At 40.0% G+C, this 144,179-nt stretch overlaps 5 protein-coding genes across 9 annotated transcripts; 2 read left to right on the top strand and 3 right to left on the bottom strand.

Moving 5' to 3' along the window:
* The first annotated feature begins 19,406 nt into the window (after positions 1 to 19,406).
* On the top strand, positions 19,407 to 29,522 carry LOC114458944 (thioredoxin reductase-like selenoprotein T1a). Its single transcript, XM_028441332.1, has 6 exons — positions 19,407 to 19,586; positions 22,339 to 22,449; positions 24,388 to 24,514; positions 28,108 to 28,195; positions 28,296 to 28,462; positions 29,045 to 29,522. The coding sequence occupies exons 1-5, from the start codon at positions 19,453 to 19,455 to the stop codon at positions 28,418 to 28,420; spliced, it is 585 nt and encodes a 194-aa protein (XP_028297133.1). The 5' UTR covers positions 19,407 to 19,452; the 3' UTR covers positions 28,421 to 28,462; positions 29,045 to 29,522.
* A 34,395-nt stretch (positions 29,523 to 63,917) lies between these two features.
* ripk1l (receptor (TNFRSF)-interacting serine-threonine kinase 1, like) lies at positions 63,918 to 83,268 on the bottom strand. Of its 3 annotated transcripts, none has more exons than XM_028441329.1 (11): positions 83,131 to 83,268; positions 82,731 to 82,899; positions 80,285 to 80,441; positions 78,468 to 78,605; positions 78,159 to 78,387; positions 77,914 to 78,063; positions 74,965 to 75,041; positions 66,293 to 66,377; positions 65,577 to 66,158; positions 65,373 to 65,498; positions 63,918 to 65,211 (listed from the first exon to the last, which is right to left on the bottom strand). In XM_028441329.1, the coding sequence occupies exons 2-11, from the start codon at positions 82,892 to 82,894 to the stop codon at positions 64,925 to 64,927; spliced, it is 1,995 nt and encodes a 664-aa protein (XP_028297130.1). In that variant the 5' UTR covers positions 82,895 to 82,899; positions 83,131 to 83,268; the 3' UTR covers positions 63,918 to 64,924. The 3 variants fall into 3 exon arrangements, with proteins under 3 accessions (XP_028297130.1, XP_028297129.1, XP_028297131.1); XM_028441328.1 differs by having other exon boundaries at positions 65,577 to 66,179; positions 66,302 to 66,377; XM_028441330.1 differs by having other exon boundaries at positions 66,302 to 66,377.
* An 8,116-nt stretch (positions 83,269 to 91,384) lies between these two features.
* LOC114458928 (interleukin-12 subunit alpha-like) lies at positions 91,385 to 93,728 on the bottom strand. The gene is made up of 7 exons (XM_028441308.1): positions 93,710 to 93,728; positions 93,437 to 93,606; positions 93,262 to 93,348; positions 93,119 to 93,160; positions 92,880 to 92,999; positions 91,712 to 91,765; positions 91,385 to 91,546 (listed from the first exon to the last, which is right to left on the bottom strand). Exons 1-7 carry the CDS (start codon positions 93,726 to 93,728, stop codon positions 91,385 to 91,387), a joined length of 654 nt encoding a protein of 217 aa, XP_028297109.1.
* Positions 93,729 to 95,172: 1,444 nt separating this feature from the next.
* Positions 95,173 to 111,595, bottom strand: LOC114458940 (schwannomin-interacting protein 1-like). Of its 3 annotated transcripts, none has more exons than XM_028441323.1 (7): positions 111,438 to 111,595; positions 105,861 to 105,970; positions 102,438 to 102,510; positions 102,128 to 102,334; positions 100,965 to 101,088; positions 96,747 to 96,840; positions 95,173 to 96,624 (listed from the first exon to the last, which is right to left on the bottom strand). In XM_028441323.1, the coding sequence occupies exons 1-7, from the start codon at positions 111,465 to 111,467 to the stop codon at positions 96,573 to 96,575; spliced, it is 690 nt and encodes a 229-aa protein (XP_028297124.1). In that variant the 5' UTR covers positions 111,468 to 111,595; the 3' UTR covers positions 95,173 to 96,572. The 3 variants fall into 3 exon arrangements, with proteins under 3 accessions (XP_028297124.1, XP_028297125.1, XP_028297126.1); XM_028441324.1 differs by lacking the exon at positions 111,438 to 111,595 and adding an exon at positions 104,207 to 104,295 and having other exon boundaries at positions 102,438 to 102,555; XM_028441325.1 differs by lacking the exon at positions 111,438 to 111,595 and adding an exon at positions 104,207 to 104,295.
* A 21,094-nt stretch (positions 111,596 to 132,689) lies between these two features.
* On the top strand, positions 132,690 to 137,139 carry LOC114458926 (uncharacterized). Its single transcript, XM_028441307.1, has 8 exons — positions 132,690 to 132,961; positions 133,558 to 133,672; positions 133,852 to 134,154; positions 135,023 to 135,186; positions 135,367 to 135,510; positions 135,606 to 135,840; positions 135,959 to 136,257; positions 136,383 to 137,139. The coding sequence occupies exons 1-8, from the start codon at positions 132,812 to 132,814 to the stop codon at positions 136,737 to 136,739; spliced, it is 1,767 nt and encodes a 588-aa protein (XP_028297108.1). The 5' UTR covers positions 132,690 to 132,811; the 3' UTR covers positions 136,740 to 137,139.
* Positions 137,140 to 144,179: the final 7,040 nt, after the last annotated feature.

Below are 144,179 nucleotides of genomic sequence, written 5' to 3'. Positions count from 1 at the left end.
GATGTGAACCTTGATACCTATGAATCGATTTTTAACTGCCTTACGATTAATCGTTACATCCCTAGTTATACTGATTTTAAAAAAACACTGTACATACATTCATAATTCATAATTTAAGCTGTATTCATACTTGCATGTTTGGTGGAAGTGTCTCTGTGCATGCGCTTATTTTATCTATTGTCCTGGCATGTATACTTTTTTATATTTCCTGCAGTCTCATGTAATCAGAGATCATTATGAAAATGTTGCTGTGTGAATGCAGAGTTTTTTGGAAACAGAAGCAAAACGCTGTTATGTAAACAGGGCCTAAATATGAGGAAGACAGTAATAAATTTCGAAGATTTCCACTCTCATTTTGGTATCCATCACGTTTCCAATCTGGTTACAGCAAATATATGAATATAACTGCAGCATTATAATACACTGAGCACCAAAAATGTTTTTCTTGTTTAAGCGCAACATACTACATTTAGAAATTGTGCAATGTAATTTGAGTGCAATTTGAACAACTTCTTCATGATAAAAGGCTTACATTTTTTTCCAGAGAATTTGAGGGACTTTGGATTTTTGATTTAGGTAAAATAACATTAACCTTGTTACTTTTGCAAAATATGACCTAACATTTTGACAAATACAACCGTATTCAGAATAAATATTTGCGTGTTTTTTTTTTAATTTCACACAAACACGCACTTACACACAGGAATATATTGGGAAATATAATGACAGATCTACTGGTAGTTGTGGGAACGTCTGGAAACATTCATAAATATATTAAGTCCTTTTATGAATAAGGAACACATTAACAATCATAGATTTTCAAACTTTCCACAATTCTGTTTGCGTCTCATTTCCGTTTTGTTTTTCCGTCTTATCGACTTTCCCTGTCTACATTTTTTTACTGGCTCATAAACATCCAAACATGCTTAGTCGGGTTAATAGAATCAATGTAATGTGTTGACTTGTATATGAACTGTAAGTATATTGAACAAACAAACATGCTTCATATACACATTTATGTTTTAATTTAGGCTGCATTATAATGTAGGAATTAGGGCTGGGCGATATATCACGATTTAAGATATATCTAGTTTTCTATTTTGGTGATATAGAAAACCACAATATTGCATATATCGATATACAGTATATATATTTTATAGCTTATTTTGTATCAAAATAATCATTTTAGGAGTCGCTGATTTTACTTGTCAGAACAGCATGTAAAGCTCAGTTAAATAGATTAATGAGTGCGTCCTAACCCAGACCTTCCCCTAAATCAGCCACACTACAGAACTCACTCACACATAGGGTTGCCACCCGTCCCTTAAAATACGGAATCGTTCCTTATTTGGCCCTTAAATGGTGCGTCCCGTACTGAGCCAAAACGGAACACTGTTTGTTCTGTATTTGCATAAATGACCAGAACACTAGACATGTCCGTCAGATCATCATACACGAAGTAAAACTTAGGAAATGCCAAGGCCAGCAACATTGTCGTGGTGGGATCTAGATAGGACCCCCGCTCTCTGTGATGGGTCAGTAAGACACATCATGGTTGGACTGATTTAATAGAATACTGGAATTTGATTTCATGTTTAGGATGTGGAGGTTTTAAAGTTATATGAAAGATAATTTATCTATTATTACAGTCGCATTAGGGAATATAAATAGGCATATTATGTATGGCCTTTTAACAAAAATCATAATGATTAACAATAAATAAATAAATACATGTATATTTTATATTATATGTATTCCCCAGGTTAAAAATGTTTGTAGAGATTTCTGTATATTCTAGTGGTTGAGACCAAATACAATGATGATATAATAATATGTCAACCTAATAAATGACATTGTGCAATAACTCTCATCAACCATAAACGTTCCTTGCACCTGTGGTTCGCCTTACGTTTTAAATCTCTGGTAAGATAACGAAACCCAAAAAAAAAGACTATTCTGGAAAAAAAATAGAGATTTTATTTGTGTGGGGAAATATTTAATTAACTGCCAACGTGCCTGATTAATATGCACGCCTGATATGTTGCAAGAAATTAGCAATTAGTACGTGTTGACCAACATAATCATGTGATATTAAATCAAAGTTATTTTTGTAGTACTACAAATATATAAAAAAAAAATATATTATTGTTAATAATATTATTTGATATATTTGTATATGTAATTTCCGACACTATATTGTCTTCACTGAGAAGGTATTTTTTTCAGCTCCGGAAGGATTTTAATCCAGGTGAGAGGATGAAAAATGGCTCATTTGAGAATAATGTTTGCAGACCGCTGCCCTAGGTATACATGTACACCTTTCAGGAGATACACACAAACATTTCAGTTTTTTTTCCAACATTATAGATGTTGGACAAACTTTTTTTTTTTTCATCCATCAATCATAATTTGTGGCACAACTCTTTAAAATGCACCAAAAGGTGAATGAGCAAAACATCAGAAATATAGAAACAAAAAGGCTTAAATTTAAGGCTATTGTTGGACGAGACACAGAAAGAGTTTATACAAGAATCCAGACACTAATAAATAATGTAGAACATGAGCTAAGGGGTACATGGGGCAATAACATTTGGGAAACACTGTTCTATGTCCAAATGTTTCTAATTTTGAGGATTTTGTTCACGATCCCGTGAGTGTCCCTTATTTTCTTTTATGAAAGGTGGTAATCTTACTCACACATGCTGTCTCTTACAGATGAAAAAGCCAAAAGTGGCACATATTGTGCAGCTGTTTGTTATTAAATGAGCCTGTGTGGCATTTTGCATCAGTAAATTTAACTAAGTACTGTCTTTCTGGCCAGACTTCATTTGAAATAATATTATCAAGATTCATCACATGTATCGCCATTTTGAATAAAAAAAATATTGAGAGATGAGTTTTGGTCCATATCACCCAGCCCTAATAAGAACGTTCACACATTTTAATGTCAACAAAGGTTGGCCTACCATATTGTAATCGCCTAATTGTATTTATAAAGTGGTTGACAAGTGGCTATTTTAGATTTTTTTTTTTGTACACCTGTATAAATATAAGGGATATTGGAGCTTTGGGTGGTGGGACGGCGCGTAGCAGGCGCCACAAAATTTCATATATTTTCAAATCCAAAAGTTGACAGGTGTGACACAGGGTAATCTCCTTACCTTTATGTTCTGAATGGAAAGTCCAGCAGTGGGTCCTCCGACCAGTTTACAGTATAAATCCGATCTGGATGACCCGTATTGGTCCTCTCCACAGGTCGCAGAGGCAGAGATCCGTGAGCCCGCAGCCAGGTTAAAGTACGGAGGGTTCAAACTCAAACCTGTCATCTCATTAAAACCTTGTTGTCCGGTTGCGTCCTGGAGAAACGTCAACAAAGTACAGCAAGCTGTAAGGAGCTGATCGACACTCATTCCCGCAGCCATCGTCCACCTGAGGAGCGTCAAGGTGCAGAGAGCTCATCTGAACCCAACTTCACTTCAGTAAAGTTAGAAAGAGATCCACAGATTCGGCTTTCCCTGACCAATAACTCATCAGCGGAACATTGCTTTTACAGAATCACAGCACGGTGGACTGCAAGCTACAACCAGATTTTCCTCAAAACGAGCCGTCCTCCGCGCTCGGGAACTGGTAGTGGCCTCTACACGGAGGCGACTGTGTCTGGAAGGCGCAGGGACCGTCTGCAAATTGAAACACCAGAAAAAGATACAAAAATAAAAAGGAAATAACTTCACACAGGATAGTGGTAGTCATCAAACTCACAGCACATATAGATGAACTCCTCTTAATTATACTACGACACTTAGTTTCAATAAATGTGTTTTCATGTAATTTTGGTGTTTTTTTATTTCTAAATTAAGTACTAAAATAAGCAATAACTGTACTAAAACATGTTGTAGTGTCATCAAACTCACAGCACAAATAGATGAACTCCAGCAAAGACATTCTGAAAAAAGCACTTTGGTGAATTTAAATTATATTTCATATATTTATTTTTCATCAATTTTGTAATATGTCTTTCAATAGCTCCAAACAACACAGGAGAAACCTGAAAACCACAGATAATCTTCATTGGGAGGTCTTGTATATACTACAGCAAAGACATTTTGAAAAAACCCTTTGGTGAATACAAATTATTTTTTATGAGTCGAGTTTCATCAATTTTGCTATATTTCTTTTAATAGCTTGTACAAAAAACTCAGGAGAAACCTGAAAACCACAGATAATCTTCATTGGGTGTACTACAGGAATTATGTGCTTACTGTGGTGTGTAATCCGTTCAGCCAGTCCAGTGGCAAGTGTGAAGAAATTGAAGCTAGTGATACAGCACCCAGTTTAATTTATAATGGTGGTTGTGAACAGAGGGAATTAGTCAGTGGTTATACCTAAAACTGGTACTAAACTAAGGTTAAGCCCAGTACAAGTTTATCCCACAGTCCAAGGCCAGTGCATCCATGACCAATGTTTGTGCAAGAACCAGTTCTGCGAACTCAAGCATTGCCCCGGGCCTGAAGATGCAGCCAGGCCAGCAGAAAGAGCGGGGGCCAAGGAGCCCCAGGCCACCCCTCCCACGACCGAGCAGATGCCCCAGAGATCCCATGCTGAGAGGCAGCCATCGTCCCCCACACACACACTCGAGAAAGCCCCGAGGAGCAGAGGACCCAGTGCACCCTCCCAATGATCCCAACCTCCAACCCCAAGGCCCCTCGCCAACGTCCACCACCCCACCCACATCCACACCCCAGCACCCAATTACCTGAAGGAAGGGCCCAGATAGCCCCCCGTTCGAGATCCCAGTGGAGGAGCAAAGGCCAACGCCCAGTTGACAGCCAGGACCGCCACAGACAGGCCGCCAGCGGGCCCAGAGTCAGCAGAGACCGGACCCCAGGCCAGTAGGAATCGGAACAGAGGTAGCACCAGCAGCAGCCCACCTTAGGATGACGGCCGCATTCTCGGCCACCTGGGGCACCAAGGGGACGCTGCAAGTTTGCCCACCGGCCCACCGGCGCATCAGCCGAGCCCCCCACAGCATCCCAGATCACCCCTCATTGATGTCGCCCGCACAATGAGCCTTAGTTATTGTCAAAGTCAGGGCCCCCCCAAGGGCTCCAGCCAGACCATCACACGGTATGAGGCGCACACAGCCCTGAGGTGGCAGAGCCGCAGACCCCGGCCCCGCAGGGCACCGCCCAAGCTGGTGATTTTAATTGAATTATAGATGCTTTTCTTGAATCCCCCTGAGCCACATCCCACCTCTGCACAATGCCTTAAGCATCTGATAGAATTGCATATTTTGTGTGATGTATGGATGATTTTTCACCATGATCAGAAACAGTATACATGGACCCATTGTAATAATAACATTCTTTCAATGGCAAGATTAGATTGTATCTATTGTTTTAAACATCAACTCGACATTTTTAATAATGCTGTTGTGAGTCCTGTAGGTTTTTGTGATCACTGTCTTGTGTTTTCCTCAGTTTTTTTAGAAACATACGTTTTGGGCAGTGCATTTTGGCATTTTAATGCCTCACTGTCCCATGATCCTGTTAGGAATGCTGTAGAAGCATGTTGGGCTGTTCATAGGAGCTGTAAACCTGATTTTAACTCACTCCAATAGTGGTGGGACATTGGAAAAGTTAAAATTAAACAGCTCTGCCAGCAGTACAATCGCAATGTCACAAGAGAGTTAAAAAGATCAATGGAGGATTTGGAGATTCAGGTGGAGGCTTTGCAGCTGTTAGCAGACTCCACAGGAAATCAAGGGCATTTTGACACCCTCAAATCCAAAAAGTCGGCTTTGGTCATCCTACTGGGCACAACAGCTCAAGGTGCACTGGTCCAGTCCAGGTTTATGAATGTTTCACAAATGGACGCTCCTTCAAAATTTGTTTTTGGTCTAGAAAAGAAAAATAGACAGAAATTTTTTTTTCACTCTCTAAGGAATGGCAATGGCTCTGTAGTGTCGGAATCCTCAGAGATGAGGAAGTTTGCGGCCAGTATTTATAGAGACCTGTTTAAGAGTGAATTTACAGAATAATTTCATCAGTGCAGTAGGTTTCTCTTCACCTTCCTCAGGTAAACGTGGAGGCCAACCACTTCCTCTGTCCATCTGTTCTATAGACCAGGAAAAGGCGTTTGATCGGGTTGAACACCACTATCTGTGGAAGACATTATCTGCTTTTGGGTTCAGCCCAGGTTTCACAGCCAAGATCAAGCTTCTTTATTGTGACAGTGGCCACAGTTACATGATGTTTTTTTTTAATTCGGAATTAAAGTGTTCTGCTTTGTGTTCACATGGAAATAGTAATACCCGAACTGAGGTTTACATGGAAAACCAGTTCGGGCTTAAAGTCGCTTCACTTAAAGCAGTTTTAACCAAGTTAAGTGTTTACAAGAAAGATTAATTATCTAATTCGGAATTAAAATCGGCCACTTAATTCAGATTTAAGTTTAATCCGGAATTAAATTAGCATTAGGAATTAACTGTTTACCAAGTCAGGTTAAAGAGGAATTAACTTTTATTCCGCTTTAAAGAGGAATTAAAAAGTGTAAAAGTGGCCACTGTTGGCTGTTACACAGAACACCACACATTTGAACTGTTCACCTTTATTTTGATTGTAGTTTTGAAGCAGCATCTCCCCAGTAACACACTTTGGTTCACAGAGCGGAAGAGATAGGAACTAATTACCAGTAAATAAAGATTCAAGATTGAAGTGTTTATTGTCATGTGCACAGTAAAGAAACATGTTTCCCTGTACAATGAAATTTCCATTTAAATTTCATATTTAAGTTTAATTTGGAATTAAATTTGCATATGGAATTAAGTGTTTACAAGGTCAGGTTAAAGAGGAATTAACTTTTATCCAGCTTTAAAGAGAAATTAAAGCTCCCATGTAAACGTGGCTGAGTGTGCTGAAAATCAATGGTGGTCTGAGTGCCCCTTTTAGTGTTGAAAGGGGAATTAGACAGGGATGTCCCCTCTCAGGGACGTTATATTTCCTGTCCATTGAGCCACTTCTTCGCCAACTGCTGAATGACATGACTGGTGTTAGTTTTCCTCTGTGTGAGGCCCCTCTTACGCTTTCAGCCTATGCTGATGATATAATTGTTCTTGTTCAAAAACAGAGAGACTTATATGTTCTTAATTATACCTTGTCATCTTTTTGTAATGTGTCATCTGCCAGAGTGTACTGGGATAAAAGTGGAGCTGTGATAATTGGGGACCTGGGTCATTTGGTGCTGCCTGCCTTACATGGACAAAGGAGGGTCTGAGGTATCTTGGGGTGTTTTTAGGGGGTGATGAGTTTTTAAAATGGAACTGGGAAGGTGTTTTAGACATGGTAAAAGGGCGCCTATCAAGGTGGAAATGGATCTTACTTAAAATGTCTTATAAAGGCCGTGTATTAGTAATTAATAATTTAGTGACCTCAATGATATGGCACAGGATTATGTGTATTCACCCTCCATCGTCTCTGCTCGCTGAAATCTAAAGAATACTGGTCGATTTTTTTCTGGGATCGCCTGCACTGGGTCCCACAAAGCGTCCTGTTCCTTCCTAAGAATGAGGGAGGACAGGGCCTAGTCCATCTGCCCAGCCATGGAGCTGCTTTTAGACTTGGTTTTATCCAGAGACTTTTTTTTGAGCCAGAGGACTTAGTTTGGCGACTGTTGGCTTTCTCCATCCTGAAGAGGATTAGTGCCATGGACATGGATTTATCCCTGTTTCCCCCCACCCTGCTGGTCTGGATCACTTCGTTCGGAGCGTCTCCGAAATACTAAGGTGTGCTGTCTTGGTCATGTGGTAGAGCTGACGGGGCCAGGTCGACAGGATGCTGCAGAGCTCTGCAAGATACTTGGGTTTAGATCTATCAGAGCTATTTTTTAGATATTACAGCACTGGAAGAAAAAACTGAATGTGAATGAGCTTGCTATGATCACAGACTTCTGTAGTGGAAAATTGGTTCTCAATGGCAGTGACTCCTTTATGGATTTTAGACTGCTTTCTCCATCTCAGAGCATGGAAGAAACCCATTGGTCTATCAGTTGTGCAAGCCCTGGCCGACGCAGGAGAAAGGGGTGAGTTAAGGGGGTGGCTCTGATTGGACAGTAACGCCCCGTAACGCCTGGTCTTGGAGAGAATCCTCTGTTCCACCACCTTGAATCCAGGCTGGTCCGACCACCACACCCGCCTTTTTAATGACCCGGTTCAGCCTCTAAGTGTCCCTTTGCTTTGTACTGCTCCCCCAACAAACAACATCAAAAAAGGACACTGGACACAATGAACTCATAAAGCATGTACAGTAACTTAGAACAGACCCTGAACAAGGCCAGCCATTTAAGAAAGTACATCCTAATCTGCCCCTGCCTGTAAACAGCGTCCATGTTAGCTGCCCAGCTCAGCTTGTTATCCAACTGCAGCCCCAGGTACTTATAGGTGGAAACCACTTCTACCTCCGATCCCTCGATGTTGATGGGCTGCAGGGAGGGTTGCACCCGGCAGAAATCCAGTACCACCTCCTTAGTTTTAGTGGAGTCAGCAAGAGATTGTTCTGCTGACTCTATTCCACAAAGTCCTCCACCAGGCCTCTGTATTCCCCCTCTTCACCCCCCGACACATGCCACAATTGCAGTGTCATCAGAGAACTTCTGCATGTGGCATGTATTGGAGTTGTAACAAAAGTCAGCAGTGTAGAGGGTGAAGAGGAGGGGCGAGAGTTCAGTGCCCTGGGGTGCTCCAGTGCTGCAGGTCAATATTGAGAACCTAGAGCCCCCCGTTTCAACAAACTGTGGCCTGTTGGTCAAATTATTCGATACCCAGGGCACGAGGTGAGGGTGCACAGCCATGATAGTGAGTTTCTCCTGGAGAAGGCTGGGATGGATTGTATTAAAAGCACTAGACAAGTTGAAAAATAGCATCCTCACAATGCACCCCCCAACATCCAGGTATGTGAGGGTGCGGTGAAGAAGATAGAGGACTGCATCCTCAACTCCCACCTTCTCCTGGTAGGCAAATTGGAGGGGGTCCCTCGCCACCTCCACCTGGGGTAGCATGATCTGGATGACCAGTCGCTCCATTGCAATGAGTGTAACTTGCCTGTAGTCATTCAGTTCCTGAGGGCGACCCTTCTTGGGGACTGGAACGATGCAGGACGTTTTCCACAATAAGCCACAGACTCAGATTGTAGACCTGCTGTAGGGGGTCTCCCAGCTCAGCAGCGGATGTCCTCAGGAGCCTTGGACAGACAGAAATATATTTCATGATACGGCAGCGCATCCGTTGTTTGTGTTGGAAAAACAGAAACATGGAGAAATTGACAACAACAGAACAGCTGGTTCAGTGAGGCGCATCCACACAGCCAATCCTTCTTTTTGTACCAGTTACTGTAGAAGGTAAGAACAATTTTCTGACCTTTTTATTGCTGAAGGTCTGGTAGCTCAGGTGTTGGTCTCCCATCTTTTAAAAGCTGTAAAAAGAAAGTTTCTTTATCGTCTCTAGTGCTGTCATCCTGCCTGTAGAGTTATAATGGCCGCGCACTAGCGCGAGAACGTAACAGCGGCCACGCTGTATCAATTCACTAATGCGCTCTGAGCGTACGTATAGCATTTAGCATAGCACGGTTACGTCCAAAGGCAGCGTAGAGATCTGCCTTTTTACGTAAATGGTTTTCATATTGGAGAACTGACAGTGCATGTGCAAACACATATAAACACAGAACATGAGGGCCAAAGGCAGAGCAGCAATGTGCCTGTGGGAAGGGGTGTGGCCTCCTCCTGCCTTACGGCGGAGTGAGAGATGTGCAGTGTCTCTGCCGTACCAAATAGCGATGTTTAGTCATTTGGGCTATGAAAAGCACAAAATGCTGACACTTTCAAATTTATAGGTACTGTAGGCTATCGGAAATTGAAAAATAAATCATTTATATTATAATTAAAACAAATTCACCCTTGGGTAGGCACTGCCAACCTTGACTACCCTGACTGCACGTCACTGAATATATTGGTATATAATTGTGTATATTATATATTATTATTACTGCCTCCCTTATGAACAGAGCTGTTGTTATCTCCCTGGATAACACAGCAAAAGTAAATTATGTTGTTGAAAAGGGTGTAGTCAAAAAATACACTTTTACCTATATTCTCCCTTTGATTAATCCTGCTAAAAGGATCACAATCTTACGGAAGCTTATTGCATTCACTTGAATAAAAAAAGTTTCGGTTTTTATGAGTAAAGTTTCTGTTTTTACAAGTAAAATAAATCCTGTATTTATGAGTAAAGTTTCTGTTTTTATGAGTAAAATAAATACTGTTTTTATGAGTAAAGTTTCTATTTTCATGTCAGCCTCCAGTATGATCACAGCTTGATGTTGAGCGCTGCGCCATGCCTCGATTATTCAATTTATTCCACTTTTATTTTACCTTAGGCTTACAGCATTGGGAAATCTTATTGTTGTTGAGTACTTTAGATGGTGTAATCATCAGTTTGTCAGCTTTAAGAAGACATATCAGGTCAATGCATTTGTTCAGGCGTAAATAAAAGTGTAACCTGCTGGACGTTGTTTTTTTTATTCAAGTGAATGCAATAAGCTTCCGTACAATCTTTAATGCTCCCTCGTTTATTAAAAATTATGTTTTGGTGTAGTGTCCCAAAATCAAAACATGACTTGAGACCACTTCTCTAGGACGCTGGTAAAACACCTCAAAAGCCTGGAACGCCCCCTAGTGTCCCAACATGGAAACACTGTAATGTAAGTGAGAGTAAACAAATCTGAATTTGTTCTTATCAAAACAGTCTTTCTTTTTTCTTTTCTTTTTTTTTTTTTTATTGAAAAAAGATGAACCGGACAAAATAATAATCCAAACCTTTTTGTGATTTACATTTTAATGTGTGTTCTCTGCGAACTTTCTGCTTGGTTTCTGTCATAAATATCTGATATTTCTGCGAGTGTGGCGTCGATCAGATGAGGCCTGTAGATATAACTGTAAAACTAAATAATGTATTAAATATTAGGCTTTATGGCTGTGAAATAATAATACATCAGGAAATGAGGCTCTTCATGGGCTGAAATAGCAGGCCATGCTAAGAGCAGGTGTAATTGTTCATTGACATATGCTATAGAAACGAGTCAAACAGTTGGTCCTAAATGTGTGAAAATGCTCCGAAGACAATGGGTCATTTTTGTCTTCATGTTGTATATGTTGGAACAAACACAACTGTTTAATGGAGCTCAGAAGAGCTTACTTAGCCCTTTGAGGCCTACCGGCATGCACATGAAGCCTTAACAGTAGAGGTGTGAAATCCTGAAAATTTTGCGTCATTCCACCACCAAGTAAATACTGGGCCTAAGGATAATGTATCATCAAACTGCTGACCTTTAGGTATTTTGGTGATTGTTATTGCTTTGGATTATTGTGTTAAAACTTAGGACGTAATGTGGGTAAACTTTATTGATCACTACAAAATAATGTAGCACTCCACTTGTAGATTTATTTAACCAAACAAAAAGTATCACTGTGGGCCATGACCATGCCAACAAAATAATAAAAACAACTGAGCCTCATACATTCACCCGTCGTCTCACCTCTGCACACTTTCACATCCTCTTCCAGCCTCCCACTCTCACATAACCCCTCCCCTCAAACCCGCTCCTATCCCGTTGCCATGACAATTATGGCAATAACATAAATGATAGGAACAATGATAAAATAACAGTTGAACAGGATGAACATTAAATACTCGAGTGCAGGATGTAGAGTCTTGAACTGCAGACCTGTAGGCCATTAAGACTAAGGGCAGGTGTAACAATAATAATAATGCATTGGATTTTATATAGCACTTTATCATAGACACTCAAAGTGCTTTACAGAATAAAGGCATTATTCTTTCACTCCACACTTAGTTGTGATAAGCTACAATTGAAGCTACAGCTGCCCTGGGGCAGACTGACAGGAGCAAGGCCATCGGCCCCTCCGACCACCACCAACACTCACACACTACATTCATATTAGGCAATGTGGGTGAAGTGTCTTGCCCAAGCAGTGGAGACAATGACAGATACCACTGTGGCACCTGGAATTCTCAGTGGTCTCCCATCCAACTACTAACCAGGCCCAGACCTGCTTAGCTACCAAGATCTAATGAGATTGCACAATGATAGTATGCACAAGATGGTATGGCCACATAAGTAAGTCCCAGTCTCTCTGTTGTTCTGCAGTAATAATGGCTAACTGTAGAGCGAGTGTCCTTTGGGGATGCAATGGTGTTGTCCATTTTTGTGCCTTCCTAACCGCTCACCAGTGTTGGGTGGTAACGACGTGGCTTTTGACACTAACTAGTACTCTAACACAATATTTTTTTAAAGAAATAACACAGTTATCTTTACAAGATGGTGCATTTCTTCATTACTTTGCTAGCTGCAGTATACTTCCTGTTCACAGTGGCGCTTTATATTTTTGTGGTATGCCGTGCCAACCTCCGTAAAACAGAAGAAGTGTCTCTGTTTACATCACGTGCGCCAATCATGGTGATTCAATGCGAGAAAAGGATGAGCTTTTCAGAGTGGAACTATGTGAATTATTTTACCAATCAGCCTCCAACAGATACATGCATCAGCCCAACACTGGTGAGCGTTGGTGGTTCTTCTGGCCTGGGGTCAGGGTGGATGTTGGTGGGGGGCCTTAGGGTTGGGGGTTGGGATTGGTGGCGGGGTGCGCTGGGTCCTCGGCTTCTTGGTGCTTTCTCGGTTGTGTGTGTGGGGGACAGTGGCTGCCTCTCAGCTTGCAGTCTTAGGAACGTCTGGAGGGCTGCTCGACCGTGGGGGGTTGCCTGGGCTCCCTGGCCCCCGCTCTTTCTGCTAACCTGGCTGCATCCTCGGGTCCGGGGTAGCGCTTGGGTTTGCAGTGGCAGTTCTTGCACATACATTGGTCTACGATGCACTGGCATACCTTGGACTGTGGGATAAAACTCGTAGTGGTCTTAAATTAAGACACGTTGATCCCAAGACCTGTTTTAGGTATTACCACTCACTCCTTCCCTCTGTCACTTTGTGTCTCCTGTAAAAACATGATATATGTTTCATTCAGTTTCATGCTCTCATACAACATGGCTCTCTTTTTAGCATCCCTTGCCTTGTTAAGATTTAAAGTGCCAATCTTAAATTGACTCATAAAGAGAGATATGAAGAGAAAAGAAATTCTTAGCACATTTGTCTTTATGGGAGACCTACAAAGCTCTCCCTTCATTATCATCATCATCATCATCATCTTCATCACCACCTGGTCAGCCTTTCCCTCGACTTCAAGAAATCCCCACGTCTTCAGTTTTTTCTGTTTCTTTGTCTTTGAGAAAACAGGCAGTCAGATGTCTTACTATCAGTTAACTGAGAAGAAACTTCATCAACACTGAACTCCCACCCTTCAGATTCCTTCTGTTCCCTTCCTGATTTTACTTTTGCTTTCTTTACTCGTTTCCTGCAAAACATAGTCATTATTTTTTTGTTTTTCTTTTGAAACGAGAGGAAAACCTTCTTCCTCCATCCCCTCCTCTGCAGCATCAGCGCTCCCCTCCAGGGACGCTGGTAAATGGTAAATGGACTAGATTTATATAGCGCCTTATAACCACACTGAAGCAGTCCCAAAGCGCTTTACATATCAGCTCATTCACCCAATCACTCTCACATTCACACACCAATGGGACAGGACTGCCATGCAAGGCGCTAGTCGACCATTGGGAGCAACTTAGGGTTCAGTGTCTTGCCCAAGGACACTTCGACACATAGTCAGGTACTGGGATCGAACCCCCAACCTCTTGATCAGAAGACGACCCTCTACCACCTGAACCACTGTCACGCTGTGAACTCTGTTTCTATCATTTCCTCAACCTGTTCTTCAGCTCCTCTACTCTGTGTCTGCTCACTCGTATATCCATTATCTGCACCATTCTGTACCTGTTTACCTGTTTGTATACCATCTACACCATTCTCTTGTCCACCTTGTGACTGTCAACACACTTCTGTGTTTCTTTAACTGTTTTTATTTCCTCTTCATCAACTTTTCTATGTTTGTTTGCTTGCCTGTTTTTTGCCTGTCCCATTGTTCTGCACTCGCCTACCTGCCCTCCTCTCCTCCTCCATACTTGCACTTTGTTCATACTTGTCTGCCCTGTCCCTGCATCTCCTCAGCAGTCAGCCCTTGGGTGATCTCCTCACCACTCCTTTCTTGCCCACCGGTCTGTTTGTCAGCTGACCTGCCGCCCTGACCAAAGTCTGGACATGCCCTAACCAGGTGCCCCTCTTTCTTACAGTGGAGACATTTAATGCTTTCGGACATAACATAAATAACATAATCAAAATCATCCACTCTCAAACTTAACACAAGATTAAGTTCCGGAAGTAAAAAACTTCCGGTGGGACCACCGCTGAAATGGCTGCATAACGAGAGAGCTCCTGGTTAAACCAGGTTACTGAGAGAAATTCTCCGAAACAACCCATGTAAATTAACTCACAAAAAGCAAAAAAAAAAGGGGAAAAAAGCCACACTGCCACTTGGAACAATAAACGTTGTCTGTGGGGAAGAGGGTCAAGAATACAGTGCGCAGCATCAACTAGCAGCTAACGGGTAAATCTAACACAAACCACGGTGTAAAATGGTCGACTTGGAACTGATTCTGAGTGAACTGAGAGGATTTCGCCAAGAGAACAAAGAGCAGCTTGAGAAAATAAAAGAAGAAATCGGAAAGGTGAATGTCCAACTGGACAAGGTGGAGGGACGAGTTGAGAAAACAGAGGAACGGATCCTAAACACGGAGGAGGTTATCACAACCATGATAAAGCTGCACACCCGCATGGAGGACAAGCTGCTGGACTTTAAGGGCCGCTCCCGGCGCGAGAATAGAAGAATATATGGGGTACCAGAGGGAGCCGAGAATGACAGTTGCCTCATTTGTGGTGAATTAACTCCACGAGGATCTTGGACTGACCGACGACATGCCTGACCTACAGACTAAACGTGCACATAGGTCGACTGGGCCGCAGCCGCCGGAGGACGCGCCGCCGCGCTCCATTATAGTGAATTTTCTGAGTTTCAGAACCAAATAAATGCTAATCCGCAAAGCATGGCAGAGGAAGGGGTTTACGTGGCAGGAAAAGCACAGTAATGTGGACAATGACTATCCACCTCTGATACTAAAAAAACAGAGAGCGTACACAGAGGTCCGCAAAGTGCTGAAGGACAATAAAGTTCAGTTCCAGACCCTCTTTCCTGTCACGTGAGACACAACGATGGAACCAAAACCTGAAAGAGTAGAGGAGGCATCAGAGGACCTGTTGAAAAGAGCCTACGCAGTGACAACCATTGGACCTCCAAGAACGCTCATGGAGCAGGTGCAGCAGATGTCATGGACGAGAGTGGAGTGACGAACAAAGAGGGGCACAACCGGGCAGGATTCAAACTACAGAGAGAAGCTACTGGCCTTCATAAGACCATCACCGGGCCCCTCCGGGACCTAAGGAATTTAACCCTCAGCTTCAGGATGGCAGAGATAAGTGTAATCTTTGGTACTGAACTATAAACACTGAAAGTGGAGGTGGAGATTTATTAAGCAATAATCTGGTTAATTTGGGACTATTTTATTTTATCTTTCTTTTTTCCATCATTCGGCTGTCACAGGTAAGGGCCTCTCCCACCACACTGAGGAGGGAGACTTTTCCCTTCGAGCCCCTTCGGGAGGCTCCAGAGGGTCAGGTTAACAGACCCCTACATAGAGAGTCACATGGACAATATGAGTTGTTGTGTTTGTTTGTTTGTTTGTTTATTCCCTGCTGGTTCTCGCAGGATGGGGGAAGCCACCAGGTTTTTGAATGGGATTGGAATCACTTAGATGCATAACAGGTCTTTGAAAATAACATAATTTATTGTGAATGGAGTACTCAACCCAATAAAGAGATGGAAAATATTGTCAAAATTAAGGAAAGATAAAATCCAAGTAGCTTTTTTACAGGAAACGCACCTCAGCGACCCAGAGCACCCAAAACTGAATAAATCAGGGTTTAAACATGTTTACTTTTCTTCACATGATTCAGGGAGGGGGGGAGGAGTTGTGACTCTAATATCCAGTGCTGTAAACTATGAACACATATCAGAACATAAAGACAAGGACGGTAGATATGTTATGGTTATAGGTAAAATAGAAGGCATGGTTGTAAGTCTTCTGAACTGGTCCTTCTACAAATACATCATTAATTTAATGACAACATAAAGTCGAGGGATTTTAATATGTGGTGGAGATTTTAATATTTGATTAAAATAACAACAATGAGGAAGTAACACCACCCATTGTCTGATATGCATTAAAAGCATATAAAAAGAAAACTGGAGAACAAAAACTTAAGAAATTGGAAGAAGATTTAAAGGGATTGCAGAAGAAGCACGCAAAATCTCCCAGAGAGGATGACAAAGGTGACATTAAAAGGTTAAAAAAAGAAATAGAGGAAATAAACACTCAGGAAATTCAAAATAAGCTCCTGTTGCAACAATACTATGAGACAGCTGGAAAGTCATTAAAACTTCTATCATATAGGTTAAGAAAACAACAAGCAGACAGAACTATACATAAAACAAAGAACCCAGCAACAAATGAAATAGAAACAAGTCCAGAAAAAATACAACAATGCTTCCAAAAATGTTATAAAATACTCTATTCCCAACCTCAGATGAGCAGTGACAAAGATCATGAATTAACAAAATGAAAGATTAATATCTAAAATAACTGAAGTAGAAATTCAATCAGCAACTAGAATTTTTGCATTTCCTGAAGAAAATGCAAGTGAGGATGCATGTGCTTGCCCCCGTCGCACCGCAACTTGAAAAAAAGTTGAATTGTTGAAAAATATGAAGAAAAGTTGAAATGGGTTGAAAAGGTTGAAAAAAGTTAAAATGGGTTGAAAAAGTTGAAATGGGTTGAAAAGGTTGAAAAAAGTTAAAATGGGTTGAAAAGGTTGAAATGGATTGAAAAAGTTGAAATGGGTTGAAAAGGTTGAAAAAAGCTAAAATGGGTTGAAAAAGTTAAAATGGGTTGAAAAGGTTGAAAAGGTTGAAAAAAGTTAAAATTGGTTGAAAAAGTTGAAATGGGTTGAAAAGGTTGAAAAGGTTGAAAAAAGTTAAAATAAGTTGAAAAGGTTGAAATGGGTTGAAAAATTTAAAATGGGTTGAAAAGGTTGAAAAGGTTGAAAAAAGTTAAAATGGGTTGAAAAAGTTAAACTGGGTTGAAAAGGTTGAAAAAAGTTAAAATGGGTTGAAAAGGTTGAAATTGGTTGAAAAGGTTGAAATAAGTCTAAATGGGTTGGAGGTAGTAGCTGAACATGTGAATGGTTGAATGGTTTGGATCAGTTAAAGAATGGCTGGTGAGGAAGGGTTTAAAAGTTTCCAAGGTTGACGTTTCCAATGTAAGTGGATGGGAGCAAAAAGTTGCCAAGGTAATAACTCAAAAAGTTGACAAGTTACAAATTATAAAAGCGATAGCATACATGTCGTGAATTTTCTGAACGGTTTGATATCTTGATTGTTAAAATCGGACAAACGGTGTAGGAGGAGTTAACGCAGGACGGAAGAAGAATAACATATAAGAATCATAAAGGACACGGAATACAATAGTGAGGATGCCATTGCATCCTCACTAATAAAGAGAATGAAAGTTGGGAAATCTCCGGGGACAGACGGTTTTTCCACAGATGGTACAGAACAATGAAAGAGCAACTCATTCCAACGTTATCAAAAGCATTCAACTGGGTTTTAGAAAAAAAGGACATCCCTCTTGGAGGGAGGCAATGATTTCCGTCATACCTAAAGAGGGAAAAGACAAATTGGAATGTGGAAATTATCATCCCCTAAATCTTTTAAATAAAGATTAGAAATTATTCACCTCCATATTATCAAAACGAATAGAACTGATACTTCCCATATTAATAAATAAGGACCAGACAGGCTTTGTCACACAAGTCGATGCATGCTAGGCTAATGCTATTGCTAGGTTAATGCCAATGCCAGGCTATTGCTAATGTTAGCAAAATGCTAATCCTAGGCTTATGTTAATGCTAGGTTCATGTTATTGCTAGGTTCAGGCTAATGCTAGGTTAATGCTAATCAGAATCAACTTTAGAATCAGAATCAACTTTATTGACCAAGTAATGTATTGAATACACACGAGGAATTTGTCTTGGTGAACTGTGCTCTCTCTGATAGTGTAAACATTAAATAATAACAATCAACTAGAATAAAGAAAAATAAATAAAAAAGAAGTATAACATAAATATAAAAAGTAGTTAGACTAATAATAACAATCAACTAGAAAAAAGAAAATAAATCAAAAAAGAAGTATAAACATAAATATAGAGTAGTTAGACTAATATTTGCAAACTAAATAAAATAACAAGATAATAATAATAATAATAATAATAATAATAATAATAATAATAATAATAATAATAATAGTGCAGTAGTACATTGATGAGTAGTGCAGGTGAACATTTAAATGAAAATAGTATGTCCATGAACATTCTCAGTTGAAATACAATATCTCAGCTGTTTTTCCACCAATTTGCACTGAATTTGCTCAGGCCAAACCAAATCCCCAACATTGGGTTACCAACCCCGGCCACTTCTTTGGACCCTACGAAGCCGCTTGCGGCTTTAAATATTATTATTAAATTTGGCCCTCATATTTCAAAATTTTCAGCACCAGCAGCGTCCCCCATGCTGTGAAAAATCCCTGGTGAGAAGCCTGGTGCTTATTCTTCAAAAGGGTTTTGTGTATTGTGTCAATAAAATGTCTATAGGCTATTTTGGTTACATGTTGGTGTCATAAGTGTCCATGCAGGGCCTTAATACTCTGTGTAACGGAGGAATAAAGGACTTGGAATTGAAAAAATATTCAGTTGTACATTTAATTTATGCCATAGTATGGATTGTGCCGATAGTGGCACATCTATAGTGCCACAACACATATGGATGTGTATATTCATAGGCTACATCACTAAAATAAATTAAAAAATGATCATTAAATGTATTTTAATAATATGTATGTGTGTGTGTGTGTGTGTTTGTGTGTGTATATATATATATATATATATATATATATATATATATATATATATAATAAATAATATTAAATAACATTTTCAGAAAAGCCTCTTTATATATATAATATATATATATATATATATATATATATATATATATATATATATATTATATATATATATATATATATATAATTAATAAATAATATTAAATAACATTTTCAGAAAAGCCTCTTTATTTAGGTGAACGCTGTTGCTAGCAAGTTTAGTACCCACACCAGCAGGTGGCGGTAAACCATTTATCTTGGGTTTTTAAGCACTTAAAAAAGTGATTCTCTTTCCGCCGTGACTGAGGAAACTCGCTCCGGATCTTACGGCTATGCTGCGGTTACGATCTTTTTTTCTCGTCTTCGGCGTTTTGTCGCTGTGCTGCACCGCAGCCGGTGACACCAGTGGCGTTAAGAAAATGAAGATGCAGTTCGCCACGGGACCTCTTCTCAAGTTTCAAATCTGGTGAGCAAACCGACCCAAAATCTGGCGAGTCATCGCATGCTGATTTGCTAAACTGAGCAGCTAAGAGCTACACAGGCCAGAGCAAAGTAAACGGAATGCTTATGTCCTCCTTACGTTACCGAAATTACAACGTTTTTCACAGTTGTGAGTATTATTTTTTTGTTATTACAAATTTGGATCATGTTTTTCCGGATAATGATGTTAATCCACTTGAGAGTTGCCAGATCGGATTAGTGTCTTCCTGTTGTACGGATCACCGGTGTACTGGTTAAAAGTGATACTTGGCTAAATGCTGCCATCCGTGCCTTCACTGCCTTGACATTTAACCCTCTGAGGACTGCAAATTTGTTGTTTTGCTCTTTCTGATCTCATTTGTTGGCCGTATCTTTAAATACTGTATATCTCTAGCATCTTTACAACCTAAAATGAAAGGATATACATGTAAATAAACCACAATCATCCTTTAAAGGTATTAAAGTTATTATAAATGGGAAAATACAAAAATCGGAAATGTTTTTTTTTTCTCCAAAAAAATATTTCTGAACACTCCAATAGTGATTTGAACTATTTACCTATTCTACTAATTGATATAATTTTATTGTGCAGAGGCGTTTTTTAGTTTGATCACTATGGCTAAACCAAAACAATACTGAATATAGAAACCTGAACAAAATATTTCTCAACATGGATATTGTTTCAACTATATCATTTATAATTACATTTTGTCATATAAGGCTTGAGGAATATATTGAGATTCAAAATATTTTGATTTGTTTATTTTGACAATATAGAAAAATATATTGTTTATATCAGTATACACCTTTTCGCATGACCTCAGTACTTGATTTAGCAACGAGGGCCACCATTTTAAGAGTGGTAATCATTTGCCTGACAACCGCTATTTACTTCTGAGTTTGCAGTCTGGATGATTTTTATCGTATAATGCCCAAATCCTGTGTAGTATTTGGCTGTCATAACCACGCCTGGCTGAAGGAAAATATAACCTTTTACAGAATACCGACAGAAAAAGGTCAGAAACGGAAATTATCTATCCAAGCACTGAGGCGAACAAACGTAGATGGAACCACATGGAGCCCAAAATCAAAGTGGTCGTTTGTTTGCAGTAGATATTTCGTTGATGGTAGGTGGTGTATTTTGGGGATCTAATTTCTTCCTGACTGATTTTATGACATTTATTAAGAATTAGCCTACATTTAAATTGTAATTTATTCAGTAATGACTGAAATGTTTATGGCTAATATGTCTAACTTGAAGACAAGCAACGTGAAATTAACTGTAAATATGCAATAAGTTGACTTGTAAGTATATTAGATGAACAAGTGTTTCATCTACCCATTTATGTTTTAATTTAGGTTGTATTATTAATATAATAGTGGCGCTAGCCTAGCATAGCCACGTCGCGTAACGAGCCAATTATCATGATGACACAGGCCTATATAGACACACAAACACATACCTAAGCCTACCTTAAAGAAAATATATGCATCCAAGCTTTTGTAAGTCCTCATCTTCTCCATTGTGTAGACGCCAGGGCTGTTAATGAGCTACTCGTAAATAGCAGGCCATCGGAGATCTGGCCATGTTGTCTGGTCGTTTGTCCATGAACCTTGAGGTGTTTCGTATGGACATGATTCCAAACAACCAGATGTAACTTCCCTTCATATCGGTGCTTGGCCTTCGGCTCTAATCTGCTGAAATATTCGTGTTGTGCGCGGTAAATAGTGTAAATAGCGGTTGTCAGGCAAATGTAATCCTTCTTAAAATGGCAAAGGGCGTTGCTAAGGCAAATGTCCCGGGTGATGATGTCACAGTGAAAAGGTGTAGCTTATTTTGTATTAAAATACTGGTTTTAGGAGTTGCAGCTTTTGCTACTTCTCTGGACAGCATGAAAAGTACGGTATGATGGATTTCTGATCGTGTCTAGACCAGGGGACGCCAACCTTTGTGACATGGAGTGCTCGTTTAATTTTTTAAATTATGACTCAAAATAAAAAAAAAACATTTCCAACATATCGTGGAAATTTCATTCCAGTTATATAAAGCACAGATATTCATATTTTAATGTTTTCCTCTTAACTCAAAACACTGCTTTCAGAAACACATTTTCAACATATTGCACTGGGAAGAGAGTCCAAAACTGAGACTAAGGTCCAACTTGATCTGTTAAATCATACTTGTGGTTTTATTTTTTCATTATATTTATTTTATTATTATTATTTTTGTTTCCTTACAGGGGTTAAACGAATCGTTTCTGAAAAAATGTCTAAATATTAAAAAAAATATGTAATGTAGAAAACACAGAATTTGAAAGAAATAAAATAAAATTTGAAAAAAAAAAGAATTGTATAGGCCGTTATTGTGCTTTTTCTGTATAGCTTCATTGCTGCTCTAGTGTTTAGTGTAACAGTATTGGTTAAAGCCAATAAAGGTAAACATCTGCTAGGAAAAGTGAGTATAATTAGGTGAAAAACAAGTTCTTGCAGTGCTTAAAATGTTATTTACTCTATGGTCATTCGTTAGAAAACATATATAATGTTTAATAACTTCACATTGATCACGTCCACCAAGACAGCTCAACAGGAACACACCCTTTTCTGGTAAATAATTGGATTTTTTTTTTTTTTTAAACCTGAGACCTGACTTGTGGGTGTAGCTGCAGTTTGAAGAATGCATCTCTCTTTTGTCATACTGTACATTCCTGATTTCTTAATTTGTGTTTGTCTCTATAAAGCATTTCCTGAGGGTACAAGCGGGTGTTTGAGGAGTACACGCAGGCGTTGTACCAGCGGTACCCAGACATCCGCATTGAGGGAGAGAACTATCTTCCTATTCCCCTTTATCGGTAAGAGAGAGATGTATAATATTATTTGATGTTACTATCACTTCATATTAGTATTTTCCTGAGTGTTTGGAAAAAATAATTTATGTGGTATCAATTTTTAGTGAACATTGCATTATGAAATCTAAAAAGTATGGATGCGCCGCTGATTTCCCTGATTTTGGGGGGTCGGTGATTGGCTGATCCTTGCATATGAAACCGATCTTTTCCGTTCATCTTATTCACCTCCACAACGGTCTTAAAGTCATCCCCTTCTGCTGTAAGATAACTGACTGGCCGGCCCACCAGGTCACGTGTGCATGCGTCTGCTAGACGGGTTAACGACAACAATCACTCGAAGCAAGGTCAACCTAGTATGTCGACAGTTACAAAGTATCACACAAAAAAGAGAGCAAAGGATCACAATTTGTAATTTGTATAACATGGAAAAAAGTCGTGGTGGAGCTGCAAACAGAACGCTACCTCATTCGTTATTTAAGGAACCACCACACTGCTGATACTGCATATGAATCTAGCAATCAAACTAATGCCAAAGCTAGCGGGAGCAAAAATCCAGTAGCCCGCTGCTCTCTTGCCCTGCCTTCAAACTTTCCTAAGTCCCTCCCTCAGAGGAGCTAACAAGCTAACGTTAGTCAGACAGCAACATCACAGTAATATAACAGGCTCTGTTAAAAGCATGTTACTGCAGCGCTTCTCTCTCTCAATATGCACATACCAGATTCTAGGAGTAGCAACAACAGTGTCACTTACAGCACCCAAATGGAGGCTGCTGCACACACACAAACATCACATGCACTACAGAGTGTAACAATTACAAATCAAACATAATATGAATAGTGACAGCTTTAGCAAATATGACAAAAAGTCACTTTTATAATAGTTGCAGACTGTATCTTTAATTCGGTGCTCCCATCCACAGTTGCTACATTTGGGCTGCACACCTCAAATGCATTCCTCCAACTTGTGTTCCTCACTGCAATTTGGACGTCTCTGGCTATGGTAACCCACAAGGACGGAACGCAAAAAATTCTGAAAAAATTGTGGTGGGAAAAAAGTTTTTTTAAAAACTCGAATTTGCAAATAAAAATCGTTTTTAGCTACAAATTTGATAAATCAATTAAATCAAAGTTTTGCCTAGCCCCTAATTTATTATATGAATGAGAATATTGATAATGTACAAGCATAATAATAAGAAAATTAAAACGATGACTAGCAAGCTTATTACTGGCCAACATTGTATAACACGTTATGAGTGAGGTTGCGCATTGTTTAAATTTGAACGGTTCCGATTCTTAACGATTCCCCATTCCAATTTTTTAAGAGGCATGATCCAAAAAGTTTTAAATGAGGTCTTTCTGGATTAAATAGGCTGAAACTCTCCATGAATTTTAATCCTAGGAACTTTCCTTTTTTTTCATTACTAGGAATTTTTCAAAGGGCTGTTTTCAAAAAGTATATAAATATCAAATCTATGAACTTAAATACAAATATTATAAATGTTGCTGTGCTCCCACTGAGGTGCTAAGTTGGTGCACAATATCAAACATACATTAAGGAATAACTTGTACAACACAGTCCAAAATTAGTAACAGGTACAGGAGAAAATCAGAAACAGCTCATGGTGTATGATAATGATGATTTTAATAATGCTAATAATTGGGGGCAGGTAGGATGTGAGTAAGGGGCCTCAAATGTTAAAGGTCTCTGGGAAAAGCAGCTTTGGGAGGAGGGAGGTGGTTTTTAATAACCCTGTTCAATGTTGAAATTGACATTTTTATGGCTTGTAAAAGAGTTTTTCATTAAATCCTGTTGTGGAATTCATGCTCACAATGCATTAGTTCTCCTACACAGATTTTATATTTAGAAGTGTTATGTTTAGGCTCTGGTATAACAATGCCTGGAAACGTGTTTAAAGTCTTTTTCTTGATTTTCGTCCTACAGACACGTTGCTTCCTTCCTGTCTGTGTTCAAACTGCTGGTGATTGGGCTGATTATTGTTGGCAGGGATCCTTTCGCCTTCTTTGGTATGCAAGCCCCAGGCATATGGGAGTGGGGCCAGGGGAATAAGGTAAAGTTCCCTCAATTCAAATAAAAGCTAGGCAACCATGAATTATGTTGTAAATCTGTCACCCCTTTGTTTAAATGTGTAGCTGGGTCAGAGGCAATGCTAATGGTTTAACTTAGTTTTTTTAGAATATATTAAACAATTACACTGTAAAGTAAAGCTATCCATCTCTGGGTTTCTTTAAGCCGCCCCCTATGCTGCAGGCTGACGCGCGCCTCCAACAAAACCCTAACTTCTCGTCAGAAGCATAAATTACAGTCTATCAGTACACATTTGATTGAGATCTATTCAGATCCATCATCAGAACTGTACTTGATCCACATTAAATATCATTACTTGGATGTGAGAATAAACCGATGCACAGAAAGACATCAGAGCGCTGACAGTGAGATTAAAAGGTGTTGCTGAAATATATATGTTTTGTTGATTTTTTTTTTTTGGCACTGAATGGCCTGCACCTTACCTTTTGTTGTACTTGTTGCTATGACAATAAAGTGAATCTGAATTTATTGTGCAGAGGAGTAAAGTCTGCCATGCCAGTGTAGTGCCATGCATAGAGAAAATATTCAGAAAAGCCGCACCGTGGGGCTTCGAGGCAGTTGCAATTTACGCCACATGTAAAAGAGAACTCCCATAAAGAATCGATTCAAACTACCACATTTATATTTTATGAACAATATTATAAACCTGACAAAACCGAATGCATTACATTTTATTATATAGCCTACATCCTAGGTTTTAAAGTGGTGTATGGGTACCCCAGGGGTACACAAATTGTCATAAGGGACATGTGAGTAAAAATGAAAAACAGTGTGACATTAGAAACTAGAATATAAATCGACCAGCAGTCAGGAGCCTCCAAGTATTACCACAAATTACACATTGGCCTTTGTGAGACTACTTATATCTAGTGGTGACACAAACAATCTGATTTTTAAAAAGTAAAAAAGCACAAATATGACTAATTACATTGCTTTGTGTTAGCCAAACATGCTGTAAAGACTTTGATGCCCTTTGCCACCATCTACTACTTTTACACAAGTGGATTTTCAGCTTAACGAACATGAAAACAAAATAGATAACAAGACTTTGCTAGGAGAAACATCACCACAACGCGATTCCCCTAAGATGTGAAAAATCCCTGGTGAGAACCCTACAGTGGGTTTGTTTCCTTCTCCTCAGTCATAAAGCAGGACGCAGACACTGTCAAAGTCTACCTCGCATCATTTAACTCAAACCTGAAGCGCATCACAATCCTGCAGGCTTTAGTGCTCACAGGGTATTGATGACAGTTGATTATGATGACTCATCATTTCTGGATGTCGGAAGTTCCCACAGTAGTTTAATAAAATTGGGCCTTCCACACCAACATACATAAATGTGTCCTTAGTATGAGGAAAACAGAGATTTTAGCTGTGGCTTGAACACTACAATAATCTTATCAAATAAACCTGTTACATTGTTCTTCAACGAATGACGCCCTTCAAATTAAAACTGTGCTTTTTCATTTCCACAGATTTTGAAGACATTTACAAATGTTAGGAAAGGTCTTGGATTGGAGAATGTGCACGAGTTACTAAGGGTGTGCCATCTAAGGAACCTCACAATTTGATTAAGATTCAGGGTGCTACGATTCGATTAATCAACGATTATCATATTTTTTATGCATCTTTGTTTTTTCCTCACTATTTCATACTTTTAAACAAGGTATGTGTGTTGATATCCATCCAATAAAGTAACCAAACAAATGTATCCTTATTATCTTTATTTATATCAAATCACCATATCCAATAGTAATCATATTAGAAAAGAAATAAATATATATAAAATAACTAAAGTATTAGCTTGTTCAGCTTATTCAATCTGATCTAACACAAAAGCATATTCAATAAAAAAGACTTCCAAACAAAACAAATGAGCTGTCAAAACCGACAGGAAACTATTTTGATTTTGCTGTGCACAACCAAAGCAGCTTTAAAAACATCAAACCAAAATATCAGCTCTCGTAACACTTTTTGGGTTTTTAAATTAAAGGTGGAGGGATAAAAGAACAGTGAATTATTAAATCATGCCAAGGACTGTAAGTGCTGAGACAAATGTGCAGCTACTCATCATCAATGCTGTTTTCACTTTCAAATTATTGTGTAAGAAAATGAGCGTCAACATGCTTCCAATTCAGCGCTGTGCAGTGACATTGTTTCAAGTTGGGATGGCTGGGTGGCCGACATCGCCGCCGACTCCTTGCGCCAACTGTCGTGGCCAGATCTCCACGTTGGGGCGCACTGAGGACAGTCCGTGCCAGGGCGAGGGGGCCGACCTCCTATAGAGTGGAGAGGGCACAGCGAAGGTGACCAAGTCGTCGCCGTCCCCTTCCAGGCCGTGGAGCCGGTAGCGGCGCACTGCTGCCTAAGAAATGCCAACGAGGACGCATCTCTCGCAATTCTCACGTTCAGTAGCTGTAGCCAAAGAGTTAGTTGCCGCCATCGCCATCTTCACCTGGTCCATTCCTTCAGGTGTTCGGGCGACATTCGCGACTTTCACTTTTTTTATGCAAGCAGCAGTTGTGTTCCTGTCATTTAGTTATAAAAACAATTTGTTTTGAACATTTGTTATCAAATTGTCACGTGTTGAATTGCGATTAATCTAGTAATCGATGTATTGGCACACTTCTACAAGATACGCGCGTAAAAAAACACTTGACCTCAAAACGGGCGAATAGGCCCCTAAATGAATTGAGTGTTTTATCATAAAAACAATGACACAAGTTTTTTTTTTTTTTAAATACTGTTTGGGGCAGTGGGGGCCTAGTGATTAAGGAAGCAAGCTTGTAATCGGAGGGTAACTTGTTCGAATCTCACCCGGGCTATCACTGTGGGATGTTGAGCAAGTCCCTTAACCCTAACTGCTCCCCAGGCGCGACACTGTGGCTGTCCACTGCTCCTCATGAATGAGTGATGGGTCAAATACAGAGAACAAATGTTGTGTATGTACCTGTACATATATGATGAAAATACTTAAATATTTTTATTATTTTCTAATCCGTGTGATGGTAGACCTCAGTGACCAGGCCATTAGTCGCCCCCTGCTTATTAGGCCTGTTCTGGTTACCGTTTCTATGATAACCCTTCAAATAAACAGCTAAAACAGCATTAATAACTTGCTTTGTTGTGTCATTGAGCCTGTCCTGGGGCTCAGTTACTTACCCTTTAGTACATCTTAGGTGATCATGTATCATAGCTTCCTATTATGATGTTGCACTTGTATTTTCACCACAGCTCTGTCAGCACTTTGTGATTTTATCTACAAAAAGCGCTTTATAAATAAATTACTTACTTCCTGTCATTGATGTACATGTGAGCTCAAAATATACTTACAGAAGCTTGTAAAATATAGGCAATTTAAGCATTTCGTCCTTAATTAACTTTGAATGATATTATTGAATGATGCTTTATCAAAATCGCATTACACTCTAGTGCTTTGCTTGTGTTATAATAAAACTTATTTTTATTAAAAGAAATAGTGGATCATAAACAGTATACTATGGCAACATTTTTGTGTGCAGAAGACTGAAATACAATGTGTTTCTCTTTTTCCAGATATATGCCTGCATGATGGTCTTCTTTTTCAGTAATATGATTGAAAACCAGTTAATGTCAACGGGAGCCTTTGAGATCACATTAAATGGTAAGTACGGTTAAATAATCATCCTGAAGAGATCTTTGTAAAACCTTTGGTGTTTGAGTTGGATAACTTTAAAATGAAATACATTTCTTATTATTTACAGATGTACCTGTTTGGTCAAAACTGGAGTCTGGTCACCTGCCCTCCATGCAACAGCTTGTGCAAATCCTGGACAACGAGATGAAGATGAACGTTCACATGGATACAAGAACACACCACCACTCTTAACCGCACAATTTGATTACCAACTGGAGCTGAAAGCCCCTCCATGTAAATGCATCCATGATCATTAGAATAGATCAGGGGGAATTAATGTAAAAAGTAAATACTGAAACAAAGGGTTTAAAGGTGCAGTCTGCCATTTGCAAAAGCTAGTAAGATATGAGCTACCATGACCTCTAAGCTCCTCCCCCTCCAGTATTCTTTTGTCAGGGCTCAGTCCAAAGGCTCGGCCTCATAAGCTTGAACATGCACATGACTGTCAGGGAAGACGAGAGCCAACTCAATTCACATTATGGAGTGTGCACGCGGAGAGAATGAAGGGACAGGATGACATAAAGGCATTTGATTGGTTCTTTCCATTGGGGCCAAATGGCAGGGATTGGTCAGTTTATACAGAATTGCAGCTGCTACAGAGGTCTGATTCAATTTTGCTCAAAGTGGAATTTTGTTTAAATTTTGGCACTTTTAATAAGCATTTAACAAGTTAGACAATAAACCAAAAAAACAATAGTTTGAATTATTCCAAAAAAATATTAACCTTGCAGATCAAATGTGCAGATTGACATGCCCCCAATTGAATTTATTGTTAACATTTGTTCTAGGATTCATTGACCTTTGTTTCCTTCCTAGGTTTGAGGTGGGTTTCTCACTGGACTGTGAGGTGATGTTAATGAAGGTCTGTGCTGAAAACAGGATAACTGTGTGTACAGACTGGATGTCCCCCATCACTTCTCACCACACCACTAAGAGAGACCCCGCCCCTTACGCCAGAGTGGGATCCATGGCAACAGTGCTGGTCATCAAGTTTTTTTTCCATTGATACTTGTGCAGATTTCATAATGTTGACATCGATCCCAGAAAAGAGATTTACAATTGATTCTTTTAGTCTAACAATCTGTGTGAAATAGTGTGTGATTTGTACAACTGAGCCATACATAGTTATGTTTATCTGTCAAAAGGTAGTTACCAATGAATGAGATTCTTTCAATCAGTCATAACTAGGTAAAGAACTAACAATGGGGGAAATGTCTGATTCTGAATGATTTTTATATTTACATACCTTGAAAGAGGTCAAATGGATTAAAAGACATTAACTATTTAACTGTGACGATGTGTTATTAATGACTGAAGGGTTGATGACGAGGGTGGGGTCAGAGGCTTAAACAAAAAGTTTCTGATATTCTAATATTGACATTTAGCCTCATATTTAGAAAAAATGACGCTGGTTGGACCATGTAAGGAGGAATTTCCCAGTCAGTGTACAATGTTATAATCTCAGAAACAAATCCAAAGTGCTTGCAGTGATAAAGACAATTGTTTTCTTGTACATGAGTGTATAGAGACCAAAAAGGAACAAAGAAACGCCCTCCTACAGCAGTTGTGCAGAAACTGAGCACATTTTTTATTTATTTTTTTCAAATTATTGGAGTTGAACTACATCTGTAGCCTCAGTAGTCGTAACCCTTACAAAACCAACACTGTCGAGGAGGAAGTATGATTTATTTATTTTTATTTTTTTACCAGCAACTTGATTGTATTTCATTTTGAACAAGAGCACCAACCTCCAAGTTAAGAGTTGCATAGCTATTTTTATTATCTAAATTTAAATATATTGAATAAACAATTTAAATGGTTTTGTTTTGTATGACGAGGAACAACTGCTCTTTACATCTCATTTAAGGTAGGAACACAAACAATATTGTATTTAAAATGTATGTTAATAGATTAAATATTTAATCTTGCTTTTCCAAAGACAAAATAAAGATAGCAAACATCTGGATAAGACCCTGATGGATTAGAAGGAAAAATTGTAATTTATGTACAGGTACAAACAAACCATCCCTGAGGAGATTAGTGTAGTCATAGTGTAGCGCCTAGGAAACAGGATGGTTAAGGAAGTTGCTCATGATCCCATAGAGATGGCCAACAGTGGATTCACCCTCCGGTTATAATTTAGGCAGTAGCTATCCGTACGGTTGCCGTATCAATAGACACGTTCTATCCGTACGCAGCGCTCCATTTGGCCATTTTAGGTCACGTGATAGGTCAGTCATTGGTGAGTTTAGGTCGCGTGACTAAAATAAACCTTACCTCAACTGTAACCCTAAAAACTGTTGCGGGCTAATATATAGGTATATAGCGTTAACCCTAATCCTAACACGCCACGTACGTATATTTCGTCAACCGTACCAATAGCGCCAAGGTTGTCCGTACGGCAACCGTACAAATAGACACTTTCTATAATGTATGTCCTCGCGCTCTTCTTCGGTGTTAAATGCAGTTGAAATCCGATTCGGTTGGCAGTGTTGCCAAGTTAAGCGGGTTTCCGTCTATACGGGTTTCTTTTGAACACATTGGCCTGGAAATAAAAAGCATTGGGGAGGTTGATAATATTGGGGTTGCTTTTTACTGCATTTTGATGGTTTTTAGAAAACTTAATGAAGATAGTATAAACATGACAGTTTCCACGGTATGGCAAAAAAGTTAAAACGTACACACATTTCAATTCATTGTGTGTTCTTGAACTCATTGTTTGATTTTGAAATGGCTGGACTCTGTCCAACTTTTCGTCTTCAATAAATGTGATATTGTGATCATTTTGATTACAGCAAATTATAAGCAGTAAACAGTGTTAAAATGTCAATCCAGCTGCACTAAAGTGAGCTGAAGGCCTTTGCTTTCAAGCTTTGACTTTGCATGTAGATACAGAATAATGCTAAAGTAGATAAAATATGGCAAGGCAATCTGTCATTTATTTGTCTGATTGTTATATATGTGGTTTTTTTCCTTCTCCTTTCCTATTATTCTAATTCAATGGAAACAATGCATACAGCCTCTTTTCCTGGTTTATTTGGTGTCTTTTCTTTTCTTTATTACTCATGAAACATATTTACAGGTTTTGCATATTTTTTTATTTTTTGACAGGTTTTGATTGTTTGTTTAAATATATATATATATATATATATATATATAGAGAGAGAGAGAGAGAGAGAGAGAGAGAGAGAGAGAGAGAGAGAGAGAGAGAGAGAGAGAGAGAGTAGAGAGAGAGAGAGAGAGGTGGGGGTGGTGGGTGGAGGTATTTTGCGTAGTCACGTGCTTGGGCTGGAAATGGACAGTTAGTTCTGGAAACCCTGTTTGTTGAATTAGCACCACCTAGTGGTTATAGTCTACCAGGGACCTGAGATTACGTTTATCTCTTTTTAGCACTTTAGCAGGTCCAGGCAGAGACTTTAAAAGGTTAAAAGGGGGCACATGGAGCATGAAGAAATGTTTTGGTTTAATCCTCCTGATGCATTGTTGCAAAATGAAATGTGACTGACAAACTAGTATCCGATGCACATAAAAACACACGCACACACACCTGTTGCACTGCATGCACTTTAGCACCATTCTCCACCAGGTGTTTCCAATATTGAATGATTGAAGGCCCCCATTGATTGGCTTGTGGTCTCTCCTAGTTCCTTCCAATACTCCTACAACACAAAAAGAAAGCAAAGAGCCAACTTTCCAAGCCCGTAACATTTCCAAGAGTTCTGCATATTGAAAGGATATGATGCATAAGGACAAGCAGAAAAGTGCTACTGTTTGCTTTGCTGCAGCTGTTCTTCTGGTGTGTTTCTTCACTCAAGCGATAGAAGGATTTCGACTAACTAAAAAAGAGAAATGGGATGAGCAGAAAAAGGTGGATGGTGGTGATATGGTACATGAGGGAGAAATAGTTTTTGGGAGGGCTCTGGAGACAAGTTCACAGCTGTGGGAAGGCTCTCCAAATGCATCTGTAGAGGATGAAGGCACATATCAGGCGGACTCTCCAGGTAGTACATGCACCTCTTCATAAAAAGGAAAACCTTTTCCAATATTTGTACACACTCAAATTTTGTTCAGGCTGGTTGAAAGGGTCATCGCAGGACCAAAGCTCTAAAGAAGCGAGGTGGCGACGCATGATGCCCTCCATGCAGTGCAGCTTGGATCATATGAGGTTCAAAGCAATCGGACCAGGAACTTCACAGCTCACACTAGCACAGGGTACAACACTTTGTGTGTGTTGGGTGTGGTGTGGTGGGTGTGTTGGGTGTGTGCGCGTGTGCATTACATACACAGCCTAAGAGTTTATCCCATAGGTAATGGCCCAGCATTACCACTGTCCCAGATCCCTCCCAGCTGTGGCTTCAACATGCAGAGGAACGCTTTGGCCCTGATTATGTCTGTGCCTTATGATGGCTGCAATGTGTTTCAAGAGGTAATTTTTCTGAAATTTGGAATAATTAAAGGGAAGAAGAGCATTAACTTTGTCACTATAAATTGATTGGTGGTGTCATTCTAGTTCAGGAGCTATTTACAGCCCGTTTATTCATAAGTCAGCCTTGACAAAATACATGCAATCTAGTTTCCAGTAATTGTATGCTCTATGCAATTATCAATTAAAATTGTAATTTTAAAAAGCTGATGTAAAATTGCAATTGTGTTTAGATAATTGACTTTGTAATTGCCATGAAAATTCTTTAAAAAAATGTCAATTATAATTTAATGCAAAACTGAGGAACCATGTTATTGTTCTACACATGTGTAGTTAAGAATTATTAAAATATTTTTGTACAAGTTTCCCATTTAAAATGGCGCTCTAGGGTTATACTGACACAAACTCTCTAACATACCAATATTTTCATTGATTAGGAAATGTAACGGGTATCCTAAATTTTATTTAGAACCTGTTATCATAAAATTATAACACAAGAGGAAGGTCAACTTGAGGTTGTTTATTTCAGGCTCAGTAATTGTGATTAATTTTACTTGAATTTTTGAGGATAAATAATTCCAATTTAATTGTAATAAATGCTGGTCACTGTAATTAAATTATAGTCAAACTATTGTAACTAAAAATGTAATTGACCCCAACCTTGATGTAGGCCAAGAGTTGTGTTGCCTTTAACCAGAGGCTTCAGATCAAATCTGTCTAAATTCCTCAGACCTTTACATGTAGCATTACAACAATAATAAAATTGTTGTAATGTTGCCAAGAAATAAAATGTGTCCACTGATGCATTCAGGATAGATTTGGTCTGTACAGTGTGCATTCTTAACTTTGATTCTGGAAACTGTTTTTAAGCCATTAAATTGATGAGCTGTGTTTGAAACACTCATGTAGAAATGTACTTTCATGACACTACTGCTGTTGGTTTTTCTCTTTCAGTACAGTGCTCATTGTGATTCAAGTAATTGTGTTGTAGGAGAGAACTGTGTAATCAACAAACATTAGTATTTAAATTTATTGTCATGTTCTAGAAACTGACAGTTCAGTTACAACATATTTCACAATTGGCCATTTACTGGCAAAATCCCAAGTATAGATGCACGTTACAAATGCAATAAGGTATTGGTTTAATAGACTCTGCCTGACTAGTCCTGTTGGTGAAGACCTGCCCTTAACCTTAGCCCCTCTGTTTTACGCTAGCAAAAATGTTTTGAAGAGTTTGGTGTTTCCATGTGCAAAACAATTAGATTCTGCAATAAATGACACAAGACAGGTTTACTTAGAGGCTGCAATTTTGAAGTTTGTTATTCATTTTTTTTTTTTTTTTTTTTTTTTTTTGTAGTGTAAAGTGCTAGTGTGTAACATCGCATGTTTAATCTGATTATCTTTTTTAGGGAGGAAATTATGTCCTTCCCCTGCGTTGGCAAGGAATTCCACTTTTGCTCTTGTGTACAAAACCTACAGGATCTCCACTGACAACTGCTACCTCATACTACCCGATTACTCAAGTGTCCAAGAATCAACCACCAAAAATCTACGTTCCCCAAACGCAGATTTATCAAGTTCCTGATACACCTCAGATTCTACCAAACAAGTACCCAGATGATTCTGAGCCCAAATTTCCCCACCCCATATTCTTTCCTCCCCGACCATATCCCGAGTACCCCCCACTGTCTGTGGGAGATTCTGCAATTACCATAAAAAAGCCAGACTTGTCCAAATTCCCACAATACCACCCTGTCCCTGCTTTGTATCCATACCTGCCTCCACCTTTTCCAGTTGCAACAGCAGGTGGTGCACCTGCCATAATTAATTCTGCTGGGCAAACTGTCCTTGATCCCTCTCAGATGTTTTATTTTCACATGTATCCTCCAATGTTTCCTCATCCTCACTTGCCTCCCCCTGGATCTATCATGACTGAACAGGCTGGAAAACCCCCAGTGCCACAGATTACACCCTACATGCCATTTTTGCCTCCTCCTGTATTCCCACACGCCCACCCTCACACTGATCTACATTATCCAACTGATCTCAAGCAAGACATAACAGTGCCACCAGCTACAACAGAGAAATCAGACACAATGCACCCATACCAACATCCACACCAACACTCTCACAGCTATGCACACAGACATTTGCACAACCCTCATACATATGCACATAGTCACGCTCACCATCCACAGAGTGTCCCATCCCCACACAGTCATCCACATCTTCTTCAACAATATCTTTTGCACTCTCATTCATTGGCCTCACAGTCAGATCAACCTCCTTCAGCCTGGACAATTGAAACTGAAAATAAAACTTGAATAACCAAATGACTTGAACTCTTTATTTTGTGTGTAAATAATCCAGTAATGGTTTACTATTGAGTATTATAATCCCTTATTCTGGTTAAGAATAGATTCAAATGCCTCCAAACAATTACTTGAAAAAATCTGTACTTTAACTTTAGTATTTTATTTTTTTTTATATGAACCTCCACATTGCTAAATCACTCACACCCACTAATACATTTTAATATTGCAATATACTGTCCAGGTGTTAAATTTTTGTATTTCCCTTTACAGATGTTAACAAAATTCAGTTATGATTCAAACTCTATTGGTTTAAAAATCTGTCAAACCCACTGCTTTCCTCATGAGTTAGAGAAAGGTGCGTAGATCTATCCGATGCCAAGTAAATACAAGGCCACTATTGCTATATCAAAAAGTATATATATTTTTCCTTAATATTTTGTCAAAATCTAAGACTGAATAAGCAACAACAAAACTGTCACCATCGTCCCTGCCAGGCTCTTTGTGATCTCATCTGTTCTTGGGAAATCTAAGTGGAATAATATAGTAACTTGCATGCACAAAGTTTTCTGTGTGCACATGTGTTTTGACCATGGAAAGATTTACACCACCAAGGAAAAGCTGAGACATTTGTCTTAATTGGGGCATTTTGGCAAAGCACCTCTGTCATTAACAGATCGGATACAGGTCGCATATGGGCAAAAATATCTGATTTGGGTTGCATTTTCCTACAGTGTGAACGCAGCCATCGGCTTCTTCTGCTAGCAACCTTTGTGTGTGTTTTACCTGTGACTGTAATGAGAATAAACCACATTGAAAATGATGCTACTCGACATCTGTCCTCTGAGCTATTCAATTAAAATATCTGGAAAGAAGGTAAAGAAAACCTTACAGGATGAACTAGTTTATTTATGCAGCCTACTTGGTGCAACGATGATTGGCGCCTTCTTAAACCAATCGATAGAGTTTTTATAATTCTGTAGCCCTCATAGAATAAAGGCTTATCAACAGTTCCTCTTAGTGCCTCAAGCATCATTAAACTTCAAGAAACCCATGCAGCACTCCATGCAACTGTTTTTTGACTGAAAGAATAGAGTGGCTCTGTTTTTGAGGGCACTCTATTGGCTGATGAGGGTGTCAATCAAAAGACTCAGCTAATCAGAGCATGCTTGATACACTCATTCAATTTTTAATGTTCCATTAACGGTGATGTCACCAGGGGTGAGGGAGGTACTGGAGTGTCTATTACCACTCCGCTGTGACAGCGGATGCCGGAAAGTGCATTCCTATACAATTGTAAAGTAGGTTAGTTACTAATGTTATAAGTGCAGTGTTACTTTACTTCATTACCCAAAAAAGTTATATAGTTACTGTAACATGTAAAGTAAAGCATTGCAGTAGCGTTATCAACATTACTTGATTATGGTTTATAATGTTAGAAATCATGCAAACTATTCGTGAGCAAAATAAAACAAAATCTAAAAAAATATTTTACAATTTGATATGAGTTCATTTTGCCCTGCGATGGACTGGGGCCCTGTCCAGGGTGTACCCCCGCCCAGCGCCCAATGAGAGCCGGAGATTGGCACCGGCAGACCCCTGCGACCCTGAACAGGAATAAGTGGGTCTGAAAATAAATGAATGAATGAGTTCATCTTAATGGTCCACCATATAGACCAGAGATTATTTATACCAGTCAGTGTGTGTTTTGTTTGGTCATTGAATTTTCCATTAAGAAAATGAAATCCAAAAACAAAAATGAATAGTTATTTGAATTTCATTTTTAAATTGAAAAACTAAAACTGAATTTTATCGCATATTTATTTATCAGGGTCAAGAAGGGATAAACAAACATATAAAAATTGGTTGATTTTAAATGTTTGTTTTTAAAACCAAAAAACAGAAATACCAGAGGACAAAAACAAACAAACAAAAAATGCTTGTTTTTCAATATAGTGAGACCAGAAGTTGTTCTTTTCAAAATAAGTATGAGGGCGCTGCTGTTTTTCTGACACCAAAATATATGAATTATCTCTATATTTTCTCTGCTATTTAAATACCAGTCTGTCTTAGGAACCATACAAATAATTTTTGAAATGGCAAAACAAGGCTTGTCATCTGCAGAAATCGCCAAATATATTGCACCGAAGTGGAAGTGGAAGGGGTTTGTTAGCAAGACAAGGTGAGGAGATTTTGAACAGAAAATGGTTTTGGAGTAAATTCCAAAGACAGCAGGAAAAATGATACAAAACATGCACTGACTGATATTTGGAAGTTACAACTCTATTTAAAATTAATTATGAGACTCAGAAAAACTCAGCAGTCAAAAATATAAAGCTCCACTTATTGTGACTAAAGGAATGACATATAAATAATGTTATGATAGTGGTGTTTTTTTTTCTTGAGGACAACGTAAGAGTCTTAAGGCTCTCAAGATTTCACCTGTTTTAAACTCACACAGGTGCAAGCAGTAGCTGACATGTGCTGTGATTGGTTCATTAGTTGGGTGGCTAATTACCTGGTGCAGTATTAAAGGCATTCAATGAGTTCCATTCATTCAGTCTGAAGTGCTGCTACAGGTGTGCATTGCAACTATGGCGGTTGCGGATGGTGGCAGAACTGGTTCACGGCAAACTGTAGCTGTTTTATTGGTCATGTGCTCTTTGGCCCAAAGTTTAACATGCTTTAGTTTGCTACAGCTAAGCAAAACAGTTGAACCAGGTGAGGATAGTGGGAATGTGAGGACTGGAATTATTCTATTTAATGGGGCACAGCTTAAATCCCAGCCAGGATCTTCTTCAGCCACTGGAAATGAGAAGATGCTACATATTGACTTACACCAAATGGATACAAAAGGTATGAGGATACTTTGGTATTTGATTACTTGGAATCTTACCTGTAACCGAGGTGGCAACAGCAGTAGAAACTGTCTCTATTCCAAAAGGCATGCCAGAGCAAAACATTGCTAATGAAGCAGCTTGGAAGCATTTGAACACCTCACTTCATTGTGGACAACACTGGATGAAGCTTAAAGCCATAGGGCCTGGGGCATTTGACCTACAGCTAGATACAGGTGAGATGAACTATAATTAAATAGGTTCTTAACTTAAACTGTTTCTTTTTTCAATCAGGCAGTACAACTCCCTTGCCTCTAATCCAGGTTCCTGCATCATGTGGCTACTCAATGCAGCAGAATGCACTGGGGCTTGTTTTGGTTGTTCCTTATGATGCCTGCAATGTCGTTCAAGAGGTACATTTCTAGGTCTGTCGGTGGTTTAAAAGGCAGTATAACTAATTTCCATTTTTTTTTTTTATGTCTTTTCCAGAATGGGCAATATGTTTTGCCAGTAGTTTGGCGCCAGACTCCAGTTAAATTTGCCTGCCCGATTGCTTCAACTGATGCAGAGTCTGCCTCTGCTACCTTGGAACAACAATCCCTAATTGCTCCTTTACCGCCAAAGCTATTGCGCTACAGCCGTCTTAAAAGACATGCTAAGTTTCCCCTTTCATATGATTCCACAAATCCTTATTTGTATTCTTACTACATGAATATGGCATTAAAAAAAGACCCCATTACCACACAATCAGCTGTACAAGACCCATATCAAATGATCAGCTATTATCCATACTTGAATTACTACAAAAGTTATCATTCTCATCCTTACTATCCCTTTCAAACCAGTGTTGCAGACTCTTCACAATACCCTTATCAAACCCAAGAAATGCATGTACCAGATGCTGTGGAGAACCCTGATGTTTACTACTACCCTATCATTCAATATTTCTATGGAAAAAATCCAAACCTCCACTGGTCAACTACTGAGGCTCCAACTACTACAGCTCCAACCACTACAACTAGGCCCTGTTATGCCAGCACAACTACTACAACGTCAAAGCCTTGCTACACTACAATTAAACCACCCAAGCGCTGCTACCCGGGCAAAAAATGTCCCTTTGTCCCATTCTCCAAAGAGCCTTTTCACCCAGTAGTTTCATACAGAGCTCAAGTCCCAGATGCTGATGAATACATGCCAAGATCGAGCTTCCCTGCCCAGAAGCAGACTTATCCAGATATCTCCTGGCAACCTCTGCCCTGGCTTCCTCACTCAATGGGTCAGGATCTATTTGATTGGGGACAGCAACAGGTTTAACACAAACTGGTAAGAATAACTCTAAAGTGACAGTGGTTTGTTTGGGTCTGTTATAACAACTTTTTTTTTTTTTTTTTTCTTGCAGCTGGCATAGTTTGACCTGGATGTTCAATAAACATATTTTAAATAAAATGCAGCTTCATCTATTGTGATTTGTCAAATATGTGTTGCTTCCTAATTAACACAGGTTGAAATAAATGCTATTTTCACAAATTCAAACAGGTCATGCTTTACCTAAATTTAATAATTAACGAAAGCATTCGAGTGCAATCATCTGCCAAGTTTAGATAAGTGCACCAAATTTTGTTAAAATTAGTTCTGAAGAGTGAGCAAGCATATTGTGAAAGTTATGAATACTAATCTACAGTACTTTCCAGCTCTCTGAAATCAAACCCTTTCTTCCTGACTATGTAGGAGTTTAATGTAATAAATAAATGTTGGATTAAAAACGAACACCTTGTTAGTGTAAAGCTGTTTAGCTCGAAGTACAAAAACTGCAAAACTTGCACTTGTGTATCAAATGTTTGCACAAGAAAATCTCATCTACCTATAAAAGCAAGGATGGTGTGGCGCAAATATCTCCCCGACGCGGTGCAAGTTTGACCTGAAATTTGCACAACGGGTACCAAATACTCAGTGTGTATCTGGAGTAATTTGGTAATTTCAAAATGTTTTAATTTTATTTCACTTTTGGACGGCCCCTAAATGAAACCTATTCATCTTTTGACCTCAGGGTGTGAGGGGACGCTAGTGCGCAATCTATATCTATTTCACTGCACAGCTCCTCACCCAAGCAAGAGTCACGTGTGCGGCCAGAGCCGACCGCTGCGGACCATAAACACACGAGCGATAGAGAAGATAGTTTAGCCCAGGGGTGTCAAACTCATCTTCACCGAGGGCCACATCAGCATAATGGCTGTCCTCAAAGGGCCAGATGTAACTTATAAATGTAACCGAATGTAAGGTAAAATAAATGTAACTACTCATGTTAAATAACTCTGAATTTATTACTTATTCAAGCATTACAGTTGCACAGAAAATGTTTGCTTGTTGCTCTGTTAAAACATAAATCCTTTTAATTTGTCAGGTAATGAAACCCAGATAACTATCAATCAAGGATCAAACTATCCAAGTGAATAAAAAAATAACATCAAACACAAGTTATGACATTAACTTTATTCAAAACGTTTTTGTCAAAGTTAAAATGGGCTTATTTACTGCAAAATCAAAAATTGTGAGCTGCTAAGAACATGTATGACAGATGTAGCATTTTACAAAAAAAAAGAGGCTCCACACAGCCTTGCATCCAACTGATGGTTTGATTACAATAATTTGTCTGCATACATACATAAAACCTGCAAACACCAAATAATTGCAACAGCTACACATATAAATAATATGGAATCAACTAAAAAATAAAACAAAGGTTGACTCAGTTCACAACTATATTGGTCAAGTTTTTGATGAGATGCTGCCTGTCCTTGAACACACCAGGTGGATCCCCTCTCTACCATCCATTGATCATGTTCTGAAAATAAACACAAAACAAAATGCAAGCACAATCATTAAATTGCACACAGAGTTGAACTATTCTTCTTCTTGGTTGAATTACATTTTATTATTATTCCAATTAAGTTTTTTTTTTTTTTTTAAATGCTTACCTGTGTGTTTTCTGACCAGATGTCTGGTAACGGGAAAACAACCGTTTTCCCGTTACCAGTGTTTCAATGTCTGGTTTTAGGTCCTGTGCTGAGGCAATCCGTAGAACAGCATGGAGGTTGTCATCAGTGAGGCGTGATCTGTGCTTGTTTTTGTTCAGATTCATTATTGAAAAGATCTGTTCGCACAGATAGGTGCTCCCAAACATGGACAGAACACGGGCAGCATGAAGTTGAAGCTGCGGCATCAGACCAGGGGGCAGCAGACGGTAAAAGTCTTGGATTGCAGCATCCTGGAACTTTTCTCTCAGGCCACTGTCACTTTGAAGCTCAATTAACTCCATCTGAAGGTGTTGGGGTGCAGTGCAGACGTTGGTGGTGAAAGGATTGGCAAAGATGGCAAAGCCAGGCTGCTGTGCTCTGAAGTCAGAGAAGCGCAGATCAAACTCAGTCTTTAACCGGCTCAGTTTGGTAGCCAACTGAGCACATGAAAATGTCCCGGGAAATGAGGCTGACATGCTCTGACAGACAGGAAAGTGGGCAAGATTGTCCTGTTTCACTTGGCACATCCATAGGTCCAGTTTACGCTGAAAAGCCGTGATCGTGTCGGACATCTGCGTGATGACTTGTTTGCGTCCCTGCAGCTTCTGATTCAGTTGGGCGAGATGCTCGGTTATGTCACACAACACTGCAAAGTCACACAGCCACTTTGGTTCTGACAGTTCAGACAAGGGTTTTCCTTTACTCTGCATAAAAACAGCAACGTCTTCCCTGAGCTCAAAAAATCTTTTGAGGACTTTGCTCCTACTCAGCCACCGCACTTCTGTATGGTACGGCACATCCCCGTGCTCAGCTCATCTCCTGTAAAAACAGCTGGAACTGACAGTGATTCAGGCCACGCGCCCGAATGAAGTTCACTGTTTTTATGTCCGTGGTCACTATGTCATTCATCCCCAGCACCTTCCCACACAAAGCTTCTTGATGGATAATGCAATGATATGTTATCAGAGGCGTTTTACAGTTAATTTTTTGCATTTTCCCCTTCATTAGTCCAACCAAGCCCACTTTTCCTTCACACATTGCCGGTGCACCGTCTGTAGTTAATCCCACCAAGTTTTCCCAGGGCAATGCATTTTTACTTATGGACTTCTCCACCACATCAAAAATGTCCTGTCCCGTCGTGGTCCCAGCAACAGCTACATCCAACAGCTCCTCAGTGACAGAGAGATCCAACTTCACGCCTCTAATAAAAATTGATAACTGCGCTGTATCCGTGTTATCTGTGCTTTCGTCAACAGCTAATGAAAAAGCTGTATTGCAAGGTTTTCTGCTAGTTCCGTAACTCGGTCCGCGATAGTGTTTCTTGATAAACTGACATTTTTAAAAGTCTGTATCTGGTCGGGACACACCTGCTCACAGACCTTCAGCATGCACTGCTTCAAAAACGCTCCCTCTGAAAAAGACTTGGAAGCTTGGGCGATTTCTTCAGCCACAATAAAGCTAGCTTTCACTGCCGCATTGTTTCTGGCTGTGGATTTTGTGAATACACTCTGCTGCGACCGCAGTTTGCCTTCTAATTCTTGGGCAAGTTGTTGCTTTTCTTGCAGGCTAGCTTTGGTGAACTTAGCTCCGTGTTTGGTGTCAAAATGCCAGCGTAGATTGTACTCTTTGACAACCGACACCGCCTCGTAACACAAAAGACATACTGGTCTTTCTCCTTGAAGCACAAACAAGTATTCGCCTTCCCATATTTCTTGAAACAGTCTTCTCTCTCCATCAACTTTTCTCTTCCTGGACATTTTGGATTCATTATTTAACTCTCAATTCCACTTGTTGGCATTGACGTGAAAACACTGCAGTGTAGTGACGGGGAGCCGTGACCGCGCGGGTATCACAGTCGACAGGCATTGTGGGAAATGTAGTTTTTGGTCAAAGCACGCTTTTGACCTATTTTTTTTAGACACAGACCTTTTATGCTCTCGCGGGCCACATACAATGACGTGGCAGGCCACAGTTGGCCCGCGGGCCTTGAGTTTGACACATATGGTTTAGACTGAGACACGGGAGCTCTCTGAATAGATCATTTGAAACCGTCAGCCACTGGTGAGTCTTTTGCAGACACGTTTCCCAACCTGTTCAATACTCCATCTGGAATACTGCGAATTCTCTGTGGTGCCGTGCATGGAAGCTAAGCTCTGACCACTCGGTTCAAAGGTAAAAAATTATTTTTGTTTTTAAAAAAAAAGACAGCCGAATTGTAGATAATACTTTAATTTACTTACTCATGTAGTTTGGAGCTTTACGTTTTGTTTTGCGCAGTTTTGTTACTTTTCTGATTGGTGCTACAATGTCTATGGAGTTTTGTTATCAGCGTCTCAAACATTTCATGAAAACACACACACAAGGTATTTATCTATTTATAATAAAAATATACTGAATGAGTAAAATAAAACAAAAACTAAATATTTATACAAAAAGTACACAAATTGATTCCAGAATCACTCTATAATGGCAACCAAAAACACTTACACAAAAAATGTACAAAAAGACAACTGAAAGAAAATAAATAAAAAATTAAATTTTTACTTTGCACCCACAAATATACACCTTTATAGTACAGAGTATGTACACCTCTTTGTACATCCAACCTTCAAACACATACTCATTTGGCCATAATTACCTCTACTAAGCTCCCACATGAATGCATACTTCCGACGGGCACTGTACTTGTTAAACTGATGATGGCAATGCAGTCTCACACTTGTGGGACCCAAAAGTTTAGGTTTTCTGGGTGAGAACTTATAGTTTAGAACCTTACCTCAGCTAGTTTACACTCATAACTTTTAATATACTAAGCAAAGTATGTTCCAGTATTGAACTGGATGCCTATAGCCTGAAGTTTAATGATGCCCACTACACTCACCAGTAGAGTAACTTTATTGAACCTGCAGTGGGGAAATTTACTGTCATGACAGCTCAGATAAAGAGCGAGGGAAAAAAAAATGGTCACACTTGAAATTTTATACTTAAGGCTGACTTTATGCTGGCATGATGCCTGTCATTGCTATGAATGATGTGTCATTATTGTGTGTTACCCTAACCCCACTAGATCCCTCCAACTCACCCAAAAAAATGCCAACTTAGCTCCAAAGGTGTCATACTTTAGTGAATGAATGACAGCCTTCATGACGCCTTATTCATGCTAATGACAGCATAATGTCAGCCTTGTGTGTAAAACTTCAAGTGTTACCAAAAACAAACAGAAGGCATACCCAAGACAACTAAAAAATAGTGCAATGAATAAAATATGACAATACAATAATAGAGGCTATATATAAATGGAAAAATAGTATAAAAATATTTTTTATTAGAGTATATATGTATATATATATACACAAGGACTGTTAGACTGTTTTGTCGTACAGTGGTGGGGATGAATGATCTGCGTTAGCGCTCAGTCCTACACTGTTGGGTGTTTCGATTTGACACTGAAGGAGCTGCTCAGACCCTCCACAGTCTGATGCAGTGGGTGAGAGGTGTCGTCCATGATGGATGTCAGCTTGGCTAACATCCTCCTCTCACCCACCACCCTCAGTGGATAGTACAGGTTACTACAGAGTCATAGAATGTTTGGAGGAGGGGTCTGTTGAACCCAGACGACCTCACTCTCCTCAGGAGGTGGAGGTGACTTCCTGTACACGGTGTCAGTGTGGTGAGACCAGTCCAGTTTATTGTTGAGGTGAACACCCAGGTACTTAAACCTGTCTACCTACTCAATGTCCGAGCCCTGGATGTTCATTAGTATGGTGTTTTAGCTCATTTATTTTAATTGTAAGCTTTTATCCAGTAATTGCGTTGTGACCCTTGACTTTGAATTGTTTTTAGTACAATGAAACAAACAAGGACACTAATGTACAAGATGAATGTGGTTATCCTGGTTTATTAAACCTTATCTCTCTGCACTTCGAAATCTTGGCCTGATCTCATTTTTAGCATACTACACCATTCCAATTGTCATCCTCATCACTAATAAAACACCTCAGCATCTTTATCCCTGCTAATTTTGATATGTGTCTCTGCAAGTACATTTAAACCTCATCAAATTCTCATCCTAAACTCTACTCTCCATATCATCATATAATTGTTTAAGCAGACTCTGACATGTGTCAACCTATTATCACTTTTGCAGTGAGGCCCTCGGAACACATCTGTCATGCCACTATCCTAATTCTATCAGTCCATCCCACCAGAATCATACATTACTAACCGTTCTACATATCCAGCACCATTCTCGTTTACCTTTAGCCACTCTATACTAGTTCATATATACAGTACCTTTTCCTTTATTGTCTCTGCAGCCTTATTAGTGCCTACTAGTGCAAACATCTTGTAAACTTGACAATATTGATTGAAGACATGCAGAATGCTAACGATAGAGAAATCATTTATGTAACATTTTATGAAATCATATCCATGCACTTGTTCTAGATTTGTGTGCACGCACCCCATTCTGTCTGTTCTTATACTTTGCCACACAGTGCTTTTGCTCTCTCTTTCCCCAGAGAAGCCATAGACATACGTTAACAGATATGGTACTATGTGATTAAAGTTTGCGGCTATATTTTAATATACCAAATAATTACAAATAAAATTGAGATTGACAGGTACAGTGACTAACTCCAGAACTTGTCTAAAAAAATGCAGGTATGTTGTTTCTTTCGTATAATGAAATGTATACATCCATACTAGTGTATAGAGTGAATCTGGAGAAGAAGAAAGCAAAGCTCTTAAATGAGTTTACAAGTAGAAAACCCATTGCTTGGTGGTGGGGGATGGATTTTTCTTGAACTTTTAAGAGACTACAACCAACTTAGTAGTCATGTTTTTGGATTGTGGGAGGATTCCTGAGTACCTGGGAGGATTCCTGAGTACCTGGAAGAAACCCACAAAGCACTGGGAGAACATGCAAACTCCACACAGAAAATACCCGAATGTCCATAGACATTTAGGGCTCTATTCTCCCATGTGCGTAAATCCAAAAAGCCGCGCACAGTGCTGTTTTTGGCTGTGCGCTATTCTCCCCCCGTACTTAAGTCAGTCGCTGCGAGGTCTTCATCCCAGTTACGCACTGTGGGCATAGTGTCCCTGAAATGTGGGTGTTCCTATTCAAATCTGCCCTAGCGTGCATTCTCCGGTGTACTTGAGTCCTTTTCGTCTTAAGCGCTTCTAACCCTGGAATAAGTGCAGCTCCCCGATAAGATGAAACATTATATTGCACTAGAAATATGGACTTAGTTACATTTGAAGCCACACGGACTCGTGCGTCGGCAGCCTGCTGCGCGATTAATTAAAACTCTGACAGACGCAGATTTCTGTCCACGTTGGTCACAGTGATTCAACTATTTTCATACTATGTCCAACGTAAAGTCACAGTTTGATCCACTACAGAGTGAAACAAGCTGTCATATGCAGATGAGGATGGACCACAAACTGTTCCCACACATACAGTATATTAATGAGGCTCAGCTCAGGTCGCGTCGCTTTAAACAATTTATATTTAAAACTGTGTATTATGGAAGCCAATAGTTCTGTTTCCTCATACCTCCAGCATCTAACTCGGTCACATTTTACAATGATGATAATGATGATCAAGGAGAGAGATTTTAACTGTGACTCGGATAGAATGCGGCCAATCCTCAGTCCAACTGCAATAATCTGATCAAATCAACCTGTTACATTGTTTATCAATGAAGGTGTTCATTCGCACATACGCGCTTTTTGGCTCCTTACGCGCAGTGGGTGTGTCGCAGCCTGGACAGGAAAATACGCGTCCAGATGGGAGATTAGACCCCTATATATAGTACATAAACGCCTCATGACATGCTGGAAGGCATTACACGTCGGCGTCATATTGGACAGGTCTCCTCACTCTATGCTAGCACTAGAGAACAACTATGCCGGTGTTTTGTACAGCTTGTACTTGCAATAAACGACGCAGTATTCAAACCAGATCCTGTGGGATTACCTTTCACAAGTAAGATTGAACAATTCTTTTGGTTTAATTAATATTTATAATATTATGTCTTTGTAACTAATGTTACTTACGTGTATAAGAGCAGGAACTGGTACGTTTTCGTACATTTTTGGTACCTGTTTTATCATTGAACCTTTATACACGGCACAGAATAGACCCTTTGATTGTTTGTAAACATTGTAATGTATTTTGTTGGGCGGGGCTTAGCCTGCAGGCAAACCCTGGTAGATGACTTACCTGCGCTGTTAGACAATTGAGAGCGGCGTAGCAACGTGGCGGCCATCTTACCTCAGACAGCTGGCCCCGCTTATACACCTTTTCGCGGTGACATCATCATCCGGGACATTTGCCTTCGCAAATTGGTAAACAATACATATATGTTTATTTTTATATATGTATAAACATAATAAATATGTTTTCAATGTGTCCTGTCTGGATGTGCTTTGTTTTTTAATGACTCCTTTTTCCAGATTTCTGCACATGCAATATATATATGAAAGTCAAAGATTATAGGCCCTTACTCACCATGAAATTACTGAAATGGAAGAAAATAAACTAGTATGAGCAAATATGTTTATTTTTATATATGTATAAACATAATAAATATGTTTTCAATGTGTCCTGTAAATAAACTAGTATGAATTTGTAAACACCCTCCTTCTAAATAGAAGTTGGTTGTATGCATAAAAGTTGTATGGCTATTAGTATGTCAATAAGCATTGGGATGTGACTGTTCTTAATACCATACTTAAGAACAGTAAAGAAAATTGAAAGCAAACATCCTGTATACAATACATATCAACACGGTTTTTAACCAAATTATAGTTGGCCTTAACTGTCAAAAAAGCAGGTAAAGTAGCTGTTTAAGCTAATCTTTAAAACAAATTTACATTAGGAAAAATTTTATGGAACTACATAAACATATATTGCATATACACATACATATGATGGTGTAGTGTATAAATATTGTAAATCAATGCAGTAATTGTTTTACAAACTACCAAAAATCCCAGTTATGTTACTTGGATTCAATGGATTCGAATGGCCCGCCAATAACTTCCGGGGAACTAATGCGTCTACATGAATCACGTGACGGTCAAGCATTTTGGACATTTTGTCGCAACTCTCTCTCTAAACAGCTCTGGTGTTAGCAACACACCTATACATGAACTGAAGGGATATTATGAAAGTTAAATGTACATTTCTCACCAGAAATGTTGTCAAAACAAGCTCTCTTAGGGGCGGATTCACTAAGATCTGAAATTAAGGGTAGTAAACGAGGTGCGTCCCTAAACCCTTTGGCACAAATAAGTGCGCGTGTAGATGTGGTTGAGACCGCCCTATTTAAAGGAACATTTTACTCGTTCAACGTGGATCACACTGACAAGGGCAACTTGTGGCTCAGGGGCCACATGTGGCCTTCAGTATAATTTTGTGCGGACCCAAAGTAACTCTACAAAATAACATAAACCACAGCAACACAAAATTACACAAAATGACAACAAAAATTCACAAAATGATGATTAAAATCAGCCAATACAACCCACTCCAAAGACATACGAAATCACAAAAAAAACAAAACAGAAATACACAAAATGACTACAAAAATAAGTTTAAACTAGACAAGACCTGTATTTGCAAGGCAAATACATATTTGGCAGCCTTCTGGATTTTTTGACAAGTTATATAATGCAGGAAAAACAGAAGACTGACCTTGACCTTAAATATGACCTTGAGCGAAGGTCAAAGCACACAAAATGACAACAAAAAACCACATAAAACGACTCATAACAAATGCAATAACAGCAAAAGCTACATAATGACTCGAGGAACACACAAAATGACATAAAAAACAAAATGAATCCAAAAAACAGAAAAATACACAAAACAACAAAAACACACAAAATCTGTTGTTTTTTCTGGTATTAAAAAACAAACATTATTCTAAATGCTGACATGAATGTTGATGATGTGGCCCAAAATTTGAACTTGTGGCACAAGAATTTGAACTTGTGCGCGCCGTTTTGTTTCTTTTTACTTTAATTGAGCCCAAAAAGTTATTGATTTATCATGTTTGACTTTGTGTTGGATTTCTTCTGTTTCAGGATTTATTTCATACGCAGTAACACATTTTTTCTGTGCTAAAAAAAAAAAAAAACTTGGAAATGTTTCCTTTTTTTTGCCAAAAATATGTTTTCACAGGAATAAACACATAAAACGACTCATAACAAATGCAATAACAGCAAAAGCTACATAATGACTCGAGGAACACACAAAATGACATAAAAAACAAAATGAATCCAAAAAACAGAAACTACAACAAAAACACACAAAATCTGTTGTTCTTCCCAGTATTAATGCTCAGTTTGGTCATTATTCTAAATGCTGACATGAATGTTGATAATGTGGCCCTAGGATCAGAGGATCACATTGTTGTGGCTCTGACTGTGAAAACAGTTGCCCTTCTCTGTTGTCCTTCTCTTCACGTATTTGCTGCCTTTGTTCAGTCTGTCCCTTTCCGCATAGTTTCTTTTACTTCATACTCATGTTCAGGATTCTCAAGTTTTGAACTCAGTTCAGAGTGAGACTTTGGCTACAGCGGTGGTTAGGGTCAAATCTGATAAAAGACATCAAACTATTTATTTAGCATTTAACAATTCTTACTGCAGGGGTGCTTATCGTGCGTGTGTGTGTTTATGGTTATTGTTGTTTAATATAAGTGTTAGTGGCAGGTTTTTAGGACTTCAGCACAGGGGAAATTACGTCATTGCTTAATTTGATTAATTGTCCATTTCCATGTAATTGTAATGATACTGCAGGAGAAACTGTTTCGAACTACAAATGAACTTTCTTCTGTTCTTGAGCATTAATACAGGAAAGGACAAAACATTTTCATAGCGATTTTGTGTGTTTTTCTGTCATTCTGTGTATGTTTGTTGTTGACTCGTCTAACCCATGTGAACTAGAAGTCCACTTCCTGTCATAGTTTTATTGTGACGAGCCTTGCTAACTTCCGACCCAAATCTAATCTCCCCTTCCTGTATAAAATCCTATGCGTTGTAGCCAGCCAGTTAAAATACCACCTCAACTCCAACAGTCAATTCAAACCCTTCCAGTCTGGAGTCTGTTCCCAATGTACAGAAACAGTCCTACTCAAAGTCACCAATGATCTGCTGCTCTCCTCTGACTGGCCATCTCACTATACTCATCCTCCTTGACCTCAGCGCAGCCTTTGATTCCATCAACTTTGTTACCATTCTCATTTCCCGCCTGAAAACCTCCCTCAACATCACTGACTCTCACCATCCCCTCTCATCCGCAACCTTGGCATTCCCTTTGATCAAACACTCTCATTCCAACATCAATCACATAATCCGGTCTGCTTTCTTTCACTTAAAAAACATTGCACGTCTTTGCCCGTCCCTTAAATTTTCTTTTCTGCAGCTGAAACCTTCATTCACGCTTTCATCACCTCCAGACTCGATATCTGCAACAGCATCCTCTGCGGCCTACCATTCAAAACCCTCAATATACTCGAATACATTCAGAACTCCACTGCTCGCTTCCTCGCGCACCCATTCCCGTGAACACATCACAGCTGTTTTTCTAAATCTACATTGGCTTCCTATCCCTCAGCGCATCCAATTCAAGGTCTTACTTATTACTTTCAAAGCCCTCCATAACCTGGCCCCCTTCTACCTCACTGACCTGCTTCATCGCCATACCTCATCTCACTCCCTCTGTTCCTCCAACGCCGACCTCCTGTCCCCTCCCTCCAGGACCAGGCGCCCAACCTGGGGAGACCAAGCTTTTTCTATTGCCGCTCCCACCCTCTGGAACTCACTCTCTCAAAATTTTGGAGACTGCATGGACCTTTTCACCTTCAGAAAACACCTCTAAACCCACTTATTCTTGACTGCTTTTAATGTGTAGCCATTTTATCTTGTAGTCTATCTACTGTTTATTACATTGTCTTTTTACTTACTTCTATGCCTCAGTATTTTTACCTATTGTTTACGCACAGCATTTTTTATCCCTGTAAAACGTTTTTGAGCACTGAAAAAGTGCTATATAAATAAAATGTATTATTATTATTATTATTATTATTATTATTATTATTATTATTATTATTATTATTATTCATAGCATTAGCCTTGCAATACCAATAGCCTAGCAAGAGCATTGTCACTTGAGGAGCCAATAAATCATTGTAAAAATTAAATTACCTACGTCTTCATGCTGTCTTGCTGCAATTTGTTTTTTTTTTTTTGTTTTTTTTTTTTGTCGTAATACACTAGTAATTTAATTTTTGACAGCCTTTACGCTAACTGCTCATGATCTTACCTCAAACAATCTAAAACCTAAATAACTCTGCTCACAGCGTATTTTCCCTTTAAAGTGGCCTCAACAGTGTAATATTTGGGTTCAGCATTAAGATAATAACATGTAACTAACAACTTTTTAGCATTCAAAAACTGTTCGAATTGTCCAGATAGAGCAATTATTGGCGGAGTTACAGTAAATTAAAGTAATCACAGTTAGACGTTCACAGTCCGTAGGAAATCTGCGCATCGTAATTAACTTTACGCGCAAAACCTGACGTGAAAGTAGACATATGGTCATGCTACGTAAATATATTATTTTATCAGTCATATAAAACGTTTAGAGAGCCCATATCAATGCATATACATAAAAAAAAAAATATTCGTGTATCTTGATACATTTTGTACGTGTGTGCATGAACGTGACAAGGAGGAGGCGTTATTTAAAATCACCTGCTGACCTTCAGTTACTCTGCGAGCAGCGAGAGACGGAGACAGACGTGCTGAGAGCTTTGAGCAGAGAAAAAGTTTACCAGACACACAGAAAAGTCTCTTTAGAGACTTCTACAGAACCAGAACCAGACCAGGACTTCAGACCAGTACCAGACAGAGAAAGACTTTAAACCACAGAAGAAGTTAAGACCAGGAGGAGACCATGGGTCCACGCATGGCAGAGTGTACAGAGTGTAAGTTATGTTGAATTATTCTCATCTGATAAACCTACTTTAATCATTAGCATTAAACATGATGGAGCCTAAACATTGTATCATTTAATCATCAGGTTTGTGTCTTTAAATTAGGTTTGTGGCCTGAGACGTTTAGTATAAACTTTACACAGGTTTAGGTTTAAAAACGGTCGAATAATTAAAAATAAACATGTATAGGCGTACAAAAAATTGTGTTAACTCAATGAAAATTAAGAAATGCTGATAGATTTAGTGATAATTTCACTCTGAAGTGAGCGTTTGGGCAGCAGATGTGTATTTAGTGAAAAAGTAAAAAATATTTAAGTCCTGATCTGAGGTAGATTTGATTAGAAATGTGTATTTTATTTCATACTTTATACATATTAGAAAATGTATTGTGTTTTTGTTTATTTTTAGCAGCCAGTGATGTTCAGTTAGACTGGGTGAAATGTAGTTTGCATTGTTTGTGTTTGAATATTTCACTGATTAATTTTAATAATGCTAGTAATATTTAATCTGTTTACTTTGCACATGCTTGATTTTACACATTGATTAGTTTCTTAATGTAGAGGGATTTCTCCTGATATAAGTTTAAATGGCTTATTTTGGCTCATAACTTACTGCACATTGTGTGGAGTTCTCCTATTTTTCACATGTTGGTGTATAATTTATTTGTTTTGATTTATCGCCAACCAAACACTCTGTATTATGTTATAGAATTATCGCATTTTTCTGTATTTTATTTGGGGCGGATTAATCTAAGAAAATATAGGGCGTGATGTGTGTTACCCGCGTATGTGTTTACCTGCCGGATTTCATTTGTACGGATGTCGCTGTTTTGACTGGTGAAGCTGAGCTGGTGAGTTAACGTGTTGATGTTAAACCTGTAACTACTTAAATGTTCATGTGTGCAGTTCATACAGTCGATAATATGTCCGTGTTGTTAATGTTGTGGGTGTGTATGTTTATGTCGTTACAGTTGATTACCTGGCTGGCAAACGACACGGTTACTGTGCTAGTAATAGTTAGCGGTGAATTGAAATAAAACTGTTAAAAGACAGCAATCCGATGTCCGAGCTTGAGTGACACACTTTTCACCAGTGAAACACACCCTTTACGGTGGGAGTTAGTGGATTAAAGTTAATTAGTCCATTAAAACCGTACAGTAATCAACACCAAGCCGGCCCCGCGACGGAGAAGCGGAGGTGGGACAGTGTGAACTACAGCGAGCCAGCGATTAGACGGAGCCCGGCCGCGGAGCGTTCCGGCCAGGGGTGTCCAATTCCGGTCCTCGAGGGCCACTATCCAGCATGTTTTAGATGTTTCCCTCTTCCAACACACCTGATTCAAATGATCAACTCCTCATCCAGCTCTGCAGAAGCCTGATAACGATCCTAATCATTTGAATCAGGTGTGTTGGAAGAGGGAAACATCTAAAACATGCTGGATAGTGGCCCTCGAGGACCGGAATTGGACACCCCTGGTTCCGGCCGATCGACAACGCTGCAGACTCGAATCAAGCCATCAACGAGGTCATCGTGTGGCCAGCTGCTGGGCTGTGAGTGACTTTGATTGTGACTGTTTAGTGCGACGGCATAGGATAAGCCGTTCGCCGCAGAGAGACAGTGTTAGCTTGCTAACTAGCCACCAAACAACCGGAAGTAGGTCGCCGCCATTTTGTTGGTGCGCACCGGAAGTGTACGTCAACAAAAAAGTCCGCAGGGAAGTGCGCTAAAAAAGACAGAATGGCAGACTGTGAACAATTAAAGAAAAAGCGATCTTCTGCACAAGGTGTTTTTAACAGGAAGGTCAATGCTATTGTGTTTAACATGGACCTTTTAACTGAATATGACCTCACATCTGAAATGAGGGCACTCAAGATCAGTTATGAAGAGATGTGTAATAGCAGTTTTGATTACATCGCTGTTATGGAAGAGGAGGATGCAAGTGGATTTACAGCTGAAATAGCTGGTGTGCAGAAAAAACTACACGATTGCCGCACAAAATATCAGGACACTGAACTGAAGTTGAAAGAAGCATCATGGTCCCGCTGTGCATCAGGTCAGTTTGAAAGCCTAACGGCTGACCTTCAGGACATTTTGGATCAAGCTAAAGCACTCCAGTCACGTCGCATAACCCATGAGCAGTATGATTCGGTGCTCATTGCATTGGGTGGCAGAGTCGAAGAGCTGGAGCAGTTCGTGCGGGACTGGAATCGCTACGTCCCGGAGAAGGAGGTGAATGTCATGCGGGCCTGCCTCAAAGACTTCAAGGAGAAGAGGAGAATGGCTTCTGTTGCACTAGAGAGTTCCATGCGTGAAAGCAGGAAGTCGGCGCATGGCGATCGCAGTAGCCGGGCTAGTAGTGAAGACGAGGGCGACAGTAAAGGCAGCGTGGAAGGAGGAGCAACAACCACCGCTGGTAAACCCTCCACCGATGGTGCACATACTGCAGACGCGGACCCAGCAACCAACCAAGTCGCTGCAGTGAGAAGCAGCGAGCTGAGTGGTAATGTGGACAGTCCTGGTGGAGCTCAAGATGCGGGTGCTCCTTTAGGATCTCCCCCAGCTCCAACAGAGAGACAACCATCACATAGGCTCATGAGCCCAACGTTTGATCCTAGTTTCTCCAGCACACCGCAGCAGCAGCGAGGAGAACACGCTGTGCTACGAGAAAGCATCGGAGCAGGTCGGAGCACATCTGTCATCTCTCAAGGGTCAGTCGGACCTAGGATTGCACTCGCACCCCTAAGTCTGCCTAAGTTCTCTGGGGACAGGAGGAGCTATTGGCGTTGGAAGAGTAATTGGGGGACACTTCAGACATTAGCAGAACCCACAGGCTCCCCAGAGTGCAGGCTCTTCCACCTGCTGAACAGCATCACAGACTCAGTGAAAAGTGAGCTCAGACTGTCTCATTGCCGTACTGCAGACGAAGTCTTCCGGGTTTTGGAGGACTGTTATGGGGACATGTCACAAATCGCCGATGACATTGTGTTGGAGCTTCAGGAATTACCAGGTGTGCGCAACAACCAACCAAGGGAGGCGCTGCAGTTGATCCAAGCAGTAGAAAGGGCACTATTGGACCTTATAGACCTGGGTTGTGAGGACGCCATAAAAAACCAGTTGGTGATCCGATCACTTGAGAGCAAGCTACCAGACAGTATGAAGGAAAGATGGCTTTTGTACCGGTGTGACGCAGTCAATGACGTTAACCCCCGTAACCGGTTTGATAAACTATGGCAATTCCTGAGAGATCAGAAAACTGTTCTGGTGCAATTGGAGCAGTTACAGACCACCAGATGGTCAAACTCTGCCAGAGTAGGTGAATTGAGCCCCCGCAAGAGGCCAAAGGAGAGGACGGGGGATCGGAAGCCAGAGAGACGTTCGTTCACCAAGGCTACGGCGAGAGCAGAGTCTTCACAAAATACTTGCAGCATATGTGGCGAAGAGGGACATACTGGTCGCTTATATCGCTGTAAGACCTTCAAGAAGGCCAACCCATCAGAGAGAAGGACTTACGTGAAAAAGACCAAAGCATGCCCTAAATGCCTGGACCTTCATGGGAGTGGTGGTCCGTGCAATAATAACTTTCTGTGCCGTGGTGATGAATGCAAGAAGGGTGACACCCCCCCAGATCACCATTTCTTCCTGTGCCTTAAGCCCCCAGCCAAGAGAGACACTTTCAGACAGGAGGTCAAGGGAGATAAGAGGAGAGAACCCCGTGGTCCAACCGAAGAACAAGAGGCTTTGTTCGCAGGTCTAGGCCTGACCCCGGAGCAGCTGGAGGCTGTTCGAAAGGCATGCACAAATAAAGTGTCATCAACGGTGTGTGCTGGCAAAGGTTTGGTGGGTGAGAATGGTCTGAAGGAGCACCCAGTCCTCATGATGTTGGTGGACGTCACGACTAAGAGGGGAGACTGGGTCGGAGCGCTAATCGACCTAGCCTCCGACACTAACTATATCACCCACCAAGCAGCAGAGAGACTGGGACTGTCGGGTGAGCCAATCACACTGGTTGTGTATGGTGTGGGTGGTATGGAGACAAAAGTAGAGACAAAAAGGTACTTTGTGAACATAAAAGTTGCCACAAAGAAGGGGACGTGGCGACTCCATGAGATGGTCTGCTATGGTTTGGGGGAGATCGCAAAAATGGACAATGCAGTGGACTCTGGGTGCTTGGAAAAGTTCTTCCCGGGTTATGTGAAACCAGGGGAGCTGATTCGCCCAAAAAAGATCGAGCTACTTATCAGCACACGGGAGGGTCGACTGGCCCCCCAAAGGATGATGAGGTGTGGCGACCTGGTGTTGTGGGACGGCCCACTCGGAAAGACTGTTAGTGGCGTGCACCCGGACTTATTCGAGGACATTGAGGTGACTGTACGCCGCTCATCAACCCACTTTGCGTGTTCCATGAGGACAGAGTCCAGGAGGGTCAAGGTCCATAACCATTACCCAAAGCTAGAGCGCAGTGGGAAAGCTGCGACCACGGCTACGTGCAATGCTGAGATTGTTAAGTGGCTGCAGTGGGACAGTATTGGCGCTGCCTGCGACCCTGTGTGTGGCGGGTGTCGTTGTGGAAAGTGCGCTCCTGGGGGAAAGGAGATGTCTCTCGCTGATGAGAGAGAGCTGGAGATCATCAGGGGTGGACTAACCTTCAAGCTGAGCGACGATCACAGCGACAAACCCCACTGGGACGCCAGATATCCATGGAAAGAGAACCCTGCTACCCTGCCTAATAATCGCAAGGCCGTCGAGGCAACGTTCCTGAAGTCAGAGAAACGCCTCGAGAGGGATCCGGTGTGGAAAGAAGCCTACGCCAGGCAGGTGCATGATATGGTTGCCAGGGGGGCTGCAGTCCAGCTTTCCAAGACTGTGATGGACAAGTGGAACGGAGCCGTGTGGTGGGTGAACCACCTGACAGCACCCAACCCGCACTCTGTCTCCACTCCAGTGAGGCTTGTCTGGAACAGTAGTCAGGAATTTAGGGGTGTCAGCCTGAATTCCATCCTGCTTAAGGGCCCAGACATCTTAAACCCCATCCGGGCAGTGCTGCTTCGTTTCCGTGAGGGAGAGCACGCGGCGATTGGAGACGTGTCCAAGATGTACAACTCGGTGTGGTTGGAGGATCAGGAGGTGCACGTACACCGCTTTCTGTGGAGGGACTCACCAGCAGACGACATCAAGGACTACGCTGTGGTACGGGTGAATATGGGCGATAAGCCGGCTGGTTGCATCGCACAGGTGGCCATGCGGGAAACTGCCAACCTCCCGCAGTTTGCTGACAAAGTAGAAGAGAGACATGTTATCTTAGACAATGCCTACGTAGATGACATACTGGTGTCCCACAATGACCCCCAAAGACTGAGCGAGATCCTTGTGGGAGTTGAGACCATCCTCGCAACTGGGGGTTTTTGCCTTAAACCTTGGGTGCGGTCTGGTCAAAGTGGGAGGCAAGGCGGTGTTCCCACCAAGCCAGAGACCATCGTATTGCCCAACCAGTTGAGGGATGAGGACAATAAAGCTCTTGGGGTTGGTTATCACGTAAGCGAAGATAAGCTCTTCCTTATGGTTGCTGTTAATTTCTCCACAAGAAAGAAAAAGATGCGCACTGGGCTTGATCTTACCGTGAAGGACATAGAGGAGAAGACGCCAGTTCCTCTTACCCGTCGTATGCTACTGAGCCAGGTAGCTGGTCTTTATGATCCCCTTGGTCTGGTGACGCCCCTGAAACAGAAGGGTGTCATTCTAGTCAGGAGGGCCTTTCAGGAGGCTGGGTCATTGACCAAGGACACATGGGACAAACCATTGTCTAAGGAGCTACGCGGGAAGGCAATTGAGCTTTTCAAAGAGTATGCCCGGTTGAATACCATCACTTTCCCGAGAAGTATTACACCTTCTGGCTGGATGGGTAAACCCTGGGGGGTCTCGTTCTCCGACGGGAGCTGTGACTCTTATGGGGCGGTCCTCTACCTGCGTTGGGAGACGACAGAGGGTGTTGTGATCCGGCTCGTGGAATCAAAGGCTAAATTGACTCCACTCGACCAGAAGGGCGACGCCGTCAAAGCAGAGATCTGCGGAGCTGTCTTTGCTGCGCGCCTGAAGGGATATGTACTGAAACATGGGCGGTTGAACGTGGACAGGTGGTACCACTTTGTCGACAGTCGGACTGTGTTGGGCGCCATCCAGCGGGAGAGCTATGGGTTCCAGACCTTCTTCGCCAATCGTGTGGGTGAGATACAGAAGGCCGGGCCTGTGACTGACTGGTGGTGGATCCCGGGGCAGTGCAACGTGGCCGATCTAGTCACAAGAGGGTGTTCCCCTGAACAGCTTGACAGTGATTCCCTATGGCAGAGAGGTCCGGAGTTTCTAACCAGGCCGGTAAAGGAGTGGCCTATGAAGTCTGCTGCAGAGGTGGCCTCCAGTACCAGGGAGGTCGTGAGTAAGCTCCAGAGAAAAGCTTTCTCCGCCGTCATGACGAGAGTCCAAGCAAAAAGGTTGTCTACTCTGGACAATTCTAGTGGGAATGCTACGGGATTGGCGTCAGTAGCATCTAACACCCACAGTACGAAGAGGTTTTGGGGTTCGGCGCTCATAAGTCAAATGGATCTGTCAAGGTTCGATACACTAACCAAACTCTGTGGGACTGTGGGATATGTTCGCAGAGCCGTACACTTCTGGTTGCTCAGCAGGGGTCGAACCAGCGAGCGAGGACAGTGGGAGGCAGTGCTCACAGTCCTGGAGCGTGCTGAAGCGTTCCAGGACTTATGCCTCGCTGCCCAGTCAGGCGTGACATTCCCCACAACGACCATCAACCGCCTGGTTGTGAACAAGGACAATGAGACAGGCCTCTTGTTGTGCTATGGCCGGGTTCAGTCTGTTAGTGAGGAGAGACCTGGGGTTCCGCTGATCCCCTACAAAGAGCGGATCAGTACCCTCCTTGCCGAAGAAGGTCACCGTGCTAACCATGAAGGTGTTGCTGGCACCCTCCTTCGAATGAGAAAAAGGGCCTGGGTAGTGCAAGGTCCTAGGGTTGCACGGAAAGTAATCGACTTATGTGTACATTGTCGGAAGTGCAGAGCTAAACTATGCACTCAAGTAATGAGCGATCTTCCCGCTGTACGCACGAAACCAGCAGCCCCTTTTGAGTATACAACGTTGGATTTGTTTGGTCCGTACACAGTCAGGGACTCAGTGAGGCGGCGAACAAAGAAGAAGGTTTGGGGCGTAGTCTTTAGTTGTATGGCCTCGAGAGCGGTTCATGCAGATGTAGTTGAAGACCTGTCAACTGAGGGTTTTCTCAAGACGTATCAGCGGTTGACCGCTCTGAGGGGCCACCCCAGGAAGCTCTGGTCCGACCAGGGGACCAATTTCGTGGGGGCCAGACCTGCGCTAGAGGATCTCTACAGTTTTCTGGCGTGTATCGACAAAGAAGGAGTCCAAAAGAGAGCGGCTGTGGCTGGGACTGACTGGTTGTGGGAGTTTAGCCCAGCGGACTCACCGCATCGAAATGGGGCAGCGGAGGCAGCTGTCCGTGTGCTAAAAAGGTCATTGAGCAGCGTTGGTGAAGAAGGAAACCTGACTACGCTGGAGTTCCAAACCCTCCTTTACCTGGCTGCTAACCTCTCGAATGAGAGGCCCATCAGTGCCAGAGCACAGGTTCAGGACGAGACTGTGGACATTGTGACACCGAACTCATTGCTGTTGGGTCGGGCGGGGCCCAGAGGTGACAATCACGGTTTTGACTTTCCTGCCTACCCCTTCAGTCGTCTGCGTGCAGTCCAAGTGGAAGTGGATAAGTTCTGGAAACGTTGGAGCCAGTTGGCAGGGCCTCACCTGTTTGTTCGACAAAAGTGGCACGCTCCTGCTAGAAATGTCTCAGTTGGAGACGTGGTCTGGGTGGCGGACCAAAACGCTCTCCGGGGTCGATTCAAACTGGGCCGTGTTGAGGAGGCGTATCCAGATGATAAGGGAGTTGTCCGGGACGTGAAAGTGAAGACTTGTCATAGTCGTCCCATCAATCTGTCCCAGGCAAGGATGGATAAGGAGTCATGTCCTGCCACCATACTCCACAGGGATGTAAGGAGGCTGGTAGTGTTACTGCCAGTAGAGGAGCAAGGGAGCTTTCGTTTGCTCCCCTAAGTACCTGAGAGGTGCTTACGGACTGTGGTCATCTTAATGTGGGAATTCTGACCAAACTGTTTCAGTGTACAGTTAAATGCTGTCTCTTTAATTTTGTTGACTGAGGGGTTTTTGCATGTTCTGTGCATTAATTGTACTGTTAGTGGTTATTGTGGCCTACTCGGTCAATGACAAGTAGCCCAAGTGGGAGGTGTGTGGAGTTCTCCTATTTTTCACATGTTGGTGTATAATTTATTTGTTTTGATTTATCGCCAACCAAACACTCTGTATTATGTTATAGAATTATCGCATTTTTCTGTATTTTATTTGGGGCGGATTAATCTAAGAAAATATAGGGCGTGATGTGTGTTACCCGCGTATGTGTTTACCTGCCGGATTTCATTTGTACGGATGTCGCTGTTTTGACTGGTGAAGCTGAGCTGGTGAGTTAACGTGTTGATGTTAAACCTGTAACTACTTAAATGTTCATGTGTGCAGTTCATACAGTCGATAATATGTCCGTGTTGTTAATGTTGTGGGTGTGTATGTTTATGTCGTTACAGTTGATTACCTGGCTGGCAAACGACACGGTTACTGTGCTAGTAATAGTTAGCGGTGAATTGAAATAAAACTGTTAAAAGACAGCAATCCGATGTCCGAGCTTGAGTGACACACTTTTCACCAGTGAAACACACCCTTTACGGTGGGAGTTAGTGGATTAAAGTTAATTAGTCCATTAAAACCGTACACACATACACAACTGTTCAATAGTCCTTACGTGTATAAATTATGTGTGGAGGTTGGATGAAACTACCAGTAGATTACAATACTTTCAATAATTATTATTTGTATTTATAAGCCTCTTGTGGACAAGTGTTTACTGTGTTGTCCACAATAACAAAGTTGTTATTGTCAACCATAGCGCCATCCCGGACCTACAAGACCAGGGAGGTGGACCGGGAGACTGTAGAACGGTTTAAATATACAACTAAATGAATGTCCAAATATGTTTCAGTTCAAAAAGTGCTTTAAAGATTTGATTTTTATAATGTGATGAAATTATTATTATTTTTTAAATCACTGTATACTAACCTATTTCTTAATTCATTAAATTACTTTTTTATTTTAGGTTTTTTCCCTGACAGGGCTGGAACACAAGGTTGGGTCCAGAGCTGGGCAGGACCTCCGGGTTTGGTCCCAGGTTTGCCTGAACCTCCGGGTTTGGTCCCAGGTTTGCCTGAACCTCCGGGTTTGGTCCCAGACTGGGCCGAACCTCCGGGTTTGGTCCCAGGCTGGGCCGAACTTCTGGGTTTGATCCCGACCTGGTACTTAACTCCAGAAGCAGCAGAAGACCTTGAAGAACCAGAAGACACAGAAGCCCCTGAGGAGGACCTTCCTGAGTGGACTGCATTTTACTTCGACGAGGTGACCCCTGGCTGGGAGACCCCTGAGGAGTCTGCTTCCTCAGCCTCCAGTGACTCTGAAGATGACAGTCACTGTGAGCCTGGGACGAAGAGGCCGAGACGGGACGACAGCTCTGACTCATCTTAGAGTCATCTGTGCTTTTCCTTTTCCTGCTCCTCTCCATCTATGAGCAGAGTTTCCTGTTTGTACCCGGCTTCCATAGCTAGTCCTTGTGTCTGGCGGGATTAGTTCAGCCTTTGGTTACATTGACACAAACCAAGGCTGGCCATTTGAGTGTCCATGTGTGTTTGTCCAGTGCGTCTTGTACCTGGGCTCTTTTGTAAATAGGTGTTTCAGGTAAGTTGGCCTTTGCGTCTTGCAGGGCGAGTGATGTCCCAGGCAGCGACTGGTGCCGGGACTTTTTAAATGGTAAGGATTTTTTTTTTGTTTCTTTATGACAGGCCACAGTTGGAGTGGTTGTCCTGTCACTGTTATGAAAACATGCATGATATATTAGGTTGAGTTAGGTTAGAGTTAAGAATTAGAGATAACCTTTTTAATCCCAACAAGTGAGGACAGGAGGAGACATCAACAGAGGACAGAGGCCAAAGAAGACTTCTTTATCAACCAAAACAATGTAAGCAAAAATACTGAACACACGTTTACTGTAAAAATAAACTTGACTTTATAATAATGCTTGTAAAATGTTAAACAGGAGAACCAGCATCCACAGCTGCTTGAGGAGGAAACATCAGCAGAAAGCAAAACAATTAATGTAAGTAAAGTCTCTCATTGACACAGAAAGACACTTAACTAATGTTTAATGTAAAAATAGAGGTGACTTTATACTAATGCCTGTAAAATGTTGGACTGGAACAACGGCATCCACTGATGGAGGATGAGGATGATGAAGATGGAGGACAGTAGCACCAGTATCCACAGCATCCTGAGGAGGAAACATCAGCACAGGACAGAAAGACTTCTATTCACCAAAACAATGTAAGCAAAAATACTACACGTTTAATAAAAAAAAATATATGTAGATGTTACACTATACTAATACCTGTAAAATGTTAGACTGGAGTGCCAATTACCCACTGATGGAGGAGGAAGATGAAGATGGAGGACAGGAGCACCAGCATCCACAGCATCCTGAGGAGGAAACATCAGCAGAGGACAGAAAGACTTCTATTCACCAAAACAATCAATGTAAAAGAAAGAATCTGAACACATGTTTAATGTAAAAATAAAGATGACTTTTATACTAATGACTGTGAATTGTCTTGTGTTTGATTGCAGAGTTTTGCTTCAGAGGAGAATCAGACAGTTCCATCAGAATCCAAGCTCATCTTCATCACTGGGATGTTTCTTCATCAGTTCTTCGTACAGACTGACACAGCTCACACATGGAGAAGATGATTTATGGAATATGACATGTAGACTTTTCCTTTTCTCAACAGTATGATGCATACATCCCAACCCAAATTTCAAGTATTTTTTAGCTTAACTTGAGCCAATTTCTGTCAATAAATTGCTAATGTATTATTATTATTATGACTATTATTATTTTACACCAGGTTTTTGTCATGGTTCATGTTGATTTATTGATCATTTACAATCTAATGGTTCCCAGTGCTCTCCCAGTAGGTGTAACGTGGACATTTGCACACGTAATGGTTTATAAATGAATGCACTCGTTCATGTGTGTAGTTAGTTGTGCTAAGCATAACTACATGTATATATTTTGTACAGTATAATAAAATGTTATTTCTTGTCTATACAGTGTCTGTGAGTATTTATTAGTGGAGTACCTATACCAGGCTTAACTCTAACTACACTCATCCATGAACCCTCACCAATTCATTTGATTTAATTTAATTTTGAACATAAACACAACAGCAGTGTATTTACTACAATGAAAATGCTAATAATAGTAATTTAGAAAACAATCAAACAAAGCAAAGTGAGAATAAATGATTAAAATCCTGCACGTGAAGCCTGTACATATTCAAAAAGGAGTAGGAGGAAGTAGAAACTTATATGATTCTATCCCTTTTACTAACAAATAACTTTGGGCTTTAAAGTGAGGCAGTAACAAAGCTTTACTTCACTAAATTTGGCCCTCAAAGAGTTGTACATTTCAAAATGTTACCCCATGCTGTGAACAATTCGTGGTGGAAACCCTGATTATGTTTTATATTTATATTTTATACTGTAATTTCTCATAAAATGCACTAGGTGACAGCAGATCTCATTATATCCTTAAAGGTTTGCAGTGATTCTGTGAAAAAAAAAAAAAAATTGTTTGGGTCTCAATCCAAAAACACAGGAACCTCATCAGCGAGAGATACTATTTATACTTTTCTTAACTGACAGTGTGCCAAAGTGTCAAATAAAAAAGATCCACAGTGCTTCTAACACTGACATGGGCAACTTGTGACCTTCAGTCTAATTTTGTGCGGACCCAAAGTAACGCTACACAGCAACACAATATTACTCTAAAAATGTAAAAAAGGACAACAAAATGATGACAAAAATCAGCCAATCAACCCACTCCCAAGACATACGAAATCACACACAAAAAAAAAACAAACTGAAATACACAAAATGACTACAAAAATAAGTTTAAACTAGACAAGACCTGTATTTGCAAGGCAAATGCATATTTGGCAATTAACAACTGGCAAAAATAACATGTATCTGGATTTGTTGACAAGTTATATAATGCAGGAAAAACAGAAGACTGACCTTGAAAAGAACAAACGACTTGTTAAAATCACGGTGACAACATTTAGCAAATCAGTTAAAGAGCTGCTCAGCTTATTCCACAAATAAGGAAAAAAATATGTTAAATGAATCTGAATTTAATAATACATTTACCTAATTTTATTAAAAACTAAACATCACAAATGACATGACTGTAATGTAATGGAAGATTTTATTTAACAACCTCTAGGCCCTCTCTATATTGAAATGGAACATCCAATAAAACAGAAATAATTGACACAATAATGTCAATGCAAAATGGTAAGACAACTGATGGTTACCCAATAGGAATTTTTTTTAAAGATTATCCAACAAATGTTTCTTACTTGACATGTTTAATGATTCTTTATCCTGTGGATCGCTACCACAAACACTGACTGAAGCATCATTTACCCTCCAGTTAACATGTAGTTCATATCAATCCATCTCTCTCCTAAACACTGATCTAAAGATTCGGGCCAAGGCCTTACATCTGGAAACTACATTGAATGATGTGATATCTGAGGATCAAACTGGGTTTAATCACAAAATATCTGTCAACTGTTATTCACTCTGTTGAAACATATTTTGTCGCTAGTTTAATATAATACAGGACATTTAAAAAACAGAGCAATGAGTAATGTGGGTAAGGCTGTGCAGGATAATCATCATAACTAAAAGATTACAGCATGCTCTACAAATATACATATATACCTCAAAATTCAAACCCCCAAAATTACAAATACTTTCCAGTGATTGAATAAAAGTTCATGATGAGGAAGATTGATAGAAATATCTGTCACAATGAGCAGTAAAAATGGAGAGAATGACATTTTTATGATGTTTAGGAAGGCCCACAGGCATCCAAAATTTTCTGAATAATGTCCACCTTGATGTTCCCCTCCAAAGCCCGGCAGAGCTTCCCGACTGTACAGCCAATGGATCCTTCTTTCATTTTCCAGCGCTCCAGCATTTGATGCACCATCTCTGGGAGGCCGTCCCGGTAGTAGTCATGCTCAATGGTTTCTATTTCCACGCTGCTGAGACCCAGACGTCGTGCACAGCGCTTCCACTTCTGCCCAATGTTGTCTCGCAATAGATCCAGGTGCTTCTCTGTAACAGCATGTTCTTCTAAATGAAAAGAACAATTTTTGTCGAACAAAATTGTATCAATTATAACACAATATTTTGAAAAGTTATTTAGAAACTGTTGCCAATCAAATGCATAGTGCAATGACTGATTCAGTCAAGGTTACAAAGTTTAGTGTGTTTAGGAGAAACAGTTGGTTTACCATATTTTAGGGTGCTGTCTTTGATTGAGGAAATAGCAGGGCTTAGGGAGGGCTCCGAACTTTGAATACTCATGCTGTTGTTACTTCCAATCTGAATCCCACTGGCATTCTGAATGTAAAGAGATCCTGTAACACAATTTAGTCACACAGTAATAGTCTTTGATTGTTTATGATAAACAAAATGGGCATGGTTTCTTTCAGTACCTGGATCCTGTAGTGAGCCACATTTTGAAGGAGTCAAAAGACGCCCAGGAGTGACATCATGTCTTGATGTGTCACACACTGGGTATGTTGGGCAGGACTGCTGGCGGTCGTAGTGGGAATGTGGATGTTGTTGGTTTAACTGAGACAATGAGGGATTGCTGAAAGACGAGGGTAAATGGGAAGGAACAGGGATGAAAGTGTTCATGGAGTCAAGTAAACCAGCAGTGGGACTGCTGGGCTGTACTGGGTCAGCCTTTGTCCAGGATTGAACTGAAGATTTTTCTTGTTGTAGCTGTCTTTTTGTGTTATCAAAGGGTCGGCTGTAGTTTGGTAGGACCGTGTTAGAGTAGCTTGTGTTATAACTGTTAGAAGTATCAAGCTGGTTGTAATAGCTGCCATGTTTGTGGTACTGAAGCTCTTTGCTTAATTTCTCTTCTAAAGCTAAAGAGCTGCTCGGAAGCTTGGAATCTGATTGCATCCACTCCATAGAGGGCTGATCGTGGATATCATGTAGGTCCTCAATGCTGGCTTCAACTGGCATGGATGCTCCTTTATCAGAACTCATCAATGGAGCAGGAGAATCTGGATGGAAAAAAGGACCACCTTTTCACGAAATAATGTCAAACCCAAGACCAGACACAGTTCAAAACATGTTGGATTAAAGGATGATTACAGGTATGAATTGTTAAAAAACATCAAAAATTACAAAAACAGACCGTGCTCACTTTCAGAAAGTTCTTGCTGGGTGATTGATAAAGTCTTCATCTTTTCAATTAGTTGTTCTGGGCCTTCATACGATTGCTGCACCAAAATAAGAGAAAACAAACATTCACAGCTCACAATTTACATTTACTCATATATTAGGGTGACCAGACGTCCCAATTTACTCGGGACAGTTTCCTGTGTCCCAGTCGATTTTTCCAGAATCATGCAACTAGCGCCTTGCATGGCAGTCCTGTCCCACTGGTGTGTGAGAGTGATTGGGTGAATGAGCTGATATGTAAAGCGCTTTGAGACTGCTTCAGTGTGGTGATAAAGCGCTATATAAATCAAGTCCATTTACCATTTACCATTTGTCCCGGTTTTCCAAAAGCTCATTCCCCGTTTGTCCCTGTTATGGCAATTATTATATATCATATCATAAAATGTGTGTTCATGTGTACAATTTGTCATGTGTTTATACACAATGACTGCATTATATCGTTGTGCTTTGAACAGAGATGTTGCTCCTTTGCTGAGTCATGTTAGATTAGATTACCCGCAGTACAGACAGTGCACTCACAATGCTGGCAACAAACAGTCTCTGCTGAAGGCCTCATACCAAAAACTCACATTCTTTCACATACACACACAGATAAGCTACATCTAATCAAGGCCAAACTCAAACTCACATGTGGACTCATGCAGATACACACACACATACTCACTCACATTCACACCACACAGACACACACACACTAACTGACGCACACACATTATCAAGACAGATTTCATTGCTCCAACGTCTCCATGGAGCATCTGACTCCCTCCTTTTCTTTCTTTCTCGGTATAAAGTTTAAGCTGTGGAACTTGCCCAGTTAGTTGCTGGCTGCTTGCCATTCCTACAGGATGGGACACTCTTTTTTGTACTCTTTTCCATTTAGTTTATAATAAATCCTTTTTTTTTTATAAAATCATCATGCTTTGACTGGACTTCATCATTCAACCAGGGCACAAATCATGTCTCCAAATGAGGTCAACCGCAAATTTGCCGTGACAAATTGACGACCACGAACAGGATCCATCTTCTGCTCTTGGGGGCTTCTGCCGCGAACTGGTACCGTACACAGTACTTTTTTAAACAGCAGAGGGCGCTATATATTTATCCTCTTGTTTAAATGCTGAGGTGGCGGGCGGAATATGGTACGACTTTCTTTCTGGCCGCCTTATACTCTTAAACATATTCATAAATGATTCCTTACCCCTTTAAGACCAAAAGAATATCTGTAATAGTACGTGAATATCTGTAAAAGTCACGTTTTTCTATTCGCTCTGTCTGCTAGCATAGGATCTCTTCTTCACTGTTAGAATAACTGCATGCCAACCGACCACTGGGTTACCAGTGCCCTCTGCTGGTCCAAACAAATATCTGACGTAAATACAATGCAGACTGTTTTTTTTTTGTTGTTTTTTTAAGTCCAATTGTTAAAGCGCAAAATAAATTTTCAGTTGCACTTTTAAAAAGAAAAATAACTATTATGTAGTTTTGCATTGTTTACTATGGAACCAGAATTTTAATTAATAGGCTTCTTCTTCATTTGTATTATTCCTTTTTTTTTTTTTAAATTTCATTCAAGATTTATTTTTAGTTAAATTGCATTGTTTTGAATAGTCAAAATATCAAGGGATGCTTTTGACAATGAAAAATAAAAGGAAAGAGTAAAGTATTTTCTAATTTTTTTTTCCCAAAAAAAAATAAAGGAATATTTTTCAATCATTATTTGTCTACAGTACCATTTTGTAAAATAAATCTCTAGTACTGTATTGATTTTCATTTAGAGGTTCTCGCCTCCTTCAGATGTTCTGTGTTTTGACGCAGTGAAAAGACTGTCATGGGAAAGGCTCAAATGGTTGAAGTTCTTTGCTTTTTAATACTATAAGTTCCCTATATTTTTCTTCGGGCTCCGGATATTTTTGTTCAGGCATCTAGAACGGCCGGTCATTATTTACATTGATTTTGTTCAGGCACCTGTGAGGTCCTGACCATAGGATAGACAGGCAACCAAAGTTTCCGAAACACCCCGGTGCCATGTACTGAGTTTACCTCTGTATCGATATCAAAATAGATTAAAGCCCAAACCTAACCAAATCCAATAAACTGTAGTGAAGACTACAGGGAGTAAAACACTAATAATGGGGATCAAACAGACAGATGAAGATATCAGTGGGATATTATTGGAGAAGTTTATAGAGAATGAGTTCTTAAATACGTATGATGAAGAATCCAATAAACAAATAATATATGCATGTGCATATACAATCTCGGTACGATGTGAACTCAGATCATGAAACCGGCAAGCTTTCGGTGAGTTTTACTTTTTTTTATTCTTTGTTTTTATTTTTGTGTAAACGTATGAATAGAATCAGATTTCTCCCTTTGTTTGTTTGGCTTTAATGCTTTCATTTTGGACGTGAGTCAGCTGCTCTGTCTTCTGTGCATTTTGGCTTCTCTCTCAGCTGAACGTACAGATATTAGCAGCACTTTGAGCCCTGCTTTCAATGTGTGCGTCTCGGTCATGAGAGAGACAGAGAGAGACACACACATGCACAGAGAGAGAGAGAGACACACACATGCACAGAGAGAGAGAGAGACACACACATGCACAGAGACAGAGAGAGACACACACATGCACAGAGAGAGAGAGAGACACACACACGCACAGAGAGAGAGAGACAGAGAGAGACACACACATGCACAGAGAGAGAGAGAGACACACACACGCACAGAGAGAGAGAGAGAGAGAGAGAGACACACACACACAGAGATGATTTACACATACACACACTGTCGGACTTTTTTAGGTGCGGAGTGAAAGGTCACGTGATTAAGACGCTATATACTTGTAATACGGTCTGCTACTAATACATAGATTCCCAAAACTAACACCGTTAGTGCCACAACGTTGTGGTTTCTCACCTTTGCCCTCTGCCTGCAGAATAGTGCAAAGACATTGCAACACACACACACACACACACACACACTATTTTTATTTTAAATTTCATTTAATTTCGTTTTTGATATATCTGGGGTCCACTCTCAAATGTGTATGAGCAACACAGTATTTCATTTTATTTTATTGTTAGTTTCTGTTGGTTTTGCGGTTGTCCCCTGAAGATACAACGACATCTTCAATGAAAGCCCTTAATTAATGGAATCACCTTGAACCCTTATGCTAATGAAATGTCAACAGCATTCAAAGGAACAAGTTTCAGAAGGAAATTGACTATCAAATGGCACAACTCTCCACATCAGCAAAGCAATGCTGTAACGAAATACTCAGGCCGCTTGCCAATGCTGGGATTAACACATCCTGCCCCATCATCAAAGACTGAGAACCTGTGGGCGTCGGAGTTGGTTGGACACACCCCCACCAATGAGTTGCGGGTTAAATGCCACGATTACTGCCTGAACGATGCGGCAGCAACTGCAGACTCTGATCACGTCTGCTGGAACACCTTCACCAAAAAGACCCTGTTTCACAAGCCACGAGGATACTAAGCCATAAGACTGTTCACATGAAGTCCACCACAGCCTTTGGTGGTAGTGCTATATCACTTTCGCCTTGAACTCTGGTGGTGGGGGGGACAACTAGCAAATAGCCAACAAGCTTCTCCTTCGATTTGGACAATACTAACCCCTCTGTTTTCTGACTATACGCTAGATTATTTTGTTTTCATTCATATCTGACACGCTTTGAGAAACACTTAAAAGAAGGTGCGCTCTAAGCAGACAGACCAGACATAGTTACACACACACGTTCATAACTATGAGCTGAAACACAAGACCACCGTAACTCCACACAGAACCCTTCTGTTTGCCACAGAAGGGTGCCCGTCATTTATCTTTGCTTTTATTCATTATGTTTTTGCCTTTATGAGAAAGACAAACAAAAGGGAGGAAAATAGCATTACTAATGGTTTTTTTGTTTGCTTTTCTTTCCTTTTATTTTCTTGTTGAGGGGAGGACCCCCACAATGCAAGATATGGTTACATCCGTTGAAGACAGAGCTCTCTGTTGTACTGCCTCAACTTTTGGAGCTGAAGTTTTTATTTTTTTATTTGCCATGATTGATTTTGAGCTCGCACGTTTTTCTTCTTTTTAATACCTTTGTTATTTCTGAACGATTCTTCTTTTACCCTTTTGTTTTTACTCAATTTCAGGAAAATTGAGACTAAGATTGAGGACTGCAGCCTCCACCAAGTTTACATTTTGACATATTTTTTGACCGATACCCTCGTAAACAGTCTGTATCCTTACCCTTTTGAAGCTGCTTGCGACAGGCAGCCTAGTTCAACATTTATTGTTTTCATTTTGCACACCTCCTCCTCCGCGTCGGACTGTCTTGCCGGCCCAAAGCCACTGGACAGCAGGGTGGACCAAATTTTTCCTGAGATAACTGTCCTATTAGTTGCTGTGAGTACATAGGCATTTACTTTTCAAACAAGTCCTGGTTTTAATGTGCAAAAAAAAAAAAAAAAAAGGATGGACCTTGCGAGGGGAACCGCTCTTTGGAAGTCTTTCCTTTCTGACATGCGGGACAATTCCTGGAGAATGCTTTTCTCTCCCGGACACCATCTTTGACTCGCTGAACATGCGTCATACTGTCTTGCCAGGGGACAGCGGTCCACCTGATTTGATACATGCTTGGTAACCAAATATCGTTCTGAACAAATTTTTCAGTCTATGATATTAATATTGTACGTTCCCTTAGAGTGAGGGTTGTTAGAGGCTGCCCTTATCAAAGTACAGAATCGCTCCCGAATTCCAATTAGGTAGGAATCCGGTGGAAGCGCAATTGAGGGAGGTCCCGTTTAGATGCGGCAAACCCCCTAGGCTCCTAGATGGTAAATTACTTTCTAGTTGAGTAGTGCTTGTGTTTGTTTCCGGACAGCGTTCCGGGTACTCCCAGCTTTTTAGAATTTTGTTCTAAAAGGTGCGGTTGAGCGGGCTCCTGATTTTTTTTAACTTTCTGAGTCTAAAAAAGTACGGTTTGAGCTGGGCTCCTAGTTTGTATTTATACGATTCTAGTTGAGCAGTGTTTGTGTTTGTGTTTCCGGACGGCGTTCCGAGGGCTTCCGAGGGTTGAAGCGGGCTATTTTACGGTCTGGATGTAGCAGGTTGTGTTGTGTCTTTATTTAATATGGACAGGGTTCTGAATTGCTGGCCAGTGAAAAGCGATTGATCACGGCTAAAAGGTTGCCAAGCATGGGGGGGCAATAAGAGCACATTGACCCCGAGAGAGGGGGTGGACTGGCTATCGCCGCTGGTGGGTTAGATGAGGCCTGTATTCTACTTAGACACTGCGCAGCGAAACATTGTGAATGCATGGATGTGAAAATTGAGGCATGAACGTGTGCGGTGCATGAATGGCTGAATGATGACACTTTACGTATGCCTGAGAGAACCGCGTTGTGAGTGCGAATGTGCTGTGGACGTGTCATTGATCGATGAATGGCTGTTTGACTACACATGTTCCTCTGTTTCACCTTCCTTTCCTCCTGGGTTTCGAGGCACTAGATCTTCTCCCTGTTTTTGCCAATTACAGTATGTAGTGGGGTGTTCAGATTTCACTGCTGCTGTTTAATAGAATTATGATTTTTGGTTTTGGGCCTTCTAAATGGTTTACCAGGTTTTAAAGATTATTTTTCTGGGTGTTTAAAAGCACCAAACGACGTTTTTGTATATAATACCACATTCAGTGGAATGACTTGCTTTGACCTTGACTGACCTTACTACTACTTATCCTACTTGCTACAGATAACTTTGAGCTTGGCATGGCTAAAAGCTCACTAACCCACTCCTAGCCATTGTGTGATTGTGCAGCAGCACCTTTTAGGATCTGAAAAGCTCTCAGATCCTGACCTCTGACCTGTCTCTGCCTTCCTGGAAGCTATAACTGAGTGCCAAAGCCATACTAACTATTCATTTAGTGAGTTAACCAACCCTAACACCCCTTCTTTTTAAACTAGTTTTATTTTATTTTATTTTGGTTTCCCCTCTTTTCTTCTGTTCAGGTACCAACCGATCCCAAGAGAGGTTGCCAGGTGTGTGGAGACTACCCTTCCTCTGACAACAACCGATCATCTACACGATATTCGGCCTGATGACTTCGTGATCATCTACAACGCTGACCAAAGGTGGATCGACCAGAGGTGGACCGACCCTTTCCGAGTTCAGCTGACGACCCACACGGCAGTGAAGGTTGCGGAGCCGGCGACATGGATCCAAGCAGATGATTGCCGACACCACCTGATGCTGAGACGGCGGCTGAACGAACAACAAAGGGGGAACCGACAAGGCCACTGAGTGAGGTGGCGTAATAACAACTACACCGTCTCAGCTGGCTTCTCAGGTGTGGTGCACAAAGAAGCATTCCTTTGCCTTGTGGGATCACAGGAGCTGATTTTCTTTTTCACGAGACACACGCTCTGTTTGAAAAAACACTCTAAAATGAGAGCCTAGATCAAGCCTTGAGGACCCCGCCGATGTGGGATTTTTGTTCTTTCTTTGCTTTGTTTATAAGCCACACCCATGGAAGGCTCATAGCTAAGTGGAGGGTGGACAACCTCACAAATGGCTGCAAGAATATACAGTCACAAGCCCTTCTGCTGTGATTGAGGAAAACACTCGTGGTTCTTCACTCATGATGCCGCCAATCAAGTGCGGTGGTTCTAACCATGGTTCCACTATTCTTCTGACTATCGGTGATCCCAGTTACCAACCACTGAACTCAGTCAATGAGCACGAGTGATGTCCTTGATGTAAATGATGATTTTTGCTTATCTAGACAGTAGTAGAGGTTGATTTTTGATGATTCATGCCATTGATAATAATGAGGTTTTTAAGTTTTTTTTGCTTATTTCCACATTTTTCTTGAGCTCTCAGATATGTCTGTGCCTCACAAAAGAAGAATATATCCAATGTATGACAATAACTATGCTAATGGTTAACCCTGACAGACAGCAAAGGTGGATCCAAGGTTATTCTACTGGAATATAATAATTTTGTTTCTTGATTTGGTCGTTGATGGCGACCAAAAGTGGGGAATGTTATGGAAATTATTATATTAATCATCATATCATCAAATGTGTGTTCATGTGTTAATACACAATGACTGCATTATATCATTGTGCTTTAAACAGAGACGTTGCTCCTTTCTGAGTCATGTTAGATTAGATTACCATCTAATCAAGGCCAAACTCAAACTCACACACACACACACACACGCACACACACACACACACACACACACACACACACACACACACACACACACACACACACACACACACACACACACACACACACACACACCAACTGACGCTCACACATTATCAAGACAGATGTCATTGCTCCAACGTCTCCACTGTTGGGAGCATCTGACTCCCTCCTTTTCTTTCATCAGGGTGAGACTTCGGTATAAAGTTTATAAAGCTGTGGAACTTCCCAGTTAGTTGCTGGCTGCTTGCCATTTCGACAGGATGGGACACTCTTGTTTGTACTCTTTTCCATTTAGTTTATAATAAATCCTTTTTTATAAAATCATCATGCTTTGACTGGACTTCATCATTCATCCAGGGCACAAATCATGTCCCCAAATGAGGTCAACCGCAAATTTGCCGTGACATCCTGTTTATTAAGAAATGAATGTCTGTTGCCGAAAAGACCCTGAAAGCAGCAGCGCATTTTCGCTTAAAAACGTGATCAATGTGGACCGTGAGCTGTCAATCACAACAGTTGCCAGTACGACGCTTGCAATATAAACCAATTGAAAATCTCAGAAGTCTTCTATGTGTTTCCAACTTGATGCTGATTGGTCGATGGCATTGACAACTTGTTCGCTTCCTCTCATGGTTTCTCCTTCAACAAAAAGATCATCATCTGTCCGTTTGCAATGTGCCTTCCCGGCACAATTGCCCCTGTAGAGCGCATTTTTTCCAACGTGAACATCACTTGGACTGATGAGAAAAAACGCATGCGACTGAACACTTAAGGCTAGTTAAGGCAAGTTAACAATCGCACTCTCCTGAAAAAGCTTTCTTTATTGTTCATTTCTGTTGTATTGTCTTAATATTGCACCTTGTTTCCGTTAATATTCATTTTCTTGTGTGCTGCTGGTCCCGAGAAACAAATTTTGTTTTTATGGTAACATGAAAATGACAATAAAAAAGCCTTGAACCTTTAATCTTGAAAAGGTACACTCAAGCTTGAAATACTAGAATAGAATAGAATAGAATAGAATAGAATAGAATAGAATACACCTTTAATGAGGGGGCTGTGTGTCATGGTGATTACAGTTATTTTTGTTAAACAATGGTGTTAAAGTCAGATGTCAGTTCAAGCTACTGTTCAATTTCCACTTTATTGTTCATGCATTAGTTTGGATTATTCAAAACAATTTCATGTTGACTTAAAATGTTGTTTTTTATACAATAAATGCATTTCATCCAAATAAATGTAATTTATGTGACCTTTTTAATTACAAATAAAAGCATATGCAAATAGTTTATTTTGAAAATGTGTCATATTCTTTGGTTAAATTACTGTCCTCATTTTGAGTTTTCAAAATCTGGTCGTCTTATCATCGATGCATATCAGAAATCTTGGTAATTTAGTTATCCCTCTTACCCTCAGAGCAGGCAAATCTTTTTCCACATGTGACTCCAGTCTGTGCTTGTAAAAGGGAAGGAAGCTGTTGTAGCACTCTAAAGGAATCAGAACAGAAAGGAAGATACTTTAACTGCAGTTAATATAATCCCGAAATGTGTGACCTTTAAAGAGAAAACATATTGTGTCATTGGCATAAACATTTGAAAATGTATGTACATTACGTAACATTTATTATTAGAACCAAAAGTTTCTGGTGACATCTGGTGCATCTTTATCATATGCAATAAAGATGTCAGTTTTCTTCCATAGTACTCTACGTGACAACGGTGGGAGAATACAGGTTCACGACTGTCCTGTTCAATGCCGCGCTAACCGTCACGAGCTGAAATTGTCGTGCGCGAACGAGAGAAAAACATGGAAAATGGCGTCCCTCCTGCGCTTACTCTCCACAATCTTTTTGTAGCCCTCTCATACGAAAATGGAGACAACCTCATCCCAATTTAGCCGACGGAAACAACTACCAAGAAATCGCCTCCACCACCGCTGGGAATGAATTCTCATCGGTCCAAATCCTCCGAAGCCCGTTGAAAACTTCTCAGAGCAGCAGTACAGAGTGCTCTGGCTCCACATACAGCCCTCCGGAATCCTCCGCCACCGCCAAACACCGCTCTTTTACAGAAGCTTCGGCTGTTGCAAAGTCGTTTCAACGCCAACCTACCACGACGACAGGGACCTGGACCTTGTTCTAACATGATTTAGATATTGATCACCTGACAATATATCCTCATAATCCTACTATTTCTGATCACAAATGTTATCTCTCTATCTACCTATAAAAGCAAAAAAGTTCTGTATGAGTATGTGCGTTTGTGGAGCGAATATCTCCCCGACACGGTGTCTGTTCAACCTGAAACATTGTCAACGACTTCCAAATACCCTAAGTGTGTGCATCCGTTATTTTGGAGTAATTTGGTGTTGCAAAACGTTCATTTTAGTTTTAAGATCACGGCCCTCTCAGTATTGAGCGCGCGGTATTTCCGGTTCCGGGTCACTGGTTCATGACATCAGTGTGTCGCATTTTTGTTTGGGTTTAAAAAAGAAGGTCAATATTAAAAAAGTTTTAGTACTGCTAAAAGTTCATATTTCATGCTTATTTAAAATTATTCCCGCAATCCCAAACTTCCTTTAAATCACGGGTCACGGAGTCCACTTCCTCCTCCGTCTCCATCACTGTGCCATGTTACCGTTAGCGTGTCAAAAACGGAAGCTCTCTGAATATATCATTTTAAACCGTCAGCCACCGGTGAGTCTTTTGCCGACAAGTTTCCGATTGTTTAAATCATAAAACTGTCCGTGTAATTGCTCACTTGGTTCGAAGGTAAACAATGATTTTTGTTTAAAAAAAGACAGCCGAATTGTAGATAATATTTCAATTACACAATTACACAAAACGACAACAGAAATGCACAAAACTACATCAAAAAAAAATCACACTACAGTGGCAATAAAAAACAATAATTATACAATTTTCTGTAATGTATGTTAGTAGAATTAAACCAGGGAAATCACACACGCTACTTTACTTTGCACCTGCAAATATACTCCTTTATAACACTACAGAGTACAGAGCATGTACACCTCTTTGTACATCAAACACATACTCATTTGGCCATAATTGACAACTCTACTTAAGCAGCCAGGCACTGTACTAGTATGTATAAAGTTGAATTGAATTGAATAATGTGACCTCATGGGTGGCTGCCACATTGGATACCTTTTACTTTCCAATTTGCTATTGCATATGTAATCACTACACTGATCTGAAGTAAGATCATAATGTTGGTAGCATTTGTGGGTAACACACAGGCTTATCAAAAGGTCATATGATAGTCATTTTCATTGAGGAAATATTTTCCCTCCAACTCAAAATCAACCCATAACTAAGTCAAATAACCTTTCTATATTAGCATTAGGAGTAATCTGCTCGCTGTATCTCTCCTTAAGGCTGTGAAATACACTGTGATTTTTTCAATTGTTGTACTCATCTCCAGCTCCAATTTTGCGGCTCAATTGCCGAGTCCGAATGTCACGATTCACGTTTTCACACTGTACAGACTGACATGATCTGACTGCTCACACTGTACATCAATACAAGACACTTCAGAGTCTTGTTTCCAGAAATGCAACGTAAAAATTAGGAGAAGAAGAAGAACTCTGAAGCGTCACCATTAAAACAGAAGAAGAAGAAGAAGAAGAAGAAGAAGAAGAAGAAGAAGAAGAAGAAGAAGAAGAAGAAGAAGAAGAAGAAGAAGAAGAAGAAGAAGAAGAAGAAGAAGAAGAAGAAGAAGAAGAAGAAGAAGAAGAAGAAGAAGAAGAAGAAGAAGAAGAAGAAGAAGAAGAAGAAGTTCTGTTTCCTCCCTCCCTTGTTATTCCACATTTTGTAAAAAGTCAGCTCCAAACGGGCAAGTTGGATTTTCCCCGCTACTTGATGTCACCTAGCGAAAACTCCTCCTCCTACCCTATAAACAGTAAGAATGTGAGCTCCTCCCTCTCAAACTAGCTCAATAGACATGTGTAATGTGTAGTCTTTCGGCTGAAAACAATAACAACAGTGTGTGGATAGCAGAAAAAGAATTGCTTTGGTGATTACTGATCTCCCTCGCAAGGGCGAGGCATGACGTCTGCAGACACGGTAACTCATGAATATGCATAAGTAGGCCCCAAAACAGCCCGCTTTTAGAGCTGCTCAGAAAATCACTTTTCAGAGGGCTAAAACTCTGGGAAAATAAACCTCAAATACTGTGTTGTTGGGGTTCTTAGAAAAAATAGAGATGGGTGAAGAATAGCATAATACCGCCCCTTTAAGTTTTTCTTGAAGCTTTTTGATGGGTCGGTGCCCTAGCACCCCCTAATAACAAGCTGGCACTGACACTGAGGGAGGTGAAAATTGTATAGTGAGTGACATACCTTCATATGTCGGACGTCGCTGTGGATCGTGATCCCAGCATCCCTTCATGAGATCAATGATCTCCGCAGGTGTGTCATTTGGAATGAGATCCACTGCTGGTCGGTCTCCATTTCGAACACACTGACTGATGTGGTTTTCACTCCTGGCATCTAGGTATGAACAGCAATTTTTAAAGGACGCAACATTTAGCTACCGCTTCATTGGTAACACTATAATCAGATTAGTCAGTTTTAGGTGGATTTACTTCTGTAAGGCTCTTCCCCTGTAAGAATGACCCACACCACAATGGCAAAACTGTACACATCAGACTTCTCAGTGGAAGCTGTGTGAATACTCTCCAGGTGCTCCGGAGCCATGTAGCTCAGTGTGCCGGCTCCTCTTGCTCCACTGGTTCGACTTCGACTCTTCTTGCGTGATTCCTGCTGTGTCAGTTTGCTCCATGTTTGGCAGGTGGCCAGGCCAAGGTCTGCAATCTATATTATCCAGAGAAAAAAAGTTTTTAGAGGAACCAAAATTAAAACAAAAAAAACAGTATAGTCTGTGTACCACGTACCTTGATGTGAAAATCTTTATCAACTAAAATGTTCTCTGGCTTGATGTCCTTGTGTATGACGTGTTTTTTTGTCAGGTACACCATCCCCTCCAAAATCTCTAAGATAATTCTTCCTTTGATGGACACTGGCACATCAACCTGAAAACAGGGCAAATTAGAATTAACCATTGAAATTTTAAATAAAATGATTTAGGGCAGAACCAGGACAAACACGAATGGGTTATATACACAGGTACACATAAGTGGTGTGCACATGCGCATACGTGACCAATGTGCACAAGATTACACCTAGTAATGTGCATTAGCACACCTACAATTTGGGAATAGACAGTAGTGAACAACAGGACTTGGCTCCTAATTAGGAGCTGATTTGTCTTCATTTTTCAGCCACACGCAAGCTTGTGTCGTCAATATGTGGCTTTTTCTGTCACAAATTCAGCCTACAGGCTGATTAAGTCCTCACTTTGGAGCCCTTAGCCAAAACCATGACCGACCCTGTAGAAATTCCAGACTCAGATCTTACATCAGATGGTAGATCAAAGTATTCTAAAATATTTTTTTTTTAATATTTTCCTGCATCAAAGTATGATGATATGATGATATAGAAAATGACAGCTAATGAAGCTCCTGAACCCACTCAGAGGTCACAGCAGAAATGTATATCATAATTTAAAAATAATAAAATTAATTAATTCTACATCAGTGTCCTGCAATGCTGGTGAATTACTCTCTGATGATTTCGATATCAATCAAATTGGAAATGATTGTGATTCCAGGTCTAACAGTTTTCTTCATGTGGAGACAGGTCCAAACTCTGGGTTTCTTATAGTAAACCTCCTAGCAAGCAAGTTATGGCCAGAGTCAGTTACCATGGTGACCGCCACAGTTTACCTCTCTAAATGGAATGGATATCTCAGAGTTTCCGACATCTCAGGGTTAACTTACTCTGAGTTTTCACATATCCCGCTTTCTGGAATAACCCCCTGATTTGCAGGACAGCCCAACAACCTATCGAGAATCTCTGTTGACTGATTTAACAGCTCGTCAGTGAGGAGTGCAAGGAGACGATCTTTGTCATTAGACATGCTACAGATCATTCCATCGTTATAGCGAAGATGAGTATAGACAGAAGCTAGTTCATGACCAAGAGGCAACATCTTCACTCTTGGACGTCTTCCCATGTTCCTTGATGACCCTAAATTGCTAAGTATATATGTTAAATACTAATTAGTATCCTAAATATATCAATACTGAATCATTTCAAATGAGATGCACACTTCATTTGAAGTATATATGAACATTTTGGACCTCATTTATCAACCTTGCGTGAAAACGGGTGCAAATCAACAAAGTCCTTTGTGGGATTATGTGACGAATAACGTTATAAGAACTGTAGGTGAATTAGTGTGAGAAAGTTTACCAATTAACTAACTCCAGCGCAGCTTCCGACCATAGAAGTAACTGATTGTCTGGCTGTCATTGCTGCTGTGCATATACTGTATGTGGCCATAGGCTAGTGCGGCCCATTGTCCTGTTTTGGACAATTGAGCATAGACATATTTAAAAAAAATATTGGCTGCTTTTGGATATCACATATCAAGCACAAACTATTACATCTGAGGGAAGAAACACCTCAAAATCAGCAAAATTTCAAAAGTAAAAACTTAGTATATAGATGTACCGAAATGATAACTGAGTGGTCTGTATATTTACAACATTTCACTTTGCATCACTTTTCTTCTATAAGATCTTAGAAGTATATTTATAAATGCTGTACAATCAAATAATAATTATTACATGGTATTAAAGGCACTGACCGTCTCCAGCATAGTCAGTAGGTTGCCTCTGGGGAGCAGCTCTATTACAAGGGAGCAGTCTCTGTCCTCCATTATGACGCCCAGCAGCTTGACCACTCGCTCATGGTCTAAACTAGCCATGATGCTTCCCTCCTCCAGAAGTGACTTCTTACTCTCCCTGAAAAGTGACAAAGATGAAAACAGACGTTGTGTTTTTTTATAGGGGAATAACTGACTAGACTGACTTCTCGATGGAGGAGAGTGGATATTCTTTTACAATACTCAGTTTATAATTTATATAAATATGACATACATTTGTATTAATAAACCACTAATACTACAAATGTCCATTTTATGCAAATGTAACTGCGGTAAAAACAAAATGCGAGGAAAGTCCTTAAGTGGGGATGCATTTGGCTTTTCAAAAACAAGGTGTGTCCTTGGAGAGTAATCTGATAATGCAGCAGACATTACACTGGTACACTGGTGTTGGATTGACCCACGGCTACTAACTCAGCACTAACGCTTCAGTTCCTGTTAAAGAGGGAAGTGATAAAACAGAAACTACATGAAAGCACACATTTAAAAAAAAAAACAATATTTATCCACTACAATAATGGGATTAGACTCTAGCTATACAGTATCTATCTATGTAGATCAGTATTTATGGGATTCATGAATGCCTAACTTCCCCTATCAGGACCCTTTGCTGGTGCTAATGTGAAAAAATATGCCCATATTTTTATATTGCAAATCCTATTTACCAATAATGGCAATATAATATCCACTATCATTAGAATGATTAAACATGATCTGTGCATTAAACTCATGGTTGCACAGAGGACAAAAAAAGAAGTAAAAATGTTAAACATAGGTAGATGTTAAGTAGACATTACTGAATGATAGTAACCTTTACTCAAATGTATTTTACTAATCATTAAATTGTATTAATTATTTTCAAAATCAGGCAATATGATGTAACTGTTTTGATTTCCACAAAAAAAGAGGATTCTTGGATGGGAGGATCCTCTTCATGTGATAAAATAGATAATTCAAGTTATAGGAGATGTCCTGTAACCAAAAAAATAATCATTTTTTCTGTATCACATACACACATTTAAAGAAAGCTTGTCAGCGCTCAACCCTAGAACACTCTTGGTGAGTGATTTTTACCTGTGCAAACGTATTTACATGATTGTCATGATTTTTTTTTTATGCTTTAGTGTCATGGGTCTCTGTGTAGCTTCAGCATCGTCGTTGATGTCTTTTAAGGTGAGGTGCTCATTACCGATGACCTTTATGATAAAACATGCTAAATTGTACTTGTATACATAAAATCAAAACATACAAATATTTGGTTTTTGTTGATTTAGTAGGGCAGGGTATATGCAGGAATCCTGAGGTTAATTTCAATAACTTTTTAAGACTTATTTAAAAACCTTTCAAAAAAAATGTAAGAATTCGTCGCCACTTTAAACTGTTGTTAGCAACACATCTTTAACAATTGTAGTTTGCAAATTAACATAAATGATGTAAGCTGAGAAAAAATCAAACTTGAAAAAATAAACTAAACTAAAGCATTAAAGCAACCATAACATGTGTGTTCTGAATTTAATATACCAACCACACTGTGTACAATTACAGTTTAGCATATTTAGTCATAAGTCATCAGTAACAAGCACCTCATCGTAACGGTTACATAAACAATATCACTTACACCGTAATAAGATTTATTGCCAAGAAGCATTGTTATAACAAATAATCTACCAAACACATTTTTCTACTTTTTGTGCTTAGTATATGTTAAAACGTTTTGTGTAAAAATGCAGCTTTTCATATTATATTTTCTCCAAATATCATTCTAAAAAATATTAAAGTCTGTAACCCAAATTTTCCAAATAATTTATCACAACGTACTGGACTGGTTGATGCAGGAAGGCACCACCTGAAATCCTGCCTAATGTCTAATTGGTTAGAGCCGTACGGATCGTGTCTATGGGGCTTTTAAGGAAAGCTAAGACTAAAAAAAGGGTTTTGTGGGGTCCGGGTAAAAGCCAGAATTTCGCAACATACACACACGGTATTATTTCATGAGTTATTTTTTAGTTTTTACTGTTTAATACGTTTTTGTTTTTTTTTTATCTCCAAAAGATAGATGAACATTGATTTTTAAAGCACCTACTGATACCTGATCCGTGTTCCGGTTGAATTCCGGCTTTTATCCGGACCCGGCTTAGTGGCAGATACCAACACACACCTTCAGAATGGTTATTTCATTAGTTGGCAAGAAAGAGTAGTAAACTTGCACACTACACTATTAGAACGAATGCATAGTTGGTTTAATGTCCACATAGATCAACATGTAGGCCTATGAAAAGACCGAATGATAATCAGTTTCTGTGTTTCTCTGACACGTGATCGTTGTGAGGCGGAGGGGAAACCCCAGGGAAGACGTAAGAACACCTACTCGTTGCGCAGTGGGCCTGTGTACATGGTCTTCAGGACCACCTGGCCCAGAGTAACGTGATAGCAGAGGTAGACCTCCCCAAAGCCTCCGTAGTCCAAGGGTTCCTTTCTGATCAGGTCTGTGGATCTAATGTGAAGAGAGGTGGGCTGAGGCGCGGCGGCCATCCCAGCTGTGAATAGACCACGGCAAAACAGAGACAGCAGGGGAATGAATGCATACATTCTACCCAAAATCAAGTATTTGGGGGAAAAAATCGACTTGATCATCTGTGATCCTCAAAACAGTGATGCCAGTTATTTCTGGTGAAAACGTTCATCACTTACAACAAACTTATTATCAAGAAACAACGTTAACAGTCATATTTCTCCATTAAAGAAAATGTAAAAGTTCAAATATTTACCAAATTCGATGCAAACCTCTCCCGGAAGACTTTAACTGTACAGAATTTCCTGGATTGAGCAGGCGGTAAAAGTGAAAGCAGGAGAAAGCGGAAAACTACAACCAGCCTTATAAGTCGAACACAGAGCACATCCAGGACTGATAGTAGACAATGTAAGTATCAAAAGACTCCAAGCCCATTTTTGACAACAAATGTAGATGATACGTATTACGGAGCCCTGGAGGTGACATGGACAAAAAATAAAAAATAAAAATAAATAAAATAAAAAACATCTCGAAGTGCGACTTAATTATCTCGCACTGGGACAGAGACTGGTTCCGGGTCAGAGTTCATCACAATGGCGTCATTCACAGTGCTGGATATTCATCCATTTATTGATTTTTTATTTTGAAAGCGAGTTAAAATATAAAGATATTAGGGATTTGCTTGCTTTAGTTACTTTACATTTACTTTAGTTCAAGAGGACACAGCCGTCGTAAAGCATACTCGGAGCTTGGAGTTCTGGTTGAATTTATTAGCATCCACTACAATACTCCAGGTAACTTTACGGATACCGGTGGATAATAATAATAATAACGCACTGTATTTTATTTAGTGCTTTTCATAAACGCTCAAAGTGCTTTACGTAATTACGTAAGTGCTTGTTTCCGTGTTGTGTTACAGTAGAATAACATGTTCATGCATTGGAACGTTTTATTTCTACACTCATGTGAAAATGTTGTCTGTATTTACCAGAGAAGTTATACGTGGTTTAACTCAGTGCTTAACATGCTAGAATCAGTGCTACGTACAGAGCTACACAGTGTGTACAGTATGTGAGCTAATGAAGCTAATGATGGTGAACAGCTACATGATGTTAACTAGTGTTTATTACACATAGTGTGAGGAAGTTTTGTGCCCAGACACATAATTATTAATTTATAGTTTAAATAGTCTTTGCAGACTTTTTATTTACAGTTAAAAAGCAGTCATCTTTGTTCGCTAAATTCCTGGAAACCATTGCTCTCGTACTGTAGTTCCCAAACTTTTCACAGTACCGTACTTCTTCAAACATTTAACTTGAGGCCATGTACCCCTTACTTATGCACACTTAAAAAATATAATAATGAAATGCAGTGTTTTTCAACCTTGGGGTCTTAAGCCCATGTGTGGTCTCCTGGACTTCAAATGGTGTCCCCTAAAATGTCTAATAATTTATAATGGAAAAAAAAAATACTGAACAAAAATGTATTTTTAAAATGTTTTATTTATTCTTTATCATATTTTAACATCATACACACAATCTTAAACAACTATATTCTATACTTTCACTTTCTGAAATATAAATCTTGTTCATATAAAGTGCAGAATAAAAAATATCTGCGCTGGTGCATCTTGTCACTTTGTCACTAATCCTGGCAACAACAAACATTGTCAAAAGCTAATTCTAGAAAGAAAGAAAAAAGTCTCTGTGATATTAAAATGGGGTCAGGACTAAAAAAAAATTGGGAACCACTCATTAGTGGTATATATGACATTATAATATGACATTATAATGTCATATATAATGTAGCCCTACAGTGAAATTTGTCTTTGAATTTTACCTATCCTGTTGAGGAATAATAAATATTAATTATAATTAAAAAAAAAAATAATAATCTGTAACCATGGGTAGTCTTACATCGGTTAATGTGTAATTTGTAGCAATGCATGAAGGCTCCTGACTGCTGGTTGATTTTTATTCTATATTCTATTTTCCAATTTTTATTTTTTATTCATGTATCCCCTGGGGGTACCCGTACTACCCATTCCCCACTTTGGCAACTTAGGCTGTAGTACAATCATACAGCTTGTCTTTGGGCTTCACTCTCAAAGTTACAAATGTTGTACACATGTTTAGGAGGAATTAAATGTGTGGCTTTATTCTTTTTTCATTTCAGATCCACTGAAGCAGAGGATGAATGCTGTAGCTTCCAGTGGGAGAAGGACCATCACTGCTGTGTTACATATGGATCAACATTTTCTCGCAGCCTGTAGTTAATATAAATAAAACACTTTCTCATCTGCTTCAGTTCATTTGGGGCCAACATTGTTGAATTGATTGATCACTCACATTTGACACAACACAGATATACAGTATGTATGAATGACACGCTTCAAGTAGAGAAAATAAGACATTAAGGAAATTAGTGTTTTTCTTCTTTTTTTTAATGCAATATCTTTATGTAGGTCAAACATTGTTTTGGGTAGTACATGTGAGTGACAAATAACATTCTGTCAATTGGACCTTCCATGCTGTGGTTGTTGGGTGGGTGGGTGGGTGGGTTGATGTTTGTACAGAATGGTAAAGAAGGCTGATCTGTGGTGGACACAGAACTGGACTCTCTGGTGGCAGAATGACAGACCCTGGAGAAGACTCCATCCATCCTGGAGATGGATGGAGTCCCACTGCACTGGACCATGATCACACAGAACAGCTGTTTAGTCAGTGAGCTGCTCCACAAACACTCAGGAAGTATTTTTATCCCCCTGGACATAAAACTACAACTGATCAATGTGTGACAGAGGAACATGATCACATTCAATATTCACTGCACAATCTTATTGTACTGCTGTATGTAACACTACTGGTGGTGCTACTTTGAGGGTCAGTAACTAAGGCTATTGTCTGCATCTGAGACGAAGTAACCCTGAAAAACTCTAATAGAACCATTTTCAAGTCCACGTTCTCTGCATTTGGCGTATATCCATTGTATGAATTAGGGGTGAGTATTGGCAAGGATGCTGCAATACAATACGCATCGTGATACTTATGTCATGATACGATTGCAATATTCTACCCAGTTAATATCAAAATTAAACGTACAGAGGAAAAATCAAGTTGCTGTATATGTTCATCAGAAGATATTGATCATTCAGAGGACAGATTGAGTCAAAACTACTTGCTTCAAAATATCCTTTTTATTATTAGTGTTTTTGCTGAAAAACAGAAAACACACCGCCATCATAAAATAAAGTGCATCAAATAACCATTGCAACATATTAAAAGCATTGTAACCACCACTGAAATATTGCACAAATACACAAAAATATTGATTAAATATCAATATATATATAAAATTATTAATATTATTATCCAGCGGTATTCGTCAAGCTGCCCGTATTATTGTAGTGGTTGTTAATTAATTCAACCAGAACTCCAAGCTCCGAGTATGCTTTACGAAGACTGTCCTCTTGAACTAAAGTATCCTCTTTACCTGTCCGTCACTAAGGTGAAAGCTTAGTGAAATCATTTTTTAACCCGATTTCAAAGTAAAAATCAATAAACGGATGAATATCCAGCACTGTAGATGACGCCATTGTGATGAACTTGATGATGACCTGGAACCAGTCTCTGTAACTCCCAGCAAGATAATTAACTCGCACTGCGAGATATTCTTTTTTTTTTTTTTTTTAAATCCATGTCACCTCCAGGGCTTTGTATTATAGGCTTTTTTTTTTTTTTTTTTTTTTAACAAACTATCAAGGCCAAGTTTAGGTTAGTTCTGAAACTTTTTTGAGAATCAGATTAGTCGCCGGTGCCCCCTATTGGATTTTCAGAGCATAACATGCTTTTAAAATCTATTAAACAGGATATCAGCAGCAGCTAAAACGGTGCTTCTGTCTTATTATTTATCTTGGATTTGGATAACATCAAGACCAGGAGATATGGTCGTGTTGCAAAGCTGAAATTGTTTTTATTCAACCCCTATCTTTTGTTACAAATCCCTTACTTTGTATTCTTTTTGCTGTTCAAAGTCAGTGTGTTTATGCAGCCAGAAAAAAAAAAAATATATATATATATTTTTTAATAGCTACGTTAAATTTAAAAGGACTAATTAACACTTTTCAGTAGGCTTTGTAAATTATGTTCCTCTCTGCAGTTTCATTCTTTGTTAGATCAACCTTAAAATCTAGTTTCTATTTTTTTATTGTATTCATTTATTTTATGATTTACAAACTATGTAAATGGGGAAAGCAGGTATCCCCATTAAGACACAATGTATTTTCTAATAGTGTCTGCATGTCAGTGCCTGAGAATGTCTTTTAGCCCTTGTATTGGACTCATGAATTTTCTGTGTTCTTGAAGCCATTGCACCACTGTGCTGCCCTAGATTATATATTTATAACATGCTAACATGCTACTTTTAATAAAAAAAAAGTAGTCTATATATGCTTTTGGGGTCCCCTGTTGGATTCAGGGCCCTAAGCAACTGCTTACCATTCGTATCCCTACAGCCATCTCTACCCAGAGCCCCTATGTAGCAATCATTTTATCCTTAGTTCTCTCAAAGGTCTGAGGTTTTCATTATTTTGCTTAAATCTTTGTTTCTTTACGTATTGATCTATTTTAAGGTCTTAGTCTCATGTTTTGGTGGTAAAGCCATCATAGGTTTTTCTCAACCTCAGCAGCCACACAGGACTACCGTACCAATTCCATTTAACACAGAAAGGATTACCGACAGAAACAGAAATCAGTGTTTCACTGTGGAGAAAACAAATAACCTCTTAGCCTACTTGTATCTCCAAAACCTTTTCTGGTATGAGGTTTGTCAGTGAGGTGATAAATATTGTGGCTGCATTAAGTGTCTATGACATCATCAAGGTAAATCTCACAACCTAGTCATAGTAGATAATGTAAAATATTATTAAATCACATTTGATAAAAACTTAATCAGGGGTTTTGTACTAAGCATGTTGTTTTATTGTAAATCTGAAGGTGTTTATTACTGCAATAAATAATGACCCCGCCCCAAGTGTTTGTGTGAACACTAAATATTCCTGTAAAGTTAGGTTAACCAGACTTTCGCTTCCTCCTTTAAATCATATCCTTTTTTCGTGATTCATTGTGGTGTTCTGATGGAAGGTAGATCACATTATTTGGACTTTATATATAATGTGTGAAAAAAGTATGTTGTGTAGTCTTTTTCTGCAGCATTTTAACCATGTTTGGCCCTCAAAGCTTGATTGGTAGCTGGAAATTAAAAAATGTTTTGCAAAAATAATTTGTGGAAATCACATTTGTCAAAAAAATTCCAGCATTTTCTGGAAATCCCACCGAGGCTGCCACCTGTTTAACTTTTAGATACGCTACAGAAACATCCAACCAAACCAGCAGACTGGTAGCAAAGTGTAGCACTAAAATCTTTATTTTGATGCTGTCCTGACAATACGACACAGTTCTTTATACGTGTGCTCATAAATAGCTTTGTCTACTAACAGGAGGATTTTAAATTATTTCCTAGATTTTACAGAAAGCCAATAAAAAGTAAACCAATACAGCTCTAGCATGTACAGTATGTACCTGTTGAAGGGGGAACAGGGTTGGTTGTCACAATTTTACTTGTCATCAATGCATCTTAGAATAGTCATTCCTAAATGCAGGAAAAAATAAAGTACTTTGTTATCATTGGTATCCTTTTTTTTCTTTTAACTTATTTTACAAGTGAGTTATTAATCATCAGAGACACTATCACATTGTGAGTGCCAAACACTGTAGGGTAGGTAGGCTGTCCCATATTATTTCAATGGAATTTTATTTTCTTAAAAAAAAAAAGATTCAATTCATCTTTATTTATATAGCGCCAGATACAACAATAAGTCATCTCATAGGACTAGTTACAAAATCTGAAATTGTTTGGAAAAAACCCAGCAGTTCCACATGAACAAGCATTAGTGACGATGGGGAGTAACAACTCCCTTTTAACAGGAAGAAACCTTTAGCAGAATCAGGAAAACACGATCAAGTGTTGTTTGGTGAACTCCAACTCCGCCATTTCTGTGTGTGTCTGGACAGCACCTGTTGGAGGACTGTGTGTAGATGTTATGAGGGTTAGTCAGTTGAATGGCAGGGGTTTGAAGTGGGAGATAACTTCTAACCCCAACTGTGCCTGGGCATCAACCTCCACCACTCTTCCCCCATGAATAGGAGGGGAGTTGTGTTTGAATGTGATGTTGGTGTTAACTATATGTAGTGTATACAATGGAGTGAGTGAGTGTGTGTCATATCAGGATTATTATATTTTTTTCAAATGTTTTATTTTTTAGTTTAACAAGTAATTAAATAAAAAATAGGATGAGAAAGGAAGTGGTAAATGAACATACATAATTCCAGACCTGACAAAATTGAATTTAAGACCTGATCTGATCATCCACATTGCTGGATATTCATCTGTTTATTGAAATCATCAAATTTAGTTTGTTTCGAGTTTGTTCATGTTTCTTTGCTTTTCCGAAAAGTGCTTTAAATCAGTCATACCTGTCTTCATCCATGCTGGGTCTGATCCTGACCTTTGAAAAAGAAGGCAGAGAAAGCAGAATAATGCGTCAGCCTTGCTACATGCAGTTAGCCAGGCCTTAATTCTGTCATTGACTTCACTGAATTATTTAATTTCTCTTTCTCCATTTTGCATTTCTTTCTATCATCTCTAATCAGCCACACTTTATGTCCAGTGTTGGGAACGTTACTTTAAAAAAGTAATTGGTTATAGTTACTCACTACTTGTTCCAAAAAGTAATCGAGTTAGTAATTGAATTACTCTTTAATAAAAGTAACTAATTACCAAGGAAAGTAACTATTTGTGTTACTGTTAAAAAAAGTTGCTATATGTATATAGATGCGTGTGTTGTTGTGAGGTGCTTCATTAAATTCGAGTTGCTTACAACGGATGTCGACAAAGTCTTCACTCCTGGACATAATGTACACTTCACATGCACTTTCTTGCCTTTGACCACAATTAATTTAAAGTAGTGTTTGTATTGCCACCTTTAAAAATGCCATCTCTGCTGCTTCATCAAATCTGTAGTGGTTGTGTGTGTGGCGCATGTGCTGGCACATGTGTAAAAACACTGGCTCTGATTGGCTACCATGAAACATGACGCTGCCTTAGCCAATCATAATAGCTCACCTTGTCTTTAACCCACATCTCCTCACTACAGCTGCTTATGAAGCTAGGGAAGCTTTCGGATAACAGTTTATTCAATCAATGCATGTAACGTTCAGTAATGTTAACGGTGTTGTAACGGCGTAAAAAGTAATTAGTTTGTTACTGAGTAATTAGTTTTCGTTACTGAAAAAAACCGCTGTTACCTAACGCTGTTATTTTAAACACCGTTATTCCAAACGCTGTTATTCCAAACGCTGTTATTCCAAACGTCGTTATTCCAAACACTGTTTATGACAGACAACTGTGAGGTCAGCCCCTCTCATGGCTGTAGGGTGGTGTTGTGTAAATGATCTGGGCGCAGGAAAGCTGCGCCCCAAGACAGCCCATTTGGTTGTATTGAAGAATAGATGCTGTGCATGTATGACTTTCAACAAGAGTAAATGGGTAAAGATTAGTGCGTTTCGCTCCAAGGTGGAAACACGTCACCAATCAGACAACACAGATGAATGAAACTACTGTACTCATCCTCATTATCTATAATAATATTTATTTTGATTATCTAAATACAGGTATACACTTGTTTTGTAGTATTTTTAATTCATTATTATATTTTTTTAATGTCTCACTCAAACTCACGTAGTGACCTCCATAGCGCCCTCTATTGGCCAGCTGTGAGATGCCTGGTGGCTGAACGCTCTGCCTCCTGTTCTACTTCTAGACATACTAGTAGATCAGCAAACTGGGAGCGGAGTGTTCTGTCTGGACGCTAGGGCACTATCATGTCTTCAAGATATACTGGAGCAAGATTCTAGATTCTAGATTTGCCAAGTCAACAGCCCACCAAGAGCCTAAGAGCCTATTCTAGATCAGTGGCTTCCGGCTCCCTCTCCAATTTCTAGTAGGGCGGAGACCTAAGGTGGAATATCAATGTTCTATGTTATATAGAGTTCATATTTTCCTAAGTTTAGGCTTTCAATGCATATAAAAGGCAGAGGGAGGAGCTGAGAAGTTGTGGAAGATAAGGAGGAAAAAAGGCTAACACATCATAACACATTCACACAATGAAAGTAAAAACGTCTTAAAAATAAAAACAAACAATAAAGGTGAGTTTTACTATCGCATTTTTTTTTATTTTATGATTCTTAGAATCACATTTAATCACAAATACACTGTTAATAAAATAAATATATAAATAATACAAAGTTTCGGATGACATTTTATAAAAATGCCCACTTATACATCATTTTGATGTTTAAAGTTCACATTATAAATATGATAAATATGAAAAAACTATAAAACAGACTTCAGTGTTTTTCCCATCATAAACTAACACAGATTTTTGAATCGATTCATTCATGTGGCGCATTCCCAGAGTTCATGTACGAGGGTGTTTGGACACTCCTGATGTAACCAATGGCTCTGTTGATTGTGATGGCTCGGACCTGGAAGCCTTTCAGCACTTTGCAGAGGCTCAGTCTTGCATCGTAGGTGCTTGAACTATTGGCAAATGCCTATGGAAAATACAACCATTACATTTTCTTGCACCTTCCTAAAACTAGAATATTAACTGTCTTACAAAAGCAAGGACCTTTATATATATACACACACATACATATTACCAGTAAGGAATGTTCAATAACAAAACTGGGAAAAACTCAAAAAATTATTCCTCTTACCTTCATTTGAAAAGAATCATTTGTCGGAGAGACTTCATCCGAAACACGGCAGTTCTGTTAAGATAATTTATATGTACAAATATGTAAACATCTACAGATATTTATTCAATGGCAATGCTCAACTCTTTCACCAGGGTTGATTCAAAACGCTGGTGAAAGAGTACTTTATTGTATTTTAAAAAGCATACTAACATCACACTTTCATGCTAACACTTTTAACACAATTCAAAATAATTGTACTCTATCATACTTTATAGAACTATATCATACTGAAATATACTTTCAGCAAAAGTTACGTGTAATTTCTAAAGTGTACTTATTTAAAATTAGTTTATAAAGATATGTTTTAAAATGTATGCTTAAAATTGTCATCGTAACATGCACTGATAGCATATCTCGTAAGTACACATTTTAACATCAACAGTTATTTTAAGATATCTAAAATACACTTGAGTTCAATTATGAAGTCAATTATTAGACTTCATAATTGAGTCTAATAATGAAAGTAAGTCATCTTGTACTTCAGGAAATTCTTTTGGAAAGTGTTCAATAATATTACTACGAAAATGCACTTAAACCAATAGATGAAAATTTGAGATCAGTTTAAAGTACGCAAATAGTAATTCTTGAAGCTGTTATGTAATGTTTAATATGTTTTGCAAAATACAATACAATATCTTACACTTAAACCACATTAAACAAAACACTAAATGCTCAAAACTACAGACGCACAAAAAATGTAAGTGTTCTGCTGAAAAGTAAGTAGTTTAGAGATGGTAGAGTGCTATGTCTGCCAGGTAAAAAGTAATCAGAGGGTCACCGGTTTGAATCCAACCTGGGCCATGCGGGATGTTGAGCAAGTCTTTTAACCCTAACTGCTCCCTTGCCGCTACACTAGTGGCTGCCCACTGGTCTGGGGATGTGTTAAAAGCAGAGAACTAAATTTGTGTATGTACCTGATTAAACACCAAAGTATGTTTTTTGTTTTTTTAATAATTCGAAAAAACCTTAAGTATAATTTAAGTATTACTACGGTAAAAATACATCAAAGTATAGCTTATATATATATATAGCTTAAAGGCAATTGATAGTTTGAGATACGTTCTCTTTAATCAATATTTTTGATGAAAATTGGAATAAAACACCATGAGTTATAAGAATGACTTACTTTCATTAAATCTGTGAGGCTTGGAAGAATTCTTGCAAGCACATTGTCTGGGTCTTGTTGAGCAATGAGAAAGTCATAGTATTGCTTCAAATCCTTCCTGATTTCCATCACACAAGAATCCTGTAAGAAATAAATGTCAGAAAACACAACCAATAGAACCACATGAGCACACAAGTACTTTTAGATTGAGTGAAAAGATCTCAAACTGGTAAAAGACTGCTCTATTACGTGCTGCTCACCTGATTAAAATTTGATTCAACGGTTCCAGAGCATGTTGATCCCTGTAGGAAAAGATCGGTTTAGTTTAGTTAATTATTCTATCTATTCAATGCATCTGTTTCAAGGACTATTGCTAGTTTTTGATTATATATTAACAGTGAACCTTTGGTGCACACAAAGATGGTGTGCTGCTTTTCACAAGTAGCTCTATGTTCTGTTTCGAGCAGTCGATTCCACTGAACAAGTGTTTCTGTAGTGCAGAAAAATAGACTTTTTATTATCAAGGTAAATTTGATAAACTTAATAATAATGATTGCTTGTTTTGTTTGTTGTCTTACCTTTTCCAGTGTCTCGGTGATGGTCCTAAGGAATGATTGAGCTTTAACAGCATAGGAGTGTGTTATTAGCTCTTGGTCGTTATCGGTACTTGCCTGGCAAGTCGGCCGTGACTGACCGACCTGCCAACATGTACAGGCAAACATAAGCTGCAGCAGTGCTGGAGTGAAATCTGGAAATTAATCACAATATTTAATTCCAGTTTTAAATACAGGTATGTCATTTTAACTCATTGTTGTACCAATGGCTGCTCAAACATATTTTGGTATACTCACAGAGCTTAACAGGAGGCATCTTACTCGGTTTAGGTTCTTTGTTTATCTGACTTAATACAGCCATTTTCAACAGCTTTATATGCAAACTGATTGATGCAGGGATTTCCCTTTCATGCACAACCAAAACATTGACATAAAACCATAACTTGAAAGTTTGCCGTAATGATTGTCATTTCCTTTTTCCTCCGTGAGGGCTAAACCTGAGGGTGAAACTGGAATTAACACAAGCAGATGAGTGAGGAGCATACATATCTGAGTTTAAGTTATTCACTCAAGAAACCTGAATGTTCAGAGTAAGAAAAAAGAAGAAAATGACAGCAGAATACAGTGATATCAACTGAGATTCTGTGTAGTCACTAATTTGCTTTGTGCAGTTTTGACCACATTACATTAGTTGCTGCAACATGTTTTTTCTTGGTATCATTTGTGTCGGAAGGAAGTGGTAAAATGGGAAAAAACTATTAAAAGGGAAAGATACCTAATGTTAAGATTATGAATGAGAATGTTTTTTTATTTTTATTTTTTTATTGTTTGTATGTTTGTTTCCTTGATTGTTTATTACATTCTAAACAGTGCATTAATGGCTGGCACCTTTAGTGTTGCTCACTTTAAAAAAAGCAATGAACTCATCTGAAGAGGGTAAATCAGATGTGGCATTTATTTATTAGGTATTATTATTATTATTATTAATACTAATAATAATACTAATAATAATAATAATAATAATACTAATAATAATAATAATAATAATAATAATAATAATAATAATAATAATAATAATAATAATAATAATAATAATAATAATAATAATATTGCTCCTGGCCATAAAGCAGAAATAGTTAAGTAATTATTTTAGAAATGCAACAACCAGTTTAAAGTGTCCCTAGATATTTATCAGAATCAAGCATTCCATGTAAACTCCATTTAGAACACTACAATTGGTGGACAGGAACCAAAATTGGCTAGATTTGACGTCATTTTTTTAAGAAAATAGTGCAATTGTTGGCCAGGTGTGATTTTTATCTCAGTTATAAACTGCTCCATATTGTTCATTCATTACTGAAAGTGACCTTTTTCCTCAGTTTGGGTTGTGGTTTGTAAACCAGTGGAGATGAGAATCACTGACTAAGGATCTGCAGCTAATGTTTTGGTATCAGTTACTAGCACACCTTATGTAATATAATGAAAGTGAAAAAATTTTATGTTATTAATCGTGAACTTCTTATTAATATGACTTTTTTCTTTTTTTTTTTTTTACTAATTTACCTTAATTAAGTGTAAATAAGCAACAAAAAAAAAAAAAAACTCAACCTATCTGTCTCTTTGTGTGGGCTTTGGAATGAAAAAGCAAGACCAGTATCATATGATGTCACACAAACAGGCTCCATTTGTACATTTTAAAGAATATCATTTGAATGGGCACATTTTAAGCATAAATTTCATAAGAATGTATGTTCAAAAGATACTTTCACACATTCAAAAGATTTATTGGTTATTTTTACAATCAATAGACAGTACATTTATCAACAAAGCAAACAATAATAAAAAAAAGGTTTAGCCTGTATTTCATGACATTCGGATAAAGCTAAAAGTGAAACACAATATGTAATTTAATAAATGTCTTTAACTATGTACATACATTGTATCCATGAATCATTTGAACTGTTAAACTAGATGTGTCTCAAGCTGTTTAGTGACCTTTTATATAATCTTTGTTGTTTTTAGTAATATCTATTTTCAACCACTTAACATCTCGAAACGTAATTAATTCTGCAAATATAAAGATGCTTTCTTTATTGCAAAGTTGATGTTTCCATACAGATTTCAATGATAAACAGCAATGGCACAGTGCTTTCAGTGAAATATGTGATGAACAACATAATAACATATTATTAAACCATGTTGTAAGCTTGATTTAGGTGTGGAAGAATAATATGATTTGTATTTATTCCTCCAACTTTACAAAATGACCATGCAAAACCTACACAGTGTAAAAAAAAAGGTTGAGAATGTGATTAAAGCTGCAGTAAGTAAGTTTTTTTGGCCGTTATTTGCTCAAAAATCACCTTTAAGCACATGTTAATTCAAAGTGTTCGAAGTGTACACTGAACATCTGCTCCTTCTCTTGGCTTTCATGTTTAAGCTTTAGAATTCCAGGAGCGTGACGCTGGATGTCAGCCAATCAGAGGTCTTTCTACAAACAAAGTGCTCCATGAGCTGTTTTGAGGCATTATTATTAGCTGTTCGACTGAAGTCAAGTGCGTTCACTTACCATTGATGGTAAAAGTACAATGGTGGATGTTCCAGCAGAAATACCCATCGCAATGTAAATCACAACAGTTAAGGAAGCGGAAAAAGGAAGACCAACGTGGAGAAGCAACAGTCTAAAGGCAGAAACATACTCAGACAGAACGGACTCACAGAGGTCCCTCATACTCGGTATGTGCCTCTAGTTACTCACAGTAGCCAGTGAAATGTGCTTTCATGTCTCTAAAACATCAGACATCAGAAAACTCTCCAGTAACACAAGATAAAGTCCCTACATTTGTCACCCGTCTCGAATGAAAAAAAAAAGTCGCAAAGAGCTCCACATCATGAGGATGTCGGTAAGGGACGATTGGTTTCAAAACAGCGAGGGGAGGGGGGAGCATGGTTGTTTCGATACAAGTCTCATGATTCCACATACTGCAGCTTTAAGTAATGATGAGTAAATGGAAGCCTAAAAGCCTCAATCGGTGATATTGCTTCCAACATATCAGATTTTATTTGATACTGAAAGCTTCAAATTCATGAGGTACACTTGTGTGAGGATGAAAACTGATAGATGGACTGACGTGCAGACAGACATGTGTAGGCAAAGTCTTTATTTAGAAAGAGATTTCTGAGCATGGTGTCTCTGGTGGCGGTGGGCATGCCTGTCAGAAAAGGAAACGAAACAAAAAGGCAGGTTAAAAGCCCCCAAAATCTATCTGATTTTTCATCACTAATGTATCAAATTGGAGTTGGAAGGGGTAACAGTGATAGATTGTTGCTTTACCTGGTAAGATCCTCTACATCCACCAGCATTGCATCCTGCTCCACGTGCAGTTCATCTCTCATCACCAGTAACTGGACCAGCTCCTCATTTAAACCTGTTTGATAATGAATTGTTGTTTCAAGAGGACATTAAGGTCAGAAAAAGATTGAGATGGGATGGGATGAAATGAGATTAGATAAAGCATGAAGATACGTGGTAAAATGAGACGAGTTGAGATTAGGTAAATTGAGATTAGGATGAGAATATATTACTGTCACTCGACGCAGAAAAAGCATTTGATAGAGTCATTCCTCCTTGTTGTCCTTGGCAAATTTGGCTTTAGAAAATCATTCATACAATGGGTCTACACCCTGTACACTAAATCTAAGGCCTCAGTAACCACAAACAAAATTACATTCCCAAAGCTTCAAACTCCACTCTCACCTTTGCTTTTTGCAATATTCGTTGAACCTCTCGCAGCAGATGTACGTCAGAACTCTGTTATTAAAGGAATCCACTCATCCATCTCAGAACACAAAATTAATCTTTATGCGGATGATATTTTACTCTATTTGGACGAATCCCAATCCTCATTAGAAGAAGTATTTAATCTAATAAACAGCTTCTCTAAATTATCAGGCTATTCCATTAACTGGTCAAAATCGTCAATCCTCCCTTTAACAAAAAATTCATGGAACCCAGCAACCCAAAACCCACAATACCCCACCTCCTAAACTACAATTAAATATCTAGGCTTAAGTATATCATCAAATTTAAATGAATTAATTAAACTGAACCTAGATCCGCTGTTGGATAAAGTCACAGATGGAACAATCTCCCCATTTCACTCCTTGGCAGAATAGCCTCAGTTAAAATAAACTATCTGTTCTCTATGATCCCACTGAAACCACCAACACAACGGTTCAAAAGATTAGATTCTGCAATTACAAAATTCTATGCTAGGAATAAAAAACCCAAAATAAGCCTTTCAACCCTACAAAAAAATATAAACGAGGGTGGTTTAGAAGCTCCTAATTTCATGCATTATTACTTAGCAAACCAAATATTATATTTAACAGAATGGCTAAAACCAAAAGATTACTACAACACCTGGCTAGAAATAGAACAATTAGACTACAAACATATTAAACTCTCTGATCTCCTTTTTATCACGACGACCCTCAAATGTCACAACTGCTTTAATAACCCACTGATTGCCTCCACCCTAACTGCATGGTGGAAAACCCTGGACATTATGAATATTCAATTAAAAACTAGCATGTTGTCTCCAATCTGGCACAACCCCCACTTTAGAAATAGAAAAAACCGCCCTATCTGAAAAATATGGGAAGAAAGTGGAATCACTCATCTCTAAGACCTCTTCGAAAATGACAAGCTCAGGACATATAACAATCTAACCCAAACATTCAATATGAATAAAAATAGATTTTTTACAGTACTTACAAGTAACAGAAACAATTAAGAAAAAGACTTCTGTAGATCCATTACCTTACAACCTCCAGAACTGGCTATTTATATGAAGAAAATCTCAACAAAATGAAAAAAACTCTCAAAAATATACAGAGCACTTTTGAACACTAACTCTAATCACTTACCAATTGCTAAATGGGAGGCTGAACTCTCATTCACCACGAACACCAATTTCTGGACAGGAATTTGTTGTAATACTTTTAAGATGACAAAAAACACAAACCTACAGCTAATTCAATACAAGGTCTTCCACAGATCTCACATTACCCAATAGAAAATGTATAAAACGGGCTTCCCCCCAACAGACATCTGCTCTCAGTGCACCCAGGGTACTAGTGATTCTTATTTACATGCCTTATGGTTCTGTTCCCCGTTTCAACAGTTTTGGTCTCTAATTAATGAAAAACTGTCCTGCATTTTGAACTGCAGGATTCCTCTCTCTCCAAATCTATGTCTGATAGGAGACCTGACGATGCTTGATCTTCCAGCAAACCAATCACAATCCACCCTTGCGACACTCACCATAGCAAAAAATACAATATTAGTGAAATGGAAAGATAGGGCTGGGGGCTTGCGTGTTTCTCTGCCGCTCTATCCCCTTGCTCTCTGTCCCCCTGTCCCGTCCTCCCCTCCTCCCCTTCCATTGCTCTTGCACCTGCTCTCCTGTTGGGTTGGGCATTGGGGGGCTCCTGTCGGCCCGGGGTGCTGGTGGGGAGGCTGTGGCTTTCGCCTGGGGGGCGAGCGGGGCCGCACCGGGTAGGTTAGCTTGGGGGTGGGCCCGTGGGCCCGCCGGGGGGCCTGGGGTGGTGGGGTTCGTGGCTCCTGGCCGGAGGGGTCCAGGGTGGGGGTGGCTACTGCTCGGGGTTGGCGCTTACATCCTGGGTCGATGAGTGGCAGGGTGTTGCTGTGGGTCGCTCCGCCTGCCTGTCTGGCCGCACCGTCGCCGGAGATGTCGCTAGCGCCCCCCTCATTGGCTCACTTGGGGGTCCGCGTGGGCCGGTGTGTGGTGTGTGGCGTGTGCCGAGGGTGGGATGGGGCCTTGCCCATGCAGGGGCCTCCTCTGGAGTTGTGCTGGATGGGTGTGTCGGGGCGCAGCCTGTGGTTCTTGCCCTGGAGGGTCCGCGTCGGGGGTGGTTGGACTGCTGGCTGGATGTGCTGGGCCCAGTGGGTGGGGGTGCCCCGAGGGTGGGTCTTTGGGTGAGGCGTCTCTGGTTACATTCTCCTGCCGTCCGCCTGGGAACTGGCTGCGGTCCGGTGTGGCGCCGCGCTGCCTTTGGTGGGGTGGGGCTGGTGGCCTGGGGCCCGCCGTCCTCCGGGCTGTGCTGGCGTCAAGGGGTGTCTTGTGTCGGCGCGTTGATGGCCGTTGGTGGGGAGGGGGGCTCTGCTGGCGGCACTTGGTGTGGGGTTGCGGGGCCTGGCTGGGGGTGCTTGGGTTTGTCTGCTTATCAGTTGGTGGTTGGCGGGGTGGCGCTAGCTGTTTCGGTGGTTGCGGTTGTTGTCAGCTGCCTGGTAGGTCTGTCCTGCTATCTGCGGACCGATGGGTGTTTCCGGGGCACCCTTGGTTGGGGACTGCTGTTCCGCACTGGATGTGTGCCGTTGGAGTGCCTCCTTCTCGCGGTGGCGGCTGCCTGTCGCTCATGCGCCAGTGGGGGGCTGGGGTGGGGGGGCGCTTCCCAGGGGGCTTTGCCGGTCTTGGCGGGAATCTTCTGAGGCATGCTCTTGCATGCCTCTGGTCTGCGTGCGCCGCATGCCAGTGTGGCGGTCTTGCTGGGCCCTTGGGGGGGGTGGCTGATTTTAGCAATAACTAAGGGGCATCGCGCTGGCGGTGTCAAAAAAAAAGGTGATCTGGTGTGGTCTGAGGGGCTCGATTGGTGTGCCTGGGGGCTGACGGTGCAGAATGCAGCGTCCTCTCGTTGCCCAGGGCAGCCGGGGGTGTGGTCGTTGTCCCGAGGTGGGCTGTTCCCTGTGCTGCTTCTATTCCAGGTCCTTCTGGCCTGGGGTCCGGTCCCTGCTGGCTCTGGGTCCCCCCGGCTGCCTGTTCTGCGCTGCTCTGGCCGTCTGCTAGGCGTGGGCCTTGGCCCCTCTGCTGGGGTCTTGAACGGGAGCTGTCTGGGCCCTCTCCTCGGGGATTGGGTGTGGAGGTGGGAGTGGTGGGGTGGATGTTGGTGGGGGGGCCTTGATGTTGGGGGTTGGGGTCAGTGGCGGGGTGCGCTGGGTCCTCGACTCCTTGGTGCTTTCTCGGGTGTGTGTGTGGGGGAGTAGTGGCTGCCTCTCAGCTTGGTGTCTTAGGGGCGTCTGGAGGGCTGCTCGGCCGTGGGGGGGGGGCATGTTTTTGGATTGTGGGAGGAAGCCGGAGTACCCAGAGGAAACCCATGCAGCATGGGGAGAACATGCAAACTCCATACAGAAAGGACCCAGGTGTCACCCCAGGGCTTGAATCCAGAACCTTCTTACTGTGAGGCGCACATGCTAACCACTTAGCCACTGTGTGCCCCGCAATAAAATAAATTCATTCATTTAATTGCAATAACAAAACATGCATTACTGTGTAAAAAAGATTGCACTTGTAGTGTTGACCTTTGACAGCATGTGCAGACAAAGTAAAAAAGAAAAAAGGATGAGAAAAATGAAAAAGTTTATGAAGATTATGAGGTTAGATGTGATTAATTGAGAGTTATCTAACTATAGTTAGACATTATAGTCTAAATATAATGTCTAAATAAGTGGTGTACTTTTTGGATAACTTACTCTGAATCTGAGAGTGTAAGTCATTTGTGATGACCTGCAGCTGTCCAAGATTCATGTGTCTCATGCCCCCTCTCCTTAGATTCCTCTTCATAAGGCCCTCACTGATGTGAGGCAGGTTTGGAAGCTGCAGAAATGAATGATCAAAACATTAACATATCGATCCAAAGGATCTAGATGTGAATTTACATTTACAGTGGGATTTTCTTGGATTGGGATTAATTCAGTTCAATTTAACTTTATTTAAATAGCACAAATTACAATTATAGTCATCTCAAAGTGCTACATTTACAATAGATTACTTGATGATACATACTAGGGATGTAACGATTCACTCAACTCCCGATACTGGATTCACGATACGATTTTCTCATGAAAATACTGTACTATTTATACAATGCAATTTAACTAAAAATAAATCTTGAATGAAATAAAAAAAGGAATAATACAAATGAAGAAGCCTATTAATTTAAATTCTGGTTCTATAGTAAACAACGCAAAACTGCATAATAGTTCTTTTTCTTTTTAAAAGTGCAACTGAAAATGTATTTTGTGCCTTAACAAATGGACTTAAAGAAAAAAAAAAAAACAGTCATTGCACTGATTTACGTCAGATATTTGTTTGGACCAGCAGAGGGCGCTGGTAACCCAGTGGTCGGTTGGCATGCAGAAATTCTTGCAGTAAAGAAGAGATGCTATGCTAGCAGACAGAGCTAATAGAAAAACGTGACTTTTACAGACATTCACGTATTATTACAGATATACTTTCGGTGCAAAAGGGGTAAGGAATCATCTATGAACATGTTTAAGAGTAGAAGGCGGCCAGAAAGAAAGTAGTAGCAGATTCCGCCCACCGCGTACACTGCTGGACAAGAGAAGGGATAAATATATATAGCGCCCTCTGCTGTTTAAAAAAGTACTGCGATTAAATTTTCAAAGTATCGATGTCAATCGTGATACCTATGAATCGATTTTTAACTGCCTTACGATTAATTGTTACATCCCTAATACATACACCTGATGCTCTTTGTATGTACAATCTATTGTTTTTTTATTCTCAGTTACTTGAATCTTGCAGTCTCATGAACTGTTGGTTTTTTATTCAATCAGATAAAAAATCTTAATGAAATTAAAGTTTGTTTTTGAACAAAAACCTGGAAACTAACCAAGTCAGCAACAAGTGAACGCCTGTGCAACTGAATTTGCCTCTCCACTTCCACCTGCATGCGTGCCATTGGTCGAGCCAGAGCCAATGCCACCCTGGCCTCTTCTTGCAGTCTTCTCTGCACCTGCCAAAACCCACCACAATCATCTAATGGGTCTGAGTCTTCCTCTGCTGTGTCTCGATCTGACAGTGATGAGCTTTGCTTGCTCTGTAGGGGGAAGTGATGTTGTGGTTATTACATGTGGATTGTGAGAGATCTGATAGAGATTGGAATAAAGTGTGAGATTGTTGCTGAGACAAAGAGTACATACCATAGGAGAAAGGGGTGTGTCCAGGCTGGTTTCTGTCCTGCTGTCCTCAGCATCACTGTCCTTGTCGCTGTTGCTGTTGTTAACAAAACACACATGTAAGTTCACCATATCCTGCCTCCTGAGGGGAAAAGAACAACGTTTTAAAGCCCAGAGAAAAGTAAAATGACACCATTTTATTGCCTTGAAAATTCAGGTTTTTCCTGCTTTTTAATCAGTGACCAATCAGCTGATCAGTGCGGTTTCATTTATCGACCTGCCTATCTTGTGCACTTCCTTCAAATTTGTAAATTGAATTAAAATAATAGCTCAATAAAAATAATCATGAACCTGGTTAGTGAATGGTGGACCTCGTAAATTTACCTTTTCAAAGTGAGAACTCATACTGTCCTTTTCACACTCAGAAATCTCGCTTGTCCCATCAATAATAATGATATATTTTATAAAAAAAAAAAAAACTACACAAGTCAACAAAATAAACCAACAACAATAAAGGTAAATATGGAAAATAGATAAATTTACAAATGCTGTTAGGTTGGAATTATCAAAAGAGTGAACAAGCTTGTTGACGTTTATATCCCTCTCGACTTTGGACCCCCCACATCGCACAAGCGCAGTTCCAGAGTGTGAAAAGGCTTATTACAGAAAAATATCCAAAATAATAAATAAAAATCTAAATACTAATAATAATAATACTTCACACATGACTAAACATTTTCTGGCATTTTTTTTGGTAAGGTTCTTCTATTTGGTTCTGTTTTTGGAAACTTTACAAAATTGACAGTAAACCCCCTCCATAAAATGTGGATGCTTGTTCAATCAGTTTTCGATTTAAAGATTTTGAAAAATTACAAAATTTAGAATCAAGCTCAATGGCACATACATTAATAAAGTAGCATTATTTTTGCTTATGGATGTTTTGTTCAAAGCAACAAAAAGGCATACTAAAAATGCTAGAAATAATACAACGCAAATAAAATATGACCAAGGCCTTTACCTAAATAAGAGTGGAAGTCACCTGACTCAGATCAGCACAATAAAAAAGCCATCAGAAGGAGGCCTTAGTTTCTGAAACAAAACTGCACTTCTTATTTTTTGTCCCACTGTGCAGTGACTTACAGTGTAAGATCAGTGCTGTCATGACAAAAAAAGGAAACCCTCTGCTGTGGCTTTCTAATGTTATTCTCTGCCTTATGTAATGCAACTACGTCACATGTAGGTCTGTCTCAACATTATGTGGCAGATTCACTAAGTTCTGAAATGAAGGGAAGTAAACCAGGTGCGTCCCTAAATCTTTTGGGGGCGCTGTTTGCTCACCTGCTGTGGGGAATTCACTAACATTGCGCCACTAGTAGGTGCGTGTATAGATGTGTTTGAGACTGCCTTATTTAAATGAACATTTTGAAGAAGTGAAATTGGAAGCAGATGGACTTCTCTGTCTGCTCCCCAATTTAATGTCTTCTTCATCAGGACTGTAATTTTGCTCTTATCGGTCCATGGAAACATCCTACAGCAGGTTCTGAGCTCCTGAATAGTCACTCATACTCAGATGTAAACATTGTTCCATCGCTGCGTAAATTGCAAAGCTGATCAGCTGATTCTGGCCTGACATCAACGTGACACAAGAGTTTGACGGTCAAAACATGTAAACATGCTGAAGCTGGAATGTGATAAAAGGCACAAAGACGTCAGTGGCATAACATTGGAATGTCTTTGCATTGCCTGGTAGCAGCATGTTGATGATGCCAGCACCATCCAGGATGTTGACCTACTCTGGGGTGCAGAGATCCTCTTTCACTGGAACAAGGCTTTCCAAGCAGGGCATCAAGTCAGACTTGGTTCCAGTTCTCAGGCCACCCATCTGAGACAGAGATGGTGGATAGGCCTGATTTTCCTGTTAAATGACCTCGTCCCAATCACCATGGCATATCTGGCAGGCAATGCACAGCCTGAGAAGATTCTTTTTTTTTTTTTTTTTAGCTCAAAGTAGTGATTATTTGCTTTTTCAACTGTTATGTGGACAGTACAATTCCTGATATATGATTCATAATACAAAACATTTCCACCCCCTAGAATTGATTAAACCAACAATATCAAAGAATTTCAAATGAGAGAGGCCATTTTCAAAATAGCCACCATTTTTGACACAGGTCAAAACTGAGATGTCCCGAGATCTAAAAATCACCACTGAGGCATAGTCTATCTGCTGACCAAATGTTATGCTTGTTACACCAAACCCACAATTCTTCCAAATAATTCACCTATCAGGGTCTTTGTACTGTCCTTTGCCGACCCTTCACATCGGACTCATTTGCAGAAGGTTAATGGTTAATGTAGAGGGGAGGAGTAATTAACAGGTAAATGTTTTAAACTGGGCTTTGAAAAAGGGGAGACATGTGTATCAGTCACCACTAAGTGTCGCCAAAGCGCTCATTAGCTTTAGAAAGGCTGTTTCTACTACCTCTAGTTGATGTGAGGAATCATATTTTAATCTTGTTATATCTGAACTTAGGGACGATACTGAATCTTTGGGCCCAGACACCCTTTGTAAACTAGGCACCGCATGTTTCTACAGCTATTGATGCTTTTGGCTGCAGAGCTGTTTTCAAGGACACAGCTGTGACTGCGTTTATTCTCACGACTCATGAAATTATGCATGAGCCTATTTTACACATGACCCATATTGATATTGTTCAATCTGAATGAGCCACATACTGTCCACCACCTCACAATGTACTGTCCGCTTGTCATCACCACCACTATCTCCATGCTGTCCTCCATCTTGTAAACACTGCAATTACAGGGAGCAAGAGGGTCTAATGTCATCGCGTCTTGAAACTTTTTTTACTTGATTTTATTTTGTGCACCTTTAAATGTTATATCACCGTTTTTTTTTCATCACCAGAAGCCGCCGATATTTCTATGCAGGAAGTTACCCACAAAATGAAAAATTATTTTGATTACCAACTTGGGCCAGCATTATATTTATAGGGGTAAAACTGAGGGAGGGGATTGACCATACCACCCTCCTCAAATGTTTGTGGGGGTCGTGTTGACTGATCCCCTATTTCCACTGCCAATGTGCTTATCCAAATAGGGTCACAGGGGATGGAGGATATTCCAGGCAGCTAATTCAGGACCGCAAGGTGGCAAACAGGAATTCCTTTAACAGGAATCCAATTACAATTTATTAGGTTTTCACACACTTATTCATTCACCAAACATACATGTTTTTGGATTGTGAGAGGACAATCTCTATGGGTAGAACCAACAATTTATGTTGGTTCTACCCATAGTAAACCAACTAGTCTTTATATAAAATCAAAAATGAGGCCCAAAAGCACAAGCTTAGTAGAATTAAGTCATCAAAAGTATGGACACGCATATAGATCGAGACATAGACAAGCACAAAAATGTCAAACCCACCGAGAAGACGGTCCATTTTTGCTGCAGCTGGTATAGATCACAGGCTCGTCGTCATAGAAACTGCCAAGGGCGAGTTTCTGCCTTATGCACTCTCTCTCATTTTTCTGAGCCTGGCAAAAACCAAGAAAAAAACACATCAATACAAAAAAACAGTGAATAACGTGTTGCCATCACAGCTTGTTTACCATGTAGATGGTACACATACATGGCAGAATAAGAAGCTTGGTATTTTAGCTAAAACACATGTACTCTTTAGAACTCCTCACCAGAAATGTAAAGATTTCCCTGAGTGCTCAAATGTTCATTCAGCACGTTAGTATCCATTTGGATAAGCTAAAACATGGACCCAGCATGACCATCAGAAGCACTTTGAAAGATCAGTGTACTCAGCTATTAATGCCAAATGATCTGATTTGAAATCTGAGTTGAATCAAGTCAATCTTGATTCAGTCTAGCACATGGTCAATTTTTCACCATGTGCTAGACATACAGAAAAACCAAGGAGCCACAATCTCCTTGGTCTTGCCCACATTTAGAAGGAGATTGTTGTCTTTGCACCACTTGGTTAGATGACTGACTTCCTTTCTGAAGTTTGTCTCATCATTGTTGAAAATGAGACCTACAACAGTTGTATCATCCGCAAACTTTAGTAATAATATTAATAATACATTTTATTTATAAGGCACCTTTCAAGGTACCCAAGGTCACCGTTCAAAAAACAGGTTACAAACAGTAGAAAACAACAAGAAATACAAAGACAAAATAAGGTGGACAATATTTGAAGTCCAGTGGAATAATGTTGATCAGGGGGAGAAGGCAAGTTTAAACAAATGGGTTTTGAGTTGGGATTTGAAAGTGGTGAGTGAATCTGCGTTTCGGAGTTCAGGAGTGAGTTCCAGAGCTGGGAAGGAGAGCGACTGAAAGCTCTTCTCCCCATGGTGATGAGGCGTGCAGGGGGGACACTGAGGTGGATGGAAGAGGATGATCTGAGTGAGCAAGACGGTGTGGCAATGTGGACGATGTTGGAGAGGTATGGGGGGGTGAGATTGTGGACGGCCTAAAAAGTGAGTAGAAGTATTTTGTATGTGATGTGTAACCAATGGAGCTGCTGCATGACGGGTGTGATATGGTGAGTAACGGGGGTCCTGGTGATGATACTGGCTTATGAAGGGTTGTGTTGGGGAGACCGAACTGGAGGGAATTACAATAATCAAGACGGGAGGTGATCAGACTGTGAACGAGTGTGAGGTGTGAGAGATGAGCGGAGGTTTATATTGCGGAGGCGAAAGTACGCAGACCGTGTGATGTTATTGATATGAAAAGTAAATGATAGAGTCATGTCGAGGATGACATCCAGACTCTAAACCTGTTGAGAGGGAGAGATGGAGGAGTTGTCACTGGTCATAGAGTCAGCTTTGGTTAGAGTAGATTCTGTACCAATTAATAGAACTTCTGTTTTATCACTGTTTAATTTCAGAAAGTTGGATGTGAACCATGATTTTATATCAGTGAGGCAGTGAGTGAGGGAGGAGGGAGGAAGTGAGATGTTAAGCTTGGTGGAGATATAGAGCTGGGTGTTATCCGCATAGCAATTGAATTTAATGTGGTGCTGATTTTCAGTAGGGCTGTTTGAATGCTATGGAGTGGGCAGAAACTGGACTGGAACTGTTCATAAAGATTATTGCAGGAGAGGTGAGTATACAGCTGTGAGGCAACGTTTTTTACAATGTGATTGATGCTGAAGGTTGGTGTGCAGTCATGGGTCAGCAGGGTGAAGAGCAGGGGGATGAGCACACATTATTGGGGGGAGGGGGCTGTGCTTAGTGTGATTGTGCTTGAGATGATGTTGTTGCCGACCTGTACTGCTTGTGGCCTCTCACTGAGGAAGTCCAGCAACCAATTACAGAAGGATGAGTTGAGGCCCAGTTGGTCCAGTCTGAGTCAAGAATGAGTAAATCAACAAAAACTTAACTTAACTTCAGTAACCAGCTGTTTTCTTTTAGTATGATGGTTTTTGGTATTTGTTCGGAGTTTCAAACCACATTTAAAACAAAGACAGCAAGTAATTTAAACAGAACTTGAAATTAAGTTTTGTACTTGACCGGCGATCAGGCCATCACAGGTTAAAGCTGCATTTTGCAATTTTTTTGTTTTATTTAGTCAAAAATCCATAATCATCTCATTATATTGTATTTCACATTGTAATCCAAATCAGCTTTAGAAATACAGGAGAGTGACTTCAGCCAATCAGAGATCTTTCTACCAAAAGGGCGATCCCATGAGCTGTTTTAAGCATTACTACTGGCTGCTTGAGCTGCTTGAGCTGCTTGTCAAAAGTCAATGCGTTGTGTTCTCTATCTGAGAGTAGGAACATTCCAGCTGAAGTCTCTAATGCAGCCTTTCTCACAGCGGTTACACGGTAAAGCAAGAGGAAAAAGGAAGACAGAGGTGGAGAAGCAACAGAATTAAAGGCACAAACGTGTTCAGGAGGAATTAACCCTGCTGAGGTTCCTCTGACTCGGTGTGTGCGGTGAGCTGTGCGCGATCCGCTTTCAGTCAGCGCAGTCCACTCCGATTCAGAGAGAGAGATAACAGACGGGATAAATTGCTTATTAAAACTGAACTAAGGTGGAAAGAACAGACTCAATTCAGCTGCAGTGTGGACGAAGTGTGTCTGCTCTGATCAGCTGAGATCGGCTGCAGCTGCTGGAATGTGAGAAGCAGCTCCGACTCTGAGCCTCTTAATGTCCTCACAGCAGTAAGTGATATGTGCTTTCATGTCTCTAAAACATCATAAAACTCTCCAATAACACAAGACAAAGTCCCTACATTTGTTCCGAGTCTCTATCGCGAAAACAGTCGCAAAGAGGTAAAGTAGACCGATGAGGTTTGTTCAAGAAGGGAGAGGGGAGCGCCTAACGATTCTGCCTACCGCAGCTTTAACTCCCAGAAACATACATTAGGGCGCATATTCAACAGTTCACATGATATTACATATTTTACCCTCTTTGTGAGGGGTCATATACAAACCAGGAACATGTTGGTCAGGAGCATTTTGAGTTATCGTTTCTGAAAATGTGGATTCTAAGCTTTCCAATAATGTCAGACACTATCAAATAATATTTGTAAGTAATGGCCATTGAATGTTGTCACTCTCTACAGTACACAAGAAAGAAAATGGTCTCTAAAGATCCAGAAAAGTTCTTCACCTTTTTTATAGCATGTGTCAATGAACATTGATATCTGCTATTAGCATGGCCTGCTAATTCGGCCAATGAATAGCCTCATTTCCTGATATATGATTATTTCTACAGCAATAAAGCCTAATTTAACTAACAAATAATTTAATAAATAATTTAATTTTATAGTTAGAAAACTTCATATTTGATAAGATTTACAAGCGTTATCTGATCAACACCAAACTCAGAAATGTCAGGTATTTATGACAGAAAACTTCCTAAGATTTTTTAGCAAGAGATCCATCATGGTCCGACATTAGCAGGGGAGACGCATCTATGTCAGCTTAATCTTTTATAAATATAAAAAGACAACCACATTAAGAGAAATACGACTGAATCAAAACACACTCAGTTAATAACATTAAGAACCAAAAAATAATAGAAAAACCAAAATTACTCAAAAAACTAAATCCCAATAATGTGGGACATTTTAACAGCAGGTTTTGATCAGACACATGTTACATTGTTTTTAAATATTTATATATTATATAAATATTATATAAAACTTATTTAGTGAATGTGAAAAACATGGCTTTGTCTTTATTTACACTTTGTCTTTATTTACACTTATATAATAATATAACCTTGCCAAAATTAAAATTGAGCTATACACATAATCTTTGTTTTTATTCAGATCAACTTTATGAACCTGAATCTTGACATAAAATCTATGATAAAATGATTACATGTTAAAGAAAAAAAGGCTCAATGGTCTCACAATCAATATCACAAAACAAACAGTTACTCAAATCAATATTAAACATTTGATGTAAAGATTCATCACACAAGTAGATATTATTTGACATTGGAAATTATTTTCTTTAGCCTTTGTAGCAATCGGCAAACACAAATAACTCGTCCAATTTTTTTTTACCAGAAATAAACGAGATATCTTTTGAAAAGTAGTTTATTTTAAAAAAAAAAGAAGAAAAAAAATCTAATGCCTGTCTAATAATTTTTAATTTAAGAATATATTTTTTTTTTCTTAAAGTAAAGGCAGGTTTATAATGACTCATTACTTTTTTAAAGAAAACACTTTTTTACATTGTTACATCATTAGAAGGTTTCAAACACTTAAACAATACTTTAGGCTCGAGGTGCAGAGATACTGTATATTCAAATTTAATTGAATAGAAATAATAAAAAAAAACAATTTTAGATGAATAAATCACGTAGCAGCATGGTTACACAGCCTGTGATTCAACTTCCTTTATGGTACGTTCTCATAACGTCCTCCGCAACACCATAGGGGGAAGCCGAAGGAATGTATGTCAAAACAAAGTACAGATCGTATACATAAACCGAATGGATACCATAAAAATTACAGGGTACATTTCTCGCTAGAAATTTTATCAACATGAAACTAAAGCCACAAGGTCTCTTAATATATAGCAATTTCCAGTGAACATTATTTACAACGAGACTGACTCGGCAGTCACGCGACCAGAGGTATGCCCCATAGGAAAAGCTGAGCAGATGATGCGTAGTCATTGTATGTTTTCAGATACATTTGAGTGAAAGGACGCCCTATAATCAACAAGAGACAAAATATGAAAATGTTTTCAATCCTGCTACATTTGCCAGACCTTTTTATATACTTGAAATCATAGGCAATCTGCCAGGATTGCTGACAATGCAAAACATTCAAGACAAAGCTTCACTGTTATTATAGTGTTTCTGGTTTGTTTGTTTGTTTGGTTTTTTGTTCTTCGCACCATCCGTCAAGCTAAATTCCTTGTATTGTTTTTCAAACTGTATTTGGCAAATAAAACTGATTCTGATTAAGAGGATGATTTTCTGTTGTGGCACAGCGAGTAATGTATTTAAAAAACCCAGCGTTGTGCATAATATGCTCTATTTCAATCTCACCAAAGCCATTGAACATGTCTAAAATTAAGGCTGGGTCTCTAAATAATCTCCAAAAACACACAACGTTCTTGTTTGTGACGCACGAAACCAGGTTGTGATGTAAGAGCCTAAATCATTTGGCCTTCACCACTGTCCAGAACAGACCTACCTTGCTCACCCACTTCAGACAACTAGCAAACCCATTTAGACTGCTTGTACAAATTTCTCTTCACAAAACAATTTTCTCATAAGTAGATAGTATGACAAACTTCCAATTGAACATATATTTAAGAAGCCTAACATTTTGACTACCATCACAATTGTTCCTCAAGTACAGAAAATGTAAAATGTCAACCCCTCCCTTTTGACACATCTACTCACCCGGTATGGCAGATGCATAAAGCAGCACATCTACTATCATGAAAAGCTGTATATATGATTTTTAAAAGGTCTAGTGCCTTCAAACATAAGCAAATAGAAATTCTCAAACCTGGTAAACACGTTTCTCTTGGTGCACCATCCTTCAACGCATCCTACAAACACAGCCGTTCTGCCCTGCTCTACACTGCAGTGAAGCCAGACCCAGAGGACCCTTTCATACACTGCAGCTCTGTGCAGAAGAGCAGAAGCAGCAGGGGGGGAGGGAGGAAGGAATCGAAGATGGGAGGAGGTGAGTGGCAGCACGGAGAGAGATGTAGGTGGGAGAGGCGGAGCTGCTCTGTGCTGTTAGCTGTTCTGTTATCTATTCCTCCATCTTCCTCACTTGCCTCTCTGTTTGCTAATTCTATTTTATATCCATAAATGGTCTTTATTTAGACAAGACGCCTTGGATTAGACAAGGCAGACATAGCTCTGTGTAGGCCTACATTCGCATGAATATTCAATTTTTCAGAATGCAGAAAAGGTGACCCTTCATCTTTAACATGCACATCAGGTGAAAAGAAGAAATAATGGAAAATCACAGGCATTAACCTTGAGACTTCCAGCATTACAAATCACCAAGTAAACCACGCTTCAAACCTCCAAACCTGCTCATCCTGATCAGAGCCTTGAGGCCATAATAAGCTAAGCATTGGTATTAGTTCCTGGGGCCTCATTTATAACCATACGACCAAAACAGAGATGAAAAATGTGCATGACACTTTCCATGTTTGTGATTCATATATATAAACATAAAAAACAAATAGTGAGAATGTGCGCACCGGTACGGTACGATGTTTACATTTTGACTCGTGGCTGTGTCATAAATGAGTTTTTAGGGATATTACAATGTATCCTGCCTTTTGGAAAAAAAAAAAAAAAAGGATCAAAATGCAGCATTATAAAAACAAAACAAATACACTACATGTAAAATCTACAAGCTCCTCTAACCACTTTTTTTTTTTGAACACTTTATTTAAAGATTTTTCAGTTTTATACAAACAAACATTTAAAGAATCAGGGCTTGTTCAAACTTATTTTACAGAGATTTACACCACAATGCCAACCAGCGGCACATGAGCCCTAAGCTTGCGAAAATATACCCATAAAAATAGATTACACACACACAAAAACAAAAACAAAAACAAAAAACAAAAACAAAAAGAAAAAAAAAAACATATGTCTAAACAATACGCTGCACAACCCAACTCCTCAATGATTGAATTTTGCTTTACACATCCCACTCAAGTAAAAGGCAAACCTTCAACATAAGCAATAAAGGGCGACCATGTCCTATGATATTTATTTATTGACCCACGTAAGCTGTACCTTAAATATTCCATTTGCAGACACATCATCAACTCTCGTACCCACTGAATAAAGGAAGGAGGTTGTACGTCCTTCCACTTTGTTAAAATGAGTCTGCGGGCCAAAAGTGATGAAAAGGCAATGGCACTGGTCTGGTACGTAGTCAATCCATGTCCACTTGGGACAACACCAAACAGTGCGGTAATCGGATTGGGATCAATCTTTCTGCCACACACATGTGAGAAAGCATCAAATATAGAACCCCAAAACCCACCCAATGCCACCATGAGCCAAAACATATGGCTCATGGTGGCGGGCGACTGTTTGCATCTTGGGCACGCATCATCAGAGGTACCGTATATTCTAGCAAGCCTGGCCTTAGTGAAATAAGAACGGTGAAGAACCTTAAACTGTATCAAACAATGTCGTATGCAGATGGACGTTGAATGTATGAGCCCGATACTTCAATCCCAGGCATCATCAGATATTTTCATGTTTAGGTCCTGTTCCCAAGAAATCTTCACCTCAGCCAAAGAAGTAGGGTCTATGTGCGGTAATCGCGGCAACGCATTGTATATTTTGGAAATCTGTCCTCTGGAAATAGACTGTAACTGCAAGCAGTCTTCAAGGGGGCAAGCATGTGATTTGTTTGGATACGTGGAGAAATGCTTTGATGCAAAGCTACGGGCCTGTAAATATCTGAAAAAGTGAGATCTGGGAATATCAAAATTTTTTGCTAAGTCTTCAAATGACATAAATGAGCCATTAATAAACAGGTCCCTGAAAAACACAATCCCTTTTGTTTGCCAAATTTTGAAACCCGACTCATTTAAGGCTGGTAAAAAAGAAGGGTTAGAAGTAATAGGAGTATAAGTAAGGATCTGTTTGAAGGAAAAGTGGCGACGACATTGAAACCAGATACTGAGAGAGCTTTTAACCAATGGATTCGTGGATTTTATTTTCCCCTCTAATGGCAATGAGGAACACATTAGAGCTATGGGTGTGGTTGGAGGACTAGAACCCAGTTCCATAACAGACCAAAGTGGGCCGCCGCCCTCTTTAAATGTGCGTAGCCAGGTGGAAAGTTTTACAATATTAGCTGACCAGTAGTAATACATAAAATTTGGTAGGGCAAGGCCACCTTCAGCTCTAGAACACTGTAATCTGGATTTCCGAATCCTTGGGCATTTCTGATTCCATATAAATGAAGTCACAATACTATCAATTTTTTTAAAAAATGTTTTGGGAAGAAATAAAGAAAAAGATACATGAATTTAGGCAAAACGACCATCTTAACAGTATTAATACGCCCGGCAAGAGAGATGGGTAAAGCTGTCCAGCGCAACAGATCCGCTTTGGTTCTATCAAGAAGCGGGGTGAAGTTATATTTAAAAAGACTGTTATAGGAATTGGAAATTTGTACCCCCAGATATGTAAATGATTTTTCCTCAATTTTGAATGGAATATTTATATAATCCAGGTCTTTAGCTAGCTGGTTTATGGGAAAGAATGTACTTTTTCCCAGATTCAACTTGTACCCTGACAAGCGGCCATACGAGGCAAGCAGTTCCAACATTCTCGGGATAGATTCCGCCGGGTCCGATATGTACAAAAGCAAGTCGTCCGCATAAAGAGATAATTTGTGAATAGCTCCTCCTCGACTAATCCCCCTAACACCTTCATCCGAACGCAGTGCCACAGCCAAAGGCTCGATTGCAATATCGAAAAGCAAGGGGCTCAAGGGGCAGCCCTGGCGGGTACCTCTATATAGTGGGAAATAGTCTGAAACAATATTGTTAGTCCGAACTGAGGAGAGTGGCACTGAATATAAAATCTTAATCCATGATATGAATTTTGGCCCAAAACCAAACTTGCTCATGACCGATAACAAATATGGCCACTCCACACAGTCAAAAGCCTTTTCGGCATCGAGAGAGACAATCACTTCAGGCTGATCTGTGGAGTGGTCAGAATACAAAACATTGAATAAGCGTCGAGTGTTAAAATAGGACTGTCGATTTGCAACAAAGCCAGTTTGATCTTCGTGAATGATTGTGGGAGCAATACTTTCAAGGCGGAGTGCAAAAATTTTTGTAAGAATTTTATAGTCCACATTTAATAGACTGATTGGCCGATAAGATTCACATTTTTGAGGGTCTTTACCTTTTTTTAGTAACACAGAGATTGTGGCTTGGGACAAGGTTTGCGGCAACTTATTATTTGTTTGTATTTCTAAAAACATATCACAAAGTAGGGGTGCCAACTTATTTGCAAATGCCTTGAAAAAATCACACGAAAACCCATCTGGACCTGGCGCTTTGCCGCTCTGCAGAGACCCAATCGCCTTTAAAATTTCAGCTATGCATATAGGTCTCTCAAGTGACTCCTGTTGATTTGTCGCAATTGTAGGAATATCTAATCTACCTAGAAATAAATCTATATCGTTTGTAGTACCTGCAGTCTGACTGGTGTAGAGTTTTTGGTAAAATGTCTTAAAAACTGTATTAATCTCTTTAGGGTCAGTTGTTGTTCGACTAGAGTCTACTCTGATTTCAGGTATTGAGTTATCTGAGACCGACTGACGCAGCTGATGCGAGAGAAGTCTATTGGCTCTTTCTCCGTGTTCATATAGCTTTTGTCTTGTTCTGAGCAAAAGTTTCTCAGTCTGTTTAATTGAAAGAGTTTCAAATTCAGATTGCAGCAATAGTTTTTGTTTGTACAGATCCGGAGATGGATTACTAGCATATTGTGAGTCCAGGTTTGCTATAAGCTCAGTCAGTTCCCTAAGTCGATTAAAACGTTTTTTATTTTTCTGGGCTGCAAAGGAGATAATTTGGCCGCGCAGGTATGCCTTAAGAGATTCCCATAGTATGGATTTCAAGATGTCTGGGGTATCATTAAGGTCCAGAAAAAAATCTATTTGATACGTTAAGTATTTACAAAATTCTTCATCAGACAATAAAGTTGAATCAAATCTCCAGACCCGCTGCACGGCACAAGAATTCGGAAATGTAATATCTAGTTGAACCGGTGCATGATCAGAAATAACAATGCTATGATATTTACATTTGGTAACTTTAGGAATAAGAAAATTATCCAATAGGAAATAATCAATCCTAGAGTACGAGTGGTGTACTGGGGAGAAGAACGAATAATATTTTGCGACGGGCTCGGTTGCACGCAGCGGGTCAGAGATACCGTAATTTTGGAGAAAGGAATTGATAACTATGGCTGATTTGGAAATCTCTGCAGATTTGCGCGCCTTCGATCTATCCAGACTTGTATCAAGTACAAGATTAAAATCCCCTCCCATTATCAAATAGGAAGTATTGAAATCAGGCAATAGGCCAATGATTTTCTTAAAAAATTGTGGATTATCCCAGTTAGGGGCATAAACATTTAATAATGTGACCGGGGTATTGTGTAATTTACCTGTAATCATGACAAAATGACCATTGACATCATGTGTTACATTTGAACAAACAAAAGGGAGATTCCTCTTAATAAGTATAGCGACCCCTCTGGCCTTGGAATCAAAGCCCGAATGGTACACTTGTGAAAACCAGTTACACGACAGTTTATTACCCTGTGTGGGGCGCAGGTGTGTCTCCTGTAAAAAGACAATGTCCGGTTTAAAGGTCTGAAGATGAGCAAAAATCCTTTTACGTTTGACCAGATTATTAAGTCCCTTCACATTCCATGTAATAAATGCTGTAGAACAGGGCCCACCTGTTTGCAATGGATTAGAGGAGGTGGCCATGTTCACACTGAGTAAGGGCAGTCATGGTACGTGTGGAGCAACATCTGTATGGAGCAAGTGAGTGCAGCCAAGTAAACAAAGAAAGAAGGAGTAAAAAAAAACAAAACAAAACAAAAAAAAAAAAAAACACAAACACAATGTAAGAAATCCAACCCCCACAGGCTGTCTCCTCCACGCAGGAAGAGACAGCCTCAGCCCACCCCCCAAAGAGCCTAAATGTAACATGTAACTCGTTCTAATACTAACATTCCCCTCAGCAGGGAACAAAAGGTTTCTAAAAATACTTAACTGACAAAATACGGTATGACATCAAACACTGCCATCCAACTTACTACTCTACAATATGCGGGTTAAGAGAGAACAATTATATTAACAATCACATTATGAACCAATGAGTTCCCCATCATTATATTATATTCAGCCCTCATCCTGTCTGCCATTCTGCACCAAATGCTTCATGGTGTAGTCCTTAGCAGCCACTGGATCGGTAAAGAACTTTTCCCCCAAAGGCGAGGAGATCCTCAGTTTTGCGGGATACAGCATACCATATCTAACGTCCTGGCAGCCGCGGAGCAACTCCTTCACATCCTTGAATGCCCCTCTCCTCCTCACTACTGTAGGCGGCAGGTCCGGAAAGATGAGGATCTTGTCATTATTGTAGAGCAGGGGCCCGTTCCTCGCCGCTTTGCGTAGAACCTCCAGTTTTTCTTGATTGTAATGAAACTTAACAATGAGCGGCCTGGGTCTCTGTCCTCTCACCGGGGCTGGTTGTAGACTGCGATGCGCCGCGTCCAGCGTGGGGGCCGCATCCAAGCTCAAAAGTTCCTGAAGTAGCTTAGCCACACAAGCAACAGGTCGTGTCCCGGCCTCAAACTGTTCTCTTACCCCAAGTATTCGTATGTTGCAGCGGCGTTGTCTTCCCTCCAGGTCCTCAGTTTTATTCACATGGGCTGATACAGTCTCTTTCAAACTGTGAACCTCTTCCTCCAAAACCACCACTCTATCGGAGTATGTGTTTGTAGCTTCTTCCAAGCTAGTTAGCCGGGCCTGGTGGTCGGAGAAGCTAGTGGCTAGCGGGTCTATTTTTGCACATAATTCCGTCCGGACACCATACAGTTGCTCTTTGAAATGACTGCGGAGGGAGTCAATGGTCTCGTAGAGCGTTTGGCACTTGGATTCTACTTTTGCCTCCAAGTTTTTTCCAAGTTAGCTATCGCAGCCATTAGCTTAGCCGTATCCGGGGATGTAGCAGCAGCCTTGGCTGCTTTAGCGAGTTACGCCTTTTTGGAGCTTTTAGATCCCGACATTGCGAAAATGATATTTCACACGGCACTGGTATTTGCAGTAGGGTTTCAGATGACGGCAGGTAGCGCTTAAATGTCAGATAGTAACATATATTTATAAAAAATCGGTGAAACCCTGCAGGGCAACAATGCTACACGTCCTCACATGTCGCTGCTCACGAGCGCCCCCAGCTCCTCTAACCACTTTGACACATCTACTTGACCTTTTACTATGACACATAATTTATTTCAGAAATAGACATGAACAGGAAACATAAGGACATCTGTAATTTCTATACTTTTTGGTTAACAGATGCCTTCCAATTGGATGCTTTACATCTGGTTACCCTTTTTAGAGGCACTTCAGTGACATGCTGTGGTTGTCTGGCCCTGGGTAGAGTTATAGAAATATTTGTTTATTCTCCAACAGTACGCCACTTTAACCTCACTCCACATTCAATCATGGTGCATTAGCCCACACATGCATACAGGGACAAACACAGAGAAATACTGACTGAGTTATTTTTAATCATCACTTCGATTCATCATCTGACCAGATCATACCTGTCAAGTTTTGGATTTGAAAATACAGGAAATTTTCTGGTGCATGCTATGAGCCATCCTTCTACCCCAACCAAGCTCCAGTATCCACACGTGGACAAGAAATCTAAAATAGCCACTAATCAACCACTTACAAAATACAATTAGGTGATTAATAATCTGGTAGGACTACCTTTGTTGACTTTGAAATGCTGTGAACATTCCTACTAGGGCTGGGTGATATGGACCAAAACTCATATCTCAATATATTTTCTCTAAATGGTGATAAATGATATAAATTTAGATAATTTTATTTCAAATGAAACTTTGAACAGAAAGACAATTGTGGGTTAAATTTGCTTATGCAAAATGCCACACATTGACATTTATTAGCAAACAGCTGCACAATATGTGCCACTTTTGGCTTTTTCACCTGCATGGGACAGCATGTGTGAGTGATTTCTGTAGTGTGACTTATTATGGGGAAGGTCTGGGTATATCTTGAATCTCAAAATATTGCCCATCCCTAATTCCTAAATTACAATGCAGCCTAAATGAAATCATAAATGTGCATATGAAGCACATTTGTTTATTTAATATACTTACAGTTCATATACAAGTCAACACATTGAATATTTACTGTTAAATCCATGTGTGTTGTTTTTAAGTTAAACATTTACATTTTATTTTGTATTACATATTTTCTTTTAATTTCTCATGCTCACTCATGTGGTTCTCTGGCATTCACTAATGACCTTTTAGTGAATGACATACACATTTGTTGCAGACTTTACATCCTTTAACACTTATGGAAAGGAGTGTGTATTTTTGGTGCTTGTGATTGGCTGATTTTTCTTTGTGATTACTTTGTTTCTTTCCCAGCGGGAGACGATAAAATCTCAGTTACAAATCTTACAGAACATGTAACTGTGACCCATCCTGATGCCCGTTTTCCAAGGTATTTACACGAGTTCTTTGTGTTTTTTTCTGCCGGAACGTCTTCTTACATTCATCCATCTCTCTTCAGTTGTTTCCGGGTTCTCGCGAGGCTAGTGACAGTGTTCAATTTAAAGAGGCAGAAAAATGTTGTTCTGTATCTTTAATTATTACTACATTAAAAGACGGGATATTTACGGGATAACACAAATACGGGACAATGGTGGGAAAGAGGAGTAAAATAATGGAGTTTCCTGCCCAAAATTTGATACTTGACAGGTATGGACCAAATGGTTGCAGCCCTTTCAGGTCACAGATTTCTCTAAGGGACACCAAACATTTAGGAGTCAGATTGGGGATGGGTCTGTTTTTCTTGTATTCAAGACATACTGGGACAGAAAAAAAAGCGATCTAAATTCACTCACAGATATGCTGGACTGTGGTTTGTTCTTCACTGTAACAATCCACCTCCTGTGGTGCAATGATATCCTGGAGTTCCTTTGCCTTAACGGCGACTGTTCACCATGCAACGTCTTCCTCTTCCTTCCTGTTGTGTGTCACTGTCACCATTATAGTCTCCCCACCAAAGGCCTGCAGTAGCCTTTATGTCCAATTCTCCTCCTCCTTTTTCTTCTTTAGCCATGTCCACATCCAACCCAGTCTCAAAGCAAAATGTGTACTAGCAACATTTGTCCACAAGCAATATTTTAAGCATTTTATGAATGAGGCTTTTAAAACATATGGTGCTTACAGTTTACAGTTCTTTTCAACGGGCTGACATCAGGTCATGCGACTGCTGACTCCATCCCCTGCCTGCAATTATAAATATGGCGTACAACTCATATATTTTAGTGGAAAATGCTAAATGTGCCAGACTCTACCTGCTGGTGGATCACAGACTTCAGCACGTGAAGCTGGGAAAAACCATCTCTCTATCCTGGACCATCAGCACTGGATCTCCTCTGTGTTCTCTCTCCTCTGCTCTTCTCCTTGTATACCAACAGCTCCACCTGCTCTCACCAGTCAGTCAAGCTCCTGTAGTTTGCGGACGACACGACCATCATTGGACTCATCTCGGATGGAGATGAGACCACGACCAAGACCATAAACATTTTTTTTATCTTTAAAAAACTATATAAATAAAGAAAATGATGACAAGGTTCGACAGTTAAATAACATTCTCTCTTTAGTTTTAGTTTCTTTTAAACACATTTGCAGGTGCCTGCAAAAAATGAACTAAAATATTAAAACTACTACTGCTACTGATAAATTCACAATTATTCTACATATTTGAAAACAAGATTTTTATGTCAGCTGAATGTACAGCAAGTGTTTAAAAGCATTTAGGCCAAGAAATAACATGGTGAAACTAAATAAAAAAAACTCAAACCCTGGAACAGTCATGTGACAAATCAATTAAAAGTTCTTGTTGAGAAAGATTATTATTAATCTGGATACAGTGGAAACAGAAACTACAAAAAATAGTTATATTGTGAACCTGTTTATATTGTAGGGAAAATATTATATACAAATATATAATTGGAGTCTAAAGCCACAAAAACCACCACTTTAAAAAGAAAATAGACTAATATAAGACCTCTTTACAGTTATTTGACTCTTTCTGCGCTTGCGATGATGCGCTGGTGACGACATAATCCAAGAATGCGGCTGCCCGGACTACAACTATGTAATAAAAGCCTCAAAAGACATGGATATAAGGAAAAGAGTGGATGGACGGAGGCATAAACATGCAGACTTTCACACGGACACACATAGACTTATTAAACACACACGGACCTCGGTAATCGGAAAAGACTTCACTTAGTAAGTGCGTCCCCTGTACTGCATGTACAGGCTGTAATATCACCAGTTTATCATATTACCTGTTGTTAGAGCTACTATCTTTACCAGGGAGAAACCATTTATTCCTGGTGATTGTTTTTCTGAGTTTTACTGGGCTTTTTACCAGTGATTAGTTTCTATTTCCCTTCCGCTCCGCGGTCCAAACTGAAACCGTAGCCACACACACACACACACACGTCACTCAGTCACATTAAGGAAGGTTGCGGTCATTATACGGGGTGGATTAAAGAATTAAAGGATTGTTTTATTCTGTTCTTCTCCTTGTTATTATCACATTATAAAAAAAAAATTAAAATAGCAGGAATTAGTGCTGGTCTCGAACGGGCATCCCGAGTCCGAGACAAGACCGAGTCAAAATGCTTCCGAGTTCAAAGCCTTTAAAATTTGGTCTCGAGACCTGATATCAATAAGGAGACGGACTGGCCTGCACTGCCTTCGCAAACTGTAGCCTCAACATCAACTCCCTTGTCTGCCCAGGCACAAAAGTGGACATCTGTTAAAGGCAGGAGTATCACCAAATCACAAACCCAGTTTCATGTAGAACTGGGTAATCGATTCGCCCCACTGCTGAATGACCTAGGATCTTGCTCTGATGAGGTCAACACACAACCTTCTGGAACTGCGAAGACTGAAAGTGCTTCAGGAAAACATAAGCGACATGGTAGGCCAAAGCAACAACCTCACACACTGATAATGGGAGACGTTTCTGTTAAAGATGCTCAGAAGATGTTTAGCAGCAACGTGAAAGTGATCTGCTTACCTAATGACAGTATCAGACCTGGCTGAATCTTGCATATTGTTGCAGATTACCCACATTTGAAAAATGTTGTGATTCATTTTGGATTAAATGATTTAGCTAAGGAGGAGTCTGAGGTGTTAAAGCAGGATTTCACCCATCTGCTAAAAACTGTGAGCTGTTTGCAGCCTAAAGTGTTCATCAGTGGCCCGATACCTCCAGTCCGCAAAGGAGATCTGAAATTCTCAAGGATTTACTCTCTAAATAAATTTTTGTCTTCGGCTTGTGCTGCCCTCTCACTAAATTTTATAGAAAACGTTCTTATTTTTTGGGAACGTCGTCATCTTTTTAGAGCAGATGGACTGTGTCTCAACAAGGCTGGAGTGAAACTTTTCACATCCAACTTATTTTACTTCACCAGTCACACTGCTATCAGTCCTGATAAAGACAGAGGACAACATGTACCATCGGAGAACAAAACAACAAGGAAAGAACATGGAGCCAATGAGCTTCCAGCAAGAATTCAAAATGAAGAGGTCAACCCAACCCCCACATCTCAGGACCCACCTGCTTCACCCCAAAATTCACCAACTTTCACCTCATCCAGCTTCTCTCCTACCCCTGCCTTCTTGGATTTAACTGTCCAGATGAACAAGCTGGTTCTGGCTGGCACAAGACTGACACCTCACCCTTTACCCCACCACGGTCCCATCTTATCTCCTCTAAAGAACCAATCTGCACCACCCATCCCTCCTCGACGATACCAGGCCCAGGATCACTCTTCTCCTCAGGCCAGCTGTGTTCAACTTAGAGCGACACAGTGTAACCATGTCGGAAATAAACTGAATAAATAAAAATAAAATAAATGTGTGCTGGGTCCAGACTGCAATAGCTCTATTTTTAGGAACGACCAGAAAAAGTCAGGGCCTTATGGAGCTTCTTTAATTCCTGTGGTGACAGGTAAGACAGGTAAAATTGTTAAATTAAGGAAAAACAAAAAGTTTAATATAAATACAAATTTGACTACTATAACTTGTTTTCCAAAGACTCCACCAGTGTCTCCAGTAAAGTCTTTAAAATTTGCTCTTCTTAATGTTAGATCTCTTGTTAACAAGTCACTACAAATTAATGATATTATTTTGACACATCACTTGGACTTTTTATTTCTTAATGAAACGTGGTTGAATGATGGTTTCAGTCATACAGTTCTCAATGAAAGTGCACCACAAGACTTCATTTATTTAAATAAGTGTCGTACTTGCAGGAAAGGTGGTGGAGTTGCTGCCATTTTTAAATCAATATTTCAGTGCAAAGAAATAACATTTGGTGATTTTATCTCCTCTGAAAATATGTCATTCTTACTGAAGGGTGATTCAAGAGTTCTGTTTTTAGTCATTTATAGACCCCCAAAATATTCTGGAGAATTTATGGGTGAGTTTGCTGAACTGCTGTCAGTTGTATGCACTGAATACAACTTTTTAATAATAACAGGTGACTTTAATATTCATGTAGACAATAACATGGACAATACTGCCAAAGAACTGTATGCTTTAATGGACACTTTTAGTCTTATAAAACAAGTGACTGGTCCGACACACACTCAAGGTCACACTTTGGATCTGGTTATCTCTAAAGGTGTTGATATCTCTGCTGTTGATGTAAGAGACTTAGCTCTATCTGATCACTTCTGTGTCTTTTTTAACTTAGAGACGATAAAATCTGTTCTCCCTACTTCTGTGTGTTTAAAGAAAAGGTACATACGTAAATGACAACACAAGTGCACAGTTTATGGAAGCCATAGCAATAACACCAACCTTGAGTGCTGAGACAGTTGATAATCATTTGGATGAGTTTAATACAAAAGTCTGTAATGTCATAGATGTGGTGGCTCCAATCAAAACTAAGAGAAAACCAAACACACAGAAAACACCTTGGAGGAGGACTGAGATAATGCAGAATTTGAAATCTGACTGTAGAAGAGCTGAGCATAAATGGAGATCAACAAAACTCCAAATTCATCTAGAACTATACAAAATAAGTCTGCGAAAAATCAATGATGGCTTGTTCAAAGCAAGACAGCAATACTTTTCTGAAATTATTGCTAAAAATGTCAACAACTCTCACACGTTGTTTTCTGTAATTGAAAAGCTCACAACCCCCCCCAGATCAGATATCTCCTGAATTACTGTCAACTGGGAAATGCAATGAATTTGCTGTATATTTCAATAAAAAAATACAATCAATAAGGTCAAACATCAGAGCAAACCAGCAAAATAACAAAAAGCTTGAACAGCTTCAACCACTGAGCGATGAGTCAACTACAATGTTAGAGTTTATTACAGTGAACCCAAAAACAATAGAGGAGACTGTTCAGCAGCTGAATCCATCCATTTTGCCTTGACACAATACCCTCAAACTTCTTTAAAACTGTTGTAAAGTCAAATGTCACTAATTTATGTCAGATAATTAACTGCTCATTCCAATCAGGCACTGTACCAAAATCCCTGAAAGTAGCTGCTGTGAAACCTCTGTTCAAAAGAGAACACTGGATGTCTCTATACTGGCTAACTATAGACCAATCAACAACCTTCCATTCATAGCCAAGATCATTGAGAAGGTGGTCTTCAACCAACTGAGTCAATTCTTAACATTCAACAAAATATTTGATAAATTTCAGTGAGGTTTTTGTTCTCATCACAGCACAGAAACTGCTCCTATCGAAGTGTTCAATGACATAAGGTTGAACACTGATTCAGGAAAAGTATCTGTTCTCATTCTATTTTATCTAAGTGCTGCATTTGAAACTGTAGATCATATAGTTTTGTTGCATAGATTGTAAACATGGGTTGGACTAAATGAAAAAGTAATTCAATGGTTTAAGTCCTACTTGGAGCAAAGTTATTTTGAAAGCATTGGAAACTTTGAATCTGACAGAATACCAATGTCCTGTGGGGTTCCTCAGGGCTCTGTTCTTGGACCCCTTCTGTTTAGCCTTAATATGCTTCTGAGGTGTATTGACTGCTTAATATGATATTCATTTAATGCAATATACCTTTTCACTTAAATTTTGGAGTATTGGCTTTGGTCATGCTGCGTGACCCCCGTTGCTCTCACAGGCTCGCTATCTCCTGTTTTTTGATCCTGCTTGTTTTAATAAACTTCCACACTACACCTTATTGACCATCTACATCATCACCTGGGGAAGTCACGACACTTCCTTTAGGACAAATTTTGCAGTACTGTAATGTTGATTATCAGAGCTACGCAGATGACACACAACTATATCTATCACTGAACCCAGATGACTATGGTCTCATTGAGGTGTTGTGTGACTGCTTAGAAAAAGTAAACTGCTGGATGAGAGAAAACTTCCTTCAACTAAACCATGTCTTTGGTATCAAGGAAAAGAGGACTGCTATCAGCAAGTATCTTGAGTCTCGATCTTTAAAAGCTAATGACCAAGTCAAAAACCTTGGTGTTCTGATTATTAAGTACTAACTGTGCTATTTTTCAGCCGTGTCTGGTATCTGTTTCATTATAGATGATATATTAAGATATGATGTTGAAAAGATGTTTTGAAATATGTGGAATTAATTATTAGGCATTCTTTTATGTTTAGGAACTCCCTCTGTTGTCTACGTCATTCCATTTCACACCCACACTTGAGACACACCCACAAGCTGAAAGCAGAGACATTGACCAATCACCGATATGATCTCAGAATGATCAACCAAAACACCTCCTCCAAAAGGCGTCTCCAAATTCTTTTAAAAAAAGACGCGCTGCCCGAAACTTTAGTTTTGGACGCGGGCGTTCAAGCTCACACGTGTTCCCTCATGTTTCCAGTCTTTCATTTCATTTTTCTTTTATTTGTAGTTGCATCAGTTAGACCTTTTAAGAACCTTGATCGCAGTGAAAGCCTAAGACGCAAAAGAACGTGCCTGAAAGCCGACCTTCCAACATCTGAATCGTGGACCAAACCGTGGTCCCTCTTAGTCTGAAACCGGCTGCGATCATCCCAGAAGGGGTTGTGGATCGGCCAATAGAAATGCTGCTGTTTAACAAAACAGAACTCGCCAGCGCAGCTATACTGCCACACGGACGCTGTTCCTGCAAACCCAGAACGTCTCCAGGTCCAACCAGGCCGCATCTCAAGGTATGGACCAGTGAACAATGGACCAGCAGAACTGACTCACTTAAACTACAATACAACCCCATACTTACACTCCACTCACAATCCACCACATATATGTTTGTCCGTCTCCCCCCGTCTGTCTTCCCTCTTTGTTATGATTTTATTCTTTGATTTTACAATAGTTAGTCTAGATTAGTTTAGAATAGTGATTCACTTTACTACATGTAATCCTCACTTTTATTAGCTTAGAAATGCATTTCATCATGATTTAATCACCGCATTGTTCTCGTTTCTTACTGGATTATGCAAATAAAAGGTTAAACGTAATCTTTGATTCCTCTGATTCATTAAAGCTGTGATGATGGTGTAGATTTGCTGTTAGAATTCACTTACCTGATTTAATACTTTGTTTAGTCGAAAGAAAAACTTAGACACATTTCCTCTTTTTAAGAAGTGGCACCCAGTAATTCGTTGAGCTAATATTAATAATCATAATTGTTATCCTCATTCATATAACCCATTATTAACTACCCTTATCCTCCTACATCTACATGAATATTTAAGTCACCTGTTATTATTAAAAAGTTGTATTCAGTGCATACAACTGACAGCAGTTCAGCAAACTCATTCATGAATTCTCCAGAATATTTTGGGGGTCTATAAACAACTAAAAACAGAACTCTTGAATCACCCTTCAGTAAGAATGACATATTTTCAGAGGAGATAAAATCACCAAATGTTATTTCTTTGCACTGAAATATTGATTTAAAAATGGCAGCAACTCCACCACCTTTCCTGCAAGTACGACACTTATTTAAATAAATGAAGTCTTGTGGTGCACTTTCATTGAGAACTGTATGACTGAAACCATCATTCAACCACGTTTCATTAAGAAATAAAAAGTCCAAGTGATGTGTCAAAATAATATCATTAATTAGTAGTGACTTGTTAACAAGAGATCTAACATTAAGAAGAGCTCATTTTAAAGACTTTACTGGAGACACTGGTGGACTTTTTGGATGACATGTTATAGGAGTCAAATTTTTGTCTCTATAAAGCTTTTTGTTTTTCTTTAATTTCACAATTTTACCTGTGTTACCTGTCACCACAGGAATTAAAGAAGCTGCATTAACTCCATAAGGCCCTGACTTTTTCTGGTTGTTCCTAAAAATAGAGCTATTGCAGTCTGGACCCAGCACACATCAGACCTGTGTCGCTCTAAGATGAACACAGCTGGCCTGAGGAGAAGAGTGATCCTGGGCCTGGTATCGTCGAGGAGGGATGGGTGGTGCTGATTGGTTCTTTAGAGGAGATAAGATGGGACCGTGGTGGGGTAAAGGGTGGGGTTCAGTCTTGTGCCAGCCAGAACCAGCTTGTTCATCTGGACAGTTAAATCCAAGAAGGCAGGGGTAGGAGAGAAGCTGGATGAGGTGAAAGTAGGTGAATTTTGGGGTGAAGCAGGTGGGTCCTGAGATGTGGGGGTTGGGTTGACCTCTTCATTTTGGCGATTTTGATTTCTTGCTGGAAGCTCATCGACTCCATGTTCTTTCCTTGTTGTTTTGTTTTCCGATGGTACATGTTGTCCTCTGTCTTTATCAGAACTGATAGCAGTGTGACTGGTGAAGTAAAACAAGTTGGATGTGAAGAGATTTACTCCAGCCTTGTTTAGACACAGTCCATCTGCTTTAAAAAGATGACGGCGTTCCCAAAAAATAGGAAACATTTTTATAAAATTTAGTGAGAGGGCAGCACAAGCCGAAGTCAAAAATTTATTCAAAGAGTAAATCCTTGAGAATTTCAGATCTCCTTTGCGGACTGGAGGTATCGGGCCACTGATGAACACTTTAGGCTGTATACAGCTCACAGTTTTTAGCAGATGGGTGAAATCCTGCTTTAACACCTCAGACTCCTCCTTAGCTAAATCATTTAATCCAAAATGAATCACAACATTTTTCAAATGTGGGTAATCTGCAACAATATGCAAGATTTTGTCAGCCAGGTCTGATACTGTCATTAGGTAAGCAGATCACTTTCACGTTGCTGCTAAACATCTTCTGAGCATCTTTAACAGAAACGTCTCCCATTATCAGTGTGTGAGGTTGTTGCTTTGGCCTACCATGTCGCTTATGTTTTCCTGAAGCACTTTCAGTCTTCGCAGTTCCAGAAGGTTGTGTGTTGACCTCATTAGAGCCAGATCCTATGTCATTCAGCAGTGGGGCGAATCGATTACCCAGTTCTACATGAAACTGGGTTTGTGACTTGGTGATACTCCTGCCTTTAACAGATGTCCACTTTTGTGCCTGGGCAGACAAGGGAGTTGATGTTGAGGCTGCAGTCTGCAAAGGCAGTGCAGGCCAGTCCGTCTCATTATTGATATCAGGGCGCTTTGCTCGGCCCGTTAGCCTTTGAAGTGGATATGACTTTTTCTTAGGCTTAGCTCCCAGAGTATTCCAAGGAGGACTCGCACCTGTTGGCTTATCAACGGGAACAGGATCCTCCCTAGGCCTGACAGCTTTGTTAGCACGGGCTGGTAGCGAGTTAGGTTTATCCACTTGCTACTTAGCTTTTCAGTTGAGCCAGCAAATAAAAAAGCAGTAGATGATTACCTCAGAGCCAGAGTCAGATGGTAAATGATAGAGTTTGATGTTGAAGTATCGTATCATTTCTCAGAAGAAAAAGTTCATGTTTAGTAAATAAATTCCTCTGTGAGCTCCGCTCTGCTCTTTTGCTGCTGTCAGATCAGCTGCCGGAAGTACTTTGGAACACTTTCAATTAAGAAAAGTATAAATAGTATCTCTCGCTGATGAGGTTCCTGTGTTTTTGGATTGAGACCCAAACAACTTTTTTTTTTTAGCACAGGAAAAATGTGTTACTGCGTATGAAATAAATCCTGAAACAGAAGAAATCCAACACAAAGTCAAACATGATAAATCGATAACTTTTTGGGCTCATTTTAAGTAAAAAGAAGCAAAACGGTGAGCACAAGTTAAAAATCTTAGTTTAAACTACATTAAACCGTGCAAAGTTATTAAAAAATAAAATACCAAGACTAAAAGCAAAGGATTTTTTAACAACCTAAACAGAACAAGAAACAAGCCTTTAATGCCATATTTTAAGCCAACTAAATTATTTTAAACAAGCTAACAACAACTAACATCCTGAAGGGCTAATGTGTCTTGATTATTTGAAATGATATTTAAAAAATACAGTAAAAAAATAATATTTACTCCCACGAATTGTTCACAGCATGGGGTAACATTTTGAAATGTACAACTCTTTGAGGGCCAAATTTTAGTTAAGTAAATTTAGTTAAGTAAAGCTTTGTTACTGCCTCACTTTAAAGCCCAAAGTTATTTGTTAGTAAAAGGGTTAGGATTATATAAGTTTCTACTTCCTCCTACTCCTTTTTGAATATGTACAGGCTTCACATGCAGGATTTTAATCATTTATTCTCACTTTGCTTTGTTTGATTGTTTTCTAAATTACTATTATTAGCATTTTCATTGTAGTAAATACACTGCTGTTGTGTTTATGTTCAAAATTAAATTAAATCAAATTAATTGGTGAGGGTTCATGGATGAGTGTAGTTAGAGTTAAGCCTGGTATAGGTACTCCACTAATAAATACTCACAGACACTGTATAGACAAGAGAGAGAGAAAGTACCCACTTTCAATCAAACTTTTGACAGGTGTGACGTCACGCCCTTTGTCCCGCCCCCTAACCGGAAGTCCCACCTCCCTAACCGGAAGTCCCGCCTTATAGCTCCCACCCATAATGAAAAAAAAAAAAAAAACCTGACCTACTTTGACCGTCTCTATGCAGATAAGAGTGTTTTAAACATACAATGTCTGAACGCACCTCTAAGCTTGCAGCAGCTGTCTCATAGTAATATGACATTGTCTGGCCTCAAAAAATGCAAAGAAGAGTGCTTTGAACATACGGACTCTGAACTTTAAACTCGTCACACGCACACAGGCACACAGGCTTCACCATGTCTACATGAAAAAACTTTCCCACTCTCACCCGGAGCGTTCTCATGACCTTTTTGAAATATTACCTGTTGGATGAAATTGGGGAACGCACAGGAAGTTTTGTTGGTGTGGGGGTCACTATGACAGCTGATGGTAACAGATGTCATAGTGAGCCCCACACATCAGACTTACCTCTAAACTTTTCACACACACACACACACACACACACACACACACACACACACAACCATGAAATGCTTTGTAGAATCATCCTATTGAATTTAATTCCTTGTGAATAACCGGTTTTAGTTTTTTTTTTGTTAAACCTTTCAAACTAAAAGGTAGCTCTTCTTTTTTTTTTCTAATTAAAGTCATTCACAGTTTGATATTTCCAGTAAGTGATGCAGCAAAGTGTTGTTCTAGTAGTTGAATAATATAGTCTCATACTCACAATCTCATAATATAGTCTCATACTTTCAGCATTAATTCACCAGCCCCTCAATGAACTTTTTTAAAGAAAAACAAAGGTATAAATGCACAATATTTCTCACCAAATAAAGAAAACCTTTTTCAAAAAAAGTACATTTATTTGATTAACGTAACAACGGGGTTATTACTGCAGCTTTATGTAGAAATCATAAGCAGTGAAGGGTTTGCTTTGCCGCTATTAACCGACAGCCAACAGCCGACAGACAGTCAAAGGTTATCAAACCGGTGTGAGGAATAATTCTTGTATTATTCAATGCACAATCCAACACACGCCCTGAGTTCAGACGGCATAAAATAAAAGTGTTTTGCTTTGAAAAGAAGATGCAAAAAAGCAAAAGCTGAGTACTTTTCCAAATCTTACCATTCATAGCTGCTGGTAGCAGCTGTGTCAAAGTAAGGCGATTGTGTCTGGCCTTTTTCTATGCAGAAAAACTTCCCTAACTCTTACCCACGACCCCTCTCATGACCTTTTCAAATATTACCTGTTGGATGAAATTGGGGAATTTTTTTTTAAATTGTTTTCAGTAAGCATGAATGATATGTATTTTTGTTTGTAATTCGTCTATATGTTTTCACAGATTTCGCTGCCAGGGCTGAATTATTACATGAAGTTTCGGACAACAGTCTCAGCAATGCTATAACCGAAATTGAGGAAACAGAGACGGCCTCACGTTCTATTTCGATCAACGATCAGAACCCAGCAGTATTTTTCGGGAATTTGGAGCCATCGTTGCAAATTGTTCCAACTCACCCCCGATCTAAAGCAGTTTCTTGTGTGAATCGTCTGAAAAAGAAGAAAGGTATATGTGCTGAAATGCAGGGTAAATTGTTTTATTATGAATTTGGTGTAGCTAGAAAATATTGTTACAAATAGTCTCTTTTTTTTTTTTTTTCTTTTACAGCAATCAACGTGAAGCCACAAACTTTGCCTGCAACAAGACGTAACATCACGCAAGCTGAAATCCACCCAATAGCGAAGCCCAGAGAACAACCATCAAGCCCGAGACAAACTACACCCAGACGCGATGCATTGCTTCAGCTCAAAAGAGCACCTGTGAGACCCCCGCGACAACGCAAGATTCGTCAGAAAAGATCAACCATAGTCAAAAGATTGTTTAACGGTATGTCATAATAATTGTGTGTTAATAGTAATGTGTTAAAGTATACATTTGACGATATCATGTGACCTTTCTTTTTTTCTATATTTACAGAAGCCAACGAAAGGGTGAACGAGAACCCCCAGAAACAACCACAGACAACGGAAGCCGTGGATCAAAGCCAGCCTCAGGCGACGAATGGATTGCGTCAACAACGCAGAGTAAGAAATCGCGTACAACAACAACATCAACTGCCGTACCTCACACCTCTGCAAACGCTTTGTACCGTCGTAGGAGATCTGATTTCAGTCTTCAAAAATGTGTGTGACATGCAGCAATAATGTAATCTAACCAGCTGCAGAATTTTTTTCTGTTTCATAGCGTACAAATAAACGATTAACGACATACTATATATGGAATTTTTCTTTAGATATGGCAGTGTTCCCGCGGGGTCTTAAAAAGTCTTAAAAGCATTGAATTTATGAATTGGGAAATAATACCTTAAAAAGACTTGAAAAAGTCTGGAATTTTGATATCTGGGTCTTGAAATTTGTGCAGTAACTTCAGGTATCACATTTACCTCTCTAAAGTTTCCATTTGTCAACCACTATTATTTTGATTAAATAACGTAATAGCCTAAATAAACAGTGGCGGAACCAATAATTGAGAACGCAACGCCGCCCGGATCCGAACACTTCACTTTGCGACAGACTGACCTAAACTTCTCTCTCAACGTCCTCTCGTCAACGTCGACTGGGACGCACATCGCATGTAGACCCACTTCATGCTGAGGTTATGGGGAAATGTAAATTTAATGAAGCGTGGCAAGATAAACAAGCATTTTGTCACTGGTTAAAACCGGTGGACAACAACGTATTTGAGGCTTTTTGTACAGTATGCAAAAAAAAGATTCAGCTTGGTAACATGGGTGTGAAGGCTTTGGAGTCTCATGCCAAGTCATGTAAGCACATCAACTCTATCAAAGCTAAGGAGAAAACACTTTCCATCGACGGAGTGTTTCAACCTGCTAACGTTAGCCAGCTAACTGTTAACGCGCCTGAAGCAGAAGATAACGTTAACCAACCAGCTGCTTGCGCTAGCACAGCCCCTCCAGTTACGACCGCAACTAATGGTAGAGTGGATCTGCGCACAACTTTTGGATTCACACCTACAATGAAAGCAGAGGTGTTGTGGACTCTGATTCCGACATCGCTACCACGTTTACTTGTGGGTCCGACAAAACGGCATACATAGCCAAGTTTGGTTTAGCGGTTCACATCAAAGAGGAATTGGTGTCCAAAGTAAACAAATCGCCGTTCGTTCTTATGTTCGACGAGAGCCTCAACGAGACAACAAAAAACAAACAGCTGGATGTGCATGTTCGCTTCTGGGACGAGGGACAGGTTCAGTCCAGATACCTGGGCTCCCAGTTTATGGGACATTCCACTGCACAAGACCTGCTGTCACATCTCAAAGTAAGCATAACCTTTTTTATTCTAAATGTTTCTCAATCTATATTGATATAATTTTGTGGGCACACATCGTCCTGTAAAAGCAATGTCACATGACCAATTATGTACTTGCCTTAACAATGTTTATTTTTTCTGTTTATGTACTTGGCAGACCCTTTTATCCAAAGCAACATATAAAATACATAAAAAACAATCACTATAAAAATTCTAATAACTTATGGAAAGAATAATGTTGGTACAAGTAGAATACATAAATGGTCGTCCGTAAGGTTCCTAATCAGTCCTTTTTCATAGCACAGATGCACAAGTGAACAGACGTGTCATGTACTCTAAAAATGTTGGAATTGATTCAGTAAATTTTTTTGCTCTTTTGAAAATCTAAAATATAACTGACCCAAGTATACAACTGTGCCTTATAGTATAATGATGTGTAGTACTAGTATAGTGTGTGTGTGTGTGTGTGTGTGTGTGTGTGTGTGTGTGTGTGTGTGTGTGTGTGTGTGTGTGTGTGTGTGTGTGTGTGTGTGTGTGTGTGTGTGTGTGTCTCTCTAACAATGTGTGCTGCTCATCTTGAGTAATCAAATGCAACCCTTTTTAAGGAATGTATGGACAAACTGGACCTCAGACACTTGGTGTCCATTTCAATGGATGGGCCCAGTGTGAACTGGAAACTCTTCGACATTTTCCAGAAAGATCAATCTGAGCAGTACGGAGGTGAGGAGTTTATAATGCCATTACTGTGTGTGTGAGTATGTATATGACCCATTTGTAATTATAAAAATTAATTTTATTTGTTGTGCACTTTTACATTGAATAAACTATTTAAACGTGCTACAGAGCATTGCTACATAGAATTTGTTTTTTTAATATCAAGTTTCCAATGAAACCTTCAGGTGTTCAGCTCATTTGTGTGGGGAGCTGTGGCTTACACACGCTACACAACGCATTCAAGTGTGGGTTCAGTGCATGGCAGCTGGACAAGTTGCTGAGAGCAATGCACACATTGTTTCACAATGTGCCTGCCAGGAGAGAGGATTACATCACCATAACCAAGTCCAGTGTGTTCCCCCTGTCTTTCTGTGCCCATCGTTGGGTAGAAAACCTTCCGGTTGTGGAGAGAGCCTTGGCTGTCTGGCCATCACTTCTCCTGTACATGGAAGCTGTGAAAACAAAGAGACTCTCCAACCCTGGGACAGGTAGGCCCTTCTTAAATGCTGTGAATCGGTCTGTGACTGTGTCCTAATCAGTGGTGGAAAGAGTACTGAAAATCTGTACTCTAGTACAAGTACTGTTACTTTGCTAAAATATTTCTCAGAGTAAAAGTACTGGTGTTAGAGAAATACTCCAGTAAAAGTCCAAAGTAATCAGAGTATTAGTTCCTTTTAACGGCTGATGTCACCGTCACTTCTCCAGACTAGGGCTGGAAATTGTGTGTTTTCCTTTACCAAAAGTTAAAACACCAACAATCTATTCATCATTAATCATTGATAAGATACAAAACAAGTGTTTTTCCCTCATTTGAAGTTTTTATTTCCTTATTCAGTAAATGTCTCCGGCAGACAAAAAACTAAATGACATGAGGAGCCGCGACTATTGATTAAATATCCATGAATCCATTTTAACTGGTTAAATTCTTCATTCAGAATCAATGAAAGATCAATCATTAACGTCCATTTTTTGTTTGGTTTTGTTTTCCGTCCTCATGACCCGGTTTCCATCGGCTTGTTTGCTATCAGATCACCTTACTGGCTACAAAAATGCAGATAAAAGCTTTGGATAGGAATTAAAATTGGACTCAGTACTCAACTATGATTTTAAAAGTAACTTAGTAGATTACATGGATTAATGAATACTTAAGTAAAGGTAAAACTACAGACTTGAAAATCTACTCATAAAAGTACAACTACCCCCAAAAAACTACTTAATTACAGTGATCTGAGTATTTGTAATTAATTACTTCCACCTCTGGTCCTAATCCTGGTGTTGGTATGGCCTTGTCATAGTTTTTGTAATATGGCTAAGTTGAAATTCTCCTGCCTCTCTGTCTGTCTGTCTCTTTCTCAGCATCCTATGACACAGTTGCAGCAGCCATAAAGGATCCACTCATCTTGGCCAAATTGCAGTTCTACGCAGCACTTGCCAGGACCTTCACTCCCTTCTTGAAAAAATATCAGACAGATAATCCTGTGCTCCCATTCCTCCCCAAGGATCTCACCGAGTTGATGATGGTGATAATTTACATAACGTTATAATAACCACTGATTGGGCTCAGTTGATACATTTTAACAACATGGGGTTTGTGGTTAGGATGTCTAGAAATAGTGGCTACATTGTGCATCATCATCAGACAATTTGATGTTGGTGATTAATGTGCCACACCCGACATTTCTGTGTTTGTCTGTTGACAGAGTCTACTCAGACGTTTCATAAAGAGAGAAGTCCTCCACGATATCACTGCCCTGCAGCTGACCAAACTGGATGTTACAGACAAGACCATCTGGCTCAGCCCACAAGACATCAGCATTGGTCTAGGTGCAGAGTCGGTCCTTAAGGTAGTGTGATGTTTTCAAAAGATCGTTTAACAAATGGTTAGGCTGAACCAGGTCAGTGAAGACATGTTCTATATTCATGGCTAATTTCTCTGTAGAGCATCAAAGGTGCAGAGCTCAGGGTGCTAGAGTTCAAGAGAGAGTGCATGCAGGGACTGTGTAACATCATCAGGAAAGTGCAGGACAAGAGCCCCCTCAAGTATCTGACTGTTAGGCAGTTGGTGTGCCTGGATCCGTCAGTAATGTACAGAGAACCCGAAAGATGCAGGAATCACATGAAAGGGCTGGTTCAGAGGTTTCTTCAGGATAAACAGCTAACTGATACTTCTGCAGGTAGGAATAAGAGGCAAATTATAGACTTCACAAGAATTTATCCTCAATCTGATTTGCTGGTAATGCCCAATGATTTATCAATGTTTTTCTCTATTTTTTCTCATCTGTTTTGTCATAGGGGACATCATACTGCAGCAGTTTGACAGTCTCCTGTCCTTGGAGAGCAGGAGTGAGGACTTCCTCTCCTTTCCTCCCATGCAGAAGAGGCTGGACGTCTTCCTGTGCAGTGCCATGGAGCCTTATCCAGAGCTGTGGGCCTTCTGCAAGAAGCTGCTCATCCTCTCCCACGGCCAAGCTACGGTTGAACGTGGATTCTCCATCAATAAAGAGGTTGGGTCAGATAACTTGAAGGAGGACACTGTGGTCACACGGAGACTGGTGTGTGACTACATCATACAACATGGAGGTGTTACCCAGGTAAGATGACCCCTGCCTGGACTAGTAATATGTTGTTGACTTAAAAGTTGATAGAATCAACATACATAGTTGGTCTCTTGAGTTTGTCACTGACTCTGGTTCTCTTTTCTCAACCCGATACCCAGGTTCCACTCAGTAAACAGCTACTGGCAAGTGTAGCAAGAGCTAGGACAAGGTATCGTATCCATCTTGAGACCAATAGAAAGAACAAGGAGGCAAAAGACCAGGCTGTCAAGAGGAAGGAGGCAGAGGACTGTCTTCAGGAGTTGAAGGTGAAGCGAAGATGCATACAGGAGGTATCTGAGGGTCTGGCTAGGGATGCGGACAGGCTGGCTGAGGAGGCTGAAGCGAAGGCAGGGAGCAAAATGGCTGACCTGATCACCAGGTCCAACATCCTGCGGAGAGGCCATAAGGAGAAGTTGGCAGAAATGGCTCTCCTTGATAAAGAGATCACTGCTAAGAGTGCAGAACTTAGGGGTTGATTGTGTGATCGTAATCTTATTTATTGTTGAGTTTATTTTAATTGTGTATTGCTCAAGAGTGTACTCCCCATATTCCCAGCATGGAATAAGTAGATTGGTTAATGTTAGCAATGTTAAAAAAACAACTTAACTGTGTTAAGCAATCTTTTTTTTTTGTGGTCTGCTGAAAATTTCTTTGGTTTTTCACACCTCTGTTTGGCTTGTTGTCTGTGGTCTGTGCTGTGGTGTTGTAGCGTAAGTAGGCCTACTCACTATTATGCTGCAATATTACATAATTCTTCCATAATGCTTTACGCAGTCCACATTTTCACATTTGTTTGAGAAATAAATGATCAAACAAAAAAAAGTGTTTTTCTTTGCCGGTAGGTCTGTGAAATATGCCGTGAAATAGGTATTAAATTTTTATATAAATGGTCTTAAAAAGGACTTAAAAAGACTTGAATTTGACTTGAAGAAACCTGTAGGAACCCTGTATGGATGAAAACGAGAATGAGTGTTTAGCTTCTGATGAGATATAATCTACTGCAGACCAATTAAGTAGCATTACAGATTCGTTGGATTTACAAAATAGGTTTCACTTAGACGAAGTCTTAGATACCCCATCCATCTAAGACTGGATGGGGTTAGGGTTACCCTAACCCTAACCCTAACCCTAACCCTAACCCTAACCCTAACCCATCCATCTAACCCTAACCCTAACCCTAACCCTAACCCTAACCCTAACCCTAACCCGATCAAAAGGTCTTCATTCAGCACGCCCTAAACATAGGAGAGAAACAGATTGGAAGTTTTTTCGTTGACGGGTTTGCAGAGTGTAACGGTGTGAAAAAGGCATGGGAATTTCACGGTTGTTTCTACCACGGATGTTTGCAATGTTTTAACCCCGCAGAGACATGTCCAATGAGGAGGGTTAGATTCGGTCAACTGCACGCGCGCAGTGAGGAATGACTGGAAGAGTTAAAGACAAAACACGACGTCATCGTCGTATTAATGAGAGAGCACGAATGGGATGAAATTAAAAAATCACACACCGAAGTTAAAGAGTTTATCCAAAGGTATAATGCTCCCGAGCCTCTTTACCCCCGCGACGCGCTTTATGGTGGAAGAACGAGCGCTTTAAAGCTGAGACACACAGCGGGTTCTGATGAAACTGTTCACTACGTAGACGTGACATCCCTCTATCCTTATGTAAACAGTACATGCACCTACCCAGTTGGCCATCCTACAGTCATATACAAAGATTTTGACGACCCTTCGACTTACTACAGTCTGATCAAGGCTACAGTGTACCCACCCCGCCGTCTTTTCTTCCCTGTGTTGCCTTACAAAAGTTTATGCGGTAAACTACTTTTCACACAATCAAGAGGGTTCCTGTGAACACGACGATGACGCAAGAGCTCTAACGGGTGTCTGGGTCATGCTCGAATTTAACAAAGCCCTGGCAATGGGCTACAGAGTGAGTAAGATTACAGAAGTGTGGCATTTTGACAAGAGCAGCGATACCGTCTTTACAGGTTACATGCACACATTTTTGAAAGGCAAACAGGAAGCGTCCGGTTACCCTCCAGAGGCTACAGATAATGACAGTAGGGAACGTTACATCAGGGACTATAACGAACAGCAGAATATTCTTTTAGATGCAAACAAAATTGAGGTCAACCCTGCAAAGAGACAAGTTGCTAAACTGTGTCTTAACAGTTTGTGGGTAAATTTGCACAAAGGGATAATTTACTTAAAACCAACATCGTCACAACACCTGATGAATTTTTTAAGTACTTGTTTTCAGGTCAATACAAAATAGAGTACTATGACGTTCTTGACAACGACAGAGCTCTAATCAAATGGAAATACACCGACAAGTGCATCCACCCCCCAGGTAAACAGAGTAATGTTTTTATCGCAGCATTCACCACAGCGCACGCACGTCTGAAGATGTACGATTATCTGGAAAAATTGCAAGAGAGAGTCTTTTACATTGACACAGATAGTTTGATCTATGTAGTAAAAGAGGGTGACTCACCTCTGGCGTTGGGCATCTATTTAGGTGATCTGACCGATGAATTGGGGGGAGACAGCATTCAGGAATTTGTGTCAGCAGGTCCAAAAAGTTACGCGTACCAAACGAGAAACAAAAAAAAAGGTGGTCATGAAAGTTAAAGGGATCACACAGACCAGAGAGTGTGCTGAAAAGGTGAACTTTGACAGCATCAGAGATCTGGTGGAGGGGTACATGTGCAACTCTCGCGATGAGATCGAAATCCCGCAGCACACCATCAGACGGTATAAAAAGGGGTTTGTGTTGAAAAATCTATCATTCAACAAAAAATTTAGGGTGGTTTATGATAAAAGGCGTCTTTTTGAAGACGGAACAACTCTACCCTTTGGATATTAAGCTTGTCACTCACACACACACACACACACACACACACACACACGCACACTATGGAGGAAATAGAATTTGAACCTAGATTTATTTTTCCTTTTTCATGTTTAATTGTTGGTCCTAGCGGCTGCGGGAAGACCTATTTTGTAAAAAATGTATTAAACAACTGTAATCATGTTATGAATATTGTACCTGAAAATATTGTGTGGATTTATACATGTTTTCAACCCATCTACAATGAGATGCAAAAGATGAATAAAAATATAAAATTTGTCAAAGGTCTACCTGATTCTTTTGAAGATGAAAACTTGTTTCCTCCGGATCAAAAACATTTGATTATTCTGGATGATGTTATTTTTCAGGCTTCAAACTACCCCGAAGTTGTAAAGATTTTTACTCAATTTCGACATCATAGAAATATGAGTGTCATGATATTAACCCAAAATATGTTTCATCAGGGTAAACACAGTCGTACTATAAGTTTGAACTGTAATTATTTGGTAATGTTTAAAAATCCCAGGGATAAACTCCAAATTAACATATTGGCTCATCAGATTTATCCTTCACAAAAGTCATTTTTTTCGAGAGCTTTGGTCACGCCACCAAAGATGTTCATGGGTATTTAATAGTAGACCTCACACCCATATGCCCAGAGCTATACAGACTAAGGACCGGTGTACTGCCTCACGAACGTCTGGCCGTTTACACCCCCAAAACGTAAATCATCATCATCATCATCATGTCGGCACGTATAAAAAGAAACGCCCCCTTGTTGGCGGCTCTGTATCATGCTTCACCCAAGAAACGAAAGGACATTCTTATTCACAGTTCCCCCGATTTTATCCAAGCATTGTGTGAGATCGCCTTAAATCTTCTGAAAGGAAACATCCCGTTGAATCCTTCTCAGTTTAAAAAACTGAAGAGGCAGAAAAAAATTATCAAGCTGTTGGCTGATAAAAAACCAGTATAAAACACAAGCAGCGGGCTCTAAAGAAGCAAACTGGTGGTTTTATTCTACCTCTGCTCTCAACCGTCGTGCCTTTGCTCGGCAATCTCATCGGAGGACTGATCCAGAGATAATGACTTTAAAGAAGGCCAAAAAAATGTTTCTTTTTTCACCTCATCAGTTAAAGAGTCTAACTCAGCCTTCGCCATCCATGAGAGAGAACGCTGAGCTGGATTTGGACGACCGTATGAGAACAATCTTGAACGAGCAGGGTGTGAGTCCTCATGAGAAAATTAAAAAGTATAGCGCACTACTGCAAAGATATCTGACCTTTATGAAGCAGGGTCAGAGAGAGGATCGTAGAGTCACAACGACCCAGCACCCGGAGCAGTTGGATGTTCCATATGTCGCCAAAGCTCAAACGTCTTCTCACAAACCACAAACATCCGGCGATGTAAATTTTGACCGTACGGACGAAGATCTTTTGAAAAACCTCCCCCAGCGAGATCGCAAGAGCGCAGAGTACGTCTTAAAAAAAATATCGGAGAATCATGAAGGCTGGAATTCCAAATTTTCAGGGGCGACGCTGTGCAAGGTTCTCACGTGATTGATTTGTTAAAGTATCTCACCCACCCTTTTAAGAAAAAAACCAGGGAGCCATCGCCTGCGGGGTGGACAGAGTTTTTAAATACTCTGTCAGAACTAAACATCCCCTTATCCACAATAAATAACCCGCATGCTCGCGATCAATACCGTCTGCTCAAGAGGGAGGCCGGTGGTTTCCGTGATAAAGAATTTGAAACACCTCGGGAAGCGCCTGAAGGAAAAAGAAGAAAAAAAGCGTTCCGTGTACTATCCCCAAAATGGATTACTCCCGAGAGAGAATTAGCTGCCGAACGGACTGTTGGAAAACAAATTACTTTATCATTGCCATGGATTAACATTTCATCTTAAATAACTGTGATGCATAACACATTTTATTGTCTTTCATCAATAAAAATGTTTATTGAGCATATTTTGAGTGTACATTTTTAAAGCAAAATACACATGGGTAATAGCATAGCATAAGCATAAAAAAAGTATTTTTTTTTTTTATTTATGACAATCTTTAAGCATTTGTAAAGAACAATTCCCCTGTTTCGGATTGCGATTGAATTCATTTTTAACACACCGCTGATATTTTCTGACATTCGTACACCGTAAGATCATTCTTTATCACATCATCATCGTACAGAGACAGCGTCTGTCCGTAAGATAACCTGCACGCCCAATGGCAGAGATAATAGACGCAGTGATGTCCGCAAACCGCTGACAGGGGGTGTTGCAACTGCTTGTCGTGGTATTCTATGTTTTGTGAGTGATCTTTCAATCAGAATCAGAATCAGAATCAGAATCTTTTATTGACCAGGTACAGTTTAGAACAATACGAGGAATTTGACTAGGTAGTTGCAGTGAAAGGAGACACATCAACACACCGGAGCAGCCATTTGCGGCGCCCACATATTTAGGTGAAAAAGGGATCAATAACAGGAGGAGAGGAGGGGTGAGGGGAAAAAAAAAACTGCCAGTTTGAAACTGATTTCCCTAAACAGAGAAAGCAGTGTGAAACCAGGAAAAAAACCGCCTCTGCAAACATAAATGTAAGCATGACACAGTCAAACAACTCGAGACAAGGCATGTAGGAAGGGTTGGGTGGGAGGTTGGCTGGGGGAGGGGGTCAGGTGGGAAGAACAACAGGAGTCCAGCCATTTGGGGACATGGGCGTGCTGCCAGTCGGCGCTGCAACCACGCCTCCATGCAGCTGCGGTTGGGAGGTGGGGAAAGATGGCCGACGAGGCATTTGAAGTTGAAGACCTGTAGCTGCGTTACTGACAACCAGATGACGTGTGGAAAAGTTCAGCATCAACAGTTCCAGGAGGAATGTAGGGAAGGAGCGGGGGGAGGGAGTGGGGGTAAGAGCCGCCGTCTCCAGAAACTTCCTGGTGATAAGAGTTGAGACAACCTTGGCTTTAGCCTTGGCTAGCTGGGGAGCTGAAAGGGAGATAAGCAATGTGATTTGATACAGGCTATGTTAATTTCCAATAGCCTTCTGTCCTGGGTCTCTCTGCTGTAATCCAATGAATGGCCTAGTTTCCACTTCCAAGCCGGGCCTCAAACTTCTCCCAGTTGTTATCCATAACGCGTAGACGATCCAAAGGCAGCTTGCTTTTGATATCGATCAACACATGAGTCTGAGTGTTCAGAGCCCTGCTACATCCTTCAGAAATCACTGGTAGCTTTTCCAAAACAGTCGCCAGCGTAGTACGGACTTTTCGATAGATTAGGAAGCCACCAGCTCCGATCAGCAGCATGCCTACTATCATTATTCCAATCATGTAGATGTCCTCCACGTCTTCCACGGAAAGGATGGACAGACACACAACTCGCCACTTGTTCCAAGGGTCAAGTGTGTATCCAGCCGCAAACGTCCCGCTTGGACATGTGGGGTCACCACCCCTGGTTCTTTGCGTCGAAAAAATCTGATCGATAGCACTGAGAGACCAACTAATTAATTCCATTATTCCGGTTTTGGATGAGTTGCAGAGAGAGGCTGTTGTTAGTTTCACAAGACCTGACAAAGCAGCAGCTGGGAGAGAGATAAGACGGAAGGGAGGGAGAAACAGAGAGTGCGACTGACCTCGTCGAGAGAAGCAAGAAGAAAACTGTAAGATGGTCGTCGGGTAGTGAGCAAAGTCCGGGGGGAATCCATAAGAGTCGAAAAAGGTGGCTTTGCGGTTCTTTTCCAAGGTCAGAGCTAACCAGTGTTCTCCGGGCATGTGACCGGGGTGTGTGTTGACTATAAAGTAGGCGGGTGGTTTAAAAGACGGATTCAGCGAGGGAAGTTGATCCGACGCTCACACACCGCAGAATGCAATAGAGTCTCTAGTTGAATGTTATCCATCTTCTCAATAATAATCCATCAGAACCTGCCTCTTAGCGTTGATCTCCAAAATAGAATCGTAACAGGCGTAGACGATAAGCGAAGTGGTGTTTGGTAGGGGAACTCTAAATCTCACCTCCAGTCTTAGATTTCCGTTTGAAATGGGGGAGAGGGCGTCATTGTCATCGCCCAGGTTGAGATTAAACACAAACAGAGAGTCTCCTTTGTTAAAATCCTCCTGGGTGATGCTCAGAGGTAAGTCTTTAAGATGTCTCCCTGTAGCCAGGAACATGTTGTAAAATACATTTTTCAAATCAGATTCCTTGATCCAACTGTTAAATTTCTCGGGCCAATTTTTCCACTGTACAAAAACCTGTTTTTCACCCTTCAAGGTGCGTCGATTCAGAATCTTCTCTACATGATAGACTTTATCTTTGTCCATCGTTACTTTTTGCAACTCTGCCTCGTAAAATGAACCTTGGATGGCCTCTCCATCATAATCTGTTAGTTTGTACACAGGTGGTCTGCGGGGTATACAGTGTGATATTGTAAACATTTCATCCGTAAAACTCTGTTCATATTTTTTATCAAACACTCCCCTCAACATTGAGATCCTGACTATGTCACCCTTCTTAAAATTCATCTTTGGAAGATGTGTTTGAGGTGTACCATACAAGTTTTGAAACACTTGATCGGTGTTGTCCGAGGTCACCTGCACAGGCCTCATTTTAATACTGGTGTGATAGCTGTGATTATAACCTTTCACCAAGTCTTGTAGGACATTGAGGTATCGCAAAGTGTTGTTTGCTGTAAAATATCTCCACATTCTACCCTTCAAAGTACGATTGAATCTTTCCACCACAGAAGCTTTGAGATCGCTGGCTGTGGAAAAATGAACGATTCCGTATTTTTTCATCAAAACCTCAAAACTTTTATTAAAAAATTCTTTCCCCGCGTCGGTTTGAATTTTTTTGGGCGTCTGACTTTCGGCAAAAATGGATTCAAAGGCATTCACCACTTCCTTTGCGGTTTTTCTTTTCAGAGCCCTCACGTAAGCTTTCTTGGAAAATACATCTATGACCGTTAATAAATAATTGTACCCATCATTGTGCTCAGACAGGGCCTGCATATCGCTCAGGTCAGCCTGAAATTGATTTAGCGGGCGAGACACAAAAACCCAATTTCTAGGAA

Source organism: Gouania willdenowi, unplaced genomic scaffold (assembly GCF_900634775.1).
Source record: "Gouania willdenowi unplaced genomic scaffold, fGouWil2.1 scaffold_215_arrow_ctg1, whole genome shotgun sequence".
Taxonomy (NCBI): Eukaryota; Metazoa; Chordata; class Actinopteri; order Blenniiformes; family Gobiesocidae; genus Gouania; species Gouania willdenowi.
This window is presented reverse-complemented; position numbering and strand designations above follow the sequence as displayed.

What these genes read in the sequence shown, in the direction of transcription:
- ripk1l (XM_028441328.1), bottom strand. Translation starts at nt 82,894, where the DNA reads ATGGCCGCCGCGCCTCAGCCCACCTCTCTTCACATTAGATCCACAGAC. An exon ending in GCGACGTCCGACATATGAAG is followed by an intron (nt 75,042 to 77,913) that starts GTATGTCACTCA and finishes TGATTCCTTTAG; the next exon opens with AGTGCTACAACAGCTTCCTT. An exon ending in AGACAGCACCCTAAAATATG is followed by an intron (nt 65,212 to 65,372) that starts GTAAACCAACTG and finishes CTTTTCATTTAG; the next exon opens with AAGAACATGCTGTTACAGAG.
- LOC114458928 (XM_028441308.1), bottom strand. An exon ending in TCACCGAGACACTGGAAAAG is followed by an intron (nt 93,349 to 93,436) that starts GTAAGACAACAA and finishes TCTGCACTACAG; the next exon opens with AAACACTTGTTCAGTGGAAT. An exon ending in GCCTCACAGATTTAATGAAA is followed by an intron (nt 91,766 to 92,879) that starts GTAAGTCATTCT and finishes TTATCTTAACAG; the next exon opens with AACTGCCGTGTTTCGGATGA.
- LOC114458940 (XM_028441323.1), bottom strand. Translation starts at nt 111,467, where the DNA reads ATGGTGCACCAAGAGAAACGTGTTTACCAG. An exon ending in GTTCACTTGTTGCTGACTTG is followed by an intron (nt 101,089 to 102,127) that starts GTTAGTTTCCAG and finishes TCATTTCTGCAG; the next exon opens with CTTCCAAACCTGCCTCACAT. An exon ending in CTTACACTCTCAGATTCAGA is followed by an intron (nt 96,841 to 100,964) that starts GTAAGTTATCCA and finishes ATTATCAAACAG; the next exon opens with GTTTAAATGAGGAGCTGGTC.
- LOC114458926 (XM_028441307.1), top strand. Translation starts at nt 132,812, where the DNA reads ATGTTCGACGAGAGCCTCAACGAGACAACAAAAAACAAACAGCTGGAT. An exon ending in ATCTCACCGAGTTGATGATG is followed by an intron (nt 135,187 to 135,366) that starts GTGATAATTTAC and finishes GTCTGTTGACAG; the next exon opens with AGTCTACTCAGACGTTTCAT. An exon ending in GCTAACTGATACTTCTGCAG is followed by an intron (nt 135,841 to 135,958) that starts GTAGGAATAAGA and finishes GTTTTGTCATAG; the next exon opens with GGGACATCATACTGCAGCAG.